The sequence below is a fragment of the Gymnoscopelus braueri genome (assembly GCF_963280865.1).
Source record: "Gymnoscopelus braueri genome assembly, chromosome: 15".
Taxonomy (NCBI): Eukaryota; Metazoa; Chordata; class Actinopteri; order Myctophiformes; family Myctophidae; genus Gymnoscopelus; species Gymnoscopelus braueri.
This window is the reverse complement of record NC_137620.1, coordinates 33,053,418-33,196,831: the sequence shown is the minus strand read 5'-3', so window position 1 is coordinate 33,196,831 and position 143,414 is coordinate 33,053,418. Positions and strand designations below refer to the sequence as shown.

General features: G+C 41.7%; 4 protein-coding genes across 4 annotated transcripts; all 4 read left to right on the top strand.

Annotated features, from left to right (window-relative positions):
• Positions 1–1,831: 1,831 nt before the first annotated feature.
• On the top strand, positions 1,832–29,970 carry synpo2a (synaptopodin 2a). The gene is made up of 4 exons (XM_080451688.1): positions 1,832–1,977; positions 17,707–17,858; positions 21,029–21,810; positions 24,387–29,970. The coding sequence occupies exons 1-4, from the start codon at positions 1,867–1,869 to the stop codon at positions 28,583–28,585; spliced, it is 5,244 nt and encodes a 1,747-aa protein (XP_080307814.1). The 5' UTR covers positions 1,832–1,866; the 3' UTR covers positions 28,586–29,970.
• Positions 29,971–38,811: 8,841 nt separating this feature from the next.
• On the top strand, positions 38,812–42,357 carry LOC308101488 (uncharacterized protein; the record flags this gene model as incomplete). Its single annotated transcript, XM_080450907.1, has 2 exons — positions 38,812–38,871; positions 39,756–42,357. 2 exons carry the CDS (start codon positions 38,812–38,814, stop codon positions 40,374–40,376), a joined length of 681 nt encoding a protein of 226 aa, XP_080307033.1. The 3' UTR covers positions 40,377–42,357.
• Positions 42,358–45,570: 3,213 nt separating this feature from the next.
• On the top strand, positions 45,571–58,034 carry myoz2a (myozenin 2a). The gene is made up of 6 exons (XM_080451093.1): positions 45,571–45,757; positions 47,140–47,229; positions 48,232–48,398; positions 52,491–52,629; positions 56,105–56,282; positions 57,066–58,034. The coding sequence occupies exons 2-6, from the start codon at positions 47,148–47,150 to the stop codon at positions 57,289–57,291; spliced, it is 792 nt and encodes a 263-aa protein (XP_080307219.1). The 5' UTR covers positions 45,571–45,757; positions 47,140–47,147; the 3' UTR covers positions 57,292–58,034.
• A 15,239-nt stretch (positions 58,035–73,273) lies between these two features.
• Positions 73,274–135,033, top strand: usp53a (ubiquitin specific peptidase 53a). Its single transcript, XM_080451876.1, has 17 exons — positions 73,274–74,139; positions 85,724–86,434; positions 88,313–88,405; positions 88,944–89,078; positions 91,706–91,816; positions 94,517–94,599; positions 96,211–96,295; positions 97,369–97,515; positions 100,076–100,225; positions 108,192–108,363; positions 111,358–111,549; positions 115,329–115,475; positions 121,182–122,007; positions 124,279–124,343; positions 132,437–132,503; positions 132,616–133,352; positions 133,667–135,033. Exons 2-17 carry the CDS (start codon positions 86,291–86,293, stop codon positions 133,741–133,743), a joined length of 3,231 nt encoding a protein of 1,076 aa, XP_080308002.1. The 5' UTR covers positions 73,274–74,139; positions 85,724–86,290; the 3' UTR covers positions 133,744–135,033.
• The last annotated feature ends 8,381 nt before the right edge of the window (positions 135,034–143,414 follow it).

The window sequence follows — 143,414 nt, the reverse complement described above, 5'->3', positions numbered from 1 at the left end:
TAAGTACTTCCTCCGTAGGGCGGTGTCGCGCTGGCTAAAATTGCCGATCCACAAGCTCACAGCAGGTCGCGTCCGCTACGCGCTGTGAGCTTGTGGATCGGCTATTTTGGAGCGATCACACGTCAGCAAATAGGCATGAGGCAATCCGTCGGTGACTCGATTCACTGCGTAGCGTATAGGTGATAGCAATTTAGCAGTGGCGTACAGTAGCAAAGTACATTTACTCAAGTATTGTACATAAGTACAATTTAGAGGTATTTTTTACTTTACTGGAGTATTTTCAGTACTTTTACTTCTACTCCACTACATCTCGGAGGCAAATATTGTACTTTTACTCCACTACAATTATTTGATAACTTGAGTTACTAGTTTGTAGATTTTTATTATTATTACAAAACATAAATTAACCACTTCAGCCCTACAGCCTACTTAGGCTATTTGAAAATAGCTGATCTACAAGCTCAAAGCGAGGCATTGTGAGCTTGTAGATCTGCTAATTACAAACCATTTTTATACATCTGGAAATTTGTGAAATGGGACATTCTGCATAATTAGTTATTTTACTTTCAGTATTTATTTTAATGCAAATACTTTTACTCAAGTACATTTTGAATACCAGACTTTTATTTGTAACAGAGTATTTCTACATTGTGGTATTGTTGGTACTTTTAATTAATTACAAAACGTGAGTAGGCTACTTCTTCCACCACTAATGTCCTTCCATAATTAATATGCATGGTGCATTTATTGGACAATGATATCAGATTAATCATATATCATATCAACCTTTATTTAATTCTCGGAAAAGACATGAGACCCTCTTTTCCAGTGGTGCCGAGATTACGAGTTTGGAGAGAAAACACAAGAAAATAACATAAAATATATTAATTAGAATGATTACAACAGACCGTTTAAAAGAAATTACTGACCGTTTAAAGGAAATTACATGGGTTAACCCAAAGAAAAGATACATCGAGACAACTCATAATAAGCACTGCTTTCATGCATCATGGCTAAAGCTGTTGGGTAGGCTGTACAACATGTATCTCCATATTTAAACTTTTTATCTCTTTGTTTTGTTTTTCGTAAAACGTAAAAAAAAAAGTAGCAAAAATAGGGTTAGTGTAACCTATAAAGCCCGAGCTTGTAGTCGTAGATCTATCAATAATTGGATCCACAATTTGGAACACTTTTCCATTTCCTGAAAAGTAACTGTTTTGGACATACAAGGTTTCCACCCGACAGCGACGCATCATAGGCTATACTAATCACCCACGCCTTGGGTGTTATGACTTTTTCTAGTTTGGACCTGTTGCGCTCGTCGTGGCCAACGAGCGCAACAGACTCCAAACTAGAGAAACTAAGTGCTCCTCGGAGGCGGAGCACAGGTCTCCGCCAGGTCAGGTAGGTTATTGTGGGCCAGCAATGTTTGGAATCAGGATGGATGGAATATTAAAAATCAGACGGATCTTGGGGCAGAGGTTCTGCTCTGACTGGCATCCAGGGGAGTGTGTGCACAGTTTCGATGCGATCAAGCCAACGGTGCCGGAGATTAGCTGTCCACAGACGGAACCACGGACGGACGGACGGACGCACAGGGTGCAAAACGTATTCTCGGCCACGCCTTTCGGCCCGGCGGAGACAACAACCGCGCGCAGGCAGGCAGGCTGAGGAGGGACCGTTCGCTGTGACGTTTCAGAGCGGGTTGGACAGAGATGATGGGAATGACACAACAACACACTGAACACAGACTGCTGCTGCTGCTGCTGGACTTAGTTTTCTGGAGTTCAGTACTGTTGGTCTGGCTGACAACTTGATGGTAGTCTAGACGCTCAGGACGCTCTTGGCGGAGCTGCGCGCACCACCATGGGTACCGGGGACTACATCTGTATAACGGTGCAGGGAGGCGCGCCCTGGGGATTCCTCATACACGAGGGAGATGGGGATAGTGTCTACAGACCTTTTATGATTTCACAGGTAATTTATTGATTTATTATTATTTACTTTTTTTTTTTTTTTTTTTTTTACAGTTGTTGATTATTGTTTATCAGCAGTGGTGGAAAAAGTATTCACATTTTTAAGTAAAAGTATCAGTAGACATAGCTCTGTTACAAGTAAAAGTCCGGAATTCAAAATGTACTTGAAAAGTACAAAGGTTTTGGTATCAAAATGTACTTAAAGTAGGCTACCAAAAGTAGAAAGTATACTCATCATGCAGAATGTCTGTTTTCAAATGTATAAAATGTATAAAAAAATCTATGAAAATAGCAGATCTACAAGCTCACAAGGCATTGCATGTTGTGAGTTTGTAGATGGGCTATTTTCAAGTAGCCGAAGTGTATATAGGGCTGAATTGGTTAATGTACGTTTTGTAATAATAATCAAAATCGACAAAGTAACTAGTAACTAAAGTTGTCAAATAATTGTGAAATAGAAGTAAAAGTACAGAAGTATTCTGTATTGGAAGTATTTCCAATACAGAAGATTGGAAATACTCCAGTAAAGTAAAAATCCTCAAATTTGTACTTGAGTACATGTACTTAGTTACTTTACACCACTGTTTATCAGATAACCTTTATTTAGAAAACATAGTTAGGTTATATTGTTATCAGTGGGGGCCTTAAAATGATTTGTTCACATCATTATATAGAAAGTATTTTCTCTTTTAAAGCATCACTAAAGATCTGATAGTATTGTAGAACTGTCACTGGCACATTGTAGTTGCTTATTGAACAGGCATCCTATAGCTTATTCTTGGACTGGTAATATTGATAAAGTGTTGCCAATCAATAGTTTTGTTTTTTGTCTTGTTTTCTTCTTCACAATTGTCTCTCATTGGTGAATAATGCCTTTTTAAGTCAGTAGTTCTCAAAAGTAAAATCAGACCGGGGGTCCCTAAGGGGGTTCCAGGGGGTTCCCAGCCAAATGAATTAATATAGTATCAGAATCAGTTTCACCACTTTAACCCTATAAACATCAGCTATTTGAAAATAGGCGATCTGCAAGCTCAGAGCTTTGTAGATTTGTTTCTATTTTCAAAACACCTTGGAAAGAAATATGAGACAATTGTTGTATGCTGTCCCTGGCCTGGGCACAACATATTTCCAGAATTGGGTCCGCGGCCAAATACATATTATTTTGGGGGTCCTTGACATGACAAAGTTTGAGAACCACTGCTTTAAGTAATGTCCTCTGGTACACTTGGCAGTCTTGAATGAAAGCTGCTGGGAGAACATTTATTTGGAACAGCGCGTGTCCCCCATTCTCCTGCGCGTCGGCTGTGTTTTTGTGCAGAATTCCTAGGGACCCTTATATGGTCACGGCCAGGACCTAGTCAGTGTGTGTGTGAGGCTTTGGGCAGTGTGCTCTGTTATCATACACACATGACTCTATATACCACACACATGTAGCCGTGTCGATGAGTGAGAGGTAGTCCATATACACACTAGATCCTGCAGAGATCAGTAACCCAAACAAATAGAAGGTCATGGGAAATTATGTTAACATAAAACCACTAAAACCCACCCTCAACCTTCACAACAAAGTAGCAATCGATCAATAATGTTAAGTAAAACAAAGTAGTAGTACATATTTGTTTAAGTCTGGTTGCATGAAACATACGTTATCAATTCATTTCTTTAGAAGGGATTTCTAGCTTAGTCAATATGACCATCAGTGAAAATTTAAGCCGAAAAACGAAGGATGTTTGTGCAACCAGCCACATCCTTGAACATTGTGTGTTCATGCATGACAGCATCACAGGAATAATCCCTTGGATGGCAGGAGACGTTGCCTACAGTATATATGCTGATGACAAGTGATCATATACAGCAGTGGTTCTCAATTTGTGGGTCGGGACCCCCAGGGGGGTCCTCGCATGATTTTGAAGGGCGGGGGGGGGGGGGGGGGGTCCCCAGATTACAGTAAAGTGGCAATTTAAGGATGTTTAATCCCTATTACCTAAAAAAGAAAAGGAAAGAAATTAAATGAAAAAAGGCCATTACTGCATCAAAAGTAATCAATAAACTTTACTATGAAAACTGGTCAAACATTGGCCAAATTGTCAAATAATATAAGAAAGAGGCTGATCTTGCGAGGCGTTGTGAGCTTGTAGATCGGCTATTTTCACAATCTGTGGAATGAGTCAAACTAAATGTAATGCCTCAACTCGTACAATTCCATGTGCTTGTCAGGGTGGGGGGTCCCCAGTTCAAATATGAATATTTTGGGGGGGGGGTCACGGCCTGAAAAGGTTGAGAACCACTGACATACAGTAATGAAAAGAGGGCATACAGAAAAGGCAGTTCAAGTCCAACAGGTCTTTCACTGTGTATACAGTATTTGCATACATATTTGTATGTTGCCACCATAACTGTTATCGTATTTCTCAGGCCTCTCCATTAAATATAGCACATTTGCATAGGTTCCTTACCGTGCATCTTATGGGACCCAATTTGTTAACGAGTGCACATTTTAAACCCTGCTAATTTGTCTGTCGCCCGCTTGCATTTGTAAACCAACTGAAGAGAACCTAGCTAAACATACATGAGGTTGACAGTGTAGTTTCATGTTTGTGGTCATTTTGTGTGTTTTATGTTGTTTTGCAGTTGTAAGCAAAGGACACACACACACACACACCCACACACACACACACACACACACACACACACACACACACACACACACACACACACACACACACACACACACACACACACACACACACACACACACACATAGGTTGGTAGTTATTAACTGAAACTCATACTCTATGGTAAATGTAAATCCAACTATAGCATGGCATAAACATGACATGGGAACATTGTTGCACAGATAATGTTACAGATTAAATTTAAATACTTTGGAAATACAATACCTCATACAAGTCTAATTAAAGTGGAGCTGACGGCTATGTCTTTAAAAAGATACAGCTTACCTTTAAACACAGCGAGGACTGTAAACATCCTCTTATGTCAGATGATCACAAGTTTCCAGGCTGCACTAAATCTCTCATCAACTCGTCATCCACACAGAGAACAAGTAAATGTTTTTTCTTCTTTTGCATTCCACTGACATCAAAGCTCAGCCAGAAGAGTGCTATCAAGACACTGAAATGGTCGATATATCACTCTAATGACACAACCTTAATCTTGAACTTCGTACATTTGTCCACTTTGTTTTCCTGTGGTATGAATAGAAGTATTTGTTTTCTTTCCCCCCCTTTTTTTTGCACAATGTTGGTGTTAAGTAGCTTCTTTGATTATGAATAATTAGTTACGCACAACTGCTAAGACAGTGGTTTAAAAATAAATGTTGTGCCCATTCACCAATGGGAAAGCTCAAGGCTCACCTGTACTCATAGTGAAAATAGCAGATCTAGCTCACAACGTGTTGTATTGTGACAAGCTTGGTGATATGTGCGCTTGTAGATCTGCTATTTTCACTATTTGTGAAGATTTGAGGGAAAAAAATACATTATACAATTTACGCCAATAATGACATTCCAAAATCAGGTTGAAAGTTTATAGAATTTTATATATATATATATATATATATATATATATATATATATATATATATATATATATTATTATTATTTTTTTTGTAAGAGTATATCATTTTCCTCTGTATTGGGAAATTAGTGTGCACAAAGTACTGATAAACTAAATTAAAATATAATTCGTTTTTTTACAGTTGTTTATTGCAATAATAATGTGTGATTGTCACACAATCACATTTGAGAACCAGGCACTGTGCTATGAACTCCAAGAGGCAAGTGTGATGGGTTGACATTCAGACAGTAGAAAAACATCATCTTAGTGGTTCTTAACCTTTTCAGGCCACGACCCCCCAAAATAATCATATTTGAACTGGGGACCCCCCACCCTGACAAGCACTTGGAGTTGAGGCATTTCATTTTGTTGTCTCGCATTCCACAGATAAATAATAGATAAATAAATATTCTCCTCCTCGCAATGTATATTGGCTTCACAATATTTGTCTCTTTCTAAGGTAATATTTGTCAATTTGGCCAATGTTTGAAACATTTTATACATAGTTTGTTACTTTTGATGCAGTAATGGTCTTAATTGTCATCTGAAAAGTCTTAAAAGTCCTTAAATTGTCACTTTAGAAATGTGCATCTACTCTGCATACACTTATACTTTATGTTGGTTTGTTTACTGTTAAGTGAGAAAACAATGTTACACATTAAGCAAATCATCTGGGGACCCCAGTAACTGACATTACATCAGAAGCCGTTGTTTAACAACGCTGATTTGCACTGACGCCGGGGATATCCAATGGTGTGTGTGTTGTTGTTTTTTTTCTGTGGATGAAATGGTTAGTAGAGGGCTACGCTTGGCTAGGGAATTTTTCTGCAGGTCACACTAGCTCTGGTCTGACATCATGGCATGGGTGAAATAGGCTCTGCCCACTTTCTCTTTCTCCCTCACTCTCTCTCTCTGTCGGCCTGTTTCTCTCTCGCCATGGACATGTGATGTCAAACAACAGAAACGTTGGCCTAACAATGTACTATGTATGCAGCATGTTTGGTGATATTTGGACAAACTGTCATAGACAGTGGTTGGCACGTGTTTGAAACTGATGTCACCCCTCTGTTGGGTGATTGCAAGATATTTTTTGGCAGTGTTCAACAGAGTTCTAAAACATATCCTGTGAGTTTTGTTATGCCACATCCATGTTTGCATTTGTAGCGCTCCCTAGAGCTAGATTTGAATGAAACTTTCAGGTATGTTTCAGGTACTTCCTATCCCGCAGGTTTTGTGATGACTGGCCCAATGGTTGTTGACTTTTGTGCTGAGCTATTCTCTTATGAAATTCATTGGTCAATATCTTCGAAATAAGATATCAACAAACTGTGTGCCAATTTAGAAAATATATTCTTCTGGTTTCAGATACTCCTTATAATAAACCCGGTGTTAAGAATTTAGAGCTTGGCTCAAGATAACCAACATATCCCTCTCCTATTTAACCTACACAAGAATCTTGTAAATGTAATTTAAAGCAAAGCTCTCAAATATTGACCTCTTCACAGAGAAGTACCTACAGCTGACATCTCATACACATGGCTCTGTTTCTGACATCTGAGGGCTTGACCCCAGCGGCATCTCATCTGGAAGGCATCACTCTATGCATGCCTCATCACTTTTCCTCTGAATGAGATGGAAAGAGCAATGACTGTCAGTTAAAGTCTAATATATATACGACTGTCAGTTGAAGCCAAATTTATACTTTGTTGTACAACTGTGCCACTTGCTGGAAAACAACTGTACAAATTAGACTTAATAGTTGTAAAAGCCAACATATCAAGATCACAAGGAATTCCACTTGGCTGCAGTGCTCCCCTCTCTGATCTGATTTTGTCTTTTGAAGCTCCTGAATTTAATGAAAACAAATTGCTCCAGTTGATTGGAACATGATTGGTCAGTGTACTGACAAGGCATTCGCAAGGTTGTCTCCATATAAGGCAAGCTGTTTTTGTTTTTTTCTACTTCTTATTGAGAATGCTGGCCTGAGAACAAAGTCTGTGAAGTCATGACTCACTTCATTTTTAAAGGCCCAGAAAATCAATTGCACAAACACTATTTAACCAGATTTAATCCTAATTAGGGTTCCATTTCGCACAAACCCAGGAGACTTGCGTGAATATTTAATTTCATAGGTATTCTGAGAAACTTTCCATGACATGTCCCAATCTTGAAGATTAAGTCTGGGTGGGTGGCAAGGTTGGTGTTAGTTAGATCGAGGCATTTCGTGGTGCTCATTATCTCATCTTGGTGATAGAGTCATTTACTTTGACTATTCTTTATCCATTTACTGTAGTCTGAGCTACACATTTTCCACTTCATGTATGCATGTCATGCATTGAGTCAGTGTGAATACTGAATTATCACATGAATGTTATCTCCAAACTCAGTTTTAAGCTCAGGGTGAACTGCATTACAACACAAGTGTACACTTTGGTACTTGCAAGCTACTGTATACAAGTCTACTGCAGCATATTTTAAAATAAAACAATGTTACAGGGATTAGACTCTGGTTGGTTGCCATTTAGGGCTTTGATGGTGACAAAGGAGTTCTTAAAGTGGTTAACCATGCACTGGGGAACTCTAGAAGTGTCTGCTTGAGGGAAGAAACAGGTACTCAAGGAGCTAAGAGGACAAACTGCAGGTGTGGTCTGAAATAATCCTCTGGGTCTGTCTGATGATAGTTGTGTGTGATAGATTTGACAGCCTGGAGTGTGGGATGCTGCCTGCACTCCCACCATCGCTCTTTGTGTTATTCGGGTAATCTGGACGTTCAGCTGTTCACTGAGGTTGCCAAACCAGGCCGAGATGCAGAACACTCTGCAGGAGCAACACTTTATAGTTGACCATTAGCCTATACGAAGGAAGCAGTGGTGGAAAAAGTACTGAGAAATACTCTGTTACAAGTAAAAGTCTGGAATTAAAATTTTACTTGAGTAAAAGTACAAAGGTATTGGTATCAACATGTACAGTACTTATGGTACCAAAAGTAGAAAGCAGTCATTATGCAGAATGCCCCATTTCACAAGTTTTCAAATGTATAAAAATCTTTTGAAAATAGAAGATCTACAAGCTCACAATGCGTTGTGAGCTTGTAGATCGGCTATTTTCAAATGGCCAAAGTTTAAATAGGGCTGAAGTGGTTAATGTATGTTTTGTAATAATTCAAATCTACAAAGTAACTAGTAACTAAATTGTAGTGGAGTAAAAGTACAATATTTGCCTCTGAGATGTAGTGGAGTAGAAGTTGGAAATTGGAAATACTGCAGTAAAAGTACCTCAAAATTGTACTTAAGTACAGTACTTGAGTAAATGTACTTAGTTACTGTCCACCACTGACACTGAGGTTGCCAAACCAGGCTGAGATGCAGAATACTCTGCAGGAGCAACACTTTATAGTTGACCCCAAGGACCATCAGTCTACGAAGGAAGTGTAGCCGCTCTTTTGGACCCAAGTGCAGCCATTTCCTACCTGAGAACTCCATGTCAATTTGTTGTCACTGTGTAATATGTCCAGATATCTGGGTACATTTGGGCATGGATATAGCCTGTGAATGGTCTCCAGCGGATTTGCGGTTGAATACCATCTTCTTCGTCTTCTTGACATATGTGATTTATTCTCGTTTGCTTTGTTATCAGGGTTTTGTGGCGGAAGATTCACTTCTAATAGTGCACCACACAGGCCAGGCTATCAGTAAATGGCATCTTTCTCATTTATTATAACCAGTGGAGTAGACGATCTGCTTCATCATTCCAGTACAGCTCTGCAATTCAGTATTTCAGCAAACCCAAACTGGAAAGTGTTTTTCAGTTCATGGTCAATTGAATTTGTGTCAAAAAATTCAGAGTATTTTTGATCAGTCCAAGAACATGTTCTCACAGCTTTTTTTATGTTTTCATATTATTGAAAAGCTGTCTTCCTTTCTTTGAGTGGATTCGGCTGAAAGCACAAGAGACACACAGTAGTTATCCGTCTTTCACAGTGTGATGTCCTACCTGTGAACCAGCTGGAAAATGTTTGCTTGAGATTTAAAAACGTAATTGCTTAAAGCTGTGGAACTGCTTGGGGCTAAATGAGAGCGCCTCACGCAGTGTGCGTATTTCCTGTGGTTGTGTGTTGTGTTTAACACTAATAAAAGTCACTTGGACATATTGAAATAGGTAGCTTCGCATAACAAGAGCATAAGATATTGTCTCATCGTAGACATTGTCTCATTTTATGTAGCAATACTGTAATAGTGAAAGAATATTGGTGGAGATTACACGTATTTAGAAAGACTAACCTGTAAAGTTAATTATTTGTATTTCTTTGTTGCTCAAAATTTCAAAATATGCACATGATAGGACACATCTCTGGTATTTATTTACTCATATTGAAAATGTAGTGCCTTCTGTATATTCTGTACGGGGCTTATCATGAGCTTGTATTGCATTGTGTGCCTCGCTGCAAACTACATTTTCCATTTGAGACAAAAAGGGTCTGGTTGAGATTTCTCAAATGTTCCTATACTTCTACAGCTGCTAGCAGCTACAGTATATTAAAAAACAATACCCTGTGGAACCCCATAAGTGGTGGACAAAGTACTCAACCGCAATACTTGAGTCAAGGTATCTTTACTTACTCAACTACAAGTGAAAATTGGTGTGTCAAATTTGTACTGGAGTACTTGCTTTAAAAAAGATACTTAAGTATTCAAAAGTACATGCTTTTTAGAATACTTAAGTATTCAAAAGTACATGCTTTTTAGAATACTTAAGTATTCAAAAATACAAATTACAAAGTCTAGTAACAATTTGACATAATTTAAACAAATTCAAAGATTTTCTAAAAATAGCAATAGTAGTGAAAATAGCAGATCTACAAGCTCAATGAGCATTGTGAGCTTGTAGAACGGCTATTTTCACTATTTTTGACATAGGGCTTAAATCATAATAATAGTAGCCTATTTGTTCCCTTCTTAGAAATACTGGAGTCAAAAGTACATCATTTGTCTTTGAAATGTAGTGAAGTGAAAGTATCCAAAAAATACAATACTCAAGTAAAGATACTTGATACTACAGGTGCTCAACAAATGTATTTAAGCCTATTGTTTAGGCCTACTGCAGTACTCTACAGTACTAAATGTACTGTCCACCACTGAACCCCATAAGCAGCGTATCATGACCAGTGGTGTAAAGAAACTAAGTATATTTACTCAAGTACTGTACTTAAGTAAACATTTTAGGTACTATTACTTTGAGTATTTCCAATTGTCTCTATACTTTTACTTCTACTCCACTACATCTCAGAGGCAAATATTGTACTTTTACTCCACTTTAGTTACTAGTTACTTTGCAGGTATAAAGTATTGACTAGTAAGTAATGAACCACTTTAGCCTTATTTTATATGTAGGTTATTTGAAAATAGCCGATCTACAAGCTCACAACGCGTCACAACGCGTCGCATCGCATAGCTTGTAGATCAGCTATTTTCAAAGGTTTTTGTACTTTTACTTGTGGTTCTTAAAGTACATTTTGATGCCAATACTTTTGTACTTTTACTGAAGTAAATTTTGAATTCCGGACTTTTACTTGTAACAGAGTACTTCTACATTGCAGTATTGATACTTTTACTTAAGTAAAACCTTTTTCCACCACTGATGACTTGCAGTTGCATGAAACACCAGTCTCTCTCTCTCTTGCACATCATGGCACGACTATAATCTGTGTATCTTTGTGTCCCGAGGATGTGCAAGCCGGTTAGGTTTCCCCTCCTTTTTTGGAGGATGAGCAAGGGGCTGGTGCTCCATCCAGACAAACCGTTCCTCCCAGCACACAGAGGTGTGAGTCCACAAATACACAGGCACACAGGTTGCCTTATACGGCCTGTTTGCACAGACTCACTCTCCTAAAAAACCCAGGGATGCAGCCGCAGAACCTTTTTATCTGAACATTAGCAGGTCTGAAAAGTCACCCATAAAGTTTTTCTTTTGTATATGGTACACTCCCGTAGTGCCATTTTATTGCACAGCTTGTTGCTAACGTGGTCCACCTCTTACAGCAAAGCCCATAATTAGTCAAAAGGCTTATTCGCTCCCTGGGAAGTACTTTTCCCCCCAGTAATGTAGCACTTGATGTAATGTGTTTATAGAAATACTTTGGTAACACATTGAAAACTGAGTGGAATTTATAACACGTGTAGACCGTGTCCAAAAGAGAAAGAATTTCTCTCATGATGTCAGTTGAAATGACAGCCAAGCAATATAAATTTCATTCTTCACTGTCTGGCAGTGGTGTAAAGTAAGTACATTTACTAAGTAGCCTACTGTACTTTTACTTTTACTCCACTAGGCCTACATCGCAGAGGCAAATATTATACCTTTACTCCACCACAATTATTTGAAAACTTTAGTTCCTAGTTAATTTGTGAATAATTAATTTGTTGATTGTTATTACAAAACATACATTAACCACGTTCAGCCCTATATACATTTCGGCCATTTGAAAATAGCCGATCCACAAGTTCACAATGCGTCGCGTTGTGACGCATTGTGAGTTTGTAGATCTGCTATTTTCAAAAGATTTTTATACATTTGAAAACTTGAAATGGGAAATTCGGCATAATGACTACTTTTACTTTTGGTACTTTAAGTACATTTTGATGCCAATACTTTTGTACTTTCAAGTACATTTTAAATTCTGGACTTTTACTTGTAACAGAGTATTTCTATATTGCAGTATTGATACTTTTACTTAAGTAAAAAATGTGAGTACTTTTTCCACAACTGTTCACTGGTGTCTTCTGTTCAACATTGGTCATTCTTGCTAAGATGAGAGAGATGTTCTCCTCTATGCTGCCTGTGTCCTTTTACAATAGATAAACACCGCCATCTGGTGGAGTAGCTTCTTCACTGCATGTCCTTGGGGATTGTTTGTGAATAGTGATAGAATAGACCGTTGGACATTCTATTTGGACCACACATAGTCATAGATAGACTGTAAAGATTTGGACATATTTTGTAGTAGGTGTAGGTGTGATGTTCTTTCTAATGAAATCACACAATCTGCCTTTCTTACATTACAACAGGAATGTTGCAGAATCTTTAGAGCACTTGATCATGCTACCACAAGCCAGTATGCTGTAGTTTTAAACACTGACCTAGCCTTTAGATAAAGACTCGTAGATGTATTTTATCGATTTTGACTGTTTTACCCGCGTGCCCCGAATGTTAACTTGGTATCCGGCGTGTTTGTGCAATGTATTAGTCCATGTTTTTCCAATAAAGAAGTGTTTTAATCCCGTCTGTGGCCGATTCTATCCGGAGTTCCCAATGCGTGGTATTGACGTGGCACCGGAATTACACTCAATGTAAACAGGAATTAAAGGAGAGGGGTGAAGTCGTTCGGCTACAGACGGGATTAATACACTTCTTTATTGAAAAATATGGACTAATATATTGCACAAACACGCCGGATACCAAGTTAACATTTGGAGCACGCGGGTAAGGACCTTGTATTTTGCATTTGTACATGTTTGGAGAAGTACGGGTTTTGGAGCTGACATTTCAGGGCAATCTGGCAGCTAAGACTAGTATGTAGAGATTTTTTTTAAAAAAGGAAAAAAAAGAAAGTCGAAATGGATAAAATACATCTACGAGAGTCTTTATCTATCTATGTTAAGGCTAACACAGACCCACTAGTGAAAAATTAGCTCAGCTAGCCGTATGCGTATAAATTAATTCCCAATAGAGCGTCGCAGTTCCCGCCCACTTCCTGTTTTTTTTGGTGCCGGAAGAAAAAACAATGCATTTTTCCATTGACATTTCCAAAAATATTTATATCTATTAATTTAAGCCTCGAATCAAGCCATCACGAGATGACATGAATCATGACCATAAAACGTTTTTTTCTGTGATTTTATTTTATTTTATATTTAATTATATGATATACTATATTTAATAAATACCCTTTGTTTTGCCGTTTTCAACAAAAAAAAAATCACAGAATCAAACGTTTATGGTCATGATTCATGTCATGTCATGATGGCTTGATTCGAGGCTTAAATTAATAGATATAAATATTTTTGGAAATGTCAATGGAAAAATGCATTGAGTTTTTTCTTCCGGCACCAAAAAAAACAGGAAGTGGGCGGGAACTGCGACGCTCTATTGAATCCTTTGCTACCCCCGTCCCGTTAGTATTTACGTGACGGCCTGTTGTCAGAACCATAGGGGGGCGAGAAGAACCCTTGGGAACGGAACGGGTTTATACCAGTGGTTCTCAAACTTTTTCATGTCAAGGTCCCCCAAAATGATATGTATTTGGCCGCGGACCCCCATCTCAAAATATGTTGTTCCAGGGACCCCCAGACAAGCTCATAGCGCGGCACTCGGTGCCGCGTGCTATTTTTGAATAGCCAAAGTATAAAAGGTTAAAATTATTGTGATGCTATTAACACATTTTGCTGGGGACCCCTGGAACCCCCCCAAGGACCCCTGGGGGTCCCCGGACCCCACTTTGAGAACCAATGGTTTATACAGTCTATGGTTATTCTCTAGTCCAGAGGTCTTCAACAGGGGGTCCGCGACCCCTAGGGGGTCCGCGGAGGTACTCCAGGGGGTCCGCGAAATTGTTGTTTTATTAAACAATATTTTTGTTTTTAAAACTTTTTTTTTTTAATGTCAATTTGTCTTTAAACATAACACGACATATTTTAATAGCTTAACGGAAGATAACTTGTGCTTTAACTTGTAACATCTGTGGCCGGGGGATCAGCACTGAAATCTGAACGTTTATGTAGATGTGCTGATTGTAAATGTAAAATTTTCAAAAAACAGGAACAAGTAGCGCCATGACGCTTGTGACAGACAAGCATCATGTGAACCATGGCTACTACTGGGACAACCTGTGTGTATAGGAGAAGGCAACCATTTATTTTCATGTTTATACATATAAAACACAATTTTATACATAAATATACGATATATGTGGTAGCCCCCCCTACCCTACGAGGTAGGGGGTCCCTGCTAGATCACCCCATCAGTTTGGGGGTCCCTGGCCTGAAAAGGTTGAAGACCCCTGCATAGTCTACAGAGACAGCTGTAGATGAAGTGAAGGGGTGTGGGGTTCGAGTGGGAGTGATTGGAAAGATAGATTTACGAGATTTGGGTGGTTTTTCCACAGCAGGGGGTATTTTGGTTAACAGTAACTCAATACAAATATTGTTAGTCTAGTATCTGGGTAGACCGTTTTTATTTTGGTTTAGATAAATTAACTTCATGGCGTGATCATGCCGCTAGAGGGCGTGATTAGCACGACGGATATCACAGTCTCTCAACTCCAACGTTATGTTGCAAATTAGCATCCGCCATAAAAGTTTATGTTTACTGTTTATGGCATAAACAGTACTGTAACTATGTATCATAGTGTTTATAGCGGATGACAGGCTGAGAACAGCTATCCAGTGAAAGTATCATAGTCTCGATACTTGCATTGGATAGCAGTTTAAATTCTAGGCCACTGATCTCTCCTTATCAGATAACATAATAATTCAACAAATCTTATTGCCTATTTCCACTTCCTCTCTCTTTCTAAATCTCTCAATTTTAAGCATTGACAAGATTAATGAATATATGTAATGTAATGTAATGTAATGTATATTTTATGTGTATTCTATGTGGCAAAAAAAACAGAAAACACATTTTCAGGTTGGGATATCAATTTCATCCAGTCAGGAGACAGAACTCATATTAACCCATTAGGACCTGAGGCGATTCTTAAAAATGTTTTCTAAATTCTAACAGTTTTTTGAAAAAAATCCAAAAAAAAAAATCTAGATTTTTCAAAAATAGCAGATCTACAAGCTCATAGCGCGGCACTCGGTGCCGCGCTATGAGCTTGTATATCTGCTATTTTTGAATAGCCAAAGAAATTTAAAGTGACATAGATGCGTTCCAGGTCTTAAGTGATATTGGAAGTATTGTAACAAATAAATGAGGACATATTGGATCTTTTTCGGGTTCTCTCTCTTGATTGGATTAAATTTGTAACCCACTTGAAAATGTATTTTCTGTTTACAAAAGAGGTGGACAAATAGGGAGACCCCTGTTACTGAACAAGCACTCTAGCAGCAGTTACTGTCAGAATATAAAGCTTTAGCATAAAAAAATAAATTGTGTGAAATGCACAACATGTTTCTTCCTGTTACATCCTGTTATTAATGTACCGTTTTATAGGTCTGTGGAACCAATTACAAGAGAGGGGATACATCAGCCATTAGTTTAGCTGTGTAAAGACTGCCCTTTACGTCTGTGTTGAGTGAGCCCCAGTGGAATAAAATAACTAAGTACATTCACTCAAGTAGCCTACTAATGTAGTGTGTGTGTGTTCACGCTTGCTTGAGTGTGTGTGTGTTCGAGCGCGCGATGTCGCGCGCAATGTTGCCAACCATCCTAAAATGTGTATCTGGAAAAGGGTGAAAGAGGCGTGTGATTAAAAATATATTTTCTTTATTGATCTGCAAAATCCTGATGTTTCGACCCATGCATTTGGTGGTCATCAAGCTCAAAACATCATGATTATTAAGATTAATAAAGATTGTTTTTCTCACTCCTATAGGCTTATGTGAAGGCACTAGACTCTGGCTTTTGAACGCAAACCCCGGTGACCTCCGTACTATTTGTTTTTGTCTGCCAAGTTGTTGGTGTCACATTATTATCTCATACAGAGTCACTGTCAGAGCTGTGCAAATGCTGAGGGTAATCTCCAAATTTGGGGCACCCCCTGCGGTTCTGATATTCTAATGCCTTTCACGCAGGAATACCATAACATTGCTGGATAAAACAAATACTCTGTATTATGGGACTTAAAGGGATTCTAGGTAACTTTAAGCCTACATTTAGAAATATTTATATATATATATATATTGCATTTTTCCCCCTCTATCAGCCACTATTGCTGGGGTGTTTTTTTTTCTTTTTTTGATCTCTGAAGTTGCCTAGAATCGATTAGTCACCCCATGGATATTTTTTAGTTTTTGTTGCATTCCTAAGCCAATAATTTGATGACCAGCGGACCGGTAGGCAGCGGTTCCGGTAGGAGACACAAAGGAGACTCTTTGTGTCCCTTACCGGAACCGCTGCCGGTCAACAAATCATTGGCTTGCGACAAAAACAAAAAAAATATCCATGAATTCAAGTCTCCATGGGGTGAATAATCGATAGAAAAAAAGTCATTTTGGGGGTGAACTATCCCTTTAAGGGCTTGATATAATAAAGTAAATAGTAGATCTAAAAGCTCACGCTGCATTGCGCTGCAACGCGCTGTGAGCTTGTATATCGTCTATTTTCGGTTGCACGACACCGGCACCGGTTACATGAAAACAGCAAACACCTGTTGTGAAAACTGAACTGATGACACTGCGCTGACCTCAGGGGGCAAGAGTTAATGAACAGTAGTGTTGACGGAGGCTGACTATCACCATCTCAAAAGCAACCTCAACTTGTGTGGTCAGAAGGAAGAGAACCCGTTTATTGAAAAGGAATGCAGTTTTATTTATTTATTGAAAGTATGAGCTGTCAACACTTCAATTCACGGTATTGACAGGTTTAGAACTTCAGGAAAAGGAATGACAGAAACTTTATCTGTGAGCCTTGTACTTAATCTCAGAGCTAATGCCCCTGGCTTAGCATGGCCATGGCTCTAACAGCATGGGGTCTTGCCAGCAACCACAGGTTGATAGCTACTTGGCTAGTAATATTATATCTTGGAAAAGAAGCTACAAATCAAGCTACTATTGATAGTATCAGGTCACTCAAGACTGACCTAGTTAGGATGTTAAGTCGGGGCACCATTAAGGTGTACTCACCCCTAAATTCTATTCTTCGTTTCAAATATTTTTATTGTGAAGCACAGGATGAAGAAATATATTTCATTTCAAACACATATGGAGTGCTTCCCTATTTTCCAAAAACAAACAGACATACACACAAAATAAACAGGTACGATGAAAAAAGAAAGAAAAAGAAAACAATGTCAAAATGTACATATGGATCGAATCTTTAATAACTGTTCACAACCAAGGCTGCCTTCATCTTCTATTCTATTCTATTCTTGTCTGGTACCTTGTTATTCCCACCTCATCTGCGGTATTGCTCAATATAATGTTGTATTCCACAGGTAGAGGAGGGTGGTCATGCCTTCGTGGCGGGAGTGCAGGATGGCGATGAGTTGGTGTCACTCAACGGTGAGCCCTGCATCAGCATCACTCTCTCAGAAGCCCTCGCCCTCATCGACGCCTCCACCGACTGCCTGCAGCTACTTGTCAAAAGGTAGCATCAAACATCAGCCATTAGTAAAGAAAAAGTACTCAAATGTTTTACTTAAGTAAAAGTATCAATACTGCAATGTAGAAGTACTCTGTTACAAGTAAAAGTCCGGAATAAAAAATGTACCTGAGTAAAAGTACAAAAGTATTGGTATCAAAATGTACTTAAAGTACCAAAAGTAAAAGTACTAAAACGTTTGAAAATAGCAGATCTACAAGCTCACGACGCATCACGATGCGACGCATTGTGAGCTTGTAGATCTGCTATTTTCAAATAGCCTTGGTATAAAATAGGGCTAAAGTGGTTAATGTATATTTTATAATGTAATAATTTATAGTAACTATTAACTAAAGCTTTCAAATAATTGTAGTGGAGTAAAAATACAATATTTGCCTCTGAGGTGTAGTGGAGTAGAAGTAAAAGTATTGAAAATTGGAAAGTTAAAGTACCTCAAAATTTACAGTACTTGAGTAAATGTACTTCGTTACTTTACACCACTGAGATCAACTGTAGAGATTCATTCAGATTCAACTTTATCGTCACATCACAGGTTTACAGGAGAGAGAACTCTACAAGATCATTTATTAGCTCCAGTTCCATCTTTCTCTAATTTAACTTGTTTTTCCTATATCCTGTATACGTTATCTCTCTTGATTAGATAACATTGGTATCGCAAACTGAAAATGTAATTCAAATCACACGGGGCATATTCATTAACTATAACTGCCAATGAAAACAGTCAGAACAGATGTGCAGAATTTGCTCACAGCTACAAAATACCAATTGTGCACTCAATTGTTATTCATGCTATGGTTCATAAGTAGCAATACCTACAGTAGGTGACAGAAATACCATACTGTGACTACATTGAATGAATGAATGAATGAGAACCATGGAAGACATTTCTTAGAGACTTCACATGTAAGCTGTGGTGTAAGAGGGATAATGCACTGTGAGTAAATCAGTTATGAGAAAATAACCGCACTTCAGGGGTGTAAGTGTAGTAACCCCCCCCCCCCCCCGTAGTAACCCCCCCCCCCCCCCCCCCCCGATATTCTTTTCAGAATTGTCTTGCTCACAGTGCATTACAACTTACATAATTTATTGTATTTATTTATTGTTTTTTACCCTCTGTGCAGTGTCAATGTGCTACTGCAGGTTGTACAAAACAGGCAAACACATTCCAGTAATATTGTATCACATTTGAATAGCATGTTGTTATGTGACATGTCCTCCATGGACAATACTGTACTCTGTGAAGCACAGCATAATTATAGCATTTTGTGTTAGTGCAGTGGTTCTCAACTAGTAGTCCGGGGACCACCAGTGGTCCTTGAGGAGGTTCAGGGGGTCCCCAGCCAAATTAATAGTTAGGAACCAAATTGACCCTTATGTGTAACTCTGAGAGTGTACAAATGGAACCAAATTTTGTCCATTTGGTTCCATTTGGTTCCATTTGTACACTCTCAGAGTTAAATGAACACTAATGATGATGATACAGTGTAGATTGGGACCCTCAAGAAATAAAAATGGTTATGTCCCTGGCATATCTTTTCAAATGGGAGTCCGTGGGCTAATATGTGTCAATTTGGGGGTCCTTGACGTGAAAAGGGTTGAAAAGTGTTAGTGTAGTCACATTGACCTTTGAGTGTCTTGGTCAGTGTAAAACACACATTCTGATTTATGTCTCGCATCTGATCGACAAGCAGCTGTTCCACTCCTCAGGTGGTACGAGGGCTGTTTGTCAGGGTCTGTAACAGAGTGGCAGCATGTCCTCAAATGTTATTTGTTGCTAGCCTATAGTAAAAGCTATATATATACTGTAGGGCAGTAGAGCATGTGGCTATTTTTGGTGTGAGATTGCTGTGAGTATGCCAGGTGGGTTTAGTTCCTGTCATATCTACTCTGTAGGACACACATGAATTTATTGTGAATAATATCAAGCACTGATGCCAGGACCCGTTGAAAACTGTTACAATTAAAAGGCACACATGTAATAATACGTAAATAAATTAATCCATCCCCTGCCCTGTAGCCGTATTGATCTTATTGATTTGCGCCAGTGGTGTGTTCTAGGTTTTTTCGGAGGGCATGCGATAATCAATCATTCCCTGCACGACATGCGTGTGGTCAATGGAGGAAATGGTTAACAGTGGTGGTAAAAGCACCCACATGTTTTATTTAAGTAAAAGTATCAATATACTGCAATGTAGAAATACTCTGTTACAAGTAAAAGTCAGAAATTCAAAATGTACTTGAGTAAAAGTACAAAAGTGTTGGTATCAAAATGTACTTAAAGTACAAAAAGCAAAAGTACTCATTGTGCAGAATGTATACGAAATCTTTTGAAAATAGACGATCTACAAGCTCACAATTGCGACGAATGGTGAGCTTGTAGATCGGACACGTACATCACTTACCCAGGGGGGAGGTGGGGATCGAACCAGGAACCGTCCGACTAACAAAGCTCTGCTCTACCTCCTGAGCCACTGCCATCATGGCTGACAGGGAGGACTCTCCTGACTAGTCTTACAGAACTTGCTCAGCTTATGGCTATCAATATGTTTAAAGACGCTGGCGCCCCTTTCGCTTTGGAGGAATGGGCTTGTCACTGCAGGTCTAATTGACTAAATTGAACGATTGAGTTCATAGATAAAGCATTCTGTCTCTCTGTCCCCCTCTATCCCTTGGTGACCTTGAGAGGGGAAATGAGGCGGCACCTCATTGAAATGTGATTGCTTTCCACTTCACTGCTTCATAGTCTAGTCATTTAATAAGAGCGACCGAGATTGAATTTGTTTGACTACATTGACCACTTGAGGCCTGGAAATGAGATGGAACCACTGACTACACTGTCCAGTGGCCTCATCCCTCATTGATACATTATACCATACTGCCCTTTAAATACGAATCTAATTATAAAAAAAACAAAGTGTGATGAGGAATGAAATACGCTCACAAAAATGATTAGTGATGGATGGCATAAAACGGAATTTCGCACTGTTCGATGACTGCTTGTAATTGTAACTTTCTTGCAATGAACAGTAGTACTATTTTTCCATGTGTATATCCTGTGTTTAAGGTTTGAATAGCTTAAATCATCTAGTTTGATCAATGAATAGGTTACCCTACCCTACTCATTCATTCATTCTTCCTTTCCTCTCGTCTCATAGATGCTCCATCACCCCAGGAGACTTTGAATCAGAGGAGACGTACTGTGAACAGAGAGCTTCCGCTAGCCAGGCTTTGCAGACCACCACCCTTCACATTCTGTCCCCTAAGGGCAGATCCCAAGCCCCCAGGGATTTGTACATAGCCGAGTCCCGGGACGACGAATATTATGGGGAGGCGGAGGACGGTGACACCGAGCTCTCCGGGGGACCCCGGCTAGCTCGGGTCCAGGTGCAAGTCCCTGGGGATTCCCAGGGCCGCCTGGACGAAGCTGACCGCGCACAGCGGAGCTTCTCCCCTGGGGCTGTGGTGGAGCTCCAGGTGTCGCTCCCTGAGCAAACCCCGGAGGACACAGGCTTCGCGTCCCTCGGGAGCGCTCATGGGGTCGAGGGGACCCCCTCAGACAGAGAGAGGCTCACGGAGACCCTCCACACCGCCACCCGCTCGCTCTACATTCCGCGGCCAGACAGAGAGCCCCTCGGCCAGCACGGAGTAGTGCTCGGCTCCCCGTCAGAGTTGGGGCGGGTGGCGGTCACTCTGCAGCATCCAGCGGGGTTGTCAGCACAGGCTGGGAGGAGCATTGTGATTGTGGGAGAAGGGGCGGGTGGCCCCTTCAGTGGACGTGCTGACACCCAAGGGGAAGGAGAGGAAGAAAGAGGAGGGCACAGCGAGGGATCTCCTGCCTCCTTCACAGTCACTTTTGAAGTTCCCTCAGAGGAGCAGCTGTCCTCAGGGTCTGAGGGGGATCAAGGCAAGCCCAGCAAACACCACGCAAAGCACTCTAGTAAGTATCAACCTGTGTGTGTGTGTGTGTGTGTGTGTGTGTGTGTGTGTGTGTGTGTGTGTGTGTGTGTGTGTGTGTGTGTGTGTGTGTGTGTGTGTGTGTGTGTGTGTGTGTGTGTGTGTGTGTGTGTGTGTGTGTGTGTGTGTGCGCTTGAGTGTGTGTGTGTGTGTGTGCGCTTGAGTGTGTGTGTTCATGCTTGCTTGAGTGCGTGTGCGTGCGTGTGTGTGTGTTCATGCTTGCTTGAGTGTGTGTGTGTGTGTGCGTGCGACTGTGTGTACGTGCTGATGCATGCGTGCAATAAAGGCCTATTCTCGCAGGAGGTTACTGTGACCTAATAGTGTTGTGTTAGAGTCCACAACATATGTGGATTGATTCCAAAGCCTGCTGTGCAGTGTGTGCACTCAAATGGATTCTCTAAATAGTATAAAATATCTGTTACTGGAAATGAGTGTGTGTGTGTGTGTGTGTGTGTGTGTGTGTGTGTGTGTGTGTGTGTGTTAAATGTCATTGCTTTGGATACAAGCAGATAGATTCTATCAGTAGTAGGGTAAGCTCAAAACAAGCTTGAGGCAGTTGACATACTGTAGGCCAGATAACAAATACACGATAGGACACAAGAGGAGATGTAACAAAGCATTATTGACCAATAAACGCTACACCATTTTCATACGATCCAACACTGTCCAGTCTCTAGAGAGCTCGAGGCCCTCCACAATGGCAGAGGCGTTCCTCTGAGCCATGTGGGAGACATAAATAAAACGCCAGCACGCTGATGATGCCCGCAGAAGTGGCCCTTTGATAGACACCAGCATGTGCTTCCCCCCGTCCGTTACCTGATCCTTTTAAAACTGTCCGTCTTAGCTGAGCTAAAAAAGTGAGCCCCCTGCTCACTCCTGCTGTCTCTTCCACCATTCAGGTCAGTGGTAAAGGAATCTGCGGGAATATAAAAATGTATGGGGAGTTTGTTATTTTACAGCTTGTATTTGTTGGGGGTGGAGGTCAGGGGGCTCAAGACACAGTGTGGTGTGATGTCTGTGTGGTGTGGTGTCTGTCACTGGATAGGCATTAGGTGTTAGGAAACGCGACACAGTCAAAGAGGACCATAAGATTTTAAAGTGGGCAACTTGTCGACTTACAGATAAGGAGTGGGAAAGATGCTCTGGGTGCTGGTGAGCGTGTTGCCTGCAGGCTATTTTTAATCTTCCGTGTTTTACTGCTGGCTACAATATGCTGAACAGACCACCGCAAGTGTGTTAATAATGTAGTGTGTCTTGTCTGTTTACAAGTGAGGATTGTTAGAAGTGGATCGCAGAATAAAGTGACATTTTCTGTGTTTGTTTGTTTGATTGTATGAGCAAAAATATTGTTCAATCTGGGATGTGGCCAAGCAGACTTAAGAACAATTACGTTGTGGGCATGGAAAGCAAAATGGCTGGAATATAATCCTGATGAATGAATGACAGGAAGAATGAATGAATCAGTGAATTTATTTACAACTTACTACTACGTTTGTTGCATCAATGTCTCATTTGATTCCTATGTGGTTGAGTTTAATTGTTTCAGGTTTGGTTGTCCGAAAGCAGCTTTGCCTACTGAATTAATAAAATATGAATAATATAAATACAAATATATGGGTTTCTTACAGCAGCATTGTCACTTTTAATTGATTTATTCCTTTCTTGTCTTACTGATAATTACAATTGGCTGATATTTTAAGCAAAATCCTCTACATTCACAAATTGGGTTCTAAAATATAGAATACATTTATAATATTTATTTAAATGAATGTTATTATGGAGGCTGACTTAAGCAAACTGACAAAAGCAAAGACTTAAAGAGGTGGTGCCATGGTTTTGCACTTTTTCTGTTTTTCATGTGTCTATGAGGTTGATAGAACTTCATTAAGCCCCTTGGTGGTGTTTTTATGGTGTTTTATGTCTTCTCTGACTATTTTGAGTTTCTACCTGGAGGCTGAAACCTTGAGGGTCAAACGTGCCAATAGAGTAACAGCGCTTTAGTGACATAGTAAAGATATACCCTCCCCCTCATTATCATAACACAACAGGTGTGGGAGGAGGAGGGACTAGGACAGGTGGGTGGTGCTAAGGTGGTGGAGGAGGTGCTAAGGTGAGAACCAGGTATACTTAATGAACTGGAGGCGTAAAAAAAAACATAATTTTAACAATTTCTGTACACTTTTTTGAAAAAAATCTTCCTCCTAGTATAACCATAATACCTGGTGATTATGTTTTAGGGGGGGGGGGGAATCACTGAAATCACGGCACCCCGTCTTTAAAAAAAAGAGAAAGAGATATTAATAGTGGCAAATTTCTGTTATACGAGCTGTTAGTAAGAATCTATGTAATTTTTTCTGGCACATACTCCAAAGAGATTGAATGATTCCTAGTGGTCTCAACTTGTCTCTTGTCTATTAATACCTCTGACTTCACGTGTACTTTTAAATGAAGTAGGCCACTTGAGGCAATTATTTGACCCCCAAACAGTTTGTCTCATGCTTTTTCATGTCTCTACAGCTCTGAACACAGTTGGTCTGTCTCTCTTTCGTGTCTCTACAGGGCTCAGGCGCAGTGAGAGTCTATCCGAGAAGCAGGTGAAGGAGGCCAAGTCCAAATGTAAACGCATTGCACTCCTTCTCACGGCTGCTCCTCCCAACCCCAACAACAAGGGGGTGTTGATGTTCAAGAAACATCGGCAGAGAGCCAAGAAATACACACTTGTGAGCTACGGCACAGGAGAGAGCGAGCCCGAATCGGACCCAGACGAGGACGAAGACAACGATCAAGACACCCACGCCGTTGAATTCACCCTTGTCGCCGCCAGTGACACGGAACTTGACGAGCATTTCTTCTCTAATGTTTCTGGTGGTAAAGGAGTGCTGACCTTGAACTGGGACAAGGGACTCCTTGAAATCGAGGGCCAGCTTAACGACCCGGCAGAGATGGACTGTTTGCCTGACACCAAGGGCAAGGGTGCCCTAATGTTCGCCCAGCGGCGCCTGCGGATGGACGAAATCGCTGCTGAGCACGAGGAACTACGGCGACAGGGGATTCCCGTTGAAGGGGTGCAGGAGTTTGAGAAGAAAGCCGCTTATCAGCAGGTGGAGGAGCGCTCGTACATGCAGGCCACCACAGAGGCCCGGGCCTATATGGACGTGAATGTCCACCAGCAAAGCCAGCAAACCCAGCAAACCCAGCAGCACCAGTACCAGCAGTACCAAGAGCAGAAGTACTATGAGCAGCAGCAGCAGCAGCAGCATCAGCAGCAACAACTACAACAACAGCAGCAGCAGCATCAGCAGCAACAACTACAAGAACAACAACAACAACAGCAGCAGCAGCAGCAACAACTACAACAACAACAACAACAACAACAACAATACCAGCAGCAGGAACAATACCAGCAGCAGCAGCAGCAACAATACCAGCAGCAATATCAGCAGCAAGAGTACGAACAGCAGCAACAGCAGTATGTGCAGCAGCAGCATTATCAGCAACAGGAAATATATCAGCAGCAACAGCAAGAGTATCAACAGCAGCAGCAGCACCATCAGCAGCACATTCAGCAGTACTCTGCACATGTGAATGGCATAGTCCACCAGGAAACCAACGAAATGCAGAGCTCAATCAGCAACCGCACCGCTAAGCCCTTCTCAGTTCAAAGCACGGCACCCACCTCCTACTCTCCCACAATGGGTGGGACCAATCAAGACCAAGGCCAAGGAGAGCAGATAGCTTCTCGCGATGAGCGCATTTCTACACCTGCAATAAAGAGTGGTGTTTTGCAAGACACAAGGATGCGATACACGGGCAAGCCCATGTTCACATTCAAACCAGAGAAACCCAAAATTCCCCCGAATCCTGAGCTGCTGAACCTTCTCAACAGGAGTGACAAGAAAATGGGCGGAAATGAGTCAGGACCTGAAGAAGACTATCTTAGCTTGGGAGCCGAGGCGTGCAATTTTCTTCAATCTCCAAGAGTTAAAAACAAAATTCCCCCACCAGTGGCTTCAAAGCCTGTTTTCGACCCTAACTCTCCACCTTGGTCCCCGCAAATTGAAGGTGCCAACCAGGAAATGCTTCAGCAGGCTGAAAATACTCTGCCCGCACCTGCTGTAGCCCCCGAAACAGAGACTACCCAAGCCCCAGAACTGGAGCAAATGCCTGCGCCTGTCGCCGAGCCTTCACCCCCTACTGCCCCCCAGGATGCTCCTACCAGCGCCCCATCTGAGGAACAGCCCACATGGAGTGCACCGGAGCCTCAGCAGCCACAACAGGTTCAGCAAGGGCCAGCATGGGAGGAGAACGGCCACAGCCATTCTCCTCCACAGCCCGAGCCTGCTCCTGTGACCACATGGGCTCCAGCACAAACACAGGCTCCACAGCAGCCAGCTACTCCCTGGGTTCCTGCTCAAGTGCAGTCGCAAGAACCACCTCCAAATCCCTCCCCACAACAGCTTCCTTGGGTGACCCCTCAACCGACTCAACCCCAAGCTCAGCCTCAACCTTGGGCTACTGCACCTGCTCAACCTCAAGCCCAGCCACCATGGTCCCAACCTCAAGAGCAAGTGCAACCCCAATCCCATGTTCAGGCGCATTGGCAACAGCCTCAAGAGAATCCACAGGCCCAGCAACAAATCCAAGCACCTTGGGCCCAGCCTCAGGCACAACAGCAGTCACAGCCACAAATGCAGCCACCTTGGGCTCAGCCACACGAGCAGGCACAGCCTCAGCAAGTTCAGCCACCTTGGGCTCAGCCCCAAGAACCAGTGCAACAACACCCCCAGGCCCCTTGGACTCCTCAGTCTCAAACAGATGCTCAGCCTCAACCACCATGGATTCAACAGCCCCATCAAAAACCCCAAACACAACCGCCATGGGTTCAACAGCCTCAACCAGAATCCCAGCCACAACCACCATGGGCTCAGCAACCTCAGCCTGCACAAACTGCTTGGCCTCAGCCTCAAGCTCAGCCTCAACAACCATGGGCGCCAGCACCTCATCCTCAGCAGCAGCCCTCAATGGATGCATGGTCTCCATCACAGGCCCAAGCCCAACCACAGCCTCCTTGGGTAACACAAACTCAACCCCAGGCTCAAGCCCCTATGAATCCATGGACTCCAGTGTCTGCCCCGGCTCAGCCCCAACCAACATGGGGCCAACAGCAGGCTCAAGAACATCCTCAACCACCCATGAATTCCTGGAACCAGGAGCAGAATCAAGTGCAGCCTCAGCAATCTTGGGCTCAGCCTGCTCCAACTCAATCTCCGCCACAACCAGGCTGGCAACAGGCCCCTACACAGCAACAGACTCAACCGCAACCACCGATTAATGCATGGTCCCCAGCCCAAATGCAGTCTCAAACGCCTGTGAATGCCTGGGCTCCACCATCACAGCAGGCACCCGTCAACACATCAGTGCCAATCGTGAACCCCAGAGTGACTCAAGACTCGCCCAAACCATGGGGTCCTTCACAGAATGCCCCACAAAACCACATCCCACCACCTCCCCCACAACGGATGAGCTCTTACACCATCGGTCAAAGATCTCCTTCGCCTAGTCAAAGATCTTCTTCACCCATCAACCCAATGGCCAGCGTCTTAAGAACCTCTACATCCGGGGGGTCATCATTTGAGATGCCAGCCGTCAGAGGGAAAGGAGCCGACCTGTTTGCCAAGAGGCAGTCTCGCATGGAGAAGTTTGTTGTGGACTCTCAGACTGTGCAAGCAAATAAGGCAAGCCGATCTGAATCGCCAGCCGCGCCCGTACCGAACGAGTTCAAACCCTCCCCAAATGTACGAGCTCCCCCTCCTAATAGTTACAATCCTATGCAGTCACCCTCCTATCCAATTGCAGCGATGAAGCAGCTCCCCCCAGATAGCCCCTCAGTCAAAAATAAGAAAAAAGAGAAAGCCAAGCCCAAGCCCAAACCTCTCAATGTTATAGATGTCATGAGGTTTAAACATTATCAGCTCGATTCCTCACTCTTCATCTATGGCCCTGCAGCAGAGGCTTTAGAAGCTGCAAAACCAAAGCCTGTACCTGAAGCCCCTGCACCCCCTGCCCCCCCTGTCCCTAGCCCCCCTGTCCAAAACCAACCAATCAGTTATGAGCAAATGGCTCCTGTCCAGCCGGCTGGACCAATGAATGCCCCATATCCCCAGCAGGGCTATGGAATGCCCCCTCAGCCACTCGTACATGACGGCCACTACCAGCAAGTCCCACCAAATGCTTATCCTCCTGCTGTTAACAATCCCTATCAGCAAGCTCCTGGTGGTCCATACCAGCAAGTTCCTGGTGGTCCATACCAGCAAGCTCCTGGTGGTCCATACCAGCAAGCTCCTAGTGGTGCATACCAGCAAGCACCTGGTGGGCCATACCAGCAGGCCTATAACCCACAGTATCAACAAGCTCCTCCGCCCGCTTATCAACCCCAATCTCCTCAATCAGCAAACCCCCATTATCAACAGGTTCCCCAGTCCCCATACCAACCAACTAATAGTCCTCCTTACATGGCAGCCCCCACCGCACCCTATCAGCCCCAACCTCCTCCCAGTAATTACGTTGTGCCCAGTTTCCCCCTGGCTGCAAGGCCTGATTCTGCTTCTGGAAGCAACCCTCCTGTCACTTGTTTCCCCCTGGCTGCAAGGCCCGATTCTGCTTCTGGGAGCAACCCCGCCGCTGCTCCCAAGCCCAAGTTTACTGCTAAAAAGAGTTCAGCACAAGTGTGGAAGCCCACGGCGGTTGAGAAAGAGTGATTTGTTTTAGGTGGTTTCATCATTTAACAGGCCCAAGGCTTGAAAACACTGGTAGATGCACTTGCAACACAGTTGAGCTGCAAATGTTGTGCATTTAAGTTGCCATTCTTAGTGTCTTCACCAGTTTTTTTCTGTTTTTCATATTCATAGGAATAACTTGGGGTGGGGGGGACAAAAACATCCTCAGTCAGAGTTAATGCTCATGACACATCAATCATAGATTAAAATAACATAGGATGTAAGTATATTATAATACCAGATACGGCTGAGTCAAAAATCAACTATATATTTTTTATAAAGCATGTACATTTTAACACATTGATATTAAATTATGCACACAGAGATGTACTTAGTGAATGAGTCTTATGACTAATGGCAATATCTGAATGTAGGGGAGCAGAGCTGAAAGAAATGAGAGAGAAAAAAAGTTAGTTGATTTTGTACAAAGATAACAGGAAGTTGATATTGTAAGAGATCTAAAGGGAAGGAATGCTAATTAAATAGTGAAATGAAATGCTAATTGATAGTGTTTCATTATGTATGATAAGCAATATCTTACTATGTGCAATATTTTACACATAAGAGAAGACAAACAGGCTGGCCATGGTAGGAGGCTAGGGCTGGGGTGGAGTGGACTCGAGCCTAATTTATGCTCCGTCACACGACGGTGTCGCGCGCTGAAAATAGCTGACCTACAAGCTCACAACGCGTCACAACTGCAACGAAGCATGATTCGGGCTTTAAGCAGTGATGTCATAAGCCATGGGACTTATTTGAGGGTCTAGTGTAGTTGACATGCTGTGTTTTATTTTAATAACCACAACTACAATAATATTCAACGGACTTCAATATTCGTCAAATATTGACATAACAAAATGTTACATTCTGCTAAAGCCCCTACTTGAGTGGTTTGGTTTTATTTTCAACCTTTCACCAGCTGTTGCGTCATGTTAGGTGCTATATTTATACCATCTCATGGCATATGCGTGTGAGGAAGCGCTAAGGATAGCATAGCCGGTTCGAATTTCAGTTTCACCTAATGCTATAGTCACCACTTCTCTGGCTTAGATAGATAATAATGTGAGTTTGTATGTACAAGAAATACAAACAACTATTACCCACCCTGCAGGTTTCTCTATTGCCTCTTTTAAAAGCCTGTTCCTCTATTCTTGTATTTATATGGATATCTATCAAATCTAGGCTGGCAAGACTTGCTTTAAGTGAGTAAGGTGAACAGGCTCTGTATGTTCTTCATGTTCTGTATGCTTTTGTTAAGGGTTTCTTTCTTCCTTCATGTTCTGTTTTTCATTTTCTTTTTGTGTTTCTCATAGTGCACTTTCTGTATGATTCTCCACACTGCCATTAAAATGTGTCTTTTATCCTCATTTGGCTGTCCTTGCTTGGTCACGTTGTAAGCATGCACACTGGGTTCTCTTTATTTCCATTCCCTCTTTCTTTGCAGTTTGCACAATTCCATCACTTCTCCACTTTTCCTATACATGTTGTTACATTTGACTGGAAGATTATTTTGTGTTTATTCGGGGGAAGAAATCAAAAAACTATTGCAGGTTGGGCTCCATTAATAGACAATACTTGACCTTATTATACTGTGGCTACTTAATAATAATAATTACACTGTATGAAGTCTATCCAAATGTTTGTAAAACAAGGTGGCTTGCTAACCTAATATTTTAGTTTCCCCAAGAATAGACTAACAATCATAAAACATATAGCCGCATGAATTTGTATTTATAGACTGGTCAATTATTCTGTAAATAAACAACCTCATTAGATAGGTCTGGGGGATTAAATCAATTACTCTGGATTTACCAAGGGTAAATCCCCACATTACCCAATGCATCAGTTTACAGTTTCAGAAGGGACAGTTGTTTGTTAAGTGGGTGTTTTAATATCAATTGGTGCCCTCAGTAGCAAATTCCTCAAGCTATATCTGGGGGAATATGATACCCTCTCAAATGACTTCCCTTGAACACTGTTGCCTACGTTTGCTAATGGTTTGGCTACACCTGCTTCTATGACAGATTTATGCACCAAAACTCATGTTGAACCCAAAACTTAAACACTTAGATTTGTCTGATTATATTTCTTGCATTACAAATAATTGTGTGTACATATATTTTACAGTAATTAAATTGTTAATTATAGGCTTAATTACTTAATTATAGACCCAAGAAATGACTGCACGCTCACAAAAGCATTAGTGGTATTCAAGGGGGGAAAATTAATCCTTCCTGTTCAGATGAATGTGACAAAACATAATATCATGGACATTTTATCAACAGCTGTACTCATTGTATTAATTTCCATCACAGGCAAACATCATACACGCACATTACATTACATAATCCTGCAGTGTCATGACAGAAAATGTCACTGCTTAAACAAACATACATAAATTGTCAGACATTATAATCCCTATTTATATCAGATGTCCCTCCCTCATCATCATCATCGCTGTTGGGCAGAAACCTTGGATCTCCATATTTCACCTAGAGCTCACAACGTGTCGTGCTCCAATGCGTTGTGAGCTTGTATATCTTCTATTTTTGAATTGTTTTGCCTGTAATACTGCAGCAATACTCTGTTACCAGTAAAAGTCTGGTAATCAAGAAATACTTAAAGTACCAAAAGTAAAAGTACTCATTATGCAGAATGTCCCGTTTCACAAGGTATATGTATAAATGAATTACAATATTTTGAAAATAGCAGATCTACAAGCTCTCAACATGTCGCATCGCGACAGATCGGCTATTTTCAAATAGCCAAAGTTTAAATAGGGCTGAAGTGGTTAATGTATGTTATGTAATAACAATCAAAATCCACAAAGTAACTAATGTTTTCAAATAATTGTTGTGGAGTAAAAAGTACAAAGTATTGAAAATTGGAAATACTCTAGTAAAGTAAAAGTAGCTCAAAATTGTACTTAAGTACAGTACTTGAGCAAATTACTTAGTTACTTTCCACCACTGAGGTCAACACCCAATTATGTCTCCTTTGTTTTATCTCAAAATCAGCAAGTGCAGAGCAAGGTCATTATAGTTTTGCGTTTTTTAAATTATTTATTTTCTTATTTAATTGTTTAAGTTTTTGTTTTTAATTTCAGTATAAATTTATTTAGTATTTAAAGCAGGTTTTCTAGTTTATATATTTATTTATATTTAAAATTCTTAGTTTTAGCATATTTTTTTAATATTATATTTAAAATTGTAAAGTTTATTGGGACATTTGTCAGGGGCAAGTCCTGTGTTATAAAAACACAATTTAAAGAATTGTATTCACAATTAAAAGTGGCACGTCTAAAACATTTGAAGATTCAATCAAAAGATAAAAACATTTTATCCATGATTTTAGCTTGTTTTTAGTTTTGTAATCACAATACTGTAGTTCTTTTTCCTTCTTTGTTTTGGAAAGACTAATAACCTTGGTGTAGGATAGTGCTCATACCCCGCCCTATGCCTTCTCCTAAACAGGGTCTATTTTAAGAAGCCTCAAGGATTGAAGCTTAAATCTCAATAATCTGACCCATAACACTGATGCAGCGTATGTAGAACAAATCAAACATCTGTCTCTAAACAAAGACCTCTGACCAGCGTGCCATCTGTTCTGTCCACGGAGGCCCGGCCATGTGCCTGACCTGAGATGCCACAGGAAGCACTTTTCAATTCCATTTCCTATCCACATGATCACACCTTCATCCCAAACTTTACCTGGTACAAGAAAATGAGGTAATTGTTTACATGTGTCTACCTCCAAAAGTTACTAATCATTTAGAAATACAGGCAAAAATGATTGGTTAAAAAAACTACATATTAATAAGATATTGCTGATTAACCTTAGAGATACAGCTATCCAGATGTGAATAATGACACCGATAAAAAATAAAAGAAAAAGAAAAACTGAGAAACAACACAGGCAGGTAGCTACTCGCAAGAGAGAAACAAGTATAGGTAAAAGTATCAGAGGTGCTCCTGGATCAAATGAGATAAAACATGAAAACACAGAGGATCAGGGCACTCATAATAAAAGGAGCAAAAGCCTTTATTGAAATAAGGCAAACGGCAAACGCCAACAGGTTTTGACCACAACAGGTCTTCATCAGGGTGAAATAACCTTTCGGATTAACCTATAAATAAATGAATGAATGAATAAAGAAAGAAAAGCTATTTATTTAACATTTCCCCAATTAACAAACAAATGAAGCAAGATAGCCTATACTCTATTCTACATAGTCTACTAGGCCCTATGCTTACTATGAGCCTGCTGGCAGTGGTGGAAAAAGTACTACAAGTGTTGGGAAGGACCCCTTGAACCACTGTGTGGTTAGTCTGGTTACTGGTTAGGTGGGTTGTGTTCGCCCTTGTGCATTTATTAGACACAGATGACAATGGTGGAGAGCGAGGTCCATTTATTTTCCTTATGAACAGGTGATAGTACACAGCAGGGTTGTGTGTGGTTTCTGTAATAAGCAGAATATAACAGGGAATGAATGCCCTTGTAAATTGTACATCATAATGGTCACATGTACTGTAAACAGGTCTAAATTAACAGATACAAACCAAGTGAATAATGGCCTCTCTAAAAAGGTGCTCTTAACTTCACAGTTCAGCTTAGCTGCTCAAATGACATTCATACAGTTTATATGGAACCTGTATCTGCCCAACTGGGGTTAGAAACACTAGTGCAACTTAGAATAGAAGTACATTTAGTGGTTATCCAAACTTATGGTCACACTGGTCACATTCTAAGAAGTAATTGCATTACTCTTACTTATCAGCATAGGAGATGTGCAAGTGCATACAGTATCAGTACGACAATATCAACGAGCCAACGATAGCATTCCTCTGACCGTCGGTCACTATAAACAAGTGTCGAGGTAGTTAGCTGCTAGTTAGCCTTAGCAGCAGGTACATAGCTTGGCTACAAGACCCCGTAACGGGACAACAGGTTATATACATCGACTTCAGGAAGACTTACGTTATCATACACGCACACAGGCACTCTGGTGTGTAGCAAACTTATGTAAACAACTCTTAAGACTTAATATGTCTAAATAAGTGGGTTAGCTTTACGAGCGTCTCTGGCTTCGCGCTTCTCTTTCATTGTTCTTTCCTCTCGCGAGATGAGGGACACTGGACAGTCTTATTAACGGGGCTCGCTGTAGTCTCGCGAGGGGCGGAGCAGTCTCTCGGGCGGGGGGAGGGGGGGGGCAGCAGGAGGGGAGAGAGAGAGGGAGAGAGGCGCAGTCTTTCTAACAGCCGCCCCCAAATTGCTTAGTGCAATTTGCTCCAATGAAAGGCTGCGACACTGGAGTCTTGGGTGGCAGGGGGGGTGACCAGCTGGACCACTAGTCTTGTGCAGGAATGGCCCTTGATGTCGATCTCTGCTGACGTCACAAGTCCTTCGATGCTCTGGTTGGCCTTGACGATACTCCGTCTCCCGGTGGGTCACAGGGCGTGTGGCAGCTGTAACTCCACAAGCATGATGGCGTCTGGCGAAGTGTGGACGGCTGGTCAGATAATAGGGGACGGCCTCCTGACCTTTCACGGTCCATATGTTCCTCCGGCTCTTGGCGAGTACCCCTTTGGGTCTGGGAAGATACACCCGGCTGTTGTAGTTAGCCGCCCCGTGTCCCTCCTGGACCGTAGCCTCGGCGAGCTCTCTCCGAGTGGGGTGAGGGCTTATGTCAGGTGCAGGTTGAGTGGTTGCTGCTAACGGGACATAACGGGAGTTGGGCTTTCTGACCTTTGACTGGTCTTCTTCAGGCACAGTTTTTGACTTCACTGGCCACTGCGGGGGGCTGTGGGAGATAAACGTTGGTCTCTTGACATCCGGATAAGGTTCAGGGAGTTTTGGGGGGATCTTGATCTCCTCACGGCCAGCCGTGGCACACTCTGGGTCTCTGGTGCATTGTATCTTGGTGGCCTCCTGCCAGTGTTTCTCCACACTTCTCATGAGCTTGGTGTTCTGGGGTTCTGTTATTGTCAACATACATTGTTGTGGCTGGAGGTTGATTTCCAGGGCTCTGGCTGGGCCTTGCAGAGTCCAGCCCAGTCTTGTGCAGATGGCTGCTGGCCCACCTGGGGGCCCCAGTCTCACTGGCTCAGTGGGTGTAATTAAGTGGGGGTGGTCTGCCCCGATCAGGATGAGGGGTTGGACTCTTTCAAACTGTTGTAGCGGCAGTCTGGCCAGGTGTCTGTACTTGGTTTTGAGGCTAGATACAGGATACGATTGCTTAGCTAGCCCCAAGTGACTTGAGGTAAAGGCTCCTTCGATGCGGTAACGTCTCTTTGGCTGAGATGCTGGGGACACGGAGAATGACACTGATGCTCCCTTCAGTGTCTGCACATCCTGCCTGATCGTTCTCAGGGCCAGGTCTTCAGGTGTTCCGTTGAGGCCGAGCCTTTCCACTGCAGCAGGAAGAAGCATTGTGCGTTCTGACCCATCGTCGAGAAGAGCATAGGTGTCAAGGGAGCGGTCTCCATGACGCAGTATAACTCTAACTACTTTGAGTAGGACTCTTTTCCGGTCAACTGGTTTGTCAAGGTAGAGCACCTCGGCAGTGGTGTTTACCAGGCAGCTCTCATCTTTGGGTGTCTCTCTCCGAGTCTCGCTGTTCACCTCATGCAGGACTTGAAGGTGTTTGCCTTTGCACAGGCTACATGGCTTCCTGAGATCGCACTGGGCAGCTAGGTGTGATCTGCCACAGCGCCAGCACTTCTTCTTGGTTCGAATCCATTCTGTGATCTGTTCTCTTGTGAGTCTCTTAAAGTCAGTACACTGGCTGAGGAAGTGCTCGTTATTCTCACAGAATGGACAGTAGGCGTTAGCTTTCCCTGTCTCTTCAGGTGGGGGTGCATCTTCCTCACACTCTGCTCCGTCTTCGGCACCATGCAGAACTGTGGCGTATCTGCCCATTTTCTGAGGTAACCGCTGTTTCGGCTCTATACTAGGAAGCTGCACGTCGAAGTCGTGGCACCAGGACTCATACTTCAACCACTCTGAGAACTCCAACAGGGTGTAGGTGGCTCCTGGACCGCGGAGCATTGTGCGGCGGAAGTCGGACCTCATCTCTGGTGGCAGCTTGTTAAGGAGTCGTGCAACATGTGAGCCGCATTTCAGTTCTGTGTCTCCCACTGGGCCTAGGGTCTTTAGCATGCCTACCAGCGACTGCACTTGAAGTGCAAACTTCTCAAAGGCCGCCCCGTCGCCTCGCTGGATGTCGGCTGCCTCCAGGACGCTGGCTATTTTCCGTAGTGCTAATTGATGGGGCTGTCCAAACTTGTCGTTCAGCGCCACCATGGTGTCGGAGTATGGCGTGTGGGAGTTCAGGTAGGCGTCTGCCACCAGGCGGGCCTCTTCGAGCTTGAGGTGGTCAACTAGGACTTGATACTTGAACAGCTGAGTGGCGTTGGATGGCAGGAGGTTTTCGAGTGATAGTTTGAGGCGGGCAAACTCACTCGGGTCTCTATTTATGAAGTCGGGGATGGTCGGTCGTGGCCCCCTGTATTGCTGCTCCACTGTATTGTCTGGTGGGGAGTACACAGGCTGGTGTTCTTGCCATGCCGGATACTGGCGACTCGGGGGCAGGGTTGGTTGGCGGTCTGGGTAGGGGTACACGGACTGGTGTTCTGGCCTTGTTGGGTAGTGGTAGCTTGGGGGGAGAGCTGGTTGGCGAGCTGGATGGGTGTCTGGTGAGGTGTACATGGGCTGGTATTCTGGCCTCGCTGGGTACTGGTGACTCATGGGCGGGGCTGGTTGGCGAGCTCGATGGGGGTCTGGTGGGGGGTACGCCAAATGATGTCCTCGGCCCACTGGATACTGGCGGCTCGGGGGGAGAGCTGGTTGGTGAGGGTCAGGTGCATAGTACGCAGGCTGATGGTTTGGCCTCAGTGCGTGCTGGTGGCCCGGTTCTGAGCACGTGGGCTGGTGTACTGGCTTCGCTGGGTGCCGGTGGCCTGTTGAGAGGGCTGGTTGGCGGACCGGCTGGAGTCTGCTGGGCTGCTGCAGCCGGTAGGGTGTTCGGGCACATGCCTGATCTGACTGGCTAGTAAGTAGGGGGTGCCTGGGCCGCTGAGGGGGTGTAATACTGGATGGTTTAGCTACGTTGGGGCTCACAGACAGTACTTCCCACATCTGGTGGAGTTCACACATCACTGATTCAATGTAGTCCCTCATACCGTCTTCCTCTGTCACCTCCTCTTCTCTCTCTGGTGGCCACGTCGGGGGGCAGTACTCCTCTAGCTCCTCCTCTTCGCCATCATCTTCACAATTATCATATAGCGGAGATAGCTCATGACTCTCCGGTGGATTCCCCCTTTCCCAGCTGTCTTTCTGGGTCCATGTGGATGGATCTGGGCGGCTGAGGGGAGTCGTCTCGGCTGCTCCCTCGTCGTTCCGGTGGTCTTCATCAGCTTGGTGACGGTTAGATGATGGAGTGGGGGCTGTATACTGCGGTTGTTTTCTGTAGCTCAGCTGATACTCTTCTAGGTGGCTTGTCAGACGTCTGGGGCGTACATCTTCGCCCTGGGCCTTGCTGGTTCTCTCCATTGTCTCAAGGGTAAACACCTCTCCGGTTTCGAAGGACCACAATGTTGGGAAGGACCCCTTGAACCACTGTGTGGTTAGTCTGGTTACTGGTTAGGTGGGTTGTGTTCGCCCTTGTGCATTTATTAGACACAGATGACAATGGTGGAGAGCGAGGTCCATTTATTTTCCTTATGAACAGGTGATAGTACACAGCAGGGTTGTGTGTGGTTTCTGTAATAAGCAGAATATAACAGGGAATGAATGCCCTTGTAAATTGTACATCATAATGGTCACATGTACTGTAAACAGGTCTAAATTAACAGATACAAACCAAGTGAATAATGGCCTCTCTAAAAAGGTGCTCTTAACTTCACAGTTCAGCTTAGCTGCTCAAATGACATTCATACAGTTTATATGGAACCTGTATCTGCCCAACTGGGGTTAGAAACACTAGTGCAACTTAGAATAGAAGTACATTTAGTGGTTATCCAAACTTATGGTCACACTGGTCACATTCTAAGAAGTAATTGCATTACTCTTACTTATCAGCATAGGAGATGTGCAAGTGCATACAGTATCAGTACGACAATATCAACGAGCCAACGATAGCATTCCTCTGACCGTCGGTCACTATAAACAAGTGTCGAGGTAGTTAGCTGCTAGTTAGCCTTAGCAGCAGGTACATAGCTTGGCTACAAGACCCCGTAACGGGACAACAGGTTATATACATCGACTTCAGGAAGACTTACGTTATCATACACGCACACAGGCACTCTGGTGTGTAGCAAACTTATGTAAACAACTCTTAAGACTTAATATGTCTAAATAAGTGGGTTAGCTTTACGAGCGTCTCTGGCTTCGCGCTTCTCTTTCATTGTTCTTTCCTCTCGCGAGATGAGGGACACTGGACAGTCTTATTAACGGGGCTCGCTGTAGTCTCGCGAGGGGCGGAGCAGTCTCTCGGGCGGGGGGAGGGGGGGGGCAGCAGGAGGGGAGAGAGAGAGGGAGAGAGGCGCAGTCTTTCTAACAACAAGTAAAAGTCCGGAATTAAAAATTTACTTGAGTATAAGTACAAAAGTATTGGTATCAAAATGTACTTAAAGTACCAAAAGTACAAAGTACTCATTATGCAGAATGTCCCATTTCACAAGTTTTCAAATGTATAAAATGTATACAAAATATTTTGAAAATAGCTGATCTACAAGCACACAATGTGTGGCATCGCGACGCATTGTGAGCTTGTAGATCGTCTATTTTCAAATGGCCAAAATGTGTATATATAGGGCTGAAGTGGTTAATGTATGTTTTGTAATAATAATACAACTAAAGTTTTCATATAATTGTAGTGGAGTAAAAGTATAATATTTGCCTCTGAGATGTAGTGCAGTAAATACTGAAGAAAGTAAAAATGCCTCAAAATTGTACTTAAGTACAGTACTTGAGAACATGTACTTAGTTACTTTACACCACTGCCCGCTGGTCCAGGGTAGGGAGATCTCTAAAGAGTTTTAAATAAGATGTCTCAGGCTGATCCCACATTCTACCAGATCATTCACTACGAAATGTAATCTTCACATGCACTTTCCCCTGCGCCTCATGATCAAACTTCCCCTCTCCTCTTTTGATACACTCCCTTCCTGTCTTTTCTTATGGCTGCTCTTCTATTTTCATACCAGGTGATGGCAGCACTTGTCTTTCCTGCACCGTTGTGTACCACATCCAGCATAGAGTTCAGTACAGTAAGGGAGCAATGTAAAGTGGTGCTTTGTCCCAACCCTGTCGCCCACACGTACAGTATCCACAGCCTGTCTTGGCATCCTAATGGAGACTTAAAAGCCTTGTCCGCTCTTTGATACACAGAGAGGAGCTAGATAACGGCCACCGAGTACATTTGCCGTCTCATTGAGATACCTCGGAAGTGTTGCTGGCTAATCCGCAAAAGCAGAGAGCAGATCCGTTTTAAACGAGCTAAAAGTGGCTTACTCTGGAAAGCCACTTTTAGCCATAAGTCACTTGTTCTGAGAAATCAGAAGGCAGCCTTTAAGTGTTTAGTGCTGTGTCAGGACCAACAGTGAAGTGGCTGATCTGAGTGGGCTTACTTACTGTAGAGTGGACTACCAAACTTTGAACTTGAGCTCGATTGCGAAAGAGTTTCCAACAGTTGGCACACTAAAACAAGGTTTATGTGTGCTCTAATGTTATTCCTGGTCCAAAAACAAATATTGCCCTTACAAATAATGATGTTACTCTGTAGGCCTATATAGGGGAACGTGGGTTAAAGAAAGTTATTCTTGTGTTTCTTGTTCAGTCTGATAAATGTGCGTTTATGTTCATTCAAGATTAATGCATTGGTTTGATTCAGTGTACACCTGGTAGGCTATTAGACCCTTTGATTGCAATATACAGTGCTGACATAAATATGACTCAAGCCACACAATTTGTCACAAGGAACTAAAAACATCTCACATAAATTATGACTATGTGACAGAGAAGAAGTATTCCATCCCTCCCACGTCTTTCAAGTTTGCACCCCTGTGATTTGTTTTTGCTGGAGCGAGAGTCAGACGTATAAACAAGAATGAATCCTTTGGCAACATTAACATGTCTGCATCTTTATTTGCAGGTTCTTCTTGGCAGGAGCTACTCCCTCTCCCCGCCCGCCAGCCGAGTGCCCCGTCTCGGCCAGAAGTCGGTTTCCACCACCTCCTCTCCCAAGCCTCCGTCCCGGGCCTCCCATTCGGCTCCTCCGGGCAGGCAGACACGCTGGCTGGAGAGGGGCCGCAGCAAAGCCCCTACGCCCTGGGAGGCGGCCTCCCGCCACCCCCTGGGGCTCGTGGATGAGGCGTTTGCCTTCCAGGACCTCCAGCAGGCCATCGCGTCCAACGTCCGCTCGGCGGCGGAGCGCAAGTTACTCCCCGAGCCTCCGGCAGAGTGGAAGGCCAGGGTGTCCTACCAGCCCCCCCCGCTGAGGACGGGCAGCCAGACCTGGAGCCACAGAGGTCAGACTGGCGGTCTGAGCCGAGCGCCACTGCCGTCGTTCACCTCCCCGACCAAGAGCACGGCGTCGGCCCCCGCAGGTCCTGCTGGTTTCAGGTCCATGTCCAGACAGTGGCTGGCACAGCGGTCCATGACGGAGGCCAACCTTGGGCCCTCAAGGGCCCCCTTTGAGTATAAGAGGCCCCTGGGGCATCCAACCTACAAGTCTGTATACAACAGTAACACCACTTGGTGTTGGCAGAAATAGAGTGTGTTTTGGTGTGAGCTGTGAGAGGTGAATCTAATTATTGTCATTAATTAGTTTTCAGATTAAGCCTTTTCGGTACATGAAATATCATGCAATGAATCAGTGTCATAATGGCTGAAGGAAGTAAGTTAATGAGGACAGATGAAACGTGTGAGAGATTTAAACTACACTATAAAATCCTGTGTGTACAAATGGATGGTCCATTTGGTTACATTGATAATTAACACATGAGGATTTGTACAGTGTATGAAAAGCTATTTTGAAATGCTATTTCCATTTTTAGAAATGCTTTCTACTTAGTACACTGAAAGTATATTAGTAGCTCATTGAAATTAATTTACTCCATCCATATGCCATATAAATATAGACAAGTTAATTATTTCCTCAATACAATAGATGAATAAATAAAAGCTAAACCTTGCAGGCACGCCAGGCAGTCAGGGACTACTTTCTTGTAGAAATCAAATTATTATTCTAGTGAAATCGCCATTAAAAACTATTTTAATTGGGATATGTCTATGATTTCATATTGCCATATCAGTTTTATAAAAGCTATAAGCCGGAGGCTGTTGTTTCAGTGATTGTAGAATAGCTAAGGGGATTTTAGGCACTCCACTTACAGTAGCATTGTGCCTAACAACACCCCATAGCTGTTCTAAAATTGCTGAAAACCACAGCCTTTTGGTGCTGAATGAAACATTTTGTAATGCAGACATTCATTTTCATCTGGCTAAAAGTCAATTATTTTCAATTTGACTAGATATGTTCAGAGGTAGAAAAGAGAATGTGGTTGAGAATGTAAAATAATATAATATTTTTATGTAGCTACATGTGCCTAATTTACGACTTGAAGGGAGAGTTGCCAGACTGTGAAAGAGACCAACTAAACTACAGCAACTTGTAAAGAACGTTTAGAGCATACAAACAGAGGGTTACACGCATGATTATTGATAAGCAAGAACTTGATTGGAAGTCATTTGAATGGGTATTCTAAGAGGAGGCTGTGTAATGCACATTGTAGTTACAAAAGCACTAAATAGTTTTTGAGTTTGATATCAAAGGGTCACCGTTTGTGGTTTTACTGTTCATCTAGGCTTGGTATTCTGATATGGGTGTATTTAAGCATGCTAGTTTTTGTTATGATTGTACACTTTCTTCTTTCAATTCATGAAACTTGAGGCTGGCTAGGTTCTCCATAATAATATACTGCATTGTCAGATAAAAAAAAAATCTTATTTTTTTTGGTTTGTTGATCAGGATCCACAGCCCAAAGCTGTGTTATGGATATAAGGCTTAACAATTGGGGAAAAGATAAATCCACAATTCAGCACATTGGGGGCGGAAATTTTGTTACATAAGCTCCACTCAGAAAGATTAATTCATTCTTTCGCTGATTGCCTTTTCATTTAGCATGTGACAGATAAGCAGTGATAGATTGAGAGGGGGGAATTTTGAAGGCTCAGACGGTACATGATTTTTTCCCGGGCTACATTTTCTCCAGATTATACCTGGACACCTGGACAAATGATCCTGGTTTTACAGTACATAACTCTATTGACTGTATATCAACAAAGTGATACATGTAGGTTATGGATTTAGAAAAGTATCGAGGCATGTTGTTTGTTGGGTGTCTTCCACAAATAGATGGTGAATGGATTCCCAAGGATAATGATGATGATGATTAATACATATTTAGAAATAAGGTCTGATGATTGTTCAAGCTCCGGTCGTTATGCTGAAACAAAAAACAACGAAGCATATATGTAATACATTATGTTTAAATTGCATACTACCTGTATGGGATTATGGATTAATGTTTAGATTTTCATAAAGTATACAGTCCATAATATATAAGGCATATCTCACAGATGCAGCATTCAGATTTAACATACAACATTTTCTTGTGTCTTGTACTACTAAGCATCTGAAGTAGGACAACAATTGATTTATCATGTATCTCTTATTGCTAAAGTTGGCTGGAACTCCATCTATGCCATGATGACAGAGAACAATTTATGTTCCACATTGAAGTAATGATTTTGAATTGATATAAATCATTTTACAAAATAAAAAGAATTATTATAGCATAATTTGTAGCTCAGAATGTTTGTTTGGTGTCTTGTACATCTCTGCTCCAAGCATGAGGCATCCCATTGAAGGCATGGATTTCTTGGGATTTTTTGCTGTACCATAGCTCTACCTGCGTGCATGTGTGCACGCGCACACACACACACACACACACGTACACGCGCGCGCGCGCGCGCACACACACACACACACACACACACACACACACACACACACACACACACACACACACACACACACACACACACACACACACACACACACACACACACACACACACACACACACACACACACACACACACTCTGTCAGTATGTCTGTCTGGCTGGCTGGCTGGTTGGTTGGGTCTGTATGATGGGTTGTCCTGAGGAGTAATACGCTTCATAATATCCAACAGGGGTGGATCGGGGGGGGGGAGGGCTGGTGAGGGATGGTGGGGGCTTATCACCGCTGTGGGCAAGGGGGTGGTGAGAGACTGTGGAGGCTTGTCACAACCTGTTACATAACAGTGGGCCTAGTAGCTGCCATGAAAAATGTTAATGTTGGATACAATGTATAGTGCCCCACCCCAATATACAACAGGTGAATAGTCTGTAATACAAATGTAATTTAAATACATAAACTAAAATAACACATTGATTGATTGCTTTTATTCATAAATATACCCATTAAATACAACACATATAAACTAGAAATGCCATTACCTTCGTCCATCGTTGTGTCTACCCTGTGCATGTGGCGGTTTTGTTTTGGCGTTGTGCGTGTGTATGAAAAGGCACAGGGCAATGAGGGAAAGGCTATCATAAAGGATGCTGATTGTTAATGGTTTTAGTCAATTATTTGTACACGGCCAGACTGGAAACACAACACAATTAATTCAGGAATGTAAACGACAGCAGCCCATATGTCTGCCCAACTTGACATAAACATAAAGTGTTTAGAGCAAGTAGGTATGTCAATCTAACCAGCTGATCAAGTCAGTCTATGTAAGTAATACAATCGAAACAATTTGCAATGTTGTGGGTTGCAGCTGAGGAAAATTTATATTTCTATGACATGTGGTGAAACTTTTCACATTTGAACTATAGGAGGCGCCCCAAATGTGAACACTTTCACCAGAAGTGGTCAGAGGTAAAAGTGCTTTTGGAGGTGCGTTTTATAAAAAAATCGATTTGGGGCTGATTGGACACTGATATATGCTGATATATGCTGTTTGTAGGTCATTGTCACGAGTCCCGACATTATGTGTACCTAATTTGGTGAACATTTTGCGACAAATGGTGAAAGTTTTCACATTTGGGGCAACGCGAAATCACTTTCAGCTCTTCATTATTTAGAGGGCCGTCAATATGTCATTCAAACTTGGGGTAGATTGGATGATGCGTTCATGATTTCTGGCATTTCTTGTAAGCTTGAAGCCAATATATATAGCCATCAATATGCATTATCAACTATATTATATATAATATTTATATATTACATCTATATCATATAAAATGAGAGCATGTGTGAGGTTTGAACAAAAAGTGTGTTTAGAATAAAATTCGAAATGGCAGAAGGTCTAGCTACTGTAGGTGGACGGGTGTGGCCAATATGGAGTCAATCAATATAATTTGAGTCCACAACCTTAATTAGGTTGTTATAGTGCCACCATGAGGCCGATATAGTGATATAGTGATATAGTGCCACCATGAGGCAGCGTGCACAAGAAATCTGCCACTGATCTGTGTAGTGGTTTGTGAGATTAGCCACAGATACACAAACACGCACACAGGAGGATAATTTAAATTTATCGGTACATATTTGTGTGTGTGTGTGTGTTTTTTTTACAGTGTCAGAAGATTTAAAGGAGTAGTTCACCCAAAAAAGACTTTTTGAGGTTTTTTTTCCTTCTTCTTTTTTTGCATTCCTAAGCCGATAATTTGATGAACGGCAGAGTCTCTTTGAGTCTCCTACCGGGGATCAAATGATTGACTTTGGAATGCGACAAAAAAAAAAAATCTCTCCATGATTTCAAGGCTTCATGGGGTGGCACCAAGCCCCCAGAGTTGCTGAGAAACATTGAAGCTGCCACCCCAGTGGCCAAAGCTGGAACTGCAGGCGGGGAGAAATACATGCACGCGCAAAACATGCTGAGAGATATTTATATATATAGATATAAATATGTAAACATATTATACATAAACACATATGCATTTAGTTATACATAGGCATCTCGAGTGTATTTAATAAATATATCGCGTTCAATCCTTGACACACGGGCTGCCGTAGAATGCAAAAAGGACACTAGTGCGCATGCTCATAACTCTATGGGGGTACAAAATCAAACCAATAATTCTACTTCCGGCAGGTTTCCGGGTGCTTCAAAACGCCACTGAGCACATTCATTGAAATGATAGCTGGGGGCGGGGCAATCCGCCCTCTAGTTATATTATACCTCTATGGGTGGCACAGTAAGTAGCTTTTTTGGGTGAACTACTCCTTCGCTGGCTAATAAGGATGCCTGGCTAAAGAAAAAATATTGTATTTATTTTTTTTTTAAATTACTCGAGGGGGAAAACGCCTGTCGCAAGTTGATGATGTTATTTGTCCATGTGGTCCAGTAATAAACAATCGTACTTAGTTCCTAAGGTTAATATGAACATAAAAACAACATTTTAAATACGTTTTTATTAGCACATACATTCCATAGGGCTGGACCAAACATGGACAATTGACATCAACTTGCGACTGGCATTGTCCCCCTTGAGTAAAAGACAAACTATGGGAATAATATCCCTTTGGTGCATATTATACACTAGCCATACAGTAGGTAAAGGGACTAAGGGAGACACCATGAGCTAAGCTGGTATCATGTAGCCCAAGTCCAACATTAGTTACTGTAAAAACACAAGGAGAGAGAGAGAGAGAGACAGACAGAGAGAGAGAGAGAAATGGGGGGCACAGGGAGCAGTAGGCACCCTAGAGCTCTAAATTTAGCCCCCCCTCCACTTGTGAACCAAATACCAGTGACGGTGACTCATTCAGTCGGTCAGTCAGTCAGATCAGTTTGGCCACTGACAACCCCCCATGCACCCCATCCCCCTATTCTTCCTGCCCCCTCCCCACGACAGACAGCCAGTCTGCCGGGGCGCACGAGCACCCACGCAGGTCGCAGAACACAGTCTGACCCCCTCGCCTCTCATCTTCCTGACGTCCGCTTCCAAGGAAACAAGCACAACTTCAGACACAGACACCCCCTCCGTCCCCCCACCCCACCCTCTCTTCCTACTCCATAGGGCCCTACAGGACAGGTAAGTCTTTCACTCTGAGGTCACTTCACAGGTGTGCAACATGTTTGCTGTGGAATAACAAAATGTGCTCATTTGAGATGTGACTTTTGCCTGCTCCTGCGGTGTGTTTTCCTCTGGCTCTTTCTTACTAACAGCTCGTCTTCGCACAGGGCGTAAATCACTTGTATTCTATATGACCCTGTATGTTTACTAAGTGTAATTTCAACTTTGTCTCAGGGCTCGATCATCAGGCATTATGGTCTGTCTGAATGGCATACATGACGCGCTGATAAACCCCAGTGTGCTTTTGATTAGCACTACATTCTTCATATGTTTACGTTGTTTTCTTTTGGAGTGACAATTGAGTAACGTGATAACTTAAGGATGATTGAACAGCTGCTTTTTTATCTATGCTGATGGCACAGTGCTAAGAATATACAGTGCGAACATAACATTGACGTCAGCAGGAACAATGGCTTCCCAAGATGAGTGGAATTCAGTATGAGAATCGTATTTCTACAGAGAAAGGCTGTAGTTTCTATGTTAGCTTGGAATCGATGATGTCATTGGTAGGCATGTTTCAGAACTGTCTATTAATAGCCCACCAATGAGACGTAGAGTGAGTAGATGGAATTTGTGTAATCTTATAATTAGTATTAGTGAGGACCAATTATATGATGATAAGGTTGAACTTTTGAAACTTCACTTTTATAGATGGGATTTCACTATACCTGATTTTATATTCCACTTATTGTCTCAGAATGTCTTAAAATATTGTATTTATGTACTTTAGTACTATTTACCATCATTAATTTCTTTGTTCATTTCACTATTTGCTGTTGTACTGTTTTATTCCGTTGTTTATGTAAAACACTATAAACCGATTTTGAAACAGCGTTATACAAATAATGATTATCAATATATCTATAGTTTCTCTCTGAATTATAGTATTTATTAAATACATGTCTGGAAGAAAGAAATGGCTGTTTAGCTCATTGACACCCATGAAATAACTCTTACTTTAGCGTGAACTTTCCCTTGCCGTCACACCTGCTTGTGACACTGTCACCTTGTTCTCTGGCCGTGTCCTTTCAGCCCACGTGGGTCATTTCAAGCGTATGGATTTCCCCATTATCTTGACAGCGCTGGTTGCCCACAAGGTTATTTAAAGGGATGTGCAAACTTTGCCCTTTTCGTCTGCCCCAATAAATTCTATGTGCTGCAGCATGCGTGCTGGCGTGTGTTGTGTGCGTTGTGCGTACTGTAGGCGTCATGCCGGTCAATCGATAGTCGACATGCTGCATCATGTGCTGTCTCCCTTTTGCATGTTGTTGTTGTTGTACGTTTGAACAGGGTTGTACTGATGTGAACTGTGTGTGTTCTGTGACTTCCTGCCTCCCCAGGGGCAGCCATGTCACAGTTCTGTACCATGACTACCAGGGAGAGGCAAATACAGGCGGCAGCAATCTGCAGGGAGATCCAAGGCCCGGAAGGTAGACGCATCCCTTCCTCCTTCACTTCCTCGTTTTGTGTCCCCTCTGACCCCTCTCTTCTTTGTCTTCCTGTGTCCCCCCACTGTCTCACTCTGCTCTCAAAGGACGACATTCCTGCGGTGTCCATACGAGTGTGTGCATTCAATATAAGGGCATATACTGTAATATATCACTACCGCATTTACTGAGCTGAAAGGATACACTATAGAGTACGTCCCAGGTGGGTTCAGATACCCTCATTAAAATGTTGCACATGGAGGCATGGAACACAACACACACACACGCACACACGCACACACGCACACACATAATCATACAGTTGCCATCCTTGCACTTTCACCATTCGGCAGTGTTCCAGTCACCAGCCTGCAGCGCTCCCTTCTATGACCCTGTCTATAAATAAGCAAATGAGAAGTTTTATTGGCCAAACGTAACTAATCCCTTTGTCATCGTCCTTTGAACACACTATTTCAGGGTGAGGACTTCTGTGTAACTCACTGGGATGGGGGAGGGCTGAAGGCTACTGACAGCTGAAGGATATTCTGGCAAATCTGGCATGTGCCCCTTTGGTATAGGCCTATGACATCGCCATGATTAGCATGCATTTTCGCTAGCATGAGAGGCTGACAGGAAATAATTATTCCTCGTTTATCATATTGGCAGGAGTACCAAGTCAGCGATTCATGTATGCTAAGGTGTTTCCTTTTTTTTTTTTTTTTTGCACAATGTGAATACTGTAGCTATTAGTGTAAAGAAGCACACCAAAAAAATCACGATGGTCCAATTTGTTTGCAAGAATGTAAAAGTTCAAGTAGTCCATCCACACACACACACACACACACACACACACACACACACACACACACACACACACACACACACACACACACACACACACACACACACACACACACATATGTATATATGTATCATATATATATGATATGCCATATGATGGCAGAATAAACAACCCATCTCTTCCGTCTCTCTGTGTGTTGCTAGGTATTGAAATAGACCTCGGGAAGAAGCTGAGTGTACCCCAGGACATCATGTTGGAGGAGCTGTCTCTGACCTCCAACCGGGGCTCTGTTCTCTTCGAGAAGCGACGGATACGTTCTGAAAAGTACACGTTTGAAAGCATACAGAATCAGACCAATGCTGCGACCCATGTAAGTTCAAACCGCACTGTGTGGTTCACAGCAAACACAATGGGTGTAATGTAACACATAATGACAAGTGACGCATAAGGTCACAACACTGGGAGACCAAAAGCCCTGTTAGCAGCCCCTAGAGGCCGTGCTGCTCCTTGCACCGAACCAGAAATCGTAGGCTCAAGGGTGCTGCTGCTGCTAGATCATCAGAATAAGTATAAGTGCCATATGCGTCACCAACATTTGTAGGGGTCATCCTCCAGGGAGGATGACACCTATAACCCCCTACCCTTCCTGTGTCCACAGATTTTGTTTTTCTTCATGATTGCTTTGGACATTAAATACAATATTAATTTCTCGAGCACATCGAAAGTGCACAGAGTGCTTATTGTTGTTAGGTTCGAACCTTGTGTTTATCTGCGTTATTAATTAGCACAAATAGCCTAACAGAAGTAACACATAAGATAACGGTGAACACGGATGCAGAAACAGAGTCCTTTCTATTGCTCTAGCAGCGGATCTTGATTCATTCAATCCGGGAACGTGTCTGTGTCATTTTAAGATTTCTTTGGCTATTCAAAAATAACAGATACAAGCTCATAGCGCTATATGAGCTTGTAGATCTGCTATTTTTGAAAAAACTTGAAAATGTGTGCAAATCTTTGAATATATGTATTTTTAAAGCGAACATTTGTTACTCAAATCTTTGCTTCTGGGGGGGTGGCCAAATACATAATATATATATTTTTTCTAAATCCTAACAGTATGTTGCTATATCAATGGTGCTCCAACTTTTCCATTAAGGACCCCCAAAATTATATGTATTTGGCCGCAGACCCCCATCTCAAAATATGTTGTTCCAGGGACCCCCAGAAGCATAGATCGGAGTTAAAAATGTTAGCTTTAAAAAATAATATATCTATTCAAAGATTTGCACACATTTTCCAATATTTTTCTAAAAATGGCAGATCTACAAGCTCATAGCACGGCACTCTGTGCTATTTTCCACTATTTTCACTATTTTTCAAAATAGGGCTTATAACAATTCAACAACTGCTTCAGGAGAGTGTCTCTCCCCCACTTCTTTTAAGTTAGAAAGACTGCACATTTTTGGGGGATTTGTTTATTTTCTTGGGGGAAAGAGAGGGGATTTAGTTTTAAGTTGTCAACATTTCCTCAGGAAGTTCTGGAGTAAATCATCACAAATATCTTCAATGGAATGAAAGCTGTTGGCCAGGACTGCAACACATTACACTGAAGTCTTACAAAACATAATTTCCTGTGTTGAAGGCATATATATATGCAGCTGGGCCTTGTTCTGCTTGATGTTGTTGGAAATCGGGTTCAAATACTGTTGAAATGACTGGCTCACCTTGATAACATTCCAGCTACTGGTCCCTGAGTGATGTAGCTGAGGTTATTGCCCCCTATATTACACACGTTAACATCAAACCCACGCCATTCAAAATCCCATGGCCTCATTTTGTATTACGTTTTTTCGAACACAGTTCTTATATGACGTGATTTATGGGAGTCTATGGGATTTTGAATGGGGGGAAAAGATCTTCATGATGCAGGGGCCGTGTTTTTTTACTCATAAACTTGGGTACTCTATGGCAGTGGTTCTCAACCTTTTCAGGCCACAACCCCCCAAAATAATCCTATTTGAACTGGGGACCCCCCACCCTGACAAGCACTTGGAATTGTAGGAGTTAAGGCATTACATTTAGTTTGACTGGGTTCCACAGATAAATATTGTGAAAATAGCCGATCTACAAGCTCACAACGCCTCACGTTGCGAGGCGTTGTGAGCTTGTAGATCGGCTATTTTCACACTTTTTGTCTCTTTCTTATATTATTTGACAATTTGGCCAATGTTTGACCAGTTTTTGCCAGACCCAAGGGGTCGTCGGGCTTACATGAGGCTTTGTATCTGTTTTCTCCATACATGGGCATGGTCACTTTGTCCCCCGGCCCCATAGCCAAAAAAGGTCTGTCCCCCTTTCGTCACGAAGTATTCATGACATCATTATTATGTCACAAGTATGTAATTAAGTAACATACTTGGACTTCATTCTGGGTCTGGCAGAACCAGGTCTCCGGGTCTTGTTATAGTATAGTTTGTTGATTACTTTTGATGCTGTAATGTTCTTCTTTCTTTCTTTTCTGAGGTATGAAAAAGGGTCCTAAAATAAAAGTCCTTAAATTGTCACTGCACTGTCCTCTAAGGACCCCCCAAAAATCCTGTGGGGACCCCCCTGGCGATCCCGACCCACAGGTTGAGAACCACTGCCCTATGGGGCTGTGATAGGGCTGAAACCTTGCCACACCGTCCCATGTGGATCCCGAGATCCTCATGAGATCTTTGTGGACTTTTTACTTTTTTTTAATGAATGTAATGTATTTGTCGCATTGTATGTATTATTTATATTATTATATTTTTGGTTATTTCAAAAGACCCAAACTAAAACAAGACCGGTTTGAAATGCTGGAGGGCTTTTAATCTTAACAATGAAGAGACAGAAGGCATGCAGCCGACCTGTGTCTATTTTAAGGTTTTAAACATCTTAGAGTCATGACCAAATTTATAATATCTTAACCAGTGCAAGAATAAAACCCATTGAGTCTTATTCAATAGAGAATGGTTTACCTTATTAGACCGATTTCATTCAAAAGGCAATAGATGGGTGTAAGTATTACTGTGGAATGGTTGAAATATACACTGTTCAAAGCTTGAAAATGTATAGAAACATTACTTGGCAAGGAGTTCCCAAATGTGGTTGGTTATGTGACAATGTTATCTTTGCACTTAGGTAAGTCAGGATGTATTTTATTTGGATCAAGGTAGAGCCTCAGCTGGCTGTTCTGTGGAGTGCCATGTGATACAGTTCAAAGAAAAACATTCTGTTACTTATCTTGGGATGTGAGCTTGACCAATGTATGACAGGTGAATCTATGGCCCTTTCTGTTATTGGGAAGGTTAATAATAAAATAAAACAACACATTTCTAGCCAGAAAGTTCCTGGATAAAGACACCATATTTATGAGGTCTAGTGTGGACACTTGAAACTGTCCAATTTAAGGGAGAAGTAGCCTACATTGCTTTACTCAGGGGTAACAAACAATGGAATAAAATTCCAAATGAAATTAAATCTGTTCATACTGTGATAGTTTTAAGAAACATTTGAAAAAGTGTCTCCTGAGTAAAATACCAGAGAATGTGTTACATCATATTCCTGCCTTCCAGCCAAGTCTACTAGCCTGGTAAACCCTCCCTCCGGAAATCTCATTTCCATTTGATTCCAGGAGTGAGTCTGGCATGAAGGCTTGTATGGGCGTTTCTAGTGCATTACCAAATAACCGAGCCAATCAGCGTCCTCGCTCATTGTTTTGTGATTGACAGCGGGGGTAGGCCAATCAGGTGGAACCCGAGTGGTTCACACGTCATTAATCAATACACCTTTGATACAAGCTGCTCATTAACATCAAAGACAAACCAATTACTCCTGGTGATAATCACTGCAGCCTAAAGTGGCTTAACTCATTCACTGCCACAATTATTGCTGGCCGCGTTTGCCCACTGCCAGAGATTTTTCATCGAAAAAAAAAAGTACTCAGGAGCCGAGATACAGATTTTTTAAGTTTTAAGTTAACAAGGAAGTGGATGGGAGTCTAGATCTTTAAACAATCATATCTCCTTGGTCTTTGGGTCAAATTTGAAAAAAAAACTAAAAAAAAACTAAAAAAAAAAAGGATTGGATTGGTAAACGGGACAAATTACGTTTTTTACGTCAGTGGCATCAAAGGGCCACTTGGACATCAAAGCTACATTACTCCCTCCCAGCTCCAGCCCACAGCCAAATTGCCCATATAGGTCTGCAGGCCAGACTCACTCCTGAAATAAAATACAAATGAGATTTCTGGAGGGAGGGTTTACCAGGCTACAAGTCTACAGGACCACAATGGAAATATGTCATGTGACTTTATTGTGATATCCTGATAGATTCCTTGACACAGCATTACTCATATCTGTGAATTGTATTTTAATTTATAAAAATCAATCAATCAATCTGATCTAACCTCTCTGACTCCGTTTCATCTCTCTTTCAGAATGTAGAGCTTCTTCAAACTGAGAATGGTGATGCTGGTAGTAGTGAGAACAACCTGGATGCTGTTGACCCACCCCCCAACACGCCACTGACGCCAGACACAACAACAAATGAATCACACCCAGATTGTATTGCTCCAGGTAGGTAATATAGGCACTGAACTGTGCTAATAATCTGTTACACTTTTTAAGTCGCCCCAGTTGAAAATAAATAATAAGCAAGTATGATAATGTTGATATCAAGCTGACCTCTGTTCTATCTATGTTACATCAGTGGTTCTCAAAGTGGGGTACGGGTACCCCCAGGGGTCCTTGAAGGGTTCCAGGGGGTCCCCAGCAAAATGAGTTCAAATTGTGTCACAATCAGTTTAACTACTAATTGTACTTTGGCTATTGAATTATTATTTATCAAATGTTGTTGTTGAAAAAAAAGTCAATAAATCAATCTTCCCTTCCATCTTCTCTTCGGGCCCCTGGTAAAAACTATTTTCAGATAGGGGTCCGTGGCCACATACTACATATTCATTTGGGGGTCCTTGACATGAAAATGTTTGAGAACCACTGCGCTATAGAGAGAGACCATGTTGTCATGGATAATGTGTTAGAAACTGCTCGCTGTTTATCACTGCAATACAGAAAATGTAAGAATATCTAATGGTTGTTAAAAAATCACACCCAGTGTGAAGAGAGTGGTGCCTTTCATGAGTTCATTTCGTTAGTTACTTTTTACAGACTTTGATGACTTCAAAGTATTTTTACTCATTTTAAGTACTTTAAAATGTTTTTACTGATTTTTACGTGTTTTTACTCATTTTAACATCTTTTAAGTATTTTTACTCATTTTAAGTATTTTTACTCAGTTTAGGAACTTTAAAGTATCTTTACTAATATTTAAGTATTTTTACTCATTAAGTATTTTTACTCATGTTAAGTATTTTTACTCAAAAGTGTGTGTGTGTGTGTGTGTGTGAGTGTGTGTGTGTGTGTGTGTGTGTGTGTGTGTGTGTGTGTGTGTGTGTGTGTGTGTGTGTGTGTGTGTGTGTGTGTGTGTGTGTGTGTGTGTGTGTGTGTGTGTATAATTAGTGTAACTGGTTGCATCTTTGTGTTGCAATCAGCCGCAGCTGTTGACGCTGTGCTCAAACATACAGAGAGGCCGTGCTCATACGGACACACAGACACACAGACAGACACACAGACAAAGTCACTCCTTGGAGTGGCTAGCACCACTCAAAAAAGCAGAGGGTGGTGTGGGCAATATAAGTGGTGCTTGGAAGACATTTTATTTGACACTTTACGAAATGTCTACAATTATATTATCTATTATGATTTGAAGCACATGCTATCTTGCTATCATGATTGTCTTTTTTTTATATACAGATCCACGTGTTTTCCTTTCTTCGACTTGCAAATGCTTTGATGAAGTGAGAACATTTTATCTTGGTCTAGAATCTCTTGGCCCACGGCAGAATACGATGATGAGGTTTTTCTCATCATTCGCTCTCTCCCTCTGTCTTCTCGTTCTCTCCTTACTCCAACCCTTCTTTTAATTTTCTAGTGACATTCTCACTTATCCTCTTTTTTTGCCCTCTTTTTACGATCCGCTGTGACCGTCTTTTTATAATTGGCCAGTTTTATACACAGGAAATGAGGAGTGTTTCCTGTTTGCCCCTTCCTGCAGATACTGATACCGTTGAGATAAGACAGGCAGGCACCCCTCCAATACCTCTCAATTTAGCCAAGTAGACACAAAACCAACACTGAGTCAAGGATGAGCACATGGACAGAGAATGTAGTGCTATTTCTGGAGCTTACGTTCATTACCACCTCCCCTATACTCGGAGGTGTTGGGTGGACCAGTTCCAGGGGCGGAAGGAATTAGGTCAGAGGGTATTGGGTATCGATTGAGTAATAGATCTTGAAATAGCTCACCCGTGCCCAGGTGTTGAACAGTAGGCGTGTGTCTAAGTTAAGTCGTAAAGCCGCCAGGCACGGCTCATTAGATTTACCTAATTCAGCTGTCGTGATGTGCAATGATGGAAGCTCAACAGGAAATATGTAGTCGGCAGTTACTAAGATTTCCGTGCTAAGCTGTTCACTCTTATGCAAAAATGTGATGAGTCAGAAGTTCAGAACTGGTGGATGTCCTTATCTATAGGCTACTCAGGCTATTAATTTATCTGAGCCATGTCCTACTATAGAGCCAAGTTAACTGGTGGAATGGCTGGAAATAGAATCTGCGCTTGCGCTCTGTGTCATTTCACATCCTAGAAAGAATATATAAAGCTATAACTTTAAGCACTCTTTTACTGCCCATATTCTGATGGGCCTCATTTCTTTAGTGCAGTGAGAACTCTGTCTCTTTATTTTATTATCCCAGTCAGTTTGACCCGAGGTGGTCACATTAATGTTACACAATCCTGTTTGTTCATTTAAATGGTATATTGGTATCGGGTGTGTTCTGTTACAACCAGTGACCACAGAAGAAATATTTCACTGGCCAAAGAAAGTCTTGTAAAAATGTTCTGCAATGGATTTCTCGAACATCGTAAACTTCCCCAGGGCAGGGTCTCTGCTTGGTCTCTCCTGCATCCTCCTCAGGGCAAAGGGTAAACTCAGGAAGGGGGATTGTTCATTGTGAGTGAGGGTTGGACATGACATGTCATGACACTCTCTATTATGTAATACTTGAGCTTGCACCCCCCCCCCCATGGGTGAAGTGCTGTTTTTGAAGGATACGCATGTAGGCCTCCACCATCAGGCCTACGTGTGCATGGGCACACACTACTGAGACAGAGAAACACACACTGTTGTGATTTAATAATCTACTGATCGCTCTCGGAGGTGGTGGCTGGTCATTGATTTGGATTACCCTTCTGCAAGCAAGCGCGAGCTCCGAGAACACGATGACAGCACAGCAGTGACACACAACACGTTCTAAAGTGTATTAATCACACACAGAGAATACATTATGTTGCCGGAAAACATATGAGTCACCATGACTGATACAGAAATAGGCAAGATCAGTTAGGAATCTAGGAACATATAGATGTGGTACAAACTGTGTATACTGGCCATACAGTTTTGTGACAAGGAGAGAAGCATTATACGCAAACACATTATCTATGATTACAAAGCTTAAGAGTGATTAAGTAGTTATGAGAGTATGTGCAGATATGTGGGTCAAGCTTCATGCATTTTACAACACACACACAAGAAGATGCCCTTCCTTTTTCGCTGTGAACCATTAACAGTTTTTTATTGCCAGAGGGGGGGAAAGGGAGACCTGTGGAATAGCGCTAATGTGATGAACAGAAAGGGGCGGGGTGGGTTACCTATATTTTTCTCAGTACAGTTTAAGTGCAGTGTTCTTTATGAGATGTTATGTGCTGCTTTTGACTTTATTTATTGTTGCCTATATTTCTTTAGATCTCTTTGTCTGTTTGGTTTATGATGTACAGTATATTCAGACCATCTCGCCTATGATTCTTGAAATTAAATTATGTTTATTTGAATTCCGTTCAATGTTCCTCATTGGCATGAGGGTGAAATAGCACTATTGCTCAATCAATGTTCCAACATAAACAAAATAAAAAACAATCAGTGTGTTATCTCTCAGGCTATGGAGGTTTCTTGAAAGAGGTCCCTCAAGAGAAGTTCAACACTGCAGCAAAGGCCTACCGCTCACCCTGGGAACAAGCCATCATCAGTGACCCTGCCCTGGCAGAAACTCTCACCAGCCACATGCCGGAGCCCTGCTCCCAACCAGAGCTCCCAGGGTACAAGTGCTTCAACAGGTAAGAACTGCACTGTTAGAAACACCATCCAAATGTTTATGCTCCTCTGCACATGCAATGAATTTCAGTTAATCAGATGCACTTTACATATAAAGTAAGAAATAAAGAAAAAGAAAAGTAAAGTATAGACAAAGACCTGTTTAATTGCACCGATACCGAAGCGCGGTTGCACTTGCCAGTGATCGATAATGTTTGCGGGATAAAGTACAGGGTGTGCTTGGTGTTCATTGAGTATTCCAGATGATATACAGAACATGCATTATACATTATACTAATGAAAAATACTTTTGAATAATGATGGTGTAAGCATCAATCTTTTCTCCAACCCATTTCATGCAGGCCTCCATGCAAAACTTTACATAGACAGTGTATACAAAAGGCACACACAAACGCACACACACACACGCACGCGCGCGCACACACACACACACACACACACACACACACACACACACGCACACACACACACACACACACACACACACACACACACAGGTATTATGCACCTATTCTTTATTTAATTCATTATGCATACATGTACTGTATTCGTATAAACGCTGAGAGTGCAAAAATAGTGCTGCCCTTCATCTAAGTCGGTATTATAACTATGCCTATAAGCCAGTACTGCTAACTGCAGTCATCTCTCAGAATAATGTCCTCTGGCCAAATCCTTAGTACAGTAGCTTCTCTTTAATTGCATGAATCATTTCATCTGTCACCTCGCTCCTTCTCATTGGTACACGACAGCTACTGTTAACACTGTCAATCCGTTTAAACCTCCAGGGTGGCCATCCCATTTGGCGGCTACAGCGTCTCCTCAACACCTCCTGTCTCAGTCAAGAGGCTCCAGCTTGACCTCCCTTCTCCCCCTGAGGTCCTTGAAGACACAGTGGCTAAGCGACCCACCTTCAACAGAGCACCTCAGGGCTGGATTTCGGCCGGCGGCCCCGTCCGCCTCCCCACGGTTTCCCTTGACCCTGTGTTCATCCCAGAGTCAGACGACCTTTGAACCTCTTAAGTCGGTGGTTCTCAAACTTTTTTCATGTCAAGGACCCACAAATTAATATGTATTTGGCCGCGGACTCCCATCAGAAAATATTTGGTGCCAGGAACTCCCATATAAGATTTGTAATGTTTAAAAAAAACATTTTTTTAAAATAGCCGATCTACAAGCTCACAACGCTTTGCTGAGCGACGGCATTGTGAGCTTGTAGGTTGGCTATTTTCAAATAGCCGATGTATCTAGGTTTAAAGTGGTTTAGACAAAATGTTGATGCTTCATTAACTCATTTTGCTGGGGACCCCCTGGAAACCCTTCAAAGACACCTGGGGGTCCCTGGACCCCACTTTGAGAACCTCTAGTCATCTTGAAACGTGCTGTCTCCCGCATTTTGTTGTGGCTGTGGTGGGCGGGGTAGGCGTTGGCTCAGAGCAGGGTCAGGGTGTCAGAGAGAAAGTATCCCAATCCCACTGTCTCTGCTGAGGTGAGCTAGCCACACGCGTACAGGAGTAGAAAGTGTGATTTATCACTTTTCCAGGCATATAAAGTGTTCCACTGCACAGCGCAGCTCAAGTAAATTAATCAGCTGGTAGCCAGAGTTGCTACCACAATATAGAGAATGTGCTGTATATTAATGTGTTTGAGAATTGTATCTTACCTCTGTGCTTATTCATTTATGAGACAGATCCAATGCTATCGTTTTGGGCTTTTATGGGTGTTGAGCTGATTCTCTGCTGTTAGCCAATTAAAGATGCACCTTACTTAATACTCGAGGTTCAAGATTTCATCATTGTCACATCTTTTGTACAGGTAAATATGAATCAAAAATGTTTTACTACTCTTGTTCTTGACGGATATAGAGACACAAATCATTGTACTGTGAACATGGCAGTTGAAATGTGTAAATTCTTTCCTCCGAGATATGTCACAAGGAAAACTTGAGAGAATATCCCTTTCGGTTACAACTGATTAAAAATTACTTTGTATTTGTTGACACTAAAACTGATATGATATAATGTTATAAGTAATATTAGTCAATTTCAAATATTATCAAAATATTCCGCGCCACCCTTGGACTGGTGTCAAGGTCCTGGGGTGCCGCGGCACCCACTTTGAGAAACCCTGACCTAAGCAATGTATGAATAACCTCTCCCCAGTGAGTGTCTTGACTTCAACAACTTGACTGAATGATGCCACAGCTGTGTACATAGTAGCCTAAGTACAGCATGCACATCACCTATCACATGTAGAGAGCAGCCAAAGATACATGTGAGCCAGTATACTGTAACATATAGGCTACCACAAGGTTACACTGCCCAGCCTGACAAATGGAATCTGCTTCACTGATGCGAGTGGTTGACTGATGCGTCGTCTCTCACCTTTCGGCTATGCTTATGTCGCCTGATACCATATGATGAAATACTTGTGATAGATGGGTGGTAGAGTTGCCTGATGCGCTATAGTGGTCACATCTATCTGTCTCTCCATTCATCACAACAGTATTTAGACACCTAAAGGACGAATTCATCCATTTTCAACCTTTCTTAATCTAAAGTTTGCAGGAGTGGCCCGTTTTGAACAAAATGCCGCAAATCATGAATGCAGCGTCCGATTGCGATGAAACTTTGCATGCACATTCGCACTACGTTGAGGAAAAAATGACACCCTTTTAACATTGCGCCACCAGGAGGCCGAATTTTTCTAAACTTTTTTTTTATATAACTCCTACAAATTTGGTCCTAACATCACGCAAATCGGTACACATTATCTCTATAGTCAAGTCAAAACGGTTCTGTCCGATTTTGCATATTCCATCCTGATTGGCGACTTCCGAACATTGCTGGCCCACAATAACCTACCTGACCTGGCGGAGACCTGTGCTCCGAGGAGCACTTTTTCTAGTTTGATTTGATTTTAAAGCGAGAACAATGGCTTCTATTATAGCGTGCTAACTTTCCAGTAATAGAAAGCCTGCCGTTTCTATTAGCTTGGATTCCCCAGCGATTATTTCACTGGTGGGCGGGTTTCTGAACTGTCCACAGCCCTCCTCTGAGACACAGAATGAGTAGACAAAATGGTACCATATTATATTGAGCATTATTAGAGGACCAGTTATATGAAGAAAGGTAGAAAATGGCTGAAGTCGTCCATTAACTCAGCAGTTCAGACAGACATCTCTTGGATTGAAATACAAAAAAATTACGGCAGCACAAAATAGCAACAATAGTACATCAGCAAAGTAACAGAGCAGCAGCAAGCACAATGAGCAGGTAAGCAGGAAGGTTTAAATAGCCCGCTCCAAATAGGTGTAACATGCATACGACTGACAGTGGTGTAAAGCAACTAATTACATTTACTCAAGTACAGTACTTAAGTACAATTTTGAGGTACTTTTACTTTACTGGAGTATTTCCAATTGTCTATACTTTTACTTCTACACTACATCTCAGAGGCAAATATTGTACTTTTACTCCACTATGGTATTCTTGCTAAATGGTTCTCATAGAACCAAAACCACCTTAGCCTACCACGTGAAAGTAGTAATCGTATTCTGAGGCATTCTAGATTTTAATTCTAGCCCAAATTTTATAAATAAATGTTTGCACTTTATTAATTCGCACAGCTACATTTTGCACAGTCATGATCTTATTGTTGAAATGTTTGGTGTTGGTGAATAATGATGAGCAAGTGCAATAGTAAGAGTGATGTTTAGAGTGCAGTGCAATAGTATGGGAAGTGTGATTGGTAGGTTTGATTGAATACTGAACCACACACACCTGTTGTGTTTCCAGTATAATTGGGCTGGACCATAGTCAGGGTGGCAGAGGGGGTGGTTGTGATGTGTTTTGGTAATTGCTAATGATATTTAAGTTGTACTGAGAAGGAATCATTACTTGCACAGTTCATTAAGATTGTTAATATCATATGTGTATTTATATATTTATGGTGTTTATTTACAGTATGTATTAATGTATTTATTTGTATTGTTTGAGAACACACCTATTTGAATGGTGCAGTCTAGCTCACCTGGGCATAAATTGCTGCTGCCAGTGAAATCTAGAGGTCTGTTAGTGAGAGAACTGAGTGAAGAGCTGCATGTGTGTTCATATGCTGAATAAGTACACCTTCGTGTTAAACCCTACTCAAGGCCTCTGTGCTGTTTCCAGCCGCAAGTCGGGCATTCTCACAAATCAGTTTCAGGAATACTTATGATCTTATTCTGTAATTTGACTGCAGACACACATATTTGACATGTAAGCCTTTGTACTCTCTCTTTTGTGCACTCATTAACAAAGCAGTAACCACTAGCTGCATGCTACCGTAACTAACAAGTGAGCTATCATTTTCTATTGCTTTCAACAGGAAAGGCTGAGGAAGCAGAAGGACAATTAAAGGCCACTATTCAGAAAGGCATGTGAACAAATTACTGTATGGTGGAGCACAATATAATATAAGGTAGGATTGACACACTGACCTGTCAATTACATTTTAACACAAGGTTAAAGTCATACAGGAGCAGCCATTTCACCTGTGACCGCAAATTAAAGAGATTTCAAGAGCACTGATCAGCCCCACACTGCCGAAGGTTTGCAGTTTTAGTCCAATAGTGTAGCCAAAGTCTATAATTTACAAGTAAAGGTCATATGGAGGAGAGAAAAGAGACATAGGCTACATACAGAAAGACTTTAATGACAGACTGTAGACAACATGACAGGACGGGAAAAGGTCAGAAGATGTCAGCTTTTGCTATATGTAGAACTGGTGATCATTAGCACTGTGTGGTACGTTTCATACCACGGCGTAGGCCTAAAATATGACATGTACTTTGATGTCAACTAAATGTAAAAGGATCCCTGGCTAATAAGCCTTAAATATTTTATTTATTTTAGAAATAGTTGCAAGTTGATAATGTCATCCGTCCACGTGTGGTCCAGCCCAATGGAATGTGTGTGCTTACTAAAAAACAATTTAAAACTTCCTAAGGTTAATATGAGCATCAAAACAATCTATATATATATATTTTTAAACTTATTTGCACATGCATTCCATAGGGCTGGACCATACATGGACAAATGACATCATTGGGTGTTGTCCCTTTTGAGTAAAAGATGAACTATTTCTAAAATAAATACAATATTTAAGGTGTTTTTAAATGTCTAGTTTGAGTTATAGAGGGCAATCATAATGTATGAAGGTATAAAAGGCTTATCATCCAGGGATCCTTTTAAGAGCGCTGATGAATACTGGGGGTGAAGCAGAATATGGTTCAGGTGGTGTGTGATTTCTGAGCTTATATCAGCTTCTTGCCTTTTTTTTAAACAAATTAAAAAAGTGAATGTGATGAAATAAGAATAAAAGACAGCTGAACAGCCTGTAGGTGATCACAGGCCTTGCAGTATGAATGAACATGCCTCCTGATTCAAATTGGTACGTTTCAAGAAAATGTTGAATATGGCCTATTTTTGTGTGTGTGTGGGGGGGGGGTTCTCTCTTTTTTCAGTTTTGACCAGACAATATTGCATCAGGTCTTTACTTGTTGTCTTGAGATGAGAAATTTATGTTTTAGTTTTCACTACGTGCCACGGATACGACGCGGTGTGAGCTTGCAGATCAGCTATTTTCGGCGTGAGAGACCCTCGTACGACAAAGTATAAATCAGGCTTCAGCTGTGTGGCCCAAGTGAAACAGGAAATGCCTCTCGTGTTTCCTATGGTCATTGGTCATATGACTCAGTTCAGTGGCGGGCAGCATTCCTCGCCTCCGCCGGGCGTTCTTTGGAATGCACTGCATTCAGTGGCCCAAGCATTTGCAGACGCGTATTATTGAATTCCTCTTTCCATCAGTCTCGGTGGGAGAATGAGGTGCTTGCTGCATGCACACTGCCCAGCATCCGACAGCGCCAGCTCTGGCAAGCACCGGGGCTAATATTGAGCGCTGTTTATCAAGGGCGGCATGAACTCTCTTTGAACCATGATTGTAGCCATTATCAGAATGCTGCAAAGGAAATATTATTGGCAGTGGCAGCAGTGAGGGCTCGGGGCGAAGGAAGGCAGACATTACAAGCGATTGGGTCGCTTGTCTTTTATCTCCACCTGTTTCCCCTGGGAGTGTGCGCACTGGGCAGCAAGACTTGGCAAGGGATGGGACCGGTGGGCATTGGGCAGACTGGACCGGAGGTGTTGAAGCAGGACATCACAATAGCGCTGCTATAGGGGTCACTGAGTTCCATGTACAGTGCAAAATCCAATGTCTGCACAACAATGCCTTTGGAAAAGGAGATTTGGCATGCGTATACCCGATAGACATCTACAACAAGACTGTGCTAGTCAGCACTTGTTATGCAATGCATTTTATTCAAGGACACCGATAAGATGGGGACATTTCTGATTTGAGAGGTGCTGGAAGGAAGTGACATAGACATTACCGGTTTAAACAAATAAGTAAAAACATTTTCTTGTCAGGAGTACTGCAACTGTGAGTCAAATATTTCTATGAGTAACTGCCCTTCAGGGTCTTGAGCAGCTAATAATGGACTCTGCAGCTCTTGTTTTTAGTGTCATGGCAAAGAGCCTCAGTCCCTCGGGTTTCCATCTGCAAACACAGCATCATGCAGCCAGTACGCACTGCTGCTGCTGACACACACAATTGCTAAAAGGTTGAGGTATGCAACTGGCCAATAACCCCCCTTTAGTTGAGGCTTTAGTTGAGCTTCTGCATGGAACCAGTATTAAAAATGTATATATATATATATATACTGTAAAAGGAAAAGTGCAGGGACTTAGGATATATGACCATGACAAATAGCTCATGCAACACATTGTGAGCTTATTATGTGCTATTTTCGGCGTGTGACATTGTCGTATGACATAAATTAGGTATGAGGTGTAGCTGGAGGGAGTTGTTCTGAAAGCTAAATGTGCAGATGGTTTTGCCATTGAGCTATTAGGGCATACGTCTGAGTGATGGAGTAAAGTAGTTACAGCTTTTATGGGCATCACCTATATTCTTCTCATTGTAAATGTAGGCTACAGCATGCAGACGTACGTCTAACATCGTGGTCTTGTGTTACTCGGCCTCTCTGACACAAACGCATGAATAATCCGGTTTCAAGTAAAGCGACACCGGTGTACAGCGTGTCATTTCTAAGTTTATATCTTTTTCACCTGGTGACATTATACTATTTAGACTGCATGGGTCAGCCTAATGACTGCTCACAGCAGGTGGTCATACGCACAAGGAGCCGAGTGCGAAGCCCTGTGGGACGCCTAAAAATATGCGTGAAAATAAAGTAACCAAGTGGTCATTGGGGCAGTATAGGGTTACTGGTGAGGTCGGCTGAAAGGTGAAAGGGTGCGTGTTCCAGTGGTGACCTGAGGTGAAATGATGTAACAGGCTGAACTGAACGGAAAAACGCTGCAGAGCTGCATAAGTACGTGCTGGTGTGTGGGCGTGTGTCTGTGTGTGTCTGTGTGTGTGTGCACACGTGTGTGTGTGTGCATGTGTGTGCATGCACGTATGCATGTGTGGTGTGCGTGCAATCTGTGCATGCATGTGTCTGGGACAGTGGGACACTATTGTTCTATACAGGATATTTTATTGGGTGGTCTCTGTAGATTACATCGCAAGATAGCATAAATGTTCCCTTACATCTAGGCTGTAACAAAAAAATAACAGTATTTTTTTTATTCACAAAAGCGAGAGAATATAACACACAGAAATCCACAACTCTGCAGAACTTCATGAGGCTCTGCATTGAGAGGTCATAATTGCCATGGCGACATCTGAACACACAAGATCGTGTTCCTGTTTACACGCAAATCCCCCGAGACTAATTAAATCTGTGTACTCTCACAGTAATCCAGCCTGTGACCTTTATCCCAGGGGGGTGTCGGGGCCTCATCTTTATTCTCCCCCTGCTTAGTGGTCAATATATATAACACATATACATTAACCTCCTATTTTCAGTTAATGGTCAAGGTAGAATAATTAGGAGACAATATAATCAGTGAATAAACTATGTTGTGATGCTCTGGGTTTAAGATGGTAGCACAAACATTTGAAGACAGCTAAGAAAAATGTGCCATTGGCTTGAGAGTCAGACTAAAGTAGGCCTACAGTATGTTCATAGAAAGTAATAAAGAGGGTAAAGTGAGGAATACCCTTGTTTTTGATGATGTTGGCATGGACGAAGTATAATAAATGAATGTACAGTATCTTATCCCAGTTTTTGCAGGCCATTACTTTCTCTCGCAGACAGCACTGAGGCGATACCCACAGCGCCTCAGCTACCATGGGATACGGCAAACACAGCAACAGAATATATCACAGTCACCGCTTGGCGATGAGCCAAAATTAATGTAACTGGTCAAGTGCCAATAGGTGATGCTTATGTCATCCGTTTCCCCTGTTTCCTGCAGTATAGCAAATAGTGCAAACATTGTAGTCAGTAAAGCAGGGAGATAATACTGCATTCAATGTACAGTACAGCGATACATGCCATCATGCACTAATAAAACTAAATTATGACTGGTTAATTATGATTTACTGGTTTTGCTCACGGTCATCTTCTCTCTTGATCTAGTATGAAATAAATGTCCATGCTGATATTATAATAATATGAAGTCACATAGCAAACACTTAATTTTAAATTCCATGAGCAATGTTGTTTCATTTAAATGAGAAATACTGATTTAAATGTGCTTCAGAAACCTAAGGAAAGGTTTCATTTAAACAAAACCTAGAATGAAAGACAACAGACAGGCCCAAATTAACAGTGTGGTGCCCCTAGCTGACCTCATTTGAAATGCTCCTCCTACTTAATTATAATAATAATAATACAAACTATGGCTATAAAGACCATATATTTAGGCCTACATGAACTTACAGTATATAACTAAAGTACAGGCTCACCACACATATGATACCATCGATAGACATGGGCCCTTGTAGTGGGCCCATAGAAAAATGCCCTTTTGGCCCTTACATGGGTCCTAAAATCTGAATACAACTCACATCCAATGCAACATGTCATGCTAAATATCATTATTTCCATCACAAACGGCCTGTATGGAGAATACATGCAACACCATGACAGAAAATGCAAAAACATTGCAAACACAGTGTCTCTCTCTCTCTCTCTCTCTAACCTTGCACCAGGCTTTCCATACGCCTCTGTGGTGCTGAAACGTATACTACAACATTCAGCAGTATAGGTACTGAATGACGCACAACACGCCTTATCGTTACAAAGAACAACTTCTTTCATGACTGCGTGCATGCAAAGTCGCTAATTATATCCATAATCTCAGAAAATTACCTGTAATGAGTGGGAGAGTTCTCGCTTCCTCATTGACCTGAGAGACAAGTGATGACGTTTCCCAGCAATTTATTCTGGTGTTAGCGAGCAATGCGTTTGAAATGAGCTTAGTGGAACTAAATGGCTTCTGAGATGAGATCGCTGAGGACATACAGTAATACTGTAATTGAAGACCCCTGTGGGCATGGCCCCTAATAACATAATACAGCAGGAATCTGTCTGTGCTGAATCATTCTGAAAGCGCAACGCCAACAGCCAAAACACCAACACTCAGCCGGCCGACCAATGGTGTAACTCAGTCAGTGTCTCAGTCAGAGAGTTTTGCGTGTAGGGCTGGAACTGCCGTTGTGGTCCAGCAAAAACATAAATACAAATCCTCTATGTATTTGGCAGCAGACCCCATCTGACAATATTTTGTGCCAGGGATCCCCATAAGAGGAGATTTATGTAACTCATTTTGGAATATCCGAAGTGTAAAATAGTGGTTAAACTGATTTTGATGCAATATTAACTCATTTTGGAGGTCCCCAGAGTCCCGGACCCCACTTTGAGAACCAATGCAGTATAGCACGAATACAAGGACACTCGCCCCAAAACATGCTCCTCCCACCCTGGGTCAAATCCGGCAACCTCGGAACGGTCGCCACCAGGTATTCCTAAACGTAACCTCAGTAAAACTATGCTGAAACCTAACCTTATTCCTAAATGTAACCTCAGTAAAACTATACCTAAAGCTAAACTTATTCCCAACCTTAACCTCAGTAAAACAAGAATACAAGAACTGCTGGGGGCGAGCAGTCCGCGAAAGAAATTGGGGCGAGTGTGTTTTGGGACGAGCTTTCCGGTTACCTATAGCATGAGTTGCTTCAGAGCAGAGGCGTTGCCTCCTGTGGTCCCTGTTGTGTTGCTCATGCGTGTCTAATGTCTTACATAACAGCAGAGATTCACTTTCTATGTAGCTCCTCATTAGTCGTAATTCAATAGGGACATTATGCATGGTGCTGACAGAAAACATTTTGTCCAGGTGTTCTGCCTAGGACATTTCTTGCAGGTATACTATGTCATGTAGAACAAGTTCTCTGTAATCATGATTGACAGTCATGTAGCCATACAATCACACACACATGTGTAATGTTGTGTGATGGTAAGTGTACAGTACATTATGTGCACAAATGCACATACAGGTTTGTTGATACAATTTACTGCAGTAAGGTGTTTTATTTATCAAGTAAAGTTTTCCAACAGTCAAAAACTGGCAACCATCACACACACACACACACACACACACACACACACACACACACACACACACACACACACACACACACACACACACACACACACACACACACACACACACACACACACACACACACAATTTATTCACCCCCTTTGGAAACTTAGGTGTCGTAGCAGCACCCCAGTACGCAGGAAACAAAGGATAGTCACAGGTAAGATAAGAGAGATACAGCTAAAAATATAAAAAATAAATACCCTTACAAATCTGACTTAAGCCACCTACAGTTGGTCTGATTGGGTTAGCATATATAGGCTAGTTTTCGAGTACCAAATCTGTCCCCATTACCAGTTGTATCTCATTACTACCAACAATAGTATAAGTATGGATTGAAAAGCCAAATAGCACAGCTAAAAATATCCCACACTGTCCTTCAAAGGGAACACATCATTTAGGGTGAAACGTTATGTAGCTGCCTGCTGACCCAATCAGAGTAATCAATGAATCATGCCAACAGTCAAAAACAATTTGAATTCTGGCAACCATTGGTTTTGTCAAAATGTTCTATTTAGTAACGAATTGGCTATTATCATTATTATAATTTTCATTATTATTATTATTACTATTAGTAATAGGAGTAGTAGTAGGAGTAGTAGTAGTTGTTGTAGTATCAAGGTTCAGTTCAACATTGCTTTGTTGTTTCATGTTGTGTACTGTACATAAGAGTACAATTATTTTGTTTTTGGTTCCTCAGACCAGACCAGAGAATGGTTGATACACTGTACTACTCGTCGATGGTCGATACAAATTGAAACAAATGCAGTAAAAGAGATTTAACAGCTAAAACACGCTCTTAAAGGGAAAATGCCTTTAAAATAAATAAAAACTGTCTTAGAGTATAGGCTACTTTATGTCATACACTGTGTACTCTATGCCAGGCAGGGACACAGGGAGAAACAATGGGTGTTTGTGGGAAAGACAGAGGACACAGGTTTGTCATTTGAGCTATGTTCATCTGTGTTCAGCAAATCTCTTGCTGTTCATCAGGGCTTTCTCAAGGTGAGAAGCCAGGGCAGTGGCAGCAACTCTCAGGGGTGCATTTTCAGTGCTCAGTTTCTCCTTGCAGAGAAGGCAAACTGGAGCTAATTTGCTGGTCTCTCAGATTTGCAAAGAACATTTAGACTGTCATTCAGCATAGTATAGTTTTAAATAATAAGATTGCGAAGTTGCAGATCCTACACAGCGAAATCCTCAGTGTTGATTTAACTCAGAGAGGTTGTTTTTTACAAAGTAAAAATTTGCTGTGTATACATCAACTAGACATAATACTGAAATCAAATAATAGGAACTCAATGAGCCATTCTTCTGCAGAAGGCATTCACGGTGTGCATCCCAGCCAAGTAATGGACACAATACAGAGACAGATATTTTTGTGACATTTGGCTGTGTGTGATTCTGAGCAATTGTGCTGAGATGGCACTCATTGATGTATTTAATAGCTGCAGTAGCACTGAAGGTAACAAGCATCATAAAAAGATAGATAGATAAATACTGTATAGATAGATACTAGATAGATAGATAGATAAATTAGATAGATCCTGATGGACATTCCACTGTTCAGGTAACTCACATCATGCATGATTGCAGGACATTTTGAAAGACAAGATTTGCCTGAACTTGCTATCCTAAAGGGTAGCGTGACACTGTTACTGGTGCCTCACAGCATGAAGGTCTTTGGTTTGAATCCGACTGGGGCTTTTCAGTGTGGAGTTTGCATGTTCTCCCTGTGTTCATGCGGGTTTCCTCACACACCAAGAGACAAGCATGTTAATAGGGACATACTCCTGTGAGTGCACTCACTGGCCTAAATGCAGGGGATAAATTCCGGGTAGACCTACTGTATGTGCAAATGTGCTTGCTTAGTTTTATTAGTAAATAAAACTAATAAGTAAACAAATGATATGTACAGTAGCAAAATGGTCATTTAAAGTAACACATTTAAAGTAACAGGGCCTAACATGGACAGTGCAGGGCAAGTTCATAATGCATGATGTGGTCAGACTCAGAACTCCCTGTGGACAACAAAGGTCATTTGTGTGAACCAGCTGTGAATAATGAAGCTTATGTTTTTCGTAATATGGTGAGGTCAACTTTCAGGAGGACTTTTGTTCAAGGTAAACAGAACAGGTGTTTTCTCTGTGCTTGTTTGGGTTAGCTACTGTACTTACAAGGTTCTCTGTTTTACTGAAGACTTGTCAGTGACCTTTTACATTCAAAAGGCTCCATGTTGAATACGCTATACTGTAGTTCAGGGGGAAAAAAACAAAAAAGGAAAAGAAAACTTCCTCTGCTTGAATTTTGAATGGACAATTGAACAGATAGGCCTAATATTCCAGTGGCCAGGCTGTCAAGCTCACATCACTTAAAATGATTAACACGCTCCTAAACATGTTCCATGTTTTAAGAGGAAGCATTATATGTCCCCTGGGGAAACGTGTGCAGAGGGAAAAGGCATTGTCTCCTCGATGGGCTCTTTCAAGTACTTCCTGGGGAAAGCCTGGACCGTACTGATACACAGTGACCCCTTTCACCGCACACTTGATCACCGTGTCCGATTTCCCCAGCCACTCACAGTGATTGTGCAGCCTACTCTGAAAACCAATGTTTATCTTCCGCAAAGAGCCCGTTAGGCCTATGGTGTGAGTTTTTGATTGTACAATTGATTGTGCAATTTGATTGTACAATTGATTGTGGGTATTTCTGAAGCAGGATTGACACAGCATTAAACCGCTTGATATGATGCGAAGACCTTTTTGCATATCAGCAGGAGTGCTTATTAAAACTAAAGCGCTAATTATTTTCCCTGGCATACTCACAAAATAAAGTCACCATGCCTAACCACAAGCATGCAAATGCACTCCGCCTGATTAAACCGTGTCAAAATGATTCTCTGGCTTCATCCCGAAAATATATTTCTCCCCTTTTGTGATAAGATTTACATGGACTTGATTAACTTATTGCTATAAACTATTGTAATGTCCCGGGGTGTGTGTTGGACAGGAGAGGGACTTCCCACTGTTCCCAGCATGCCTGGCACACACACACACACACACACACACACACACACACACACACACACACACACACACACACACACACACACACACACACACACACACACACACACACACACACACACACACACACACACACACACTTGTTCTGTTGTGTTTTTGTTTGCATGCGGAATGTGTTTGGTGATTAATGGGTGTTATGTGGTGGTATTGTTTATTCAGCATTTATTTTATGTGTGTTTTAGGGAGAAGGGAGAACCCCCCCCCCCTTTCTATGGCTAAGTTAGAAGCATGCAGTTTGGTGTTGTGTGCTTTACAGCCATAAAAATAAGAGTGTTTCTTTGAGAGAAGTTGCAGCATGCTTGAATTCCATCAGTCATTACATTGGTGTCAGTGGGATGTTGTCGATCAAGGAAATCACCGCTGCCTTTCAGTGTCTTGGGAGAGAAAGGTTGAGTTAGGCGTCAGCGAGCAGACACTTGCTGCTGGGTGACAGTCCTGGATTATACCGCCGAAGATCCCGGCCTCTCCTCCTGGCCAGAAAGTGCCAGTGCAGCCCAATAGGACTCGGTAAGAGCAGCTGAGAATCACACTGTGGACCCATGTGGTTTATCGCTGCCGCCATCCAAATCCCGCCACCAAGAAAACATTAAAAAGTATTGCTCAACAGCTACTGGCTTTCCCTGGCCCTCGCTATTCAGCTTCACTGATGAGGTACCACTCCCTGACAGTCACCACTCCCCGCTGCTTGGTTCCACCGGCAACATGCCACCTAGAGAAGGTGCCAAGTTACCTTGGTGCAACAGAGATGGATCTATCAGTATCTACCGCATCCAGGTTGTAATGGCAGCTCAACTCAATGGCAGGTCTGACCATGTAACAGCTGCCCATCTTGCGTTGGCAACTTGGCATTGAAAGGACAGGTGCTAAATACAATAGTGAGCCTCAGACCGGAGGAGAGGATGAGCTATTCCACTCTTTTGCTGGCCTACATCAGCCAGGGAACAACTGTCCAACCTGTGGACAGTAATCCATAAAGAATCTTACCCGCTGCCCTGAATTGACAACATCATTGACCACATAATATCAAGCGCGAGCTGGTTCAGCTCACTGGACCTGCGCAGTGGATGCTGGCAAGTCCTATCTCCCGAGCCTCTGCCCGATACCACCTTCTTTATTGATAATGCTGTCTGCAACATACCCTCCATGTTCAAATGGCTCATGAAGAAGGTCCTGGCCAGGGTCCCTCGAAACTGCTGTGTGGTCTATCTCGACAATCTCTTTGCTCATTAAGCAGATTTCAAGGGGGGCCCTGGCCAGCCTGCAGTACGTGTTTGAGGCCATTTGCTGTCCTCCGTCTCCACCCGGGGAAATGTAAGCCTCCCGGGTCTGGCTTCTTATTAACGTTGGTTCACGTGGGACTTTGCAGCGATCATCAGCCCCTCACATCGGTTGACACATAAGGGACAGGCATTCCTTTGGGACGCGGCATGCCACACCGGCTTTCATGAGCGGCAGGAGTCACTTACCAGAACCTCCGTCCTGGCATATGTTAGACTCAAACCAAATACATGTAAGCCGTTCATTATGTACAATGTTGCCAATGCTCCAGATGGCGGTAAGCAATCTCTGAAGCAGAGGTCTGCCAAAAATGTGCCTATCGCTTGCGTAAGAGAGGACTTTGTGTCAGAGAGGCTCGGGTGTGGGAAGAAAAGGGATTTCACCAAAGCTTCATGTGAACTGGACTGGACCATGTACTGTGTTGTTCAAGATGTCAGATGAGGTCTACAGGGTGCAGGGGGGGCGTGACGTGGTCATACATCAGAACCAGCTAACACCTTTCCAGCCCCTCACCGGTACAGAGGAAGACCAGGAGGAGGCAAAGAGCCCCTCCACACCATACATCACTTTCCCGGGCACTACAGAACCTCTGAGCCCCATGGGAAGAGAATAAGGTGTCTGTCTGCCTTGGCGCCTATGGGACTTTGTGCTGTTTGGGGTCAGAAAAGTATAACGTAATTGCACGATGGTGTCACACACCGGAAATAGCCAACCTACAAGCTCATAATGCGTTGCGGATGTGACATGTTGTGAGCTTGTAGGTCTGCTATTGTCAGGGTGTGATGCCGTTGTGCAACGTTGCATGAATTAGGCAGTAAAAGCCCTTAGGTCAGTTAGGTGGGTAGTGTCCCAGAGTGTGCAATGGACAGGAGAGGTACTTCACATGCCTTGGGGTACACATGTTTATTGTTCTGTTATTGTGTTATTCAAAGTAGTTGTTTGTATGAGGAAAGTGTTGGCGGGATTAATGTATTATGCCGTTTTATAGTTTATTCAGCATTGTGTTTTATGGGGAGAAACCCTGAGTGACCCCCCCCCCCCCTCCTCCTTTTTTATTGAAGTGTTTGTTGGCTTGGTTGCTTGAATTCCATTGGTCATTATTACAGTATCAAATTAAGATGTCAGTAAAATATTATGCGATAGAAAGATGAATGTATTTTAAACACACATGAAAACTATGCTGGCAGTATCAAATTAAGATGTCAGTCAAATATGATGTGATAGATGAATGTATTTTAAACAGATGAAAAGTATGTGGGCAGTATCAAATTAAAATGTCAGTCAAATATGATAGATAGAAAAGTATGTGGGCAGCCACACATTGCAATGCCTTGCCTGCTGTCAGACCCATTTCAGTCAGTACCAGTGACACGGGGAAGAAAAGCTTAATTGCGGGTCCATATTGCATTGCATGTCTTTATGTAACAGGATCGGGCAGATGGTGTTCGGATAACAAGGGTCTTACATCACATTCCTCTGCTCTCAGTTCTTCATACGGACGTTGAGCGGTGTGTTATAGCCTAATTATCACCACATTGCCGCAGAATTACTTTGGCGTGTAAATATGTAACTCAATAAAAATCCCCGTTAATAATTTCTCACTTCACACCTAAAAAAAACTACTCGGGCTCTAAAACTTCAGTAATGAGCATCATGTGGATGATTCATTGTAATAGCCAAGTGCACTTATAACCACTTAAACCCCAGCATCCATATAGTGGGGAAAGCTTTCCCTGCATTGTGAGCTTGTCGATCGGCTATTTTCAGCGAAAGCTTTCCCCACAAGTTACACAAAACGGAACAGACACTAGCATTGAGCCCTGAGGGACTCCGGAGCCCCGAAGCCCCCGCGTCATCGGCGCCCCTGGACTCCGCTCTACCATAATGGGCCGGGGTTTAAGTGGTTAAACTCCTGCCATCACAGCACAACGAGGGGCTGCCACTGAGGGGGGTGTGTGTGTGAGTGTGCGTGTGTGTGGCAGTGTTGTACAGTAGCCTGGCTACAGGGACTGCAGCAGTAAATACACTGGAGTTGTACCAGAGGCGGGGTTTAGTGCAAACATCACTAATCCAGTATTTCAGGTGGCTGGCTGGCAGTAGTAAGTAAGTCAACCATTGCTCAGCACTATACCGCCGCGACGCGCATCAACAAAACTGCAACAGAAATATATTGCACACACGCTTCAAGAAACGGAATGTACTCACAGCCAAGAAGACAGAAGTGACTGCAGGGGGACGGCTGTTTGTTGTTTTATTCTTCTTCTTTTTTTAAAAGAGTTTTAGTATTTGTAAAAAGGCGGGGCAGCGATATTTAGGTTGTTTTGCAGACTGTATACACAACCTGCACTGTTTGTTTGTTCTTGCGTGTTTTACTTTACAGCCCTCAGGCAGGGCAGACACTAGACACACAGGACAGGACGGTGACCAGAAGACTCGCCCCAAAACACACTCGCCCCCATTTTTTCCCCCGCGGACCGACCGCTCGCCCCCCCCAGAGGTTCTTGTATTCTTGTATTTGTTTGACTGAGGATATACGGTTTAGAACTAAGTTTAGGGTTTAGACATAGTTTTACTGAGGTTAAGTTTAGGAATAAGGTTAAGTTTGTAGGCATACTGAGGTTACGTTTAGGAATACCAGGAGGCGACCGTTGCGAGGGTCGGCGGATTTGTCCCCGGGGGGCGACTGTGTTTTTGGACGAGCGTTTTGGTATTCGACAGGGCAGACACAGAGGGGTTGGAACTGAAGCACCACGCGTTGTGTTCCGCTGCTGCTGCTCTCACCGAAACTCCTCCAGTCCGTTCAAACTAAACCCACCACCAAACACAGAACTTTGGCTCTTTTTTACGTTGAAGGATATGTTACTTTTTGGAACAATACGTCATTCGAGGTGAGTGTCGCTTGCGGGTCCACTTCAATGGACCTAAGTGCCTGTGTTTCTTCTTCAAACTTTGAATGCGCTGTTATTGTTGTTGCTGTTATTAATGCGCGAAGGCGGAAATCGACTTCACCTGAAACTCAGGTAAGTCGTAAAGCAGGTAGGGCCTGCCTGTTGTTGTTGCTGGTAGCATGATAGCTTAGCACTCTGGAAAGTTGACAAATATACTGTTTGAAAGCTTGGGGAAAAGGTCAATTTATTACTTTAGTCTTGCATTGTGTTCAGTGTTCCGCGATTGTTTCCTCATTAAAGTGCCTGGAATGAATGGTCTCCCCACCGGCCAGTTTGACAGCTCTCTCTCTCCCTCTGATCCTTGGAAGGTGTAACTTTTTAACTACTGAGTCCCTAATGTTTCCTGACGTGTTGTTGTAAACAATACCTTGAACTTGAGAGGCTGTTATTTATTCGGCTGCAATTCCAATCCTTAGTGAATACGTTTTTTTCCTCTTTCATTGTCTTAAAAACAAACAAAAAACAAAAATAGTAACTAACAACAAAAATTACCACACTGCATTGTTGTCCTGTAGTGGCTTTGAAAAGTGAAAAAAGGTTTCTGTCATTTATTTCTGTCACATCAGTACAAGGCAGCAAGTCCTGTCTCTTTGCCAGTCCACAATCCACTCCTGGGCAAATCAACATCACTTATTGTTATAGGCTCAAGGGCTATCAGCACATCCTCTCTAATAGACTACTACTTGTTTTACTCATTACTACCTCCTAAAAACTTTAAAGCATAGGTCTAATAGAAAATTCTATAAGGGGGTGGGTTGTTTGAACATATTCTTTATAACGTTCTTTAAAACATCCAGGAGTCAGGACTTGAAAGAACTCCTCTTTCTTGAACATATTTCAGTCTATGCAAACTATGGAAATAGTTTTCTATCTGTAATTCATTATAGTCATAAGATCCTGACCTTGCACAGTATGCACACCTCACAAGCATTTGGATGATGGAACAGTGAGATAATCTGATGTTAAATACAATGCCATTGTCAACCTGGCAAGGTAGGGTATGTGATATTTTTTTGGTTAAAACAAAAACATTTTTTGTGTGTAAAGGTTATAGCTCTATATTGTGATAGTAACAATTGCTATGGCGTGTTTGTTAAGTAACGGGAGTGTCCCCGCCCCCTCCAGCTCTTTAATAAACAGAAAATAATTTTTCAGGTGGGTTGCCAATTTCAGCCAATCAGGAGAGAGTACCCATTCATCAGTTTCAATTTTAAAGTGTTCCAGTTCCAATTTTGTCTGCTCATTTCTTTGTGTCATTGCTTCCACTTAATTTCACTTCTTTGTCCTGTATCCTGTATGAATTCTCTCCTGATTGGATACAATTGGTATCCCGATCTGAAAATGCATTTTCTGTTTACTAAAGAGCTGGAGAGACCTACTGTGTTACTGAACAAACACTCTATTCTATTACTTATTATCAGAATATAGAGCTATTTAACACTTATTTTAACAAAAAATATATCACTTTTACTGCTACTGTCGGATATTTCCATTTTGCCCTGAAGCACGTTGAAGGAAGCACGTTGAAGAACCAGTTTTTACGTAAATAAGCCATGTTTGCTGGCATGGAAGATTTCATCACGGGTTCAACTGTACAGAGAAAACAAGACCCATTTCTAATACCTGTCTATTGGGCCAAATGTGCTAAGCTTACTTTAACCAGATATTAATAACAGCTTTTGTCTGTTTTGTCAGATTAAGCCAGGTACTGCAACCCCTGTTTACACAAAGCCAGACAGAGCTTTACATATTTAAAAGCACCTGACCCAGTGCTTTGCTGCATTTAGCTTCAGTAGCAAAATCTAATGGGGAAATAAAGCTATTGCCCAGCATCAGCACCAATCTTCTTGACATTATTGGCAACGTGTAAAGAAAACAGGAGACATTTAGGAAGCATTCCGGAAAGTGGTAAAGTTATATTTCAATCGAATCCTTTACAGAATATGGTTCCAGGAACATTTGCTTTTGTTCCCTGCTTTCCTCTCTTGGACAGAGCAGGGAACACTGGGTGACTCGGCGCAGCAGTATGGGTGAACTATTCAGTTTCACAAGGCTGGAAGTGGTGACCGTGTGCTGGAACGCAGCAAGCCTTTTTCAGCAGGAAGCACACACAGGAAACGGACCACAGCATTGTTACCCTTAGGCCTGAACCGTGTCCGTAGTCTTTAGGGAATACTGCAATTTTTTACGGTTCTTTTAGGATTTCAGTGCATAGGATTTCAGTGCTCAGGTGGATTATGAGTTGAATTGATCGTAATGATTCGAAGTAGTGGGTGCTTGTGCTCAGACAAACTTTTTGTCCCTAGGCCAGATGCCAATTCTTATCAGTCAGAATCCACACTGACAGTAATCGGAGGAATCGAGCATTAGGAAATCATAGACAATCTGATATCTATGTGAGCAGTAAGCAGCACATTTTTTATATGTGAGATTATAGTTGTATGTTTTGGCCGCAAACATGTAGTTCACCATGTGATAGTTGTACACAAATCATAATGGAATCCAGGGTGATTATTACGTTGCTGTGAGCTATATAGGAGTATCAAGCAATCAGTGAATTCATTCATAAATCCAGCATGCAAGTTGGGACTCTTGAGTAGTTGGCAGTTAGGCTTGGAAACATTTTTTTGTGCATTCCCTGGCCTAACTCTGGAAGTAGGAAAAACATACTGTAGCTGCTGTCTGATGTGTCATCATACGCGTTCCAGGGACTGACATTAAAAATATCCATCCATGGGCAATAGCACGGTGAACTACAATTCAAGTGAGTGTATTCGGCAAGGGAGGTAGTTAAACTTCTGCAACTATTATTTTATTGTAATAACAGCCGTTATTATCTGTTACCTGGTATTTATCCTAACTATCTGGTGGGGAAATTGAACTTTTCCCCCTTCCCAGAGCTAGTGGCATTTTGAAAGTTAATTACCAACTTGAGTCAATGGGTTGTGAAATGTTTCAAAGAATAGTTTGAACGACAATGTTTCTTTCTCTGTTACTCTAGCAACATCATTTCTTATTTATAACCTTATCTCATTCTTCAGTGATGCTGTCAGCCAAAGACATGTTAATGTTAATTTAATATAAAAAACGAATTACCCTGTGGAGGCTGAATTCAGTGTAGGGGTTTTGAATAAAAATAGTTAAATCGTGACGACTAATTTGGCCAAGGTGTGGAACATTTGGAACTACATTCAGCTTATTATTGTCTCTGCCAGGCCGAAGAGAGGTGTGTGTGTGTGTGTGTGTGTGTGTGTGTGTGTGTGTGTGTGTGTGTGTGTGTGTGTGTGTGTGTGTGTGTGTGTGTGTGTGTGTGTGTGTGTGTGTGTGTGTGTGTGTGTGTGTGTGTGTGTGTGTGTGTGTGTGTGTGTGTGTGTGTGTGTGTGTGTGTGTGTGTGTGTGACCAGCTAATCTCTGCCAGAGCAAAACCTTTGCCGCAAATTTTTCAGATCGGCCTGTTATAGCGCCACCAGGAGGCCGATTTTTGAAACAAAAAGAAATTCACTGTACTCCTACAGATTTTCACGCAAATCGGTACACAGTATCTATAGTCATTAAACAAAATGGGTCTTTCAGATTTTTGATTGGCTAAGATTGGCTTCCAAAGTTTGCAGGAGTGCTCCGTTTTGAACAAAATGCCTCAAATCATGAACGCAGCGTGCGATTTCCGTGAAATCTTGCACACACATTGCCGCTAGGCAGAGAAAGAAACTCCACTTTTCAAATCGGCATCATGGTGGCGCTATAACAGGCCGATTCATGTTTTTACCTATAACTGCACAATCTGCTTAAATCTATGCGCAGTTGCGCACTCTCTAGAGGCCAAGGAAAAACCTTTGCCCTGCATTTTTCACATCTGCCTTTTATAGCGCCACTATGTAAAACACATTTTTTTATATTACTCCTTAAATTTGTTTCCAAACATCATGCAAATCTGTACACATTATAGTCAGGACAGATCTGTCCGATTTTTCATTTTCCATCCTGATTGGCGAATTCCGAACATTGCTGGCCCACAATAACCTACCTGACCTGGCGAAGACCTGTGCTCCGAGGAGCACTTTTTCTAGTTATTTGTTGTAGTTCATATTACAGTAAACTTAGGACTATAGTTGCTGCAGTACTTATTGCATGTGTTGTTGACATTAAAAGTTTAAATGGTGAACATAACCACACATACTTTTAATAATAAATAATACCATTATTTTCGAGAATATTTTTAATTAATTAGTCATTGTAATGGTTAAAAAGACTTTTAGGAAAAAAGGTTGTGGATCCTAAACGGTAACCCATTTCTACAAGCTCCAAATTCAGGAATTTGAGGTCACGCAATATCTCATTGGGTAATGAGATTCTCATTACCCAATGACCTCCCAGAATCGTACCCTGACCTTTACCACGTGAAAACCCATACTTAAACTTAACCATCTCTAACACCTAAACACACCCATTTCAACCTAATGCATAATCACAACCATTTTAATCATGTACCTAAACTTAATCATCTCTAAACCTTTACCTAAACAATTTGAACATGGGTTGGCCCAGCTCTGGCTGTCGTGCAATGTATCATGTGTATGATACTGCCGGTTAAGGAGCTACTATGGAAAACAAAGAGCGAATAGAGTGTTCTATAGTGTCCGTAGGGACAACATTTTGCAGTTGAATGTTATCCGAAGTAAGGAAAGCCATCCATCAACGTTGAGACAGAGTTTAGGGGTAACACAGGAAGGGACAAACTATGTTGTCACAGAGGTGTGTAAATGTGCCATGCCAGCGAGATGATGTATTGATCTGCATTAAGAAAAAGCATATTGCGCCATGGTCAAACTCTAGAGAATTTCAGAAGTTTCTCAAGTTGTATCAGACTGTTCAGAGCAAGGTTAGCTTGTAGATGTGCTATTTTTGGTGTAAACTGTACAGGGCAAAAAGGAGGTGGCCAAGTATAGACCCCTGGGGGACCCCGGTCAATTGGTACAGTATTTAAATAGTTAAAGGACAACTTAGTTTTTTTACAACCAAGGTTTATATTTTAGCTTGTAATTAAAGTAAATAAAAGATGAGTGTTGTTTTTTTTCATTTACTGCTTTCTATAGTTTAAGCAATTTTCACGATCTTTTTTACAGTGGGCGGGGGCATTCTGTCCGGTGGCTAAATATGTATTTTTTACACAATAAAAAAGGTACGGTGGACTTTGATGGCCAGATGTGAGTTATTGGGGGCTAGAAAAGCTGCTGTAAATAATAATAATAATAAGAAATCGCCTGGTTATTGTGTAAAAAAATACATATTTAGCCACCGGACAGAATGCCCCCGCCCACTGTAAAAAAAGATCGCGAAAATTGCTAAAACTATAGAAAGCAGTACATTTAAATATTTTAACACTCATCTTGTATTTACTTTAATTACAATCTAAAACATAAACCTTGGTTGTAAAAAAACAAAGTTGTCCTTTAAGATGGACACACTGGAACAATTGTCTGATAAGTTTGATGTATATAGATGTTGGGGGACCTCTAAACAAATAATCGTGATAGACTGCACAATTTACAAGTTAGGCATTGAGCTCTCATCCAGAGTGACTTACAATAAGCAAGGCAATCACATACTGTGTATAGAATGCAGAGAGACCTAGCATCAGTATGCAAAGAATATAGAAGTGTCCTCCCCCTGTAGCAATATGACGTAATCACGCTGTCAGAAGGTTGCATTACATTTGGATGGTACAGTCAGTCAGTCAGTCCAACAAATATCAATTGATCCAACAATGCTTTACAACAATACTCTATTCTCACTATTAACTGTGTTTATTTATCTTGCAGACACTAAATTAGTGTGGTTCACTTCACCATGAATCAATGCAGCACAGGCTCTTAGCATTACCCCCATATAACGGAGATCAATTAAATCATTCTTAATGAGGCTATCCATCAACGGATCACTAATAGATAAATTACAGCACCAGACTCTCGGTACCATCGCACAAAAAACGTACATGCTGTATAGGATCTAGCAGACTACCCTGACTGTTAAAGCTGCTGATGCACAACAGAGACTCTTTGGCTGATTACCCCAAGGTGCTGGCCATAGCATTTTTACTGCGACAAGAAAGAAAAAAAAACAAGTCAATGCTGGCATTCACTACTCACAACCTGGGGAGTCTTTGTTTACAAAGGAAAACCCGGGGCTTCCTGTGTGTGCAATGTCACTTCCAAGTCCTGAAAAGTGAAATGGCTTCTTCTCCGAGCCCCCCTGTTTGGCTGCTACTCAAATCTATATTTTACATATTTGGCGGATATCCAGTGTGTAGTGAGAGGGCTGTTTTGCTTTGTTATTTTATATACATACGTCACAGTGACAAATGTCCAAAACAAAGCGGAATTCTAATGGGAGTTCTGGTGATATAAGTAGCAAAAAGATTTAGAGGTTCTTGGAAATGTAGTAGGGCTGCTACTATTGATTATCTCCTTTTATATGTCAACAAATTGATCAACCAGTTAAAATTAGTGAAGACGGACATACAGGCTCACAACACATCATCTTGAGTGAGAATGTCAATTTGCACAGTTTTTAATTTGAAGACCTTTTAAAAAATGTTTAAAAAAATTCCATCCATCTTCAACCGCTTATCCGGAGTCGGGTCGCGGGGGCAACAGTTCCAGCAGAGAGCTCCAGACCTTTTAATAAGAATTTAAAAAAATTACCTATGAAATAGGGATTGATTATACATTTATTTTATTGATTTTTTTTTCTAATCGATTAAATCAATTTGGTTGATAACCATTCCCTATTGAGAAGTGATCCATGAGCAATGTTAAATCACATGATCCCTATTCTGGGGAGAATATTCGCTGAAAATAGCAGATATACAAGCTCACATGTTGTCGGTGTGCATTCGTATGACAAATAGGGAAAATAGCTGATCTATAAGATGGTGTATTTGAAAATGTTTGAAATTCTTTGCACATTTTGGGAATGTTTTTGAAAATGTTTAAACAATTTCACCTATAATGACATGGCCAACATTGGAATGCCAGGTTCAAAGTGTTTAAGGACCTGACAGTTCTGTTTTTAAGTGCTTTGCAAGAGAAGTTAGTGTATTAAAGGAGTAGTTCACCCAAAAAATGACCTATTTTCTATCAATTATTTAAGTTTTTGTTGCATTCCTAAGCCAGTAACTTGATGACCGGGTGTATTTTCAGTAGGAGACACAAAGAGTCAACTATATGCGTTTCCTACCGGATACGTTTAATAACATCTTTCCGCCGGTAATCAAATTATTGGTTTAGGGATACGACAAAAACTAAAAAATCCATAAATTCTGTGCTTCATGGGTGTGCAATTGATAGAAAATAAGTAATTTTTTGGGTGAACTACTCCTTTAAGAAAAGAGAAATCTCTGAAATGTATGGAAGCCATGCTGCCTGAAGAAAATGATCTCACTCATAGTACTGAATACTTGAAACGGAAGGGTGTGGACTGACCTCTTGGGTTACACTAGGTCATGACATAACTGTTTGTTTGCAGAAGACACGTGACCAAAGTATATACAGTAGTCATTTACTCCACCTATAACTGAAATGAGGAAGCCGATTTTTAACCTCAATCACTGCTGTTATACACTCATCTAAATCAAATGAACTATATCTTAGATTTAGATATTTTAATAGCAAATTAGCAATACCACACAGTCACTGAAAAACATGTTGTTGTCTGAGTCTTAGGCTTGATTTATACGTTGTTGCACGCCGGTGTCGCCAGCGGAAAATAGCAGATCCACAAACTCACAAGGTCGTCGCGATGTGATTCATAGACACATTGTGAGCTAAGCGTGTAGATCTGCTATATTTGGTGCGTGACACAGGCACACGACAAAGTACAAATCAGGCCTTAGTCACCTGGGCAGACAACGTGTATCGCTCTTTCAGTCCTACAGTATCAACTTTCCATCTCTACACCTGATCTCACTAAGCAACATGGTCTCACGTTAACCTCCTGTGCATTGGCGTTTAGTCAGTCCAACGCTGAATAATAGTACTTGCGGGTCACAGGCTGCGTTTCTAGGTTGTTTAGTATGTCGCTGTGCGACAAACGGTGCTACTGTATCATTCACAAAATACATTCTGTACTAAGAGCCACAGGATACACACTGTACTTACCCAGCATACAGTACAATGCTCATTTTCTCTCTAAGCCAAATTAAAACGTAAACTGAGTTGAAGAAATTGATGTTTCTCCAGCGAAGTCCTCAACACAACACACACACACACACACACACACACACACACACACACACACACACACACACACAGACAAAGTCCTATTGAAGTGCATGACAAGCTGGAAGACGTAGTTGGGGAGGCAGATTTTGAATGAGTATTATGACAAAAGACTGGGTGGAGAGATTCTCATTCTGTTTTTTCTAACCATTACACTGCAGTGTACAGAGCTAGCCAAGCCAAGTCTACCCTTTCCCATATTGAGAGGAATGACCATGCCCTTTCTCCTGTTATCCTGACTTTTAATAGTACATACAACCATCTGCTTGCCTCTTCAGTTAAATAGAGATGGCCTTTAACCTTAGACACTTAAACCCTATGTACTTGGTTGACCAGGGTCCCCCATGGTTCTGTACTTATCCCCCCAATTTGTTCCACTCTATACCAAATCTCTTTGGCGAAAATAGCTGATCTACAAGGCTTGTAGATGAGCTTGTAGAAACTTTCGCAAATATGGCGTTCAACAGCTAATTTAGCTTGAGCTATACTAGTGTATAATACAATACAAATTCTACAGGAAGGACAGAGTCAGAGTTACTTGTTGGCTATGTGTCAGTGCAAAACTTGTATTGGCTATACTAAATAGATATAGGATAGAATAGCTCAAATGTTCAAAATAAATAAATGGAAAAAATAGCTATCATTATGCATTATGCAGGGCGCTGGTTGTTCATTTGGTTGAACATTCATGTGGTAGAAATTGAGTTTGATTATATTAGAGTTTTACGTGTCATCTGTGATTGCAGGGAAGTGCAATTGTCTAGTGATGTCATTCTGAGGTGTGATGTTGAAGCTGAATACAGCCATGTACTGTGATGCGGATAACTTTCATAGTTGACCTGAGGTGAGGGAAATGGCAGTATGATGTTTGGGCCTAATGTAACACCATGGTATTATGAACATAACTTAATATCTGATAACTTTCAAATTTGACCTGAGGCGAGGGAAATGGCAGTATGATGTTTGGGCCTATGTAACACCATGGTATTATGAACACAACTTAATATCTGATCAATTACAGGTCATTTATTAGAGTTAGCTAAAACTAAACTCAAACCTAATACTAGGTGTGAAATAACAACACATTTTAGTTCACTGATATAGTAAATAAAAGCTACACTTTAGAGAAAAGTTAAAGCTAACACAAACTGGATTGTGGTCTTAAAAAAAGTAAATATACAGAAACTACCTTTAGTTTTAGTCTTTGTCAGTCAGTGTAATCAAATGTGTCAACAAACTTGTGTGTGAGGAGGCAATGTGGTTTATTGAGACTGGGATATTTATTTACAAATACATTCATGCCTGTATGATGTCACTCTTCAAGGTGGCAGATAAAGGAGTGTACTCAGTTTACCCCTTGCCCCTCCAGCACTGAAGATAATCCCACAGACTTTAGCAACATCGGTCTTTAGTTGGTCTTAAGTAAGTGATTGCTGCGTAATGCTGTTGCTATGTTGCTATGGAATGGAGTTGAATTGCAAAGTATAGAGACTGGGCCTTCTAGCAAGTTGTTGTGTAGTAGGATAGGAAATCGGGGAGAGATGTAACAGGAATGCTACACTTTTGGTTGCAACATTAACCTGCTATACCTTAAGTTTCATGGGGTTGCAATGTCAGGATCAGGTGAAAATTCCTGAAATACCAGGAGGGAGAAGTTGTCCAACTGGTTCTGGCTAAAATGTTGTAGGATCCCGGAGTGCTCTCTGTGAGAGGTAAACAAGTCTCATTGTTTCGTTTTTAAAAACTGGGGTTTTCTGAATGGCAGAGGATTACATTTAGTCAATTAGTCAGCATGGTTATTTGTCAGGTGTCTGGTGTTAAAAATAGGATATCCAACAAAGGGAAACAGCTGCTCATTATCTCATTTTAGCTTTGGATGATTTCCTCTAACCATTTATCATTAAATGTGGTACTTAAGTCTACTAGCACGAGATGAACCCCTGCTATAATCTACTGAGCCTCATTATAATTAAGAACTTTCGGGTTTCAACTTTCACATTCCTGACCTGAACGAAGAGTTGCTTACCTCATGCCCCCCTTGTGGCATGTGCCAGACCTATTAACCTTGAAGCAGGTTGGACTGCATACTCATGCTTGGAACCAGCCAGGCCACAGGGTGCAGATGACACTTTTCAGAGAGCCCCTGGAAGCATACGGCACCCAAACAACTCTATTTTCATTGCTGTGTGCCCTGCATATTCAATGCACTATTTTTGTTTGTTGTTCTCTTGTGTTGACATGACAAGGTTAAGCCTATGTTTGTGACTGTGGAACACTGTCACAGACTTTACTTTATGTATACTTGATATTATTTTTTTTCATATTTGACGCTACATTTTGTGGGAAGCTTGTAAAAAATAATTTCTCACACTCCTCTTTATACCTGGTGTAAACTTGTTATGTGACAATATAACTAAATTGAAGGGGGCATGTGATGCAGTGTGGACAAAAATAAAATAAGACATTCAATCGATAAACTTGAAACATTTTCTGTTTCTAGCCCAAATACCTAGTAACTTGAGGAAGTAAATTAATTAAAAATGCCAACCGCTAGTATTGATGGCTCAGTGGATGCATAAATAATTTAAGAAAAGTCCTGGTTGTTTATTTATCTAGTCCAAAAACCTCCCCATAATACCCCATAAAAGTAAAATTCCCTCCTTCCTATATTAATATTGAGAGAAGGAAAAAAGGCAGTGATGATGGCAGTTCTTTGAGGCAGTTAGTGTTTGTTCTTTTGTCATGTGTGCCTAGAATTAAAATCTGAAATATAACTAGTACTGGAACCGAAATAAAACGGCAAGAATGTTTTTGTACCACATTGTAGACTATAAGCTTACGTTATCTGAAATCAAATGTTCTTGTTCATCTTTACCTTATTTCTTATTATCTTACTATTTTCTTTCTTTCAAGCTATACTGTTTTGGAAATCATCCAATAAATCTAGGTTAAAAATGTAAACACAAGTCAGATGTTGATATTGTGTCACGTCTAGTGCAAAGGGTACTCATAAAAGTTAATGTATAATGTTTTGTTGACAAGTCTTGAAAGATTGCAGGTTGACACATGATCTTTAGTTAGATATGTAAAGGCTGCTTTTACGGTTTTGTGGGACTACAATATTTACATGTCGCCTCTCGGTACTGCTACTGAACTAATTCATTAATCAATTATTATGTGTAAAATAGCAGATAATAGTCATCACTGTTATAATAATGATATTGATTTTTCTCTTTTCTTCTATGCAGTCCACTTGAATTTGAAATCCAATGGTAAGAGCTGCATGGTTAGACGTTCCCTATGGATGAACCTCGGCGGGCAACAATTGATTCTGATTGATTGCCCTCAATAACGCCAGAGCCATGTGGTAATCCACCAGCGGACAGCCGGGGTTCACAGTCCCTCTCCAACGTTGCTGTGAGGTGACGTGCAGAACAAGGAAGACAAGATGACGGCAAGCTTCTTGCTCCCTACAGTATGGTCAAAAAACTACTCTGAAGAACAATCTGACCAGCAATAAGGTTTTCCTTAACCTTGAATTTAGTTTGTAACTTTCCCCTTTTTGTGTTCAATACATTACATTTCCAAGTATCAAACAAGGTCCAAGCACCACCCTTTGAAGCTGCAGAAATGGGGGATTAGAGGCTAATGTGTGTAGCGGGACAATTGAAGCGGCTAGCGCACATAGCTAGCTAACGGAGCTTCAGACTGTTGGGAATTCCTCCACCAGGGGCCGAGGATTCCCGCCAACCATCATCGGCGAGCCCCCATAGACTGTCTCCTCCACCCGTCCCAAAGGCAGACCCCTCTATCCAATGGCATGGGTCAAGTTCTTCAAGAAGCCGGGGGGCAATCTTGCCAAATCCTACCAGCCGGGGAGCATGCTGTCTCTAGCCCCCACCAAGGGTCTGCTGAACGAGCCGGGCCAAAACAGCTGCTTCCTCAACAGTGCTGTGCAGGTGGGCCCAACACATTGCAAACCATTGTTCCTCTAAATTTAATGAGCCATTATAGGATAAGCTTAGCAAACTCAGCTGAGAATGCTTTTTAGAAAGATTCGTCTCCAGAGGATGGTCATATACTGTATTTTATATAATCGCTGTCGGGTGGAAACCTTGTATGTCCCAAACTGTTACTTTTCAGAAAAATAACCCGTGTTCCAAAGAATCCAATGTAGTCATTATTACGGTAGTCACAAGCTCTTGTTAATAATTTTCACTGGTTCAGTATTTTTTTTTTTTAACCACACACTTCACTATTCACTTTCACTATGAAAAACAGTAGTAAAAATAGCAGATCTAAAAGCTCACCACGCGTCTCATTGTAACACATTGTGAGCTTGTAGATGTTGCTACTTTTGTGTGACACTGTGGTATGACGTAGGGCAGTCATTTAAGAAGAAAAAAAAACACATTCAAAGTGTTTTTGTTGCTGACCTCAAACAAATCTGTTCATGTAAGATATTTTGAGGTAAAATGTCTTTGATTATTTTAGAGATATTACCCATGTCTCCTATACACGTTTTCAGAACCAGAGTTCCATTTACCTTGTAAAGCATTGCAACGATTCTTATTGAAACATTCATCCTAATTAGTTTGACATTTACTGGACAGGAACAGATTGATTAGTCTTCTAAAGTAAGTCAATGATTACTCCATTGTAGGCTACAACCTCATGTCATCATTACACAAGTTTTGTGTAAGAGATTTTATCATTTCTTTCTGGACATCTCAACACCATTTGTCTCTGTTACAAAATTGATCAACACAGAGCTGTACCATTCATCCTACTCTGTGTAATGGGTACCATGGATGTGTTCTGTTCCCTTTAGCTAGTGCCTTTTATTATGGTATATAATGATTTCCAATAATACATTAGCACTGGATTTCCATTTAACAAAAACACACACGTACTGTAATAACCTGTCCTCATGACATTGTGACCACGCACTTATTTGTTTGCCATACCATCAAAATGTAATACAACAGTGAAAACAATTATATCTCGGGGGGGAAAACAAAACCGCATTCTTGGCAGATTAGTATTATCATTTGTTTTTCAAGTTTCCATATCGCCACAGTCCCGCAGAGTAATGAATTCTTCAGAAGCAAAGCCGTTATCTTATGCATGTTGTACAATCCTTCTTGCTCAATGATTTTGTCATCATGCGGAGGACATCAATTCTACATTAAAACCCCAAAGCTTAGTCACTCTCTAGATGTGTCATGACTTCCCAGAACTTCACCGAAGGTTGTTTTTGTCTGGTGGGATGTTCTTTGGTAGACGAGTGTCTACTGTGGTCAGCCCACAGTGAGGTCATTCTAAGACGCTACATGTGAGTCACAGGGTTAGACAGCCGATGAGCTTCTTGAAGAATATCCTTACCTTGGGCTTTGTTTCTGCTCGGAAGAAGCCCCAACCTCCACCACCCTCTGCGTGTCCTCCAAGACTTTATTCTAATACCGTGTCACCCAATAAGACATTGATCAAAGCATCATTATTTGCCTGTAGCACAGAAATAGAGAAGAATTTGATGACAATGTTCAGTGTGACTTTTTATTTTTATTTTTTAATTTTGTAAATGTTTTATTTATTGTTTTTTCTCCAACGTGGGGAATGTTTTTGATGTTTGTGAATTGTTTGTGTATATATTTTTAGATTTTTTATAGTTTCTGTAATGATAAATAATTCATTTTCATAGCGCTTTTCCAAACAAGGTTACCAAGTGCTTTACAGAACAAGGTAAAAGAGCGGCATGATAATCATGTGCTGTGCTTTGAAGGTCATGGTCATGTAATTGGAGCATACTATAATGCCATTTCTCTTCTCTTATCTAGGTTCTGTGGCAGCTGGATATCTTCAGGCGAAGCCTGAGGCAGCTACCTGGACACTTCTGTCTGGGGGACAATTGCATCTTCTGTGCATTGAAGGTAACGCAACGTAATCAGCTTTTCAAGGCACTATAATACTGAACACTGGATGAACAGATGTATTAATATGTAAGAATAATGGTTTTATTTGGTAATCAGAACACTGGGCACCCTGTATTCTGGGCACCATAAAAAAAATAAAAATCTATTTGATTTTTATGTTTACATTTTATAAATGAGGGGCCAAATACATATCATATTTTTAAATCACATTTAAAGCTCATTACTCCTACAATTGCTACAAATTGCTGCAAAACCTGTGATATCCAATTTAGGCCTGATTATGATCCATCTATGTTCAAATCATATATAATTTACATTATATCCAACCATTTTCCAAAGCATACATTTATAGGCCTACTATTTCTTTTTTTACATTTCGGAAAAGAATGCGGTGGTGCCCAGAAATATCTGGTGCCCACTGGACCTGAATCCGTTTCATTTGCTAGAGTGACTGCATCAGGTGACACTGTGAACTGTGAATAATGTCAATATCTTTAATCTAGTGCAAATAAAACATTTTGTACTTCCTCTCCAGGGAATCTTCTCCCAATTCCAGCACAGTCGCGAGCGAGCGCTGCCCTCAGACAACCTGCGCAACGCCTTGGCGGAGACCTTTAAGGACGAGCAGCGCTTCCAGCTTGGTTACATGGATGATGCCGCAGAGTGCTTTGTAAGTTCCCGCGGCAACCAGGCCGTCCCAGCAGGGGTGGGCATAGGGGGTTGAGGGACACTGGAATGTGTATATGTGTGTGTGTGTGTGTGTGTGTGTGTGAGAGGGGTGTTTGCCAAACACTGTGTAGGGTGATGCACTGTAACAAATTGTTTGGCGAGGTCACTGAAAGAGCCTCTGTCCCTGCCTTCCCCTCCCGTCAACCCCTGCCACACTGGCTCTAAATATCTTCATGGCAGGTTACATAAGCGCCAGAGCTGTGTCTGGAGTTCTCAGCTTTTTGAGCCACTATTTATGCCAAGTTATGTTTGTTTATGGATCTAATGGGTCCTCACACATTCGGACTATTTTCTTGTGTTCAATTTGATACTGTTCCAAAATGTAGTTGTTTTTTTGTCAGCTGAATTGTAAGGCTTTAGTATTAGGTCAGTTTTTTCCACTACAGTTCTGTTTTGGCCGCAATGGCTGTAACATAAAACACATACTCTAGCCTACATTGCTTCACAATGCATTTCACGAGTTAATCGAGTGTTGGCCCCGTTAATAGCATGCATTAAGGTTCCTCCTGTAGCGTAGTTGCTATGATGCTAGTCGGCATAGATGTGTAATCATTCTGTTCTGTGTGGCTCAGCAGTTTTGCAATGATGGGTGTGTTCAGTTAAGATGTCTCATTACGTAGCATATTGGATAAACAGCTGACAAAATGAAGACAGCAGTTGTTTTTGGAGGAGAGGCTAGCCCAACCCGAGCACACCCCACTATTCTGCATGGGGGAATAACATAAACTAAAACATTACAATTCACGCTGGCATGCACACACAAACACACAACTCAAGTTCCCACAGCTATAACACAGGCGTGTTATGTGGATAAGAAATTAGTTGAAAATAAGCAGTGAATATCAAATCTCTTGTTCTTTGAAGTTATGAGCCAGGCAAAACAACTTTTTGTTTGGCTTACGCTCTGAATACAAAGACACTCTTTGAAGTGACTTCTTTTTTATTTTATCTTAAATCTCAAAACGTGGATACACCGTAAATTATACATTTTAAGGTCCTATCTCTGTGTGTATTTGTGCACAGGCCAAAATCTCTGCATCTTTGGTGGGTAATCTTTACTTAATCCAACACAGATCCAAGACTTGAGTGTAGAGTACTGACCATGTAATGCATTGGCAGCAGTGTTGGCTTACTGAGATAAATTAATCGGTTATGAATCATGCATATAACATTTCCAGTTCTACAAATCAACATAAATATATTATGAGCTCGTAATGATGAATGAAGAGAGTGCTCAAATTGAGTAACACTCTTGAAAGTTCTTCTTCAGCTGGAAAGTTAGTTCCAGCTCTCCTAAAATCTGGGATAGAAATATCCAGTTTTTTTGTATTTGTTTTATTAACTCGTCAAATTCTGCTATGGCTCAGCATGCCAACGACAAGTTTGGGCGAGTTTAAAAAAAAAAAAAATCACACAGAACCAGAGATAATGCGATCCGAAGATGTACTGCTCCATTCACTCCCTGTTTAACTTATTACTTAAGAATGCTTTATCTCGGCTCCTGTGTACCTTTTTTTTTACTATGTATTTTTTGGCAAAACATGCAATTTTCAACTTGCCACAACTATGGAACGGATTACCGCTATTATTATTTTTCCCACATTATACGAGACCCCTGTGTGTGTAATGAGGGGATCACCGTGCGGATAGCATTCACAGAAAATATTCCATGATTTTTCAAAGGTAGGTAAAAACACTAGTTTTCGCTGGCACTGGGGTGACATTATTACTCTGGCAGTTAAAGAGTTAAGATATATTTTTTGATTTTTTTTATGCCTTCATTGATAGGATAGTAGTCTGTCTGACAGGAAATGGGGAGAGAGATGGGGAGTGATCGGGACTCAAACCCGCGACGCGCTGTTAGGCTACTTTGGAGCCTGACATGGCCAGAAATGTCCAGTTTTGTTGTGTTTTTTGCCAGACAATAGAAAATATAGAGGGTAAAAAGCCCTCTTAACTCTTACCCTGCCAGAGTTTTTTCAGAACAGTCTGTAGCCTCTGCCAGGGTTTTGACCGATTTTGGTACCTTTTCGCATAGCCACAAAATATTTTTCTCAAGTATGATTGATCCCCAGAACATTTCTAATCACAGATGAGATTCAGGTGTGGTTTCACAATTGTCAACGAGGTCAATTTGACCTTGTTGTCATGTGTTGTTTGATGTTTGAAAATAGCTCAAAACCAGTAGTTTCAAACCAAAAAACATTGTGAATTGTTTGTCCGTTTCAATTTTAACATTGAAGTGGATGGAGCAGCAAATCTTTGGAAATTGTTATCTCCTTATTCGTTTGGAATATCGAAAAGGTGTCAATACTAAATAATTAGAGAATCTTTTTAGAATTTTTTTTTTTTTTGAAAAGTTTTTTTTTTTTTTTTTTTTCAGGACGTTTTTAAACGTCTTTGGCAGGCAACAGCTAATTTCTCAAAGACGTTTATAAACGTCTTTGGCAGTTATAGAGTTAATTTAGTTTAGTAGCTTTATTCACACAGACAGACAGACACACTGACGGACAGATCATTATTTAAATGCAAAACAGAGTATGTAATCCTATGCCTTATCCTTCACAGGAAAACATTCTGGAGAGGATTCACCTCCACATTGTGCCTGAGGAGACCGATGCCTGCACCTCAAAGTCTTGCATCACACACCAAAAGTTTGCAATGTCAGTGTATGAGCAGGTAAATATATGAACCACCTCCCATGTCAGGTGGAAACCTTGCATCTCTTTTTACTTTTCAGGACATGGAAAAAAATAACCTGTGTTCCAATGGATCCAATGTAGTTATTATTTAATTCACAAGCTCTTTTTAATTCACACTTTTCATTCATTGGTTAAATATTTGTAAAATCCACAGACACACTTAACCACTTTCATGTTCAAAATTCTTCAGAAATTGCGAAAATAGCCGATCTACAAGTTCAAAACGTGTGTAATGTGTTGTGAGCTTGTAGATCGGCTATTTTCACTACTTTCTGCAACACTGTTCTACGATAATGTAGGGCATTAATTTACAAAAAAAAACTATAAAAAGTTGAAAAATATGGAGATACAAGGGTTTCTGTGCGACAGGTTTTCTGCGATATCCAGCATGGCAATTGAACTTGATGAACTCATTCTCTGTGCTACCATACCAATGTGAGGAAGAGATGTTTGACAGCTAATTTACCACCCACTGAAATATTGCTTTGTATTACTGCACCAGTCTGTGGAAAGGGTGGTTGATTGTAAGGCTAGTTTATTTGTATTGCACATTTCAACAACAAGGCAATAAAAAAATGCTTTACACAGCATTGTAGTACTTCTTGTCTAGTATATTTTCTCCCACATTGCTTTAACCACTTAAACCCTATACTTCAATGACTGCAGTCCTTCAGAGGCCCTATACTAGGTTCCCTACTTTTTACCCTTTACACCAGGGGTCGTCAGGGGACGTTTTCAGCCCAAGGACCCCCTAGCTGAGAGAGAGAGAGATGAAGCAGGGATGAACCCCTCTATATTGCATAAAATTGTGTTTTAGATGCAACTTTTTCTGTTTGCGTGGTCTGCTCTTTTTTCCCTCTACACCGATAGCTCTTTGCCAAGGCGCTGCGAGGCGTTGTGAGCTTGTAGATCTGCTATTTTTGGCTAAAGTTCTCCTCAGAAAAGGGAAGCTAGGGTTCAAGTGGTTACGGTAAAAAAAGAAATCTATCACACAAAGATTTGGCGGACCCCTGTAGTAGCTCTGAGGACCCCCTAGGGGTCCCGGACCCCCTGTTGAAGACCCCTGCTTTACACCAAATCTCTTAGCTGAAAATAGCCGCTCTACAAGCTCGCAACGCGTCATAACATGATGCGCTCTGAGCTTGTAAATCTACTATTTTCACCAAATAATTGCCCCAGATAGGGAAACTAGGCTTCAAGTGGTAAAATGATTTAGTCAATGCGCAAGATTCCAACTAGCGCCTTCTTACAATTCAAGGACACATTGACCCCAAAGAAGCAAAGCTATGTGCATTCAGACTTGAGCGTTGTTTCACACAGAAAGGCACATGCATCACCGTCTGAGACACTAGTGGTCTAATCTGTCATGTTTGGACGTTGGGTTACCCCACTGGAGGAGGGCGGGAGCCCCCCGGTCAGATTCCTTTTTAGAGCAACAAGATGAATCATAGATAAAAGTACACATACATTCCAGTTCGCACACACCCTGCTCTGTCACTTTGATTCCCATCCCTAAATCCCATAGCAATGCCTGTTATCACCATATCGAGTCTTTAAACCGCCCACTGTAATTGGTGACGCACCTTATATATGCCGTCAGTGAATCAGCTTTTCCCCCACTCCATGGCGCTCATTCCCATGACTATTGGATTGTCACGGAACACACACACGCATGAGCAGAATACACACACACACTAGATTATGTGAGTTGCACTCGGTCGATACAGGATTGATGACTTGAGAAATTAAATTGGACACATGATATATCAAGCTCTGAGAAGTGTTGAGCTAAAGAACTAACAGCATCGTGATTGTTGGTGTCACGATCAAATTCAAGCTCTGACTCACTCTTCTTCTGTCACCAAGGATACTGTTGCTAGTGCTACATCATCCTACACTACAACTGCTTAATTTTTTATCGCAGGTCTTTTGACATTCTTATAGTTAGGATGCTGCCGTGCATTGCATGCCATCAACTTTCGTGGGTGATAGAAACCACACCAGTGGTGGAAAAATACTGAAATGTTTTACTCAAGTAAAAGTATCAATACTGCAATGTAGAAATACTCTGTTACAAGTAAAAGTCCGGAATTAAAAATGTACTTGAGTAAAAGTACAAAAGTATTGGCATCAAAATGTACTTAAAGTACCAAAAGTAAAAGTACTAAAATGTTTGAAAATAGCAGATCTACAAGCTCACAACGCGTCGCGATGCGACGCGTTGTGAGCTTGTAGATCGGCTATTTTCAAATAGCCTAGGTATAAAATAGGGCTAAAGTGGTTAATGTATGTTTTATAATGTAATATTTATTTAATTTATATCTGCAAAGTAACTAGTAACTAAAGTTTTCAAATAATTGTAGTGGAGTAAAAGTACAACATTTGCCTCTGAGATGTAGTGGAGTAGAAGTAAAAGTAGAGACAATTGGAAACACTCCAGTAAAGTGAAAGTACCTCAAAATTGTACTTAAGTACAGTACTTAAGTAAATGTACTTAGTTACTTTACACCACACCCAAAATTGGTTCTTTCCTTTTGACCTTGATATGAAATGCAGTCCCACTCTTTTTTCCACAAAATGACCCGCTGACTTGAAAATGAGTCCTTGGTTGTGGCCGAGGGGAGCATCACTAACACCCCAGTGTCCGCTGTGCTTTTCTACCCTGCCTGTCTTGCAGTCTGTGTGCCGTAGCTGCGGGGCGTCCTCTGACCCTCTGCCATTCACGGAGCTGGTGCACTATGTCTCCACTACTGCCCTCTGGTAAGCCACAGATCTGTTTTGTGTCCGCAGCCTGCATTAACCACTTAACACATTGTGTGCCAGAGGTTTATTCAAATATTGTACGTTCAGTGCCTGCTATTCTTCCATCCACTTACGTTGATACGTTTCGTGCTGTAGAAGCCCCGACGCGGAAGTGCATGTAAACAAAGCGTGCGTGCGAGACGGCGGAGGATCCCGACTAACGCCTGGAACAATAATATTTCTAACGCGATCCTCCATTGCAGAGTGATCGCCGATCGAAAATGGCTCACTTCCACCACGTTAAAAAGAAATGGAGATATTAAGCTTTTAGTCAAGTAGTTAACATCGGAGAGGCCGACCGGAAGGATTTTTGACATGGATCCATATACGGCCTCTCCTTCTCAGAGACTCCTTGGATGATCCCAAAGTTTCGTTAGAGCGCCCCACGTGGGCCCCACGAATAAAAAAAGAATTGGTCAAAAATGGTCCGGACCGTTTATGGCACCCCCCGCATGGATTCTCAAAAACGATCCGGACCGTTTTTGGCACACAATGTGTTTAAGGAGTAGTTCACCCAAAAAATTACTTATTTTCAATTCCACACCCCATGAAGCCTTGAATTCATTGATTATTTTTTGTTTTTGTCTCATTCTTAAGCTATTAATTTGATTACCGCCTCCTATCGGCTAATGTTTCCGGTAGGAGACACAAAGTAGATTCTTTGTGTCTCCTACCGGAAATACACCCGGTCATCAAATTATTGGCTTAGGAATGCGACAAAAACAAAAATAAATACATGAATTCGAGGCTTCATGGGGTGTGCAATTGATAGAAAAGAAGTCCTTTTTTGGGTGAACTCCTCCTTTAAACCCAATATTCTTTTCTTAGTGAAGTGGACCATGAGTTACCACTGTACTTTGACCATTTTCTTTCATCTACACCAAATATCTTCGCCAAAAATAGCCAATCTAGATCTGCTATTTTTGGTGAATGTCCCCCCCCCCCGAATAGGCATGCTTTGGTTCAAGGGGTTGAACTATTATCTCCCCTATTATGATCTGGCCAGTAATAATAACTTTTCTGTTAAACCGTCTATCGTTGACATGTTTTCTAGCTCAGTGGTTCTCAAACTTTTCCATGTCATTCCCCCAAAATGAAATGTATTTGGCCGCAGACCCCCATCTCAAATATTTTGTTCCAGTTGGACCCCCAGAAACAAAGTTTTGAGTTACAAATGTTCGCTTAAAAATATATATTTATTCAAAGGTTAGCACAAATTTTCACGATTTAGAAAAAATAGCAGATCTACAAGCTCGTAGCGCGGCACTCGGTGCCGCGCTACGAGCTTGTAGATCTGCTATTTTTGAATAGCCAAAGTATAAAAAGTTACAATTATTGTGATGCTATTAACACATTTTGCTGGGGACCCCCTGGAACTCCCCCAAGGACCCCTGGGGGTCCCCGGACCCCACTTTGAGAACCAATGTTCTAGCCGACATTTTCGCACCTCACATACTCCAAACCGTCCAGAGCCTGTCTGTAGACTGTTTATTTCTCCTCTCTCCTGGTCTTTCTTTCTCACATCATCCTTCTTTCTGACAATCTGCAACTCCGTCTCTTCCCCCACAGCCACCAGATGAATCACAGGAGAGATGAGTCATTTGGGGAGGTGTTACAAGCGGCGAGCACCATCGGAGACATGCGTAACTGCCCAGTAAGTAGCAGAACACTTACTGTACAGTACATGAAGGGTGCACAGGATGAGGACTCTGCTTAAGGAACCGTCGCGACAGTCACCCTCCCTACCACAGCTATAGAGTACGAAAGTCGTGATGTCAAAACCACGACCCCTGGGTCATAAAGACACTTACAATCACCTAGTGCATCTCCAAAAATGTGAATATCGTAGAACAGTTAATTTCTTTCTGTAATGTAATTCAAAAAGTGAAACTGTCTTATACGTATTCTAGATTCATGACACTATAAGTACACTATTTCAAGCATATTATTTTAATCTTGATAATTACAGCAAAAAATATATAATTATCCAGTATCTAAAACTATCTCAAAAGTGTAACTGCAAAGAAGTAATTCCTTAAATTAAGAACTCATAATAATATTTTTTTAATGAAATTATGTTTTCTTGGATTAAGTGTCATATTCCTTACATGTACTTTGCCACTGTATTTAAATTGTTTGAGATGCACCTGTGTTCCATAAAAAGATGGGCTGTGTTCCAAAAATAAAAAATAAATGAAACTATGTATATATCGGGATCCACAACGGCGTGGCTCCAGTGTGGATCTCGGACTTCATGTGGCCTGTCAAGTCAGTCCTCTATGAAGTCAGTCTAGCAGTCTACTCTATGACATATCTATGACTCCAAATTTGGGCACGGTCTCAGCCTGATCAGAGCCCCCATTGACTTCCATCATGTATGAGGTACTTCTTTCACCTACTAGCCGTGTGCATACGAAGTTGTGACTGATCGTTCCCACACACACACACACACACACACACACACACACACACACACACACACACACACACACACACACACACACACACACACACACACACACACACACACACACACCTCTCCCTCCAGGGAACAGGGTGCTTTTTGTACCTCGTTATTAACTTAATACGTTTTAACAGCACGGCGTATTTCTTGATTCAAGTGTCTGCCTCTTTCTATCTGTCGGAGCCCTTAGAGTGCGATTGCTAATTGGTAATCCTTGCTGTTGGCTAATGGTCTCTTTCTCTGCGTCTCTCCTGTGTTTCCAGAGTAATTGTGGCCAGAGGATCAGAATTCGTCGGGTACTTATGAACTCCCCGGAGATTGTCACCATAGGCTTCGTCTGGGACACAGAGCAGTCAGACCTCACCGAGGACGTCATCCGCTCATTGGGCTCTCATCTCAATCTCTCTGGGGTAGGTCTGTTCATTGCTGGTGTGCTGTTATTGTTTGTTTATGCATATATTTTAAATTTGCCAATACCTGACAGTTACTTCATATAGACCGGTCATTTCATGGCTCCGAAAATAGTCTTCAGTAAAAAAAAAAAGACAGAAGTTGGAGATCCAATCAAAAGCCTTATTCAAAGACTGCTACCCTGTACAAATAGTCTGATTAAAGATATAAGTTGCATAAGCGTTGGCTGTACCAAAACAAAATGTGCATAAACCTTGACCCTTGAAGGGCGCGAGCCTCAAACCTCTTTATTGTAGGCCTCGACCCTGTGGCTGCTGTGTTGTCTGCATCTGTGCGTCCATAAAGACAGGTTCATGACGGCTGTATTTCTTGACCCCTCATGGCGGGGTCAGTTTATTTTGGTGCGACGGCACATATGTGGGGAATAAAGTAGGGATTTATTTCTCTGTAAGTCGGGGTCATTGCGTAAGCAGCCAGCGCCCAGTGCCCACTTGGCTCGCGCGGCTGATGAAAAAGCCCCTGCTGGCCTGGGTCAACGTGTCCAAAACCCCACCCCTTTGTGTGTGTGTGTGTGTGTGTGTGTGTGTCTGTCGTGTAGTTTTAGTAGTACATGTTTGTGTTTTGTTTGTGGGTGTGCTTGAGGAGGCTCTGTTATTCGTTTTTCTTGTTTATTTTCACATTAACTTGATCAAATACACACGTGTGCCTCAAAGCCCTTATGCAAACAGAGTAGAGTTGATACTGTTACAGCTGCCTTCTCCTTTGGATGCTACATTATGTCCATGTTAAAACTTACATGAATAAGTCTGGTTAAAACACACACGAATAACAGTGGAACTGAGGTGCAATTTGCAGAAATAACATCCGTTTACAAATAAATAGATATAGGCCTATAGACATGCGGGAAAAAATTATAATCTAAAGATTTAATCTTGCTCAGTTCTAGTGGGTACAAAATGCTTAACTCTGTGTAGGATGAGCTTCACGGAAAAGAACAGAAGGGAACAACAAAACAAATCAATCAGTGCAGTTCACATCAGGGCAAATGTTCATAAGCGTGAGATTGTTGCATAACTTTTCCATTGAAGTATAGAGACCCTTTATTTGACAGCTCCCCTCCTCGCGCCTCTCCAGAGTTTCGAAGGCATTCCATCACAAGGATTAGTCTACCACCAACCCACTGGAGCGCCACAAAGACCTTGATTCATGGGGCCATTTCATGTGACTCTCTCTGGTGTTTAAAGGAAGCCTCCCCCTGCTTTGAAATCCTTTGTCTCAGTCGGGGGAAAAAGAAAGAAGGCGAGAGAACCGGCTGTTCTTGTTTCGCCCCAGGCAGGCGAAACAAGTGGCCGTTACACAACTCTTCCCCCATTGGCCCGTGCAGACTTGAGGAAGTGTGGCATGGGGCGTCCAGGAGAATGGCTGTTGTTTAAAAAAAATTGTGTTTTTGGAGGTTCAAGCATGTTGCTTTCACCATGTCATCTCGTTTTGAATGTACCGAGAATTAACCTCTTATATACTGTACTTATAACCACCTGTAGTTGTCCTGAGTTCATCAGGGGTCTGTACTAGTCCTCCTTTTGTCCCTCTACACTAAATATATTTGCAGAAAATATCTACAAGCTCAGAATGCGTTGAAACATAATGCGTTTGTGAGCTTGTAGATCTTCTATTTTTTGCCAAATGTTTGCCACATAATAGGGACGCTTGGGTTCATGTGATTGACTCAACCCCTCTACTGCACCATCACGTTACAGTACAGGCTCTCTCCCCCGATGCGATGATTGGTTCACTGATGAAGTCATTATTTTGCCCGCTGGGAAATCGAAGCATATAAAATTGAATCTCAGTGCCTGTATAGCGTGTACATGACTTTATAAACTCACTCTCTGAGCACTGCGGCCATGCAGGCTGTGACGGCCCTGATTTAACTCTTTAAGACCGGGAACGCAGCATCTGTGTGTCATATTTAGATTTCTTTGGGCTATTCAAAAATAGCAGATCTACAAGCTCATAGCGCCGCGCTATGAGCTTGTAGATCTGCTATCTTTGAAAATTATGAAAAGTTGTGCAAATATTTGATTATTATTATTTTTTTGGCAGACATTTGTAACTCAAATCTTTGCTTCTGGGGGTTCCTGGAACTAAATATTTTACAAATGTTCGCTTTAAAAAATACATAGAGATTTTGCCACGAATTTTCACGATTTTTCAAAAATAGCAGATCTACAAGCTCGTAGCGCGGCACTCGGTGCCGCGCTATGAGCTTGTAGATCTGCTGTTTTTGAATAGCCAAAGAAATCTAAAAAAATTACACACACACATATGCGTTCGCCGGTCTTAAGGGGTTAAGCCAGCCGTTATCTGTGTTGATTGTCAGATCAATTGGCGGTTCATTCCCTCAGAGCTTAATCTATAAACAGATGGGGTAACTGATCCTGCTAGCTATCGGCATCACTCACTGCCCTGCCCACTTGCTGGTGCAGCATTGATGCTGTTGAGTAATTGATGTGTGTGTGTGTGTGCGTGTGTGTTCTGTGTGCACATGCGTACGTACAGCTCTTCTATAGGGTGACGGATGAACACGCCAAAAAGGGAGAGCTTCTGCTGGTGGGGATGATCTGCTACTCGAGCCGCCACTACTGTTCCTTCGCCTTCCACACGAAGACCTCTAAATGGGTCTTCTTTGACGACGCCACAGTGAAAGAGGTGAGAGTAAAGTACATAATGGTAAAAGATGCATAAGATAACACCCCTGGAGTTTTTACAGTTTTACTGTCAAAACTAAAGTACATGTGAGGTTAACCCATTAACACATTGACTGCCAATCGCGTAGATCTACGCGAACCTATTTAAAGCCGCCACGTGCCAATCGCGGAAACCTACGCGAAGTGGTCTTTCTTTCGAAAAAAAGTTCACGTTGCACTTTTTTTCACTTCCGGTACGACACATTTCATTGTAGCACCACCGGAAACGGAATTATCCGGGTTCCGTTTTTTCCGATCGTATCCGCTTCCTGTCTAAAATGAAACCTAAAAGTCGATTATCTCGGTTGTTGTTTTTCTCATCGCTGATCGCTGTTTAGCGTTCACCGCTGTAGCTTCAAGATGGCGGATCGCAAAGCGAAGCGGTCTTCACTGCTCGTCTCACACAGATCCCCTGTGTGTTTAGAACCAAATGAACGTGCACTTTTAACGGATTTAGCGAGGTCTGTGGCGACATGAAAAAAACAAAAAAACAACAATAAAACGCTGGCACTGGTGAGTACATTATGATATTAAACTCTGGCATGGAATGTGTTAAGACCTGGAACGCATCCGTGTCACTTTTTAGATTTGAGCTAAAAAGCTTTATTTTACACTTTGGGCTATTCAAAAATAGCAGATATACAAGCTCATAGCGCGGCTACGAGCTTGTATATCTGCTATTTTAGAAAAATCGTGAAAATGTGTGCAAATCTTTGAATATATATTCTTTTAAAGCGAACATTTTTAACTCAAACCTTTGCTTCTGGGGGGTCCCTGGAACAACATATTTTGAGATTTGAGATTTTGAGATTTTCAGAATACTGTTGGGATTTAGAAGACATTTGTAGAATCGGCTTCAGGTCTTCATGGGTTAAACAATGGTGTATATACACTGCAAAATCTGGAGTATTACAATATTACAATACAATATTTAACCACTTAAACCCTATGTTCTTCATGGACCCCCAGGAGTCTATCCTTGGCCCCCTCCTTATTTTTTTATTTTTTTACCTCTACACCAAATCCTGTTGGCGAATATAGCTGATCCGCAGTACAAGCTCGCATCGTGACGTGTTGTGTGAGTTTGTAGATCACCTATTTTCGCCTATTGGCTATTATGAAATGCCCAGAATATGGACGCTAGGGTTAAAGTGGTTAACAACTGAAACTGAAGCCGAAAAACAGCTTCAGAGTTGAATTGACAGTCGGACCAGACTTTGCTGTGTGTGCAGAATCGGATATTAAGAAAACACCAAATGCCAGCTCATTGAAATGCGCAGCATTTATATATACTGCATGCGCACATAATTTATTTAGCAACAAACCACATTTTAGCAGCCTAACTGCATAATGCTGTTGTTGTGGTTGTTGCATTCCTCCTCCGGAGCAGCAGAAAGTGTATGAAACGTGCTGCGTTTCCGGAGTTGATGGAAGTGAGGGGCGTAGCGGGTGTTCCATTCTCTTTATCAACATCAGCGCTCTCTGTATCGCCCAATAAGGGCTCCATCGATTGCCCACGTAAGGAGTCCAGGTTGATGAGCCTTAACCCATTAAGACCGGTAACGCATCTGTGTCATTTTTTTTTTCTTCTTTGGGCTATTCAAAAATAGCAGATGTACAAGCGCATAGCGCGGCACCGAGTGCCGCGTTATGAGCTTGTAGATCTGCTATTTTTGAAAATGTGTGCAAATCTTTGAGTGTATATAAAAAAATTTAAAGCGAACATTTGTAACTCAAATCTTTGCTTCTGGGGGGGTCCCTGGAACAAGTTATTTTGAGATGGGGGTCGGCGGCCAAATACATATAATGTTGGGGGTCCTTGACATGAAAAAGTTTGAGAACCACTGATATTATAGCAACATACGTTTATAACTGTTAGGATTTAGGAGACAATTGTAGAATCCCCCAGAAGAAAAAAAATGATCACTTTAAAAAATATATATTCAAAGATTTGCAAACATTTTCACGATTTTTCAAAAAATAGCAGATCTACAAGCTCATAGCGCGGCACTCGGTGCCGCGCTATGAGCTTGTAGATCTGCTATTTTTTTAATAGCCAAAGAAATCGGAAATGACACACAGATGCGTTCCCGGTCTTAAAGGGTTAATAGACGGCTCCCCTCCCTCCCTTGCTCTCTCTCCCACAGCATTCCCTTGCTCCCTCACCACTAAAACACTGCAGCACTGTGTCTGTGGAAGCAGCTCCCTCACTGTGCCGCTGTAGTTGTGGTGCTGCTGTGTGTGTGTGTGTGTGTGTGTGTGTGTGTGTGTGCTCTGCTTCAAATAAGTTGCTGGCTTGAGTCTTGGCTGGTTTAGAGTTTCGTTGGTCAGAGGATGCATACAAAATATGTGCTGTCAGCCCTGACTGACCTCCTGACGTCTTTGTGTTGTGTTTTTAAACCCATTAAGACCTGAAGCCGATTCTACAAATGTCTTCTAAATCCTAACAGTTTTCTGAAAAACGTATGTTTCTATATCAGTGGTGCTCAAACTTTTTCATGTCAAGGACCCCCAAAATGATATGTGTTCGTCCGCCGACCCCCATCTCAAAATATTTTGTTCCAGGGACCCCCCAGAAGCAAAGATTTGAGTTAAAAATGTTCGCTTTAAAAGAATATAAATATATTAATTTGCACACATTTTCTCGATTTTTCAAAAATAGCAGATCTACAAGCTCGTAGCGCGGCACTCGGTGCCGCGCTATGAGCTTGTAGCTCTGCTATTTTTTGAATAGCCAAAGTGTAAAATAATGCTATTTTAGCTCAAATAAAAAAGTGACACAGATGCGTTCCAGGTCTAAATGGGTTAATGTGTGATACAGTCATGAGTATATGTGTGTGCCCTTTTCTCTACCGCAGAGGTTCTCAAAGTGGGGTCCGGCAAAATGAGGAACACTTTAACCACTTTAACCCTATTATACTGAATATTTTGTACAAATCTTGAAGAGTTTTGAATCTGCGTCAAATTTTTTAACAACATAAATATTCTGTTATGGAGGACCCCTGGCACTAAATCTTTTCACATGGCCGTCTGCGGCCAAACACAGTCAATTTAGGGGTCCCTCACATGAAAATGATTGAGAACCACTGCTCTTCGTGTGCTCACATGTGTGAGTGCGCCTGTGCCTTTCTCGAGCCCCCTCCCTCCCCATATCCTCCCGCCCCATCCCAGAGTGTTCTCTCTCCCAGACTGCGGTGCAGCAGCTTGCTGGCTCGCTGTCAATCCATCAGTAGCTAGTGCTGTGTGTGCGCTTCCTTCCTCCCTCCCTGGCTGGAATGTAGGAGCTACAATGACTGCCAGCACAGAAATGTTGTTGTTCCAAAATATGATTACAAAACATTGATTCATAAAAGGATTCCAAACGACAATGTTTTTTATTGGCGGGGAGGAGGGGGGGTTATAAAAACATATTTTATAGTTAAAGAGATGGTGAAACTCCCTCCCTCACAATAGGGAACTAGAAAAAGTGCTCCTCGGAGCACAGGTCTCCACCAGGTCAGGTAGGTTATTGTGGGCCAGCAATGTCATGGCTATAGACATGATGTGTAACGATTTGCGTGATATTTGGACAAAATGTGTAGAAGTAATATAAAAAAATGTGCGCTATAATAGGCAAATATGAAAAGGGTGGCATTTCTTCCTCGTCCTTTCACGGCAATCGGACGCTGCGTTCATGATTTGAGGCAATTTGTTCAAAGCAAACCACTCCTGCAAACTTTGGAAGCCAATTTTAGCCAATCAGGATGGAATATGGAAAATCAGACGGATCCGTCTTGATCACATGACTATAGGGATAATGTGTACCGATTTGCGTGATGTTTGGACAAAATCTGTAGGAGCAATAGCCAAAAATTTGTTTCGCAAAAATAGGCCAGAGCTTGGCTGTCAACGGACGGACGAACACACACACACACACACACACACACACACACACACACACACACACACACACACACACACACACACACACACACACACACACACACACACACACACACACACACAACATAGTCTCGGCCACGCCTTCGGTCTGGCGGAGACAATAAGAAGTCACTAAGAGCTCCAGGCGTAGTTGTAGTGCACATGCTCTGCAGTGTTAATATTGGCTCATACTCAAACCAGTGTACAGCGAAGGTGCATTGTGCTTGCGTCCGTGCTGCATCTCGTGTTTCGTTTCTTTTCTTCCTGTCTCTTCTTTTACTGTCATCCATGGTGTAATTCTCTTCACTAACACCACTCCTATTTCATTTTATCACCTCTTCCTTGTTCCTTGTTACCCCCCCCCCCCCCCTTTACTCTTCTATCCTCGGGTCCTTACCTCGCTACCTCTCCATCAATCTCTACCTCTCCTACCTTCTGCTCCCCTCATCTCACCTCATTTGCTTAATTAAGGAACATGCTAGCATCTGTTAGCTCGCAGCCTGCCTTTGTGGCGTTTCTTGCGGCTAGGCACGTACTTTACCTAACCCAGCTTAGCTAATGTGATTGTGAGATTCTGCCTCGTGAGTGAGTAGCATTTACACAAGACCCAATACAAAATATGCTCTGCAGTGGCACTGAAATATACCACTTTGTTGTAAAAAAAAAACCAAATCCATCTCATCTCCTCCTCCTGGTAGTTAGGGAATTTTAGCAATATGTGTGGACCATCTGTGAAAAAATTTACTACCAATAGCTTTCTTCACCAATGTGTTCTTATAGGTGTCTAGAATCACCTCTCAATTAATATAAACCCAAATCCTTGTGGAAAATCCTGGAGAGCCAATCAAAGTCAAGGAGCCCAGAGGGCTTGGGTGAAAAATATGAAAAAAAATAAAAGTCTAAAATCAACTTGTGAGGTGTCTAACTAGGGGTTTTGAGGGGTGCTGAATCCATTCCAACCATTATTTTTGAGTAAAAATGTCTCCCTGGCCATATAATATTGGTATATTGGTTATTGTTAAGCTGTAATGTAAAGCACAGTGTATAATCAACGGTAGGGGATTGGAGTGTTGTTGAATTGATTCTATTCTGAAAAATTAAATAAGAAAATATTGCTAAACACTTGAAAAGAGTGTACACCTACTGTGCACATGCTCAGTGGGATACACTGTCTGCATGTGGGGACTTAAGGAGCCCCAAGGGCTTCGGTGAAAAAAACGAAAAGTCTCAAATGAACTCTAACTAGGGGTTTTCAGAGGTGCTGAATCTAATCCAACCATTAGTTTTGAGTAAAAAGACAACTCATTTTCCATAACAACATATTTTATTACATATTACAAGAAAAATGTAAAGTAAGAAATGTGCATTATTGATGAAACCTGGTGTCAGTCTTACTCAGCCAACACCTCATCTTCCTCACTCCTTTTCTCATCTGCCTGGTCGATTTTCTTGCATTCTCCATTACACTTGCCACAAGCAGATATACACTTGACCCCCTGCTTTTTACAGCAGCACCTGCGTGTACTACAGTCTCCCGCACAGTTGCAGCTGATGAATTTCAGTAGATAGTCTGGGGCAATGGGGTCTGTGGTAGGGACTGGTGCATAGCCTTCTCCTCCCAGTTTCCACCCGAATTCGAGGACATCCAGTGATGGACTTTGTAGCAGTAGCCAGTCTCTGGTTTGGAGATATGCCCGGAGAGAATGCTGTGCTGCAGCTGCTGTAGTCTGGGGCAGTTTCTCTGGTCTGACATTCCCAGCAGCAGCATGCTTGCTGAACATCTCAAATCTCAAGTCCCCCGAGTCTTTTGGTGGTTTCCCGTGGTACATGAGTTTGAACAGTTCATGGCTGCCTCGGCTTGGTCTGTCTTGCAGAGTTTACTTAGTATAGTTGGTTTGCCAAAACCAACTATACTAAGTCAAGACCAAGTCAAGACCAAAGAAGCTCTGCTATTTGAGTTGACGCCAACACCGATGTCTCTTTTTGACAGAAACCAGAAGATGCGAAAGCCAGACAAGGCTGCCCTAGCAAAGTTCCTGAAGGCATTTGTGGAACCTGTCGAGCAACCCCCATGCCCGAGCCTTGTGATCGATGGTGGTTGGCTTCTGCACAATGTCAAGTGGGAGGCTAACCTCACCTGGAAGGACATCGCTGAGAACTACCTCCGGTTTGTGAAGGCCATGGGGAGCCAGCACCTCCGGATCACTGTGGTCTTTGACGGATATGTTAACTCGACCAAGGACCATGATCACGTCAGACGTACAAAGCATGCATGTTGTGACATCCAGATTCGTCCAGACATCCAAAACATCATTCCTAGAGAAAAGTTCCTTGACAACAAGAGTAACAAGGCCCAGCTCATCCTGCTACTTGCTGAGACATTCAGTAGTAGTGGAATCCGTGTACAGCAATGCTCCGATGATGCAGACACTTCTATCGTCCAGGCAGCTCTAGATGAAGCAAGAGAGTCCGCTGTTGAGGTGAGAGCTGAGGATACGGACATCCTGGTTATGCTCATTCATCATAAAGCAGACCACTCCATCTTCATCACAGCAGCAAAAAAATTATCTTATGATGTTGCAAAGATCCAAGAGGCCCTCCCAGAGAAATACAGGAAGTATCTGCTCTTCCTACACAGCTTCTCGGGCTGTGATACTGTGTCTGCAATTTTTGGTTTTGGCAAACCAACTATACTAAGTAAGCTCTGCAAGACAGACCAAGCCGAGGCAGCCATGGACGTTTTTCTTGACATCCAAGCCCAGAAAGAAGCCATCATCACAGCCGGCTGTGAACTGTTCAAACTCATGTACCACGGGAAACCACCAAAAGACTTAGGGGACTTGAGATTTGAGATGTTCAGCAAGCATGCTGCTGCTGGGAATGTCAGACCAGAGAAACTGCCCCAGACTACAGCAGCTGCAGCACAGCATTCTCTCCGGGCATATCTCCAAACCAGAGACTGGCTACTGCTACAAAGTCCATCACTGGATGTCCTCGAATTCGGGTGGAAACTGGGAGGAGAAGGCTATGCACCAGTCCCTACCACAGACCCCATTGCCCCAGACTATCTACTGAAATTCATCAGCTGCAACTGTGCGGGAGACTGTAGTACACGCAGGTGCTGCTGTAAAAAGCAGGGGGTCAAGTGTATATCTGCTTGTGGCAAGTGTAATGGAGAATGCAAGAACATCGACCAGGCAGATGAGAAAAGGAATGAGGAAGATGAGGTGTTGGCTGAGTAAGACTGACACCAGGTTTCATCAATAATGCACATTTCTTACTTTACATTTTTCTTGTAATATGTAATAAAATATGTTGTTATGGAAAATGAGTTGTCTTTTTACTCAAAACTAATGGTTGGATTAGATTCAGCACCTCTGAAAACCCCTAGTTAGAGTTAATTTGAGACTTTTCGTTTTTTTCACCGAAGCCCTTGGGGCTCCTTAAGTCCCCACATGCAGACAGTGTATCCCACTGAGCATGTGCACAGTAGGTGTACACTCTTATCAAGTGTTTAGCAATATTTTCTTATTTTATTTTTCAGAATAGAATCAATTCAACAACACTCCAATCCCCTACCGTTGATTATACACTGTGCTTTACATTACAGCTTAACAATAACCAATATACCAATATTATATGGCCAGGGAGAATTTTTTACTCAAAAATAATGGTTGGAATGGATTCAGCACCCCTCAAAACCCCTAGTTAGACACCTCACAAGTTGATTTTAGACTTTTATTGTTTTTCATATTTTTCACCCAAGCCCTCTGGGCTCCTTGACTTTGATTGGCTCTCCAGGATTTTCCACGAGGATTTGGGTTTACATTAATTGAGAGGTGATTCTAGACACCTATAAGAACACATTGGTGAAGAAAGCTATTGGTAGTAAATTTTTTCACAGATGGTCCACACATATTGCTAAAATGCCCTAACTATGGTGTGTAATGGGATCTGTGAATTTGCGTTTGTGTATGTAACTTCATATTCTTTGTCTTCTGCCTCAGATCGGAACCAGGTGGAAAGACGTGGTCACCAAATGCATAAAAGGTCACTTCCAGCCCCTGCTGCTGTTCTACTCCAACCCAGACGGAAGCGCTGTCACGGCAGACGATGCCTCACGAGGCTACAACAACAGCAACCAGTCCCACTACAAGGCTCCTGTTAATGGAGAAGATGGTAAGCTCAGTTAATTGAAGAGAGGGAGATCAAATGTTTCTACATTTGATTGTCAGTGACCTTTTTTTCAATTCCAGCGGGTCAATTAGTTGCTTAACGTTTTAAACCCTATATACTGCGTTGATTGGGGTCCCCCATGGGTCTGTTGATTCCTTTATTTTAGTTTTGTCCAAAAAAAATATGTAAGTACTGATTTGTGATTACATTTTTTCTCTCAATTTCAACTCTATAGACCAAGGGTCTTCAACCTTTTCAGGCCAGGGACCCCCAAACTGACGGGTAGATGGAGCAGGGACCCCCTACCTCGTAGGGTAGGGGGGGCTACCACATATACTGTATATTTATGTATAAAATTGTGTTTTATATTGCCTGCTCCTACGCACCTGCCCCAGTAGGTGTGCAAAATAAAAATGCTCTACAAAATATGTATAAACATACCATGTTATTGTGCATTCTGCCTCCATTTATCTGTTTGCTATGGATTCATGTTATGTTTAAAGACAATTTGACATTTTGGAAAAAAAAAAAAAAAAAAATTCAAACAAAAATATTGTTTAATCAAACAACAATTTCGCGGACCCCCTGCAGTACCTCCGCGGACCCCCTAGGGGTCGCGGACCCCCTGTTGAAGACCTCTGCTATAGACCATATTCACACGGCGTCCATTTTGGAATTTGAAAGTTGTTTTCAAAAAGTTTCTCATGTGAGATAGGCAATTGCCAGGGGAAAAAAAAAACTCAATTCAGTCCTTTTTTGTTGTTGCATTGTTGAACATGGGCTTTCACATAATACAAATGTCTTTACACAAATTACACAAAGATCTCAATCCCTCGGCACCCTCGCATGTACCAAAGTCATGGGAACCACACATCATCCATTATTCATCTTCCCCTTTCTATTTCATACATAATAAGGAGATACTATATTTAGCCAATAAAGTCAATTCAGAGGAGAGAGCGTAGACAATTGGCACAGTGAACAGAGAGCTTTCTGGTCTCCCTGCAAGGATGTAACAGTGGTGAGGAGTTTAGCCGTGGAGCGTTGGTGGTTTGTCTGGTGTTTGAGTCACTTTAAAGTGGTTTGTCCTGAAATACACCCCAGACAGGACTCTGAAACCAGAGTCTTTAGTACAATGGGTGAGGTTTTGTTTTTTTCATACTCTTATATATACTCTTGCCAGTTATATCCAGACAGACTATTTTTGTTATCTCCGCTGGCCAGCAGTGTAGACAATGTGTTGAGAGGACAACAAGCTGATCATCTCCACAGTGTACATTAGAAAGCTCTGGTTTTGTTAGATTGGGGAGTTTTTAATCCCCTTTAGACATCCTTCTATAAGTCAACATGCTGGCCCTGGCCAAGGTCCACTCTCTGTCCAGAAACTATGAGGAATGATTTTCTGTGTGGGATTTATCTTGAGATTATGCCTGTTTCCTAGACTCAAGTGATATAAGGTGATTATTATTTTTTTTTTGTCAAACACAATTTGTAGTGATGAAGACGCTCACCACACAAGCCACAATCTATTCACTCCGTTGCTGTGGCTACGGCCAGGCAAACAATACCGATCCGATCTGGTGGAACCAAGCCATTCCACCAGACTTCTGAACAGTTTCCACCTGGCTACCATCAGATTGTTGAACAAGCTTTAAGCCCGCCTGTCGCCAGGCTGTCCTAACGACACAGGATATATTTTTTTATTTTTGTATACAGTATATGACTGCAAGTGTACTCCACTGCTGCTGCACTGGCACTTATGCATACTATGACATGTTTGTTGTCTCCGCCAGGCCGAAGGCGTGGCCGAGACTATGTTTTGCACCCTGTTCGTCCATCCGTCTGTCCGTCTGTGGACAGCTAATCCCCGGCACCGTTGGCCCGATCGACGTGAATCTGTGCACACACACTCTCTGGATGCCAGAGCAGAACTGGCACTCACATTGTCCTGTTATAGCGCCACCAGGAGGCCGATCTTTGCAAAACACGTTTTGATATTACTCCTACAGATTTTGTCCGAACATCACACAAATCGGTACACAGCATCTCTATAGTCATTAAACCAAACTTTTTCATATATATATATATTCCATCCTGATTGGCTTCCAAAGTTTGCAGGAGTGGTCCACAAAATGCCTCAAATCATAAACACAGTGTGCGATTGCTGTGAAACTTTGCACGCACATTGCCACTAGGCCATGGAAGAAATGCCACCGTACATTTTTCAAATCTCAAATTTGCACCTAACTTACTGGACCGATCTGTGTGAAACTTTGCACTCACACTCCCTTGAGGCCAAGTAAAAACCTCTGCCCTGCATTTTTCACACAAGCCTTTTATAGTGCCACCAGGAGGTCGCACACACACAGGAGGTCGAACACACATAGTCATGTGATCAAGACGGATCTGTCCGATTTTTCATAATCCATCCTGATTGGCTAAGATTGGCATCTAAAGTTTGCAGGAGTGGCTTGTTTTGAACAAAATTCCTCAAATCATAAACGCAGCATCCGATTGCCGTGAAACTTTACACGCACATTCCCACTAGGCCGAGGAAGCCATGCCACCCTTTTCACATTGTCCTGTTATAGCGCCACCAGGAGGCCGATTTTTGCTAAACAAATGTTTTGATATTACTCCTACAGATTTTGTCGAAACATCACGCAAATCGTTTTTTTTTTTTGAACCGTGTACAGGTATATTTTATACTGCTCTTCATATTGACACATCTGACTGTTTTCCTGTTTCTTTCTTTCTCAGTTTTTTTCCCTCTGTGTTGAAAATTGAAATGATGGGAGCTTGTATGACAAAGAATTCAATCCCCTTTTTTTTTTTACACCTGATGTGATAATAGAGTTAAAGTTTAAGTCATTTATGGACAGCTATTCGGGTGTTTTGTTCTTATTTTCTTGAATCTGTCCCATGTGATGATTATAGAATGATTTGAAATATATTAACATTGAATTAACATCCTTTCTGTTTTCCTGTCTTTGTCAGACTTGGACTCTCCGCTGTCAGGTCCCAGACAATTGGACCTGACCAGGGAGAACCTCAATGCACTGCTGGGCCAGGGCTCCTTCAAACAGCAGGCCTCTTCAACGTTCAGTAGGGCCAGCGCTCATACCAACGGCGGCCGGGGACCAGGTACGAGAGAGGAGCGCTGCAGGACGAGTGGAAGGAATGGATATGGTGAGAGTGCAGTGGAGAAAGATGTGAAAGGCGCTGGAATAGAGACGGAGTAAATCAAGTAAAGTTTATTTGTACAGCCCTTAATCACTGTTACAGTCTCAAAAGGAGCCAGATCGATGTCCGTAGACCCTCAGGCAAGAAAAAAAAAACTTGTCAGGAAAAGAAAATGCAGAAAACTCGGGAAGGATCACAAAGGAGGGGACCTCCATCTGGGACAAACAGGACAGGCATGCAAAAGGTGCTGAGTGGGCAATATTCAAGTGCAAAACAAGCAAAATAAATACTAGTGAAGTGATGGTAATACATCATGAGTACGAGTAGTATAATGGTAATAAATAAAACACCTTGAGGGATATAAAAATGGCAGTAAAGTCCATATGGCAAAAATATGGTGGTGTCTGTCTGAGAGTCAATTTAGGACATGCTGCTAAGAAGGAGATTCTGGGAGAAAAAAAAGCTTTTATGCTATAGTGAAATGAACAAAGTGAGTGATTTTTATAATAATATGTTCAGGGAAGAAGATACAGAGAGAGATGATGGAGAAAAATAATAGTGAGAGAAAAAGAAGAGAGAAACAGGAAGATAAATAACGCACAATGACTAATGCTCTACAGAGAGCGGGATTAGGGACTGTTATTAATGCATACGAATAAAGAGGGAAAAGAAGAGAGGATAGTGACTTGAAGATAAAACACACTAAACTAGAGTGAAAGGGAGAACACGGAAACATAGATTACAAGGAAACATAGAAAGAACAAACAAAGTTGATCTGAGAGTGGAACAGTACAGTGTTCAGGTGCAAGGTCAAGGAAAAGTCCTTTGGCAGACTTTAAATCCATGACTTGTTTAGTGTTACAGCACATTCTTGTGTAATCATTACCGTAGAGGCTGCATACAGTATGTCCTTGTGATCGCCCTCTCTGTTGTTGTTCGCCAGGACCTCGCATATTTTCACGCATCTTAAAGAAGTCACCCCTTTAAGCAAGCTAAAGACAGGAAAAGTTGCATCGCGGGTGTGTGGCGTGAGCGATGAATAGTTCTCAATATTTTTCCATGTGCAATTTATGAATGATTAGAAGTACAACATGACATCACTTTGTTCTCTATTGATTTCAGCTATACGCTGAAGTGTGAAGCTGAAGGGGGAATTGAAAATAATGGGACAATGAATGCACCAGTTTACTGTAAATGCTGTTCATTTATCTCAGAGGGGGAGACTGGTCATCTTTTAACTATTTGCGTCCCATGTGCCTGTACTTGGTCCCCTTCTTTTTTCCCTCCGCTCCAAATCTCTTTGCCAAAAATAGCCAATCTACCAGCTCACAACGGGCGTCGTTGCGATGTGTCGTGAGCTTGTAGATCGGCTATTTCCGGTTAATGTTCACCTATTGTGAGTAAAGGATTCTAGGGTTCATGTGGTTAATTCCATCAGTCTTCACTGACTTCCTAGGACAGTGGTTCTCAAAGTGGGGTACGGGGACCCCCAGGGGTCCTTGAGGGGGTTCCAGGGGGCCCCCAGAAAAATAAGAAACAGTTTAAACACTTATTTTATTTTCTAAGCTTTTTCTAAGCTCTTAAGCGTCACGATGTGACTTGTGAGCTTGAACAATCTTGACAGATCTTGTCTCATGGTTACGGGTTAACATGGAAAATGTCCTCGTTCGTTGCCACAGAAGTGAGGCAGAAGTTAGAGATATGGCCTCCGCGGTTCCACCCTGGTGCCTTTCCCCGTACGCAGCAAAAATTGCGCCGTATACATCAGCACATCGATCTGACTTTAGGTTTCTTCCCTCCCTTATCTACACACTCAGCAACTGTACTGCCTTTTGGGGCGGCACGTTGCATTGGAGATGACAAGCTTGGGGGAATTGGGGGGCGAGCGCCAACGGCGTTGGGGGAGCTTTATTAAGAGTTTAGCTCAAGGTTGAGAATGGGAACAGGACATACACAGCAGTGGTGGAGAAAGCATTACAATGTTTTACTCAAGTAAAAGTATACTGCAATGTGGAAATACTCTGTTACAAGTAAAAGTCTGGTATTAAGAATTTACTTGAGTACAAGTACAAATGTATTGGCATCAAAATATACGGAAAGTACCAAAAGTAAAAGTACTCATTGTGCAGAATGTCCCATTTCAAGTTTTTGAAATGTATAAAAGATCTTTTGAAAATAGCAGATCTACAAGCTCACAATGCGTCGCGGTGCGACACATTGTGAGCTTGTAGATCAGCTATTTTCAAATAGCCGAAACATATATGGGTTGAAGTGGTTAATGAATGTTTTGTAATAATAATCTAAATCTACAAAGTAACTAGTAACTTAGTTTTTCAAATAATTGTAGTGGAGTAAAAGTACAATATTTGCCTCCGAGATGTAGTGGAGTAGAAGTACTGAAAACTGGAAATACTCCAGTAAAGTAAAAATACCTCAACATTTTTCTTAAGTACATTACTTGAGTAAATGTACTACTTTACACCACTGATCCACAGTGATCATGCTTTATGAAGATTATTTTTCCCAACCAGGCACCGCAGGGGAATCCTATTCTCTGCTCGATGCCGTAGCGTTACCTTGTGATTAAATAGTCATTAATCTGCTGTCTGGAGAGAATCAGCCCTCTATCAGCACTTCTAACGTGGCTTATGTGGCTAATTTGTCTTTATCTACGCACTACCAAGGCACCCGTTCTGTGGGTGACCACGTTGCATTAATTACCTTTTTGTTCTCTTAAAGCTACAATACGCATTACACTTTTATGTCCTGAGGATTTGAGCCCAGTTCTCCCGCACGAGAGACCAAATTTCTTCCGAGATTGAATCCCTGCTCATGGACAAGTCCCTGCTGGGGAGATATTGTGCTTACACTGTATCGTCCCTCTGGTGCTTCAGGCAGTACTAACTTGTCAACTAGTAGGTGTCCTACCCGACTCCAAGGTCTACAGCACATTTCTCAAAGTAAAAGTAGGGAGACCTCCTGCTGGTCATACTGGATTAACATACTCTACAGCAGTGGTTTTCAAACTTTTTCATGCCAAGGACCCCTATATTGATAGCCATTTGGCCACGGACCCCCATCTGAAAATTTGAGTTAAAAATGTTCGCTTTAAAAATGTATATATATTCAAAGATATGCACACATTTTCAAGATTTTTCAAAAAATAGCAGAGCTACAAGCTCATAGCGCGGCACTCGGTGCCGCGCTATGAGCTTGTAGATCTGCTATTTTTGAAAAGCCAAAGCGAGAGTGGTTAACCCATTAAGACCTGAGGCCGCTTCTAAACATTTTCTAAATCCTAACAGTTTTTCGGAAAAAAATGTAAAAAAATAATTTTCACGATTTTTCAAAAATAGCAGATCTACAAGCTCGTAGCGCGGCACTCGGTGCCGCGCTATGAGCTTGTATATCTGCTATTTTTGAATAGCCTAAAGAAATCTAAAAGTGACACAGATGCGTTCCAGGTATCAATGGGTTAAAATGATTGTGACTCTATGTTAACTAATTTCCCTGGGGACCCCCTGGTACCCAGCCAAGGACCACTGGTGGTCCCCGGACCACTGGTTGAGAACCACTGCTCTGCAGCGAAATATTCATAAACATAAGTTCCATAGAACAGCTTCAACATTGTCCCATTTGCACACACCGATATCCCCGTGTATGAGTACTTCCAAACTGGCGTATGTGGTTTTTGTGGCCTCCTGTCTTCTTATGATCATCAGGGTTTGACGTTGTGCTTGCTAAGTGACCGCCGCTAATATCTTAGCCCTCCTTTTGTTTTGCAGCGAAGATGGGCTCCGGTGACCCTAAGAGCCACTTTAGGGAGATCTCCAGAGAAGTCGCCCAGAGGGCAGGAGAGATCCGAGGGATGCATCCCACCAGAAGAGACCCCGAGAGGAACGGCCAGAAGAGGGTGGAGTCACGCTACAGAGGTCGGTTGCCCCGTTGTGATTTAACCCATTTTGGGCTAAATCACCCCTATTTCTAACTATACCTTTCAGGACGGGAACCCCTTTTGGGGTTCTTGTTGCTATGTACAGTATATAGAGTATCGATCTAAAACTTAGGTCAGGATTTAGAAGGCGTTTTTAGAATCGGCCTCGGGTCTAAATAGGTTAAGGGTGATTTACACTTAGTCGCGCTCTGGTGTCTGCGATGCGTTGTGAGTTTGTAAATAAGGCATATTGTAAGGCAATAAGGAATTGTGTCTCTGCTTTTAGAGCAAGATGTTACTACTATATACAGTACATAATATGGATCAATACAGGGGAACACATGGATAAAACATGCGTATACAACAGTGCTGACAGACAGTCTGTGGATAAACACACACACACACACACACACACACACACACACACACACACACACACACACACACACACACACACACACACACACACACACACACACACACACATATAAGGCATCAGGTGACATGAAAGCTTTTGACACTTGAAGCAGCACTTAATGCACACAATCTCACGCGTAAACATACGCATGCCAATCGCCATCAGCCATTATGAAGCAAAAGGCTAGCTAGTGAAGACTAGCACTTATGTAACCAGAGGTTTGGGAGCAAAGTGTCAGGAAGGGGATTAAGTGCTGACGTCTTTTAAAGAAATGATATTGGTTTGTAGTTGGTTTTCTTCACTGACCTCTGTGGTTCTCCGGGATTCCGTTTTTTTCAGGGTGTTTTGCCTCGGATGGGGGCGTGGTATTGAGGTTAAGGATTAGGCATGGTTACTGTGAGGTTTAGGTTACGGTTGAGGTTTGGGATCGGCATTTTGGGGACGGCCCCTGAATGAAACGCACTGGAAAGAGAGCGTCTTGTGGATCTCCTGCAGTGTTGGCGTTACAAGTAACGCCGTTAGTGTAATCGGAATACTTTTTTTTGTAGTTACGGAGTAACCTAGCGCGTTAGTTCTGCAATTAGAGCGCTCGGTTACTTCGTTACTTTTTAATGCTGAAAATATCGCCCCCTTCCCTTCATCTTCACACATTCCATCCCTCCTCCAACCCTATTCTCAACTTCTATAGCATTTATTAACAGTTCCAGTCCTTTTAAAGCATCAATCCTTCTGGTGTTTCGCCACGACAGGGTTATGGTCACTTTAGGCTTTTGTCGGACACTCCAGAGCAACTTGCATCAAGCATCTCCACAGAATAAACCTTCCTAAATCATTAATATTATTAGAAACTAGTAACTAGAAACGAAGAGCACCCAGACATTTATGGAATTTTTGATATGCCCAAAATAGGGATACATTATTAATCGATTATTTTATTAAATGATAATTCTTTATTATTTGTATTATAATCAATTAAATATATTAGTTTGATGAAAGGGATATTTCACTTTCAAACATGTTTGGGGTCATTTTAACGTCTACTCAGGCTGTTGTGAGCACCCCCAAGCAGTTTTAAGTTGCTTGATTCAGTATTTAGATTTAGATTTTGATATTCATTTTATCAGACACACCCCCTTCCTATACAAACTTCAAACTCAATTTTAATCATGATAAATTCATCAAAAACACCCGTCCTTTGTTCTGGTGACTCATACTGCCCTCCTAATACGTGAGGTGGCTGTGTTTTTTTAATTAATTATTTAGTTTATTTTTATTTTTTATAAAATAATTAGATATAATAATAATGAATAATGACAAAACACGGCCCCTCACGTATTAGGAGGCAGTATGAGTCACCAGGACCAAGGACGTAGGTTTTCGATGAATCTATCGTGGTTAAAATGGAGTTTGAAGTTACAATGGGTTTGTATAGGAAGGGGACGTGTCTGATAAAATGGATATCAAATGTCTAAATACTGTCTGGGGTGCTAATACTGAAAACTGTTTGGGGTGCTCACAACAGCCTGAGTAGACGTTAAAATGACCCCAAACATGTTTGAAAGTGACATATCCCTTTTAACTGTTAAAGCCCTTGGACTCATTGGTAGAATTTTTTTTTATTTTTTATTGATAACACACTTTGAACTGGACCATGTACTGTAAACCCCAATAGTCCCTGTTAGCACCGGCCCACGTTCCATTATGATTGAATGCAGTAGACTAAAGGAGGCTAGCATCTCTGCCGTGATGGATGACGAGGCTGGGGGTGACACTACGGTTAATGCAAGTAGCATAAATCTACCCCGGCAATGCTTGCGCCCAGACTAGCATTCTGCTGAAGAGCCCACTTTCAGAACAACTTGAGCCACTCAAGGAAGAAGGAATGCCTTTAGAAATATATTGCCAGTCTAGTAAGAATGTGGCATTTGGTGGTATATTTGACCCTGAGGTGTTTTTAAATTATGTTGTTGGTGAAACCTTGTATCTCCATAATTCAACTTTTTTGTGTTTTTTGTTTTCGTAAATTAATGCTACATCCTACATCGTCGTACAAGAATTTTGCACAAAAGTAGCAAAAATAGCCGATCTAAAAGTTCACACGTGTTGTGAGCTTAGATCTGCTTTTTTTTTTACATTGGAACACATTGTTCTTTTTTCCATTTCCTGACAGCGACGATATCTCCTATTGTATCGATTTAGACCTGTTCCTTCCAAAATGCACTGTGGACCTCTTTCAGCCACCCATAAACCTCAAGTTGACATCAGAAAGTCTAACGTCACGGCGCGGTGCCACAGACCCGAAGCGTGAAAGCACTGTTTGAATTGATTTAACCCATTACGGCCTCAGGTTCAGATTCTACGAAATGTCTTCTAAATCCCAGCTGTTTTTTCTTTTTTTTAAACTTATGTTACTATGTCAGTGGTTCTCAAACCTTTTCATGTTAACTCATTCAGTGCCCGGCTTATTTATGGCAGTTTGGCTCCGAGTGCCACAATGAATTTTGGCATTCATTGTAAAAAAAAAGTGCTTAGGAGCCGAGATACAGCCTTTTTTTCAGTAAGAAGTTAAACAAGGAGTGAATGGAGCAGAATATTTTCAAATCATGATATATTGGGTTCTGAAAATTTTTTCTTAGACGTCCAGTGGCACTGAATGAGTTAAGGACCCCCAAAATGATATGTATTTGGCCGTGGACCCCCATCTGAAAATATTCAGTTCCAGGGACCCCCAGAAGCAAAGATTTGAGTTAAAAATTTTCGCTTTAAAAACAATATATATTAAAAGATTTGCACACATTTTCAAGATTTTTCAGAAATAGCAGATCTACAAGCTCATAGCGCGGCACTCGGTGCCGCGCTATGAGCTTGTAGATCTGCTATTTTTGAATAGCCAAAGTGTAAAATAATGCTTTTTTAGCTCAAATCAAAAAATGACACAGATGCGTTCCAGGTCTTAATGGATTAAAGTCCCATGTGGCGTCAGCAGAATCCCCCTCCGTACAGCGACGCCCACATCTCGAGAGGTTACTTCCTTGGGCTTGTATCCCATAATTCACTTTGCACACCTGAGAGGCATACCCTGCCCTGCTGTAGATCACACGCTGCTGTGGTTTAGACGTGACCGTGCACATCACCCATCCCCGCACACATCGCCCACTCTGACTGTGGCGTCTTCGAAATTATAATTCATGCACTGTCAGCAAGTTCTGTCAGACACACTAGAGAACAAATCAAAGATCAGAGCATATAATAATGGAGAGGTGGTTCGACAATAGGGGCCGTAGATAATGGGCAGAGAGGCCGCCTGGGAAACGGAAGGTCCCAGGTTTGATTCCCGGCCCCGGCTACATGTATGTGTCCAGGAGCAAGACACTTAACCCCGTAACTGCTCCCCCTGAGCACTCAATATGACCACCTGAGCAGCCATCAGCTGGGTAAAGCTGAAATTGAATTTCCTTTGCAGGATTAATACGGTTTACATTATTAGGCTATCACTATTAACAGTAATGATAATAACTGGTTAAACTGGTTTAGCTAAAGAATGTCATGGAAGTACACAATCATAGGTTTCTCTCTCCACCTACAGTATAGACAGTTGTAGAATTCTGTACTAAATCTTGACCAACATAGACAACGTTGTAAACTGTACGCACAGGTAAACATGTTAATACAGTACATACGTTTTACTAGTGTTCCTCAGATGTCAAGGTGTCACTATTTAATGCATTTTGTACGGCGAGGTATACTGCTCACCTGTGGAGTAACTACAGGACTAGCAGCGTGCAGAAGCTTAAGGTGGCATATAATGATGCTTTGCAGTTGCTGGTGAGAGATGCCATAGTGCTAGCCAGCCGTTTGTTAACTTGGGGGGTGCCTACCTGTCAAGCTCTACTAAGAAATGTAATTTCTAAATTCATCTGTCGATTAGAAGAGACGGACAACTGTGTCATTGTGGTTCTAATCAACCCTGTGAAGAGTTCAACTTGGTTCACTTCCATGATGTGGAGACATTGGTGCAAAAGCCTCTACAGACTGTGAGAATCTCACGTGGAATGCCTGTAGATTGGACTAATTTGATGTTTTTAGTGTTTGTCTACTTTGGTACTATGGTGTGTTTTGGATATGGACCCTGAGTCTAAAATAAAGATTACATAGAAGTGAATAACAACTAAGATCTTCTCTTATGGGGATCCTTGGTACCAAATCTTTTCAAATGGGGGTCCACAGCCTAAATACGTATTAATTTGGGAGTCGTTGACATGAAAATCTTTGAGAACCACTGGCATAGAGGACACACGGCATAGAGGAAAGCAGCCTCCCACTGACCATTATTTACACCTTCCTCTCAAATGCAGAGATCCCAGTGTTAAATGTCAAGAGACCCTGTTGTCACCAGCCCACCACCTGCTGTCGTTTTTAGCAAGGCTCTGCTTCGTTGGTTGCTTTGAAAGTGCTTTTTTTGTGTTCTTGGCAACAAGATACACAGCAGGAGAGAGATGGTACCAGCCAGAAAGCTGTGTTTGAATCAGCACTGCTTTGCATAAAAAGTGACATTTCTTGTTACCTGGTTTGGTTTATTTTGACCCCTAAAAGTTCCCAGTTTCTCCATATCATGCTTTGATCAAAAGATAATTAAAAATCTAAATAATAAATGGCCGATTTTTCACTGCATTGCGGTTTCACTGCAGCCCCTTGCATAATAATAATGAACCACAATTTTGCATTTAGTTGATTTATTACCGTGCAGAACGACAGTTGCATGAAACCTCTGCTTAACCCATTAAGATCTGGAACGCATCTGTGTCATTTTTGATTTGAGCTAAAAAAAAAACATTATTTTACACTTTGGCTATTCAAAAATAGCAGATATACAAGCTCATAGCGCGGCACCGAGTGCCGCGCTATGAGCTTGTAGATCTGCTATTTTTGAAAAATCGTGAAAATGTGTGCAAATCTTTGAATATACGTATATTGTTTTAAAGCAAAAAAAAAAAACTCAACTCTTTGCTTCTGGGGGTCCCTGGAACAAAATATTTTGAGATGGGGGGGGTCGGCGGCCAAATACATATCCTTTTGGGGGTCCTTGGCAATCAGTGGTTCTCACTTTTTCATGTCAAGTTGACATGAAAAAGTTTGAGCACCACTGATATAGAAACATAGGTTTTTCATAAAACTGTTGGGATTTAGAAGACATTTGTAGAAGCGGCTTCCGGTATTAATGGGTTAATGAGATGGTGTGCTGTCGGTTAAAGCTTTAATGTTTTTCTTTTTTCCTTGCCCTTATAGATCCAGCCCAGGATCGGCCCTACTCGCGCTCCGCCTCCCCGCCGGAGAACGGCTTCAAGCAGTACCTGGACACTCGACTTTACGCCAGCCAGGGCAAGGGTCCCACCCGGACCGAGCGAACGCCTCACATGGGCGGTCGGTCTTCCCGTGACGAAACCCACCGCTCCCACCCGACGAGGGTCCCGGTGCTCCCCGCCGCGCCCAGCGGCGGCCACCACAGCCGGAGGCCGGACCAGCAGCAGCAGCAGCAGCAGCAGCAGCACTCCAACGGATACGACACCGACAGCAGCCAGGACTCGCGGGAGCGCCCCGCCAGCCGGGGGAACAGCAGGCCCAGTCGCCCGTGGAAGCCCATGCGGGAAGCGCTGAACGTGGACAGCGTGATGAGCGGCGCCGGCAGCGTGGAGAGTCAGGAGCGAAGGCAGCATAGTCCCAGGAGAAGGCCCAGCAGTGAGTCGCCCACCCGCGAACGAGAACGAGACCGAGACAGAGACGGAGACGGAGACTCGTCGACCTGGGCGGGGCGAGAGGAGCGTCAGCCCAAGAGCCTCATGACCATTTATGAGGACGAGCTGAGGCACGAAACGGGCGGCAGCCGCAGCTCCCTGGACTCGGACAGCCGGGGCGGCTACGGCGACAAGGATAGGTCGAAGGGCGTGGCCACTCTTAAAGTTCACACGGACAACAACTGGAAGATCCAGAGGACCGAGTCCGGATACGAAAGCAGCGATAGACTCAGCAATGGCTCTGCGAACCTAGACTCTCCCGTGGTGGATAACCTGTCCTCCAAAGACCTTAGGCCTATACCTGAACTACATAGGACAAGGTACAATAGATCATTTGATTATTTTTATCCAGGTATCGGTTCCCTTTACCCATTCCATCCGGGAACGCATCTACAAATGTCTTCTAAATCTGGATTCTGAAAAAATGTTTCTATATATCAGTGGTGCTCAAACTTTTTCATGTCAAGGACCACCCAAAATGATAAGTATTTGGCCGCAGACAAAATATGTTGTTCCAGGGACCCCCAGAAGCAAAGATTTGGGTTACAAATGTTCGCTTGAAAAATATACATATTCTATGATTGCACACATTTTCAATATTTTTGGATAAAATTGGTAGCCCAACCTGAAAATGCGTTTTCTTTTTTACCAAAGAGCTGGAGAGACGGGGTAGAGATCCCTGTGACTGAACAAAAAACCCTATAGCAACGGTTGCTATCCGAATATAGAGCTATTTAACATTTATTTCAACAGATAAAAATGCACAAAAGGCTGATGAGCCTGTTATTGTGCTGGACTCTGCAGTCTGCAGCACAGGCCTTGTTTTGAGATAACGATCGACAACAAGCTGATGACAAATCCTTTACACAGGACAGAGACTGTCAATGACTTTGGCTTACTCCATTAGAACTGGGAACGCATCTGTGTCATTTTAAGATTTCTTTGGCTGTTAAAAAATTGCAGATCTACAAGCTCATAGCGCGGCTATGAGCTTGTAGATTTGCTATTTGTTTTAAATTGTGGAAAATGTTTGCAAATCTTTGAATATGTATATTTTTAAATCGAACATTTTTAACTCCGATCTGTGCTTCTGGGGGTCCCTGGAGCAACATATTTTGAGATGGGGGTCCGTGGCCAAATACATTCCATTTTGGGTGGTTTCCTTGACATGGAAAAGTTGGAGCACCAGTGATATAGCAACATACTGTTAGGATTTAGAAAATATTTTTAGTTACGTATTTGGCCGTGGACCCCCATCTCAAAATGTTTTGTTCCAGGGACCCCCCAGAAGCAAAGATTTGAGTTACAAATGTTGGCTTTAAAACAATATATATATTCATAAGATTTGCACACATTTTCAAGATTTTTCTAAAATCGCAGATCTACAAGTTCATAGCCGCGCTATGAACTTGTAGATCTGCTATTTTTGAATAGCCCAAAGAAATCTTAAAATGATACGGTATGCGTTCCCGGATTGAAAGGGTTAACCACTTATAAATTACACCTGTCCCTTGAGAGCAGCTTGTTATCGGGTAGCTCAATCATGAATTCATGTATTTCATGGTTGTAATATATCAATCGTTATCATCGTTAACCACCATCGTTATTTATTGGGATTAACACATCGTTGCTGTCGGGCAGAAACCCTGTATGTCCATATTCCGACTTTTTATGTTTTTTTTCCCCCGTAAATTAAAGGTAGGGTAAGTGATTTGCTTTGGTTCAAATAAGTGTTAAATAGCTCTATATTCTGATAGTACTCATTGCTATAGAGTGTGTGTTCAGTAAAAGGAGTCTCCCATGTCTCTCCAGCTCTTTATTAAACAGAAAATGCATTTTCAGTGCTCTCTCCTGATTGGCTTAAAATGTGTCACCTACCTGAAAATGTACTATATTCTGTTTACTAAAGAGCTGGAGAGACCCCTGTGACCGAACAAACGCTCTAGCAATGATTACTATCAGAATATAGTACTTTAACCTTTTAAACACAAAAAAGAAATTGACCCAAAAATATCACTTACCCTAGCTTTAAGTGTCGCCCAAAACTAACGAATAGCTGATCTACACACTCGGCTATTTTTGCTGCTTTTTTGAGAAAGATTTTGAATGTGTTACTGGAGATGGTTAAGTCTGGTTTTGTGATTATTTAACCAAATTAATAAGAGCTTGTGACTCAATAGCTACAGTACATTGGATCTTTTTTCCATTTCCTGGTTTAGTAACCATTTTGGACAAGGTGTCCACCCGACAGCGACAATATGCAGTTTTTGGTTAATAGACAGGCACTCGTTTTGACAATGAGATGGATGCATGGATGCATACTATGCTGCAGGGATTTATATCACATTCACATTACATCATTGTTAGTCGTTTACAGTAGTAAAAAAAGTAGCATAAACTCCTCAAGAAATTAGGGCTTATTTCCTTTTTTATGCATACAAAACAGAGCCATATTAAACTATTTAAAAGGTCTGTAGCGTGAAAATATGGATGTTCAGGCACTATATGATATACAGAGTGATTGTGTTGAATTACAAATGATGAAAGCCCTTGTTAATGAGATATAATAATTTGTTGGATTTGTATTTTAGGGATCCATATGCTCAGAGAAGTGACGATACAGAAGCGGACATTTTGCACTCCTCATTTTCCTATGGTAAGAGACTACTTACTTCTAATGCAGTGGTTCTCAAATGTTTTAATATCAAGGACCCCCAGTTTTGTATGAATTAGGCCACGGACCCCCATTACTCTGAGGTGTACAAATGGGAGTGGACCGTAATTAATTACGGGTCCTTTTGGTGCCATTTGTACACTCTCACGGAGTCGCAAATGGTCCATTTGGTTCCTAACCATCGATAATTTAGCTGGGGACCCCCTGGATCCCCCCCAAGGACCCCTGCTGGGTCCCCGGACCCCACTTTGAGAACCACTGTTCTAATGTTTTCCCACATGTGGCGTTGACTTGTTTAGCAACTGTAATGATCGCCTATTTTGTATTGCATTCTTGGACAAACATCTGGCAAAAGTAAATATACACAGTAAGATCCTCAGTCTTATTTGAAATGAAAGGGTACTGTGGTTACCCTGTTTTAACTTAAAAACATAACTTTTTAAGTTATGACACCGTAGGTTGAACTTTTCATCAGTCAAAAGAAATCTTGCGATATTACATACAGAGTTTTTCCACCTAAAGCTCTTATCAGGAGTGACTAATTTTCAAAGACTGACTAATTTCTCTGCGGCAAAGAGGGCCATCGGTTATAAAGAGTCATCTATAAGCCTTGCTCCTGTCAAGCTCCTCTGCCCTATGGACTTCCATGTATTGTACAGAGTACAGACTGGACGCATTAAGATATTACTGAGTCATTTCTGTGATTTATGGTTCCATCAGTAATGTTAAGGTCAGAGCCTGGTGGAAGGGATATTGTATGGAAATGTATGTAATCTGGTCCCTCATTTACTGGCCCTGACCTTTTTTCCTCAGCCAAGTTAATGACTGTCAAGCAACACACAAATGTGCCCTGCTCTCAACTACCTATGCATTACTTTCACCTGAAAGTTCAGCACAAGTACCAAGTATCTATTGTTAGCATGGACTTATAAAGGGCAAAATAAACAAGATAGATGGAATTTAACCCGTTAAGACCTGAAGCCAATTATACAAAAAGTCTTCTAAATCCCAACAGTTTCCTGTAAAACGTACGTTTCTATATCAGTGGTGCTCAAACATTTCCATGTCAAGGACCCCCAAAATGATATGTATTTGGCCGCGGACCACCATCTCAACATATATTGTTCCAGGGACCCCCAGAAGCAAAGATTTGAGCATTTGATAAAAATGTTAAAAATATATACTGTATATTCAAAGATTTGCACACATTTTCCAGTTTTTTCAAAAATAGCAGATCTACAAGCTCATAGCGCGGCACTCGGTGCCGCGCTATGAGCTTGTATAGCTGCTATTTTTGAATAGCCACAGTGTAAAATAATGCTTTTTTAGCTCAAATAAAAAAATGTCACAGATGCGTTCCAGGTCTTAAAGGGTTCAAATTAGATTTTCTTTTCTTTTCTTACTTATATCAGCTTTGAGTTGTACATCTCTTGATGACATATTATGTCATCTGACACAAGGTGAGGAGTGTGAGAGCAGACTTGAGTAATGTAGATGCTGTGTGAAAGACCCCCGCTGTGTGAGAGACCCCTGCATTACATACGCATTAAGTTCTTTGTGGAACTTGTGTGCGCATTCATTCTGCACAGCTGTGAGAGAATTATCTTACTTGACCATTGCAGCAATGACAAAAAAGTCTTGCGTTGGGTTTAAAGTGGCTCTCCTCCTACCACCCAGCTGCCGCGTTTCCTCTCGTGTGTGTGATTGACGAGAGAAGGTTTCAGAGGCAAACACACTGACCACAAGTCAGGTTGAGAAGTTGATATAAATATAATGGCTATTTTTATCTCCCAGACAGGATGGGGGGGGGGGGGGGTTAGATGTCATGAATAGCAGCGGGGGGTCTGTCGTTCAGACACCCTCCACATTCTCCACACAGTTCTCTGTCCTCTCTTCGGAGCACGTGTTACGACCATGTGATCTGTGAACACAAGAGAGGGGAGAACATCAGTTTAAATTGATTCACCTTTCACCATACTTCCCACAACTGGAACACATGTGTGCTTTATCCTCATGCTAAAGGGGGATGATGACTACGCTTTAGGGGGCCTCCCAGCTGTGCCCGGTCAGGCAGAAAATGCTATGACCCGGCCTGTCAGAAGGTGCTGCTCGAGCATGTATAGAAATGAAACGCCACTTTGTGCGGCCACCGCGTCTCCTCTACCTTGGTGTTATTGAACATTCCAGGGCAAATACTTTGCCAAGATCATCTTTGTCTGGAAGAAAACACAGCCACAGTTTTTATCCCAAACTGAAGGTGGCATTATTTATGCTATAATAAACTCTGGTTTGAGTTGAAGAAAATCACAACTTAATGGTAGCAATGGGCGTCTGTGTATGCAGAGTCATCTACGTGGAATGCTTTCTGGAAAGCAAATGCTTTTTTCCACATTGGTACAATTAGTCCCTGATTTGACTTTTTACCCCCCCCCCTGAACTTTTCTAAAGACAGCTTTTATTTGACTGTTGAATCAATTTTACACTATATTTTTTATGTCTTTAATCAAAATGTACTTGTAATATGTTGCTGCCTTTTTATGAGTCTGATCTGGAGTCGGAGAACAACATAAAATTGCAATGCAGCTACATTATACATGAGCTTTAGTTTTCTTGCATTTAATGTTTATGGAACTGGGTTTTTTTGTTTGGATTGATTGAGGACTTTGCTAAAAGTTACTTTATATAAACATACTAATTCACATGAACATTTTTGTTGTGTGTGTATGTTATGTTATTTTAACATAAACATGTTTTATCTATATATTACCTCAAATGTATATGGTAAAACATCCCACATAGAGGTTTCTGTTTTGGAGCCACTGTAAGGCTTCTCCTTCCCACAGTTGCAAATTGCACTGACAAACTGCAGCAAATGTGTGTGAAGTCAGTTTGGCTGGAGTTCATAGCTGTGATACACTGGCATGGGCTGCTCTCCCAGAGACGTCTGGGAAGATTCCACTGCTACACTAAAATACTTTTATTTTTGAACCACATTAACCTCTGGCATCCCTATTTGGGGTAAATTTTCAAAAACGTTTCAAAAATCAATAATACCAGATCTACAAACTCACAACGAATCGTGATGCGACACGTTGTGAGCTTGTAAATGAGCTATTTTCACTATTTATCGTACGCAAAGGGCTTAAGTGGTTATATAGGGCTTAAGGTTAAAACACGTACCATACTTTCATTTAACTGGTCCTTACTAATGCGCAATATAAGATGGCACCACCTGAGTCTCATTGGTGGGCTATGGACAGTTCAGAAACCTGCCTACCAATGACATAATCGATGGGGAATTCCTTTCTCTTCCTGGGAAGTTGGCATGCTGAAATAGAAGCTTCTATAGATGGCTTCTTGCATTATTTTTATTTTTTAAAGTTTGAAATCTTGTTTGAAATTGATGATGATGTCACTGCTAGGCAGGGTTCTGAACTATCCACAGCCCTCCTCTGAGACTCAGACCAAGAAGACAGAAAAGGTGGCATCTTATAATGAGCATTAATGAGGACCAATTATATGAAGATCGGTTGAAAATGGGTGAAGTGGTCCTTTTTAGTGGTTAAAAAATGTCTCCCCCTGTTTAATTTACAAATTGATCCCTAGGCAGTGGATTGTGTCGGTGATAACTGGAAAGGCTGTGCTGCTGGGAGATGGTTAGGGCATCAGGCCAAATCAACCTGTGGTTGCTTACCAGTAAATCCACCCCCCTCACTTTAATTTACCCAGATTGGCTCCTGTGGTTCCCTAGAAACCTTACTTTTATGTAGTGTTATTGTCTCTTTGGTACATTAGCATATTCTAAGTTATGCGACTGCCTGAATGGGTGAAGAGTGAACTGACCCAACGTTGACACACTATCTAAAAATATACATGCAAACACACGTTTTTGAAATATGCTGAAGATATTCAAGTGGGCAGTGAATATGTCCACATTGACGGCTTGAGAAAGTGCCCGGGCTCTGATGCCTGAAGGGGAAAATTCCTTTGTCTCCTTGTTCGGTAGCAAAGCATTTTACATATGCAGACAGCCTGACTTTAAATCTACTTATGTCAGAATAGAGGTTTTTATCAAGAAGATAAAAGCTGTTACTGTATGAGGCATCATCAGACTTCATCATAGGGATAAAGCATATGATATCCATTGCAGTAATGCGTGTACACAGGCATCTGTGGTGTGCATGTCTGTCGATGAGTTCGTTGTGTTGAGAGCTGGACTATAATGCTGCCAGGCTTAGAGAGCCCATTGATGCCACTTAACAAGCTGGTGACTGATGTGCTAACCTAAGTGTTAATGCCTTGGAATGAGTCCAAATTTATATTGTACCTTTTTGGATTAACCCTTTAAAACCGGGAAAGGTAATTTTAGATTTGAACCACTTTAACTATTATTTTATACTTTTAAAAATAGCAGATATTATGAGCTTGTAGATATGCTATTTTTGAAAATTTGTGAAAATTTGAATGTATGTATAGTTTTTAAAGCGATTTTTTTTTACTTGAATCTTTGCTTCTGGGGGTCCCAGGAACAAAATATTTTGAGATGGGGGTCTGTGGCCAAATATAATTTTGGCGGTCCTTGACTGGAAAAAGTTTGAGAACCACTGGCATAGACATTTTCAGTAAACTGTTAGGATTTAGAAGACATGTTTAGAATCGGCCTCAGGTCTTAATGGGTTAATGTTCTCAGGCTAGGGCCATAACTAAACCCGTACACGCTATGCCAGGAGGGGTGATTAGGTTTAGGAGAGGGGTGATTCAATCAAAATGTGATCATTTTGATATACGGTAATATCATGCCAATGGGGTTAATGGCTCAGTTTCTTACCACTCACAGTAATTATTGTCTCCGCCAGGCCGAGTTCATGTGTATTAATATGCATACACATGATCTCAGTTTGGATCATATGTGTTGGACTCTAGTGACTTCAAATGATCAAAGCAGTGATGATGTATTTACACATCAACACAGAAGTGACCCCCTTCACACCATTTGGCAACATATTTAACAAGAACTTTATTTCAAAGCCACTAAATGGCTTTTGACTACTTTTTCAATTATTTCTAAAACACATTTTCCTACATTTGATTAAAAAACCAAAACAATTTTGATATTTGGCCTTGGTTCTCCTTTTCTCCTCACTTAGCTGAGGTCCGCATTCAGAACTGAATTGCAAATATGCATTGAGGAAATGATTGATGTTCAGGAATTTTAGGGATTGAAACTCAGCAGGAAGCAGAGCACTATAAATCTTGACTTGTGTGAAGGTGTCTCATTTTGTTACATCAACAGAACTTCAAAAGGCTGTCAACAATCCTGGCCGTGTAATTTTTCAAAAACTAAGTTGGCATTGCTTTCGCAGTGTACATAATGTATAGCAACACATTTTCCAAATCATCGTAAAGATTCAGACTCAAGTCATCGATTAAGTGACATGATTAACGGTTTCAACAGATCATATCAATTCACCTAACAGGTGTCTCTTTTGGCGGCTGCAAAGTAGCGTCTGCTGGAATGAGATCAAAGGCTGTGCCATGTGATTTATATCCCCAGAAACAGTATCTTCACATCCATCACTTTCTAAAAGCTAAATATATAGTTGTGCACACAGCATGGAGCCTTTTTTAATCATTCCATAGATGGGTTGTATGTATTTTGCAGTGCTCTGCTCAGACTAGTACATTATACTGTATGAAATGAAGCTGTGAACGTAAGCCTTTTGAGCCCCGCTTGTGGTGGGGCTCTAAGGACGGCAGTGTTGGTCGCTTGGTCCAACACAAAAAAAATGACACTATTACCTTCAAATTTGCTGTGCACCTTTATGCTCCCTGGAGGAAGAACCCTACTGGTTTCGATGATTTTTTCCCCAACTCCCAGTTGTGGGACTTTTGTATTGTTCAATAGACACCTCTTCTATCATAGTGTAGATGAGATGTTATGGCCGGTTAATTATGTTATAGAGGCAGTCACAGGATGCAATGGATGCTTTCCCTGGCAAACATGGTATTCAATTCAATTCAATTTTATTAAAGTGTCAAATCACAACAAGTTGTCTCAAGACACTTTACATGTAGAGAAGAGACCCGACATCCCACCCTGAGCAAGCAATTTTCCGACAGTGGCAACGAAAAACTCCCTCTTAACTGGAAGAAACGTCAGGCAGACCCTAGGCTCTAGGGTGGCGGCCTTCTGCCTCGACCGTGTCGGGGGAAAGAAGAGAGAGAGAGGGAGAGACAGACAGACAGAGGAGAGACAGAAAGAGATACAGTGCAAGTAGTAACACTACTTATTCACTAGTATTCACTTCAAACAGCATTCAAACTGCTTTTTTTTAGATGCATACAGCAACATACCTCCCCAAGTTCCACTGTATATGAACAGCTATTAGCCTCACTTAGCTTCAGAGAATTTGTATTGGTGAATTAGCGCTGAATCATAAGAATGGGTTTTGTTGCCAATGCCTTGTCTTAACACATCCACCGCCAGAGGTTAATCTCATAATGTACTCACCAGTGCCAAGGTGTTTTTGTTGTTTTTTTGTTTTTTTCATGTCGCCATAGATCTTGTTAAAATCCTTAAGATTGAGCCGTGAACGGTCTGTTTACATCCGCGAGATCTCCCTGTATCTCCCAGTGAAGACCGCATGTCAAACGGACTTCCATGACTGTAGTTAGAGCGGATTACGTTAAACAGTGAAATGCGAGGAGAAAAAACTACAGGAAGAGAATTGAGTTTCAGTTTCGTCTGTAGAATGGGAGCGGGCGTGATCGTCGAAACCGGATCCCAAATAATTCTATTTCCTGTCATCAAACCGGAAACGGAAGTGGATCAAAAAAATTCCGAAAGTGCACCCGGACCGCGCATGCGCGAAAAGACCGCAGCCCGTAGGACTACGGGCTCGGCGCTTAACCGTTGGATTTAACGGCCCGTAGAACTACGGGCCCGGCGGTAAAGGTGTTAATGATCTCAACAGGCAGCTTTCTAACCAACTAACAGTCGCTTTGCCCTTTTGTTATACAACAGTTCTTTACCCCCTCCAAGCTTTTGTCTTGGCAACAGCGCTCGTGACTGCAAAGACCGGGGGGGTTTGCTGAGGAGCAATGTTACATGGCTTGCAAACGCCATCTCACTTTGTCTTCTTTTTGAGAGTCATATTGTTGAAATCGTTTGCTGACTTTGAAATTCAACTGCATCAAATAGTGAATCGCCACATGGACTTAGAGGCTTAAACGCACAGCAGTGCTGGGGAGGGGGTTCTAGAGTCTGACCCTCGCATACTGTAATTGCATGCCAGCAGAAAGGATTTAGTCACTAATGCTCCCAGAGAGTGCAAAAAAGGGAGGGTGTGCTGACACATCACAGATGGTCCTTAGCCACTCACTCTCTTCCTTGCCCCATTAGTCAGCTGTTGTCTGTCTCAAGCCTTACAAATCACACCGATGCCACCAGCTTTTGGGGATTTGCTTTTGTTTTGGCCACCTTTTCACCTTCATGTATTATCTCGGTGTAGCAACTTAATCCGGTGACTTAGTCTAATGACCTGATACCATCCAATCACATGTAGATCAATGGGTTGATATACTGTATGATAGAAGACAGAAAACAAGAAAGCAGGCAAAGAAACACAGAAATGAAAGATCAAGCAAATGTGACGTTTCCTTTCCCTTTGGTGTAGGGTTCATAGAGTGTCATTAGTCTTAGCATTGCTAGCTAAAAACTGGCAGGGCCTGCATGTGAACCCAACTTCCCTTTGAGGGGGCCTCCCTTTTAGTTGTTGGATCAGACAGTCAGAGTGGTACACAGGGGGCCTTAGGGCGGTTTTATACTTCCTCTCCCAGCGCCAGACAAGGGCCCGTACCATGACCCCTGTTAGGTAACATGTCTGTGCTGGAGACAGAAAAACACTGCATCTCTGGGACTCTAAATACATTGTTTTTTTGTTTGTCTGACAGTAATTACCTGTAAATTTAGAAACTTTGCACAGGCTTTTTTGTTTAGTTGTGTTGGTCTGGCAGTAATTACCTGTAATGTAGAAACTAGTGTGATGATATGAGCTGTCATTTGTGTCTTCAAGGTGAATACGGAAGGAAATCTCCAGATCTACAAGACGCAAACCTCAAATCTAGTCCATGTTTACAAAGGTAAAATAAATAAAAATAAAAACAAATGCACCACTGTTTATATTCATGAAATTAAGATTGCATGCCTCACAGATACATCATTAATGTAATCTGTAATCTGTGCTCGCAACAGAGGGAGAGCATTCCGATACACTCCCGGAGTCCTGGAGAAGATAGACGGTCCTGATAGTGAACGGGAGGAAAACGTCGATGGTAGCCCTGTTAGCCCGGTGCCACCATACTTGGCCAAGACCAGCAGCTCTGAGTGGAACAGCTCTGACGATCTCGCCGGTCCCTTCTCTGAGCAAGAAGAACCCACTTTAATCCACAGGGAGCCATTCATGCACAATCAACATAACTTAGCACCTCCTTTACCTCCCAAGAGTTATGGCCACGGATACAATGACACATCAGGCTTTTCACCCTCGGTGCCATCCCGGACAAGCTCCCAAAACAAGCTCACGAGTAACCTTTCTTCCCTCTCACACCTTCGTCGGTGGATCGAGACACCTGCCGAGCACAAGCTGTCCTCGGATGCCAGCTCCAAGTCAGGCTCCTCAGATCAGGACAGAAATGATCTGTCTGCCAGCGAGAGTGAAGAGAGGTTTCCCAGTCCAAAGCCGGGGAACGATGAGAACATGGACTCCCCCTCTCCAACAGAAATGGTTCTGCCCACCACATACTTTTCTGTAGATAACTGTATGACAGACACTTATCGGGCGAAATACCATAAGAGGCCTGCCTTGTACATGATGACAGACTCGAAAGCAGAGGAACATGCTTTGTCAGGGGAAAGTGACGCTGAAGAGAAAGGGCTTTCGATGCCCGAGGTCCAGCCACCAGAGCCCCCCAAAAGCAGATCAGAATCAGGTATAGAAATAATTTCAATTATTAATTTCAATAGTTTAATTTGTCTATAAAATTATGATAAAGTACCAAAATTGTTATCTGAACCCAATTATACAAGCATTCACATTGTACTGAAGCTATGAATGAGCAAATGTTTTCATGATACATTTGTGGATTTGTTGTGGATAAACACATTTGATTGCTTCACCCCAACATATTATACTGTATATCTTCCAGAGCACCACAATATCCAAATGACTTTTTGGCAGCTGTCAGAATGATTATATTACTACAGATGATAATTGATTCATTTTGTCTGTCCTTTTATTTTGCAGGTTATTCTACATATAAACCTACTGCAAAATGGAACCCTGTCTCTACAAAAGGACTTGATGAACACGGGTTCCTGTGATTTCAGCAAAAGCATTGAAGGACCTGATATTACCAAGTGACATGTTGTCACCAAAGCTGGAAGTTATTATTCACTGTGACAGCTGCAATAAGTGAACCCCTCGAATGGATTTGTGCATTTGTCACAAATTTGGACACAAATCTGGATGCCAAAGAGATTGGTCCCCGAACACAGTGGAAAGAATGGAAGGATTTTCTGTTCGAATTCTGGTATGAGCCTCCTTAACTCCAAGTTTGAATTTGCACGGTAGAGAGAGAGACAAAAAAAAGAGAAGAAAACGGCACCAAGATGGCTGCTATCAATCAGTTTGGATTTCCCAGAACTAGCAAGGCAAGCCAATGATTTGTGGGTTGGATTAGTAAAGAATGTATCTCAAAAAGCCACTTTCCATGTTAAGAGATTAACAAAGAATAACCTATTTCTAACCAATCTGTTCTCTCTCAAACTATGGAATGCTTATATCTCTTTGTTGAATTGCTCTCATTTCAGTGTTACAAGATGTCGGTCTGCCCTAATTCCGCCTATTGAATGTTTTTGCTGTAATTTATTGGTGTAGAGGTTTTTAAAACCTGTTAATAATAATGTTTTGGGGGAAGTTAATTTACTGTACATACTGTATTGTACATGTTTATGAAAGGACTGCTACTTAAAAAAGGATCCCAAGGGTCCTTGCAGGTATATGGTGGTGGGCAAATTTTGTTGGCTTTATCGTTTGCTGGTAAACAGGTATTTGGCACATAGGCGTACTTGCTTGCACACCCCCCATCACATGAAACCACAATAATCATATACAGTTTATATGGCTTTATATTGTATTCCCAGGTTTAGACTTTGTATCTTTCACACTCCTTCCAGTCATAAGCTGTACCAATGTTCCTCCACATTGAGTGAAATGTTAAGGATTTATCGGTTGCAATTTGCCTTTCCAGTACACCTATTTTGGCTGGGTATGGAGATATCAAGAGTGTCTTCAAGAGATAGAAGGGGCTTACTTATTATTATTAGTAGGTTATGTTCTTGCTTAACCCAGGCTCCATACTGTACATTTGTTTATTTTCTCAAAAGATGCTCTAAATCTCATTGGTAATTTTTGTTCCTTTGTTTTGTTTTAATATGGTCTTTTGTATACTGCTCAGCAGAATTTACTGCACAGTGCCTTTCTATTTTTCTACGTCCAAACAAGTTTAAATAGGAGTCATAATTTGTATAATTCTGTAATTTGAGATTATTTTATAACATTTAAGTTCATTTTTATTGATTAACTGTTTAATAAAACAATTTTATTTAACCATGAAATGTGTCGAGTTGTTTAGCGTTTCCATTCCTATAACTTGTCAGCGGCTTCAACAATATGAAAGCTTTTAGTATTTAACAACCCATTAAGACCTGGAACGCATCTGTGTCACTTTAGATTTATTTGGCTATTCAAAAATAGCAGCTATACAAGCTCATAGCACGGCACCGAGTGCTGCGCTATGAGCTTGTGGATCTGCTATTTTTTAAACATCTTTTTGTTTTGTTTTTTTCAAAAAACTTTTTTTAAAAACATTTTTAAGAATCGCCTCAGGTCTTAATGGGTTAATTATATCGTCTCTGTCGGGTGGAAACCTCATATGTCCAAAACTGCTACTTTTCAGGATTCAAATAAAAAAATGCAAAAGTAGCAGATCGACGAGCTGAAAAGGCGTCCTTTCACGCCGTGTTTCGACCTTGTGGATCTGATACTTTTGTGACGTAGTATGATCAAGTATAGGGCAAAAAGTTAAAATATGGAGGTAAGAGGTTTCTCCCCAACAGCACCAATACAGAACATGTAGTTACAATCAATCAATGTCAAGTAATTTATTTTATACCATTATTTTTATACCATTCAAATTATTGTGTGCAATTCAAGTTTTAACATAGTTGGCACTGATTTGATCATGATATTCTGCTGCCATCTACTGTTTGGTCTTTAATATGGCACCTAAGTCAAAGGATATGCTGGAGGAGGATTGCTAAACAGAAGAGGGCAAATCCTGCTTCATAGAATGTACGGAAACGCCAGCAATCATGATGCAGGAATACAATTTGGCATACAAACTAAAATGGTTACTGGTGAGATATGGCTTACAGTATAACTAGGCTATACTTTTCTCTAACATAATTGGCAGATCAAATAATGTCAGTATTAACTGTGAACAATATAACAAAAAGCCAATGCCATAAACTAAGCCATCAAAGAGCATGTATATTGGTGAACAATTATGTTCCTGTCTTTTCTGAACTTTTCTTTGGCTTACTCAAAACAAAGTCACTAACTATAGTATGCCAAATTACTTTTTAGTAGGCATATGTCTACTAAATAGCTACCAGAGCTCTTACAGATGTAGAGAGTAGGACATCCTTGGTGGGATTTGAACTGTGGACCTTTGGACCATACAGACACGTTTTAACACAGTGAGCCACCAACTGACTACTGTGTTTCAACAAAGTGTTATTAATGCTAGAAGTGTTGCACAGTTTTTATTGTATATGTCAGCTATTGGAAAATTGATTGATTGATAGAATATCTTATTGAGAGTTTAAAACTACAGCCAAGCCAATCTCTTGTTGGACACGGTTAAATGGTATGGCAGAACATGATGATTTAATCGTGATATTCACAAGATCTTCTCCATTTCCACTTGTCCTAATTATAAAGTACAATCAGTAAACCGTTTTCATCCTGCAGGGGAAATTCAGTTTTCAGTTTCATCCACTTGAGTGATTGCTGGGGCCTGGAAACGATTGCAGGACCTCCGGACCCTCTTGGCAGGGGCGGCCTTTCCTATGTTTCACCCGTTTCAATTGAAACGGGCCCCCAACCTCAGGGGGACCCCACAAAAAAAAATATATATATATATATATTTTTTTTTAAATCTTTTTTTTAAATCTTTTTTGACTCGCATCCCAGTCCGGGGCCCGCCTCTGGCTGGCCGACGTCCAAGAATTTCATGCAAGAAGAGGATGTAGATCTGATTGAATCAGGGCTCAGCTCAAGTGAATCATGTGCAGTGAGTTGTTTTAGCTGTCTGTCCATGGTGGAAGTGCAGATAGTTTTTTTTTTTGGGGGGGGGGGGGGGGGGGGGGGGGGTGCATATGGGGCCCCCATATGAGTTCTTGAAACGGGCCCCCAGATCATTAAGGCCGCCCCTGCCTCTTGGTACCCGGCAGTCACTCTACCCATTGAGCCATGGCTGCTTCCAATGTACAACACAGGCAGTGTTGCCAGATTCTGTGAGAGAAACAAGCAACCAGGTCTAGGAAAACCAGCCCAAAAGAAGCGACTATGGGCACTTTAACATATACATCAGCTGAAAATATCAGCTGATGTATATCAGCTGAAAATAGTAGATCTACAAGCTCACAACGCGTCGCGATGCGACGTGTTGTGAGCTTGTAGATCGGCTATTTTCAAATAAAATCTTGCGGGGAAATTATAATAAGCAGATCTGGCAACCCTGAACACAGGGGTTCTCAAACATCTTCATGTCAAGGACCCCCAAATTGATCATGTATTTGGCCACCAAGGGGACACTACTGCCTTTACAGTAGTAATTCATCTCGCTCCACCGCCTTTTGGTCACAAACCGTGCGTCGCTGCTTTTTGAGGGTGGGATCTGAACAAGTTCATGGGCTGCAAAGTTGACATTCAGCCTGCTCTGAGGGTCAGTGTTGTATGCAGGGTTGCAATGCTCATGGGCTCATCATGGGGTTGCAATGCTCATCGGCATCCTGTTCTGTAATTTTCACTTCCTTCCAGGTGGTTATGTTTTGGTTGCTGAGAACAAGCTGCGAAGGAGAACTGCTGGTATGAAAAACACACAGAATCATCATTTATTGTAGATTATTTCCATAACACATCAGAGCTAATGAGCCATTCTCTTATTGAAGAATAAAGAGAATTCAGTCAGTTTAGAGTTGTTGTGAAACCACTACTCCCAAAGCCTGTTGGGAGTAGTGGTTAATGCTAACCATGTCATAACATATTTTGTTTTAGCTTGTTCGAGTCCAGATACTTGATAAAAACCAAGCAGGGGTTGTGAGAATGTTGTGTTAATGTTTTAAAGGTACTTTAGTGCAACACTGTATCGTTGTAGTGCAGTTTATGAAGAAGTTCAATGCTAACTAAGCTAGCTAGCTGCTAGCCTTGGTTAGTGACAGTGAGGCAGCAGCATGGTGATTCTTTTAGGCTTAAATGAGACATTAAAAACATACAGAGGAAGGTTGGAAAAATGCTGAAATGGTCCATTAAGTTTACTGCAGTGGTTCTCAACCTTTTTATACAAAGACCCCACTTTACAGGAAAAAAATTAAGGACCCCAAACTTGATTATAATTATGCCATTATAGGTGAATATTCGAAAATATGTTGGGGGCTTGTAGATCGGCTATTTCCAAAACATCTTTTTCTAAAGAAACCAAGGTTGAGAACAGCTGCTTTACGGCATGCTCTATGAACAAAAAGTATTCATTTAGTTATTTATTAAAGATTTAAAAAAAAAATTCACAAAACTAACAAAAAAGGTTTCAGGTGGAGGAAGTTAGAGCACGGTCACACTGCACTTTTATTTTACCTATGGGGCGTAATATGCCAATGCTTTGTCAATGCAAATGCGTGGATTCATGGTCTTGCGCATCTTTCTTGCAAATCCATGCATTTGCATTGACAAAGCATTGGCAGATTCCGCCCCAGAGTTAAAATAAAAGTGCTGTGTGACCGTGCCCTTAAAGAGAATTATCTGGTCATCTACTTGCCCTGAAAGTCCAGGGGACACGTAAACCTGGCAAATGCAAACAGGGTTGTCATACTCAGTAGAAAGGAGGTAATCATTCAGAATTATATTAGGACCCCAGTTCAACACGAACAAAACAGCTTTCCAATGGTCTAACTCCCATGAAACCCACTGGCCTCCAACTCTAAACCATTTGTCCTTTTAACTCTTTGGCCTTTCTTTCCTTGGTATCCCGCCATCCCGTCAGGTGCATAACGCAGCCACTTCTGCGGTGCATCCCTGTATAGCAATTCAGTCAACTTGCGGTCAAATTGACGAGCAGCCGCTGGGAAAAAAAGAAGCTTCCAGGTGGCTTCCAGCTTTGGCTATTTTTTGAATAGCCAAAGTATAATGGTTAATAGCCAAAGATAATGGTTAAAATGGGTTAAATGAAAAAACCTCCCTCCACATGGACTCTGCCTTGTCGTGGCGTGGAGGCTTGCGTGACCCTTGATCCCTGGAGGTCAGGGGTCACAGAGGTCAGACCAAAGAGTCCAAATCCACAACACTTGCGGTGTTCTGGGACCCATCTGGTACCAATCTGCTGCCCCCTGGTGGATGATGTGTGCTGCTGGCCCCACCCCACTGACCACCAAGTTATTAGCAACACACACACACACACACACACACACACACACACACACACACACACACACACACACACACACACACACACACACACACACACTACCACAACCAGTGAAATTCCATGTATAAATGTTCTGTGACATTATCCTTGATTCTAAGCTATGCTAAGTAATAGTATTAAATCGATTATTCACCCCATGGACACTTGAATTCATGGATATTCTTTTGTTTTTGTCTCATTCCTAAGCCAATGATCGGCAGCGGTTCCGGTAGGAGACACAAAGAGTCTCCTTTGTGTCTCCTACCGGAACCGCTGCCTACTGGTCCGCTGGTCATCAAATTATTGGCTTAGGAATGAGACAAAAACAAAAAAATATCCATGAATTCAAGTCTCTTTGGGATGACTAATCCACAGAAAAAAAGGTGAACTATCCCTTTAAGTATTGATAGTGTTCTAAATGATGATAACATTAATAAAGATAATGATAGTAATAATAATGAATTATACTGAATGACTTTTCTCTTTCACTGCTGTAGAGTGTGACTGACTCTGCTGCCCCCTGCTGTCCTAACTGACTTCCTGAACAACATGGACGTGTGGGTCACCAATGTAAGTCCCTCATCAAAGACACTCCTCACATGTCCAACACTTTACAATGGACGCATTATTTAGTCACAACAAGCAGTGGTGGAAAAAGTACTCACATCCTTTACTTAAGTAAAAGTATCAATACTGCAGTGTAGAAATAATCTGTTACAAGCACAAGTCCGAAATTCAAAATTTACTTCAGTAAAAGTACAAAAGTATTGGTATCAAAATGTACTTACAGTACCAAAAGTAAAAGTACTCGTTTTCAAATGTATAAAAAATCTTTTGAAAATAGACTATCTACAAGATCACAATGTGTCACATCGCGACGCATTGTGAGCTTGTAGATCGGCTATTTTCAAATGACCAAAATGTATATAGGGATCGGGCGAAAGGCGTGGCCAGGCCCAGAAGGACGTAGTCCCGATGGCCATCTTGGATGATCACTATAACAACAGCTCGTATCAACAACATTGACAGTTACTCACGACGTGTCCTGAATGCATACACTACAACGAATGTATTGGTAAAGGACAGAAGATGGACCAGACAATGCGTGACAGAGAGATACCATACAGAGAGAGGCTGAACGTGGACGCAAAGGCATGCTACCTGGGGGAAAAAAGTCATTACATCTGTGCCCCAGATGTAATGACGGTGCCCAGTCAGAGTCACAATCATTCATTTCATAGGCTGGTTTACCTAAAAAGAACAAAGTTTCTTGCTTATTGTGTAACCGAAATAAAATATAGTTTTATCCCTGTTTAGGCCCTGTTTATCTCAGCCACCGTGAGCCACCCACACTAGACAACTTTTCTCAGACTGGACACATAGAGAAACAAAACTTTTTTTGTTAGCTCAATCTCATTGTATTTAAGATATTCGATAGCATTTTTTTTTAATGCCAGATGTAGCTAATACGGCCGCAAACTTCCCATTAAAACTGCTAGCTTAGCCGCTAGCCACTTAGCCAGGGCTCTGCTCTGTGAGACTCCATCTGATCAGCACAACAGATGTTTACATTTTTTATTGTGTGCTGTCATGCTTGTTGGAGCACAGGTAGAGAGCCTATATGTGTTTGGTAATGTTGTTGAAGGTTATGTTATTTCATCTGCTGACACCCAAGCCATATGACGTTTCTTTGATCTCCAACATCTGATCTCCATAGTGTTGTTGTCAACAAGCATAGGACTACAGAGTGATGTAGCAGAGCATCAAACTGGTCATGTAAGATGGCGTCACTATGCCCGATCCCTATAGGGCTGAAGTGATTAATGTATGTTTTGTAATAATAATCACAATCTACAAAGAAACTAGTAACTCACGTTTTCCAATAATTGTAGGAGTGTGGAGTAAAGTATAATATTTGCCTGTGAGATGTAGTGGAGTAGAAGTCAAAGTATTGGAAATACTCAAGTAAAGTACGAATACCTCGAAATTGTACTTAAAGATAGGGTAAGTGATTTTCTTTGGTTAAAATAAGTGTTAAATAGCTCTATATTGTGATAGTACTCATTGCTATAGAGTGTTTGTTCAGTAAAAGGAGTCTCCATGTCTCTCCAGCTCTTTATAAAACAGAAAATGCATTTTCGTTTCAGTTTCATTTCCAATTTTATCCAATCAGGATAGAGAACTCAATCAGGATATAGATTAAACAAGTGAAATTGGAAGTGATGACACTAAGAAGTGAGCAGACAAAATTGGAACTGGAACACTATAAAAATGAAGCTTAAAAATGGGTACTTTCTCCTGATTGGCTGAGATTTTGACACCTACCGGAAAATATATTTTCTGTTTATTAAAGAGCTGGAGAGACAGGGAGACTCCTGTTACTGAACAAACACTCTATAGCAATGATTACTATCAGAATATAGTGCTTTAACCTTTTAACAAAATACTTTTTGTTTTAACCCAAAAATATCACTTACCCTACCTTTAAGTACAGTACATAAGAGTAAATGTACTTAGTTACTTTACACCACTGATCACAAGGTCTTGCGTCGCGTTGTGAGCTTGTAGAACGGCTATTTTCAAAGGATTTTTAGCCATTTTACATATTTGAAAACTTGTGAAATGGGACATTTTGCATAGTGAGTACTTTCTACTTTTGGTTGCTACCAATACTTTTGTACTCTTACTCAAGTACATTTGGAATTCCAGACTTTTACTTGTAACAGAGTATTTTCACATTGCAGTATTGATACTTTTACTTAAGTAAAACAAATAGTACTTTTTCCACCACTGCCAGTAAGGGTCTTGGTAACAATTTGTACACTCTCAGAGTTAGACCGGTAAGGTTCCATTTGGTTCCATTTGGGGGGTAATTAGAAGTGTGGGTGGGGCTGACAAAGCTACGTCCAAAAGGGCCCATACATTTTTCCTATATGTGACCATGAATAACTGAACCCTTTTTTCTTTTCAGGATATAAAGTCAAAGAAGAAAAGTCACGTGAAGAAGACATAAGGTAGGAACTCTATGCTGCTTGTTCAGTGAAGAGCTGCTTCTCTGCAGTGAAGATTGGTGCTCAAGGTAGGAACCATGTTTTTTTTCCTTTTTGCTAGGGGTTTTGCGTTTGCGGAAAAAAAACTCCAACACAAAACGAAGGCACAGGCATGGAGCTCCTGGTTTACTGGGATGGGGTTCAATTCCCCACTGTGCCCTGCTCATTGTGTTGGCATTTATATTTGAACTCTCACATTGAATAGTTACATGTATTATACAGGTATCAGCCTTTAGTATGTATCACAATGTAGAGCTTTAACTTATCTAAAAAAAAAGTATCTTTAAATATTACTTCAATCTTAATGTATATGAAGAGAGACACTATATCCAGGGGTATACTTCTCAGCTCTGTGCATAATGGGATATTTGAAAGGTGTTAAATAATCATTTTTGGTTAAATCACCCCCCCTTACGTTAAAGCTCTATATTCAGGATTTCCGATTTAATCATTGCTATGATCGTGTAGAGAAGCGACGGACTGCGGCCAACTGCAGTCGGTGCCTTGAACCTGTAACCTTCGGCTCACCTGGCAGTGACGCTAACCATTCACCTACAGTTCCTCTTGGAGTTTGTGGTTCTAAAACATTTTGTTGTCAAGGACCCCCCAAATTGACCTGTATTTGGCAGTGGACCTCAATGTGAAAAGATGTGTTTAAAACTGTGCCATGCCTACATTTGAAGGCCAAATAAATAATAACAGAAAAGCCAAAGGCTTGTTTCCATTGGGGTTCATTAACATTGAAACATCTAGACAAGTAACAGCACAGCAAACCATAGACAAAATAATATGCTGTAAAGATCTTTTTTCTTTTTGGGCGGTGAAACCGCCCCTATAAGTGAGATTTGGAAAAATGTACATTTTCCTGCGCTGTGATCTGGGCCCAGGAAATTAGTAGAATTATCCCGCGCTGTGATTGGCCAATCACAGCCTATTCAGGACTGTGATTGGCCAGTGTCACATGACACATGTGCATAGCCCTATATAAGCAACCATAACTTGAAAAAAACCAAAATTTTGGTTTTTTTCAAGTTATGGTTTTGTCCATCATAAAGAGTGTTTCAATAAATGTATTTATCCTTTGTACATGATTGATCGACTCCATTCAGTATTGTGATTAGCTAGCAAGACACCGCCCACTTCACACAGGGTGTGATTTTTTTTTAAAAAGTACTGTTGTGTGTTGTTCCACAAAGAG

Bases quoted from the DNA above. Each gene is read 5' to 3' on its own strand.
- synpo2a (XM_080451688.1), top strand. From the start codon at position 1,867: ATGGGTACCGGGGACTACATCTGTATAACGGTGCAGGGAGGCGCGCCC. The intron at 1,978-17,706 runs GTAATTTATTGA...TGTATTCCACAG, and splicing joins GACCTTTTATGATTTCACAG to GTAGAGGAGGGTGGTCATGC. The intron at 17,859-21,028 runs GTAGCATCAAAC...CTCGTCTCATAG, and splicing joins CTGCAGCTACTTGTCAAAAG to ATGCTCCATCACCCCAGGAG.
- myoz2a (XM_080451093.1), top strand. From the start codon at position 47,148: ATGTCACAGTTCTGTACCATGACTACCAGGGAGAGGCAAATACAGGCG. The intron at 52,630-56,104 runs GTAGGTAATATA...GTTATCTCTCAG, and splicing joins CCCAGATTGTATTGCTCCAG to GCTATGGAGGTTTCTTGAAA. The intron at 56,283-57,065 runs GTAAGAACTGCA...TTAAACCTCCAG, and splicing joins GGGTACAAGTGCTTCAACAG to GGTGGCCATCCCATTTGGCG.
- usp53a (XM_080451876.1), top strand. From the start codon at position 86,291: ATGGCATGGGTCAAGTTCTTCAAGAAGCCGGGGGGCAATCTTGCCAAA. The intron at 111,550-115,328 runs GTGAGAGTGCAG...TTTGTTTTGCAG, and splicing joins GAGTGGAAGGAATGGATATG to CGAAGATGGGCTCCGGTGAC. The intron at 122,008-124,278 runs GTACAATAGATC...TTTGTATTTTAG, and splicing joins CCTGAACTACATAGGACAAG to GGATCCATATGCTCAGAGAA.